The sequence below is a fragment of the Vitis vinifera genome, chromosome 8 (assembly GCF_030704535.1).
Source record: "Vitis vinifera cultivar Pinot Noir 40024 chromosome 8, ASM3070453v1".
Taxonomy (NCBI): domain Eukaryota; kingdom Viridiplantae; phylum Streptophyta; class Magnoliopsida; order Vitales; family Vitaceae; genus Vitis; species Vitis vinifera.
Window position 1 is genome coordinate 23,091,186 of NC_081812.1, and position 133,777 is coordinate 23,224,962.

Genomic DNA, 133,777 nt, shown 5'->3' on the forward strand with positions numbered 1-133,777 from the left:
AACTGTATTTTAGAATAGTTTTTTGTTCTTTAGATCATTTGATAATTATAAATTGTTTTCTATTTTTTGTTCTTAAAAGCAGAAAATAGAGTTTTTTTTTTATAAAACATCTTTTAATTGTTTTCATATCTTTTTTAGGGTGTTTTAAAAAATAATTATATAAGCATGTAGAATAATTAAAAATAAAATATTGGATATAAAAAATATTTTTAGAACATATTTAAAACAAGTTTAAAATATTTTAGATTTTCAAATAGGCTTTTGTTCTATAATTTTCAAAAATTATTCTTGAAAATTGTTTTTTAAGAACCGTGTATTCAAAAATAATTTTTTGTTTTTTACAATAAAAAAATAGGAAAATAAATTTGGCAACAAAAGAATTGTTTTTAAAAACAAAAAACATAGTATTTTTCAAAAATCGTTTTTAAGTTGTTTTTTTTTTACTTGTTTTCGAATGTTGTTTTGAAAAATAATTATAAAAATAAAAAAATGATTAAAAATTAAGCATTATAAAAATTATTTTTAAACATGTTTGAAAAAGGTTCAAAACTTAAAATGTTTTTAATGTTTTTAAACATAGCTACTAAATAGGGTCTTAATGATTGAAAAAAAAAAGGTAAAAAAGAAAAGAAAGATTAAATAATAAACAAATTTGAATCTAATAAAATTTACCAAATTTTCTTCATTTTTTAAAATAGAAGTTATCAAATATAATAAATTATTTTTATAATAAAAACGAAAATAGAGCTTTAAAATGTCAAAAAGACTGTTATCTTTTAAAAATACAACTTCAAATATATATTTTATATTGTATCATTTTTTTTTCAGATTTCTTTTCATTTGTGTTCATATCACTGGAAAGTATAATAGAAATTGAAAGATAGAAGGGAAGAGATAAGTGATAAGAGAGAAGAGGATGATAATAATTGATATGGTGGAAAGCTATTTGTACCCATAAATAATAATTATTTAAAAACAAACTCTAATATATTAAAATTATAATTTTAAAAAAAGATTTATGAATTTTCTTTGTGATGAAAATTATATATATATATATTTGTATGAAATACGATTTTAGTAATTATCCATTAAGTAATATTTATTTATTAATAAATAAAAAATAAAAATAAGTTTTCTCCTATATATTTATTTTCATTTCTTAGGTTACGTTGATAGGAAAAGAGGAGAGTTTCATGCATAGGAAAAAAAAGAACAGACAGAAGCTCAATACAACCCCGTAAACCCTTAACTCTCACGTCGTTTCTTCTTTTTCATCCAAGGATGCAGCAGAAAATCAAAATCAATTTTCTGAAATAAACTTCAAACCCTTTGATCTGATTTTTTTTTTTTTTTTGTTTAGGGAGTGTTGGATTTTATTTTGCATTTTTGATAGTTGCGAAAATTGAGTACAGTTCAATATTAAAATCCTCCTGAAAAAAGTTGTGATTTTCTATTTGTTATTTTTTTTTTACTATAGTTCTGTTTGGATCCCAAGAAAATAACTAGGTAAACGAAAGAAACTGCTGGAATAATGGAATTAGAAGTTTAGAACTGACGTAAAAGAAGACAATCAATTAGACCAAAAACAAAAATTGTGTTTGGGGAACTTGAGTATTGAAAATAGCTCTCGGTAAACCGTAGAAGTATTGTATACTCGTGTAAAATACAAAAACTCCGATGTGATTTATAGGTGTGACAACTTTGATGTCATAACCGAACACAAGCCTCTTGGAAAAACCTGTGAAAGTTCTCCATCCAAGTGAGTGGTCCAGAAAGAGTCTACATAAGGACAAAATGTAATTTTCCACGTAGAAACCACTGCTTTCTTGACTTGTCTGTTTCCTCCCACACTTTTTTGTTAGCAACAACTCCGCCTTTATTGGCCCCAAACTGCCCATCAATTGACCAAATACCACACTCTGATGTTACCATAGTCTCTCATTGCTATGATATTTTTTTTAAAAATTTATGTCATGGTATAGTTCCAGATGATACGTGTTCATTTCTCAACTACTAAGTTATTAAATTGAATAAAAATCAAATCATGATAGTTTACTTAATGATTAATTTCAAGAAAACTTCTAATAAATTTGTTATTATTTTCGCAATGTTAAGGAATTTTAAGTGATTTTAAAATATTTGTTTAGGTTATGTTTGGTCCCGAAAAGTACAAAGGAAAGAAAAAAAGTATTAAGAAAAATGATTTTCTCATGTTTGGTTATCTTATAAAATATTCCAAAGAAAATTAAATATAATTAAAATTAGTTAGAAATTTATATATTTTAAAATTATTTAATCTTTATATTAATGAGTTAAAATAAATAAAATGAGTTTGAAGTAGTAAATAAAAATAATTTATCATCTTTAATTCTATTTTTTATTTTCCTTCACTTTTTCTTTCCTTTTACTTTTCCTCTCTATTTTATTTCCTTTGCATTTTCCCTCAAATTTTCCAAGAACCAAACATAGCCTTGGGGCTCTTTGGTAAAACTTTATACTTATTACTTAATAATTTAAGTTGATTTAAAATTAAATTATTAACTTAAAATTTATTACTTAATTTTTATTTTAAGCATTAAAATTGTTTATTACATTTAATTTCAAATTTATTTTAAATCATCAAATTGATATATTTATCTTTATAAATTATAAATAAGATAAAAAATGTTAAGTAACAATGAGATCATGGAATAGCAAAAGAGATTGTGGTGATAATTATGACAAATTGTAATAAAAAATAAAATAAAAACGTAGATTTAAAAACAAATTAATTATTTTTATTTATTACTTAAAATTGTTTTTATTTTTAACTCATGTCATTAAATCATTTTACCAAATATATTTAATTTACATAATAACTTAGATTAAGTTATTAAGTTGGTTTTTGGAATATCCACTTATATTTTTTATATTGAAGAAAGTTCGTCTAATGATTTTCAAATGAAATTTTCATTTATTTGATCAAAAGAAATAAAATAATTTCAAATTTATCAATACAGTTATTCACATATGGTAGTCTAAAAAATGACTAATTTTTTATTTTTTATTTTTTTTATAAAAATGCCTTTCATATTTTTGGTAAAACAATATTATCTTTTAAAACTTATATAAAAATAATATAAATAATTCAAATGTTAAAAAGTATTTATATTAAAAAGGGGTATTTTTCGGGGGTATTTTACATATTTGAGATTATTTGATGCTTTCAATCAAATAATCCTTATATTAGACATAAATTATTAGTAAATAGCGTCAGCGGTGATGATTAAGAGGTCGGGGAACGGCAATCTCCCTTTGATTCGTTAAATCTATATAATTCTCCCCACAGACACGGCTTCTTTCTCCAAGAAGTCTACTGGGTACAGAGACCTAACCCTCTCCTCTCTTGAGAAAAATTGCATACAGATAGAGAGGAGAAGATAATAATCTTTCAGATTCTTTCCAAGAATGGGAGAAGCGGCGGCGGAGATAGTGAAGCCTCGTACGGACACACGAGAGTACAGAAGAATCGTTCTCCGGAACTCTCTCGAAGTCCTCCTCATCAGCGATCCTGATACCGATAAGGTCACTCTTTCAATTCTTGATGGTTTTTCTTGTTTTTCTTGGTCGCGATGGTCATCTATAATCGGCTCTGTTGATATTTTTTTTTCCTTCTTCTTTTTCTTTCTTGGTCTCAGGCGGCGGCTTCCATGAGTGTGAGTGTCGGTTCCTTCTGCGATCCCGAGGGCTTCCCAGGCCTTGCTCATTTCCTAGGTAATTTTTGGTTTCTTGTCAATGAAATTTACAAGTGTTTTGTAGTTGTACTGATCGATACCATGTCCGAGAGTGGAATTTTGAATTGTTCGTTCAAGAATGGAAGTTTTTTGAAAAGTTTTCGTTAAATAATGGAAAATTTTGACATTTTTAGTTTCTTATAAATAAAATTATAAGTTTCTTAGTATTCTAGGATTTTACTGATAGAAACAGCCGGATTGTTGGATTGCCTTGACTTGCTATGCGATTGAGTGAATTTGAATTTTCAGTTCGATATCTGATTTCTTTCCCTTTTCTTTCGAAGTCTTAGTTAAAATAGAATTATATCTTTGTATTTTAAAATTTTTTGATTTCTTAGAAATGAAATTATAAGTTTATTTTTAGTTCCAGTGATAATTGCGATGTCTGGGAATGAATTCGATTTCTTTGCTCAATAATGTTTTTTTTTTCAATTTTGTCAATTTTTTGGTCCATGTGCACAAAAGTATAGGTTTCTTTGCAGTTTTGGTAAGGACATGTGCTGATTGTTGTCCCATGAATTTAAATTCTTCATTTAATCATATATTTTCTTTGTGGTTTTAGTGATTAATATATGCTAACTGGAGCATTCTATGCTTCAATTGAGTTTGGATTCTTCTTGGATAATGGAAACTTCTTGTAATTTTTGGTTTGTATAACTGAAATCATGAGTTTCTTTTTAGTTTTAGTAATAGATATGCTAATTGTTGCATGGGGATGCCTCACTAGGAATTTGAAATCTGGTTTTGTGAAGGAATCTCTTGTATATTGATGTGCACACAGAATACTAAAAAAAGCAAACGTAGTTCATTCAGTGCTGACATTACAGCCAAGAGATACTTTGTATTCACATGATCATAAGTATGTAGCCATACCTTGACTGGGGGGGTGACACGAGCAAATTATTTAATTGCTTTCATATTCTACAAGACAACTATAAGGCTTGTTGTGTTATAGTACACGATGATGAACAGTTAAAAACCATGCTAACAAATGAAAAAACCCAAAATAAGGGTGTTAAGATGGATGAGTGCTAATATGAGAAGATATAGATTAAGAAATGATTGTATTTGTAAGAATTTAGAGATGGAATCAGTGAAGCAGAGGCGTGCCTAGAATTGTAAAATAATAATAAAAAAATAAAATCTTTTTCATTGTTTTATTGATGACTTGAGTAGAGTGGTGATTTAATGTTCAATGCCTGTTGGATTATACTGGAAAATAAATTAATTTTCTTTGCATGACTTAGAAGATTTATATATCAAGGGTTGTGAATTTAATATACCCCAAAAAACAAAAAATAAAAAATAAAAGAAGAGTGGTATGGTTTATGATTAATTGTGAATTGAAAATTGGTTGTGGAGGCTTCAGGCGGATTTAGAAGTACAAAAATTGAAAGATACTAAATGAAATTAGCTTTAGTTATGGTGCAGATTGGGGTGAAAAATCACGATCATTTAAAGCATTCTCTATAGGCTGTCCACCTAAATGTAGGGGAGAAGGAACACATTTAGGTTTTCATAAGGAGAGCATGAGCAATGGTCAAAGGCAGGGTTCCTACATGGGAAAATGGGTTACTTAAATCAGGAAGCTACTTTTACCAAATGCATTGTAACAAATTTTAGAACATGTTACTTCACACTTATAAATGTCTTTATGAAATCTTAATGACAAGTTGAAACCTTCTGAAATTCAGACCTGGTACAGTGATCAGATCTTACACTTGTGCAGTTCCAAGCAGGTATAGTGGTGGGATCTTATGCTTGTGATTGGATGTTAATTTGTCAAGTCTTTGATGTTCAGTTGTTTGGAATGAAGATAGCCTGAAATTTGCATTTTTATGGTCATTTCCTTTTTAATCAGCAAGTTTGTAATTCGGACTATATTTGGCTTTTGCTTAAATTTTAAAATCAATCTCTTGACTTGATGGGTGGAATTGTTCATATTTATTGGCAGTGAATGCTGCTGGCAGCTTAGTATTTTGATAATTTGGGTACATGAACACCGTGTAACATGCTTGTGAAGTTGCCCTATGAGGAAATGAAATTAAATTGCAACAACTTCTCCTTGCTTCTCTAGATGAATTAAAGAAAAATCCTATATGGATTTAATAGGAACATTTTTCCGGAATTTTTGTCATGCCAAGTTATCAATTTTGTCTAGCATTTTATACATATACTTGTTTAATTCCAAATTTTAATACATTGAACACTTATTAGCATTCTGTTAAGTCTAGAATACTTTAGGCATCTTTCTTTGGTTGAGGAACTTGTGTGGCTTTGACTCTGTGGAGTACTCTTGTTTGAAATTTTCTTTGTGTGATTTGCCTTCTGATTCTTCTGTTTTGCAGAGCATATGCTGTTTTATGCCAGTGAAAAATATCCATTGGAAGACAGTTACTCAAAGTATATTATAGAGGTACTATCATAATTTTAGTGTAAATCTATCAAAAACAATTCATAACTTTAGTGGAGATGCCTGGTTATTCTTGATTATATTATTAATGATGGGTCGCTTATTCTGGAAATTTCACTCTTTTTTAATTCTGTTTTTCTTTCTAATTATCCATTTTGTTATTTGTAATGGTAGAACTTTACTGCAAGAAAAGGAATTGGAGGATGAAAACATCTTTTCTTGCATTTGGATTCACCCAAAGGATGCCTCTTCTAGTGAGGTGGTCTGTCTAATTATAACGCATTGGGATGTAAGAGAGTAAAAGTTTTCCTCCTTGAACCCAAATTCTTACTTTCAATGAACCTTTTTTTTTTTTTTTTTTCTGTTGATAAAAGCCCTAACCTCAAGCACTATTTTATGCCTTTCAATTGGGTTAAAAGAATCTTATGTCAGGTTTAAATACAATGGAACTATTTTAAGGAGTTTCAGGGAAACTTGATCAGATATTCCCCTTTATGATGTGATTTTCTGTGGTCCAATTACCAAGATAGGCAACTTAGTGTTTCTGAGTACAAATAACATTATTTGAAAGTTTTTCTTTTCATCTGGTACATGGGACAAAGGACCAGAAGCCTTTAGTAGTAATGTGGTCTAGCTGTACTTCTTTTCATGCATCTTTGAGAGAGACCTTTTTTCTTGTGTGTGTGTGGAGAATTTGTCTTCTAGGATCTTTTTTGGGGTCATTTGTAAGTGGAAGAGCTATTTCTATGATTATCTTTTGCAAGTATTAAGTTATGGTGGGAAAGCATTATGCTTGTTCTCATTTCTCAAGATAATTTTCTTTTTCTTCCTTTTCCAGTTATATGGAGGATTTATTGTGTTTCCATATGCCCTTTATCCATTAGTTAGGTTTCTCCTGCTCAACTTGGGCGTGCAATTCTGTTTTCCTTTCCTCAATGCCATTATATATCTTTTAGGAGCCATTGCTTGGTGCGATTTTGAGTCTGTGCAGCCACTTCCTGTAAATTGCTGAAGGTTAGGCCCTTTATTGGTCCACCCTTTCCTATTTCTTGGAGAAGCTAAAATATAGGACTTGCACTGGGTAATGGTGTTTTTATGAAATGAAGAGATATTCTATTATTTGTTCCATATTTATTTTTGTATAAAATATTTCTTGCATGACTGCTGCCTTGTGTTATTGACCTATGTTTTCCTCTTTTTTTTTTTTTCATGCATAGCATGGTGGTAGTACAAATGCTTTTACATCTTCTGAGCACACCAACTATTACTTTGATGTGAACTCTGATTGTTTTGAAGAGGCTTTGGATAGGTAGATGCGTTCTCTTTCTCTCTTCTTTTGGCTGTAATTTTTGTATATCTTGTTTTATAGCTAGCAATCTGTGATGTTTTCATGTGGTTTACCAATCAGATTTGCACAGTTCTTTGTCAAACCATTGATGTCAGCTGATGCTACCACCAGAGAAATAAAAGCTGTTGATTCTGGTTAGATTTTCCTTGGTGATTTAAACCCAAGCTTCTGTATTTAATGACTTATTGTTGATCATCATCTCTTTTTCCTTATGCAGAGAATCAAAAAAACTTGCTGTCTGATGCTTGGAGAATGTGCCAGGTATCCTTTATTTTAGCATGTAATGTAATATCTGTGCTAACTTTTCTTAGGTCATTTAGTAAGTGCAGTATTCTGGAAATTTAAACTTTGTGGGCCCTATTTCAAATTTGTTTTCATTAGCAAACCCTGGAAATAGTTCAAAAATCATATTGCAACTCTCATGTTTGTGTTGCTGTTACCATAATTGCCTATTCCGCAGTTCAGTTTCCTTCTTTTCCCTCTTTCTGGAAGAATTGGTGGCCACATGCCTCCTTGCTTCTCATCTTAGTATATTTTTAATTGTAGCAAGCAACAGGAGTTTGTGGAACCATTTTCTCAAAACTTCTCTAGAAATTCATCATTCCACCTAGGTCCATGTCATATAGTAGTATTGTTTCTATGAGAAAGAGAAACAATGAGAAATATACTTCTAATTGCTTTTTCTTTTTTCTGCATGAAATTGCCTTCTCTACAGCTTCAAAAACATATTAGTGCAGAAGGTCATCCATATCATAAATTCAGTACAGGTTAGTGACTTCATATTTTTTTAATTATAATCAGTTAAGCAAACAATTACTTATTTTCCTGTACTAGTGTCAGGTGTAGCCTTCTAAGTTATTGTTCTTATTAGTATTAATGAAGATAAGGGTTCTGACAACAGAAAAAGGCTTCCAATTTTTTTGTTTTGTCTCGTGCACTTAAATTGGGGGAGAGAGAGAGAGAGGAAGCTATCATTTCTTACAACTAAATGAGGCAAAAATTTGTTATGCATAGGAAACTGGGATACTCTGGAGGTAAAGCCAAAAGAGAAGGGTCTGGATACAAGGCATGAGCTTATTAAATTCTATGAAGAGCATTATTCAGCCAACCTCATGCATTTGGTTGTATATACAAAAGGTAAGTAGTTTTCCCTGCAATTGTTAGGACATGAGTACATTTGGAATTGTGTGAGATATCTACAATTATGACTTGTTGATATTGCAGAGAGTCTTGATAAAATTCAGAGCCTGGTGGAGCACAAATTCCAGGAAATCCAAAATAAAGATCGTAGCAATTTCCAGATTCCTGGTCAGCCTTGCACATCTGAACATTTACAGGTATTCATGGCACTAGTTGCCCAGTAAAATGGCCATAGCTGTCGCTACTGACATATTTCCCACAAAAATAGCACTAGTTGTCACACTTCCATAACTTATTTTAATGCAAAGAAATATTAGTGGTGTAATGTTTTAAACTTCTAAATAGATATTCCCTTGTTTCCTTCTTTATGTCCATATATTCCAGATTCTTGTCAAGACTGTACCAATAAAACAAGGTCACAAGTTGAGAGTTATATGGCCAATAACTCCAAGCATTCACAATTACAAGGAAGGGCCATGCAGATATCTTGGTCACCTTATTGGCCATGAAGGAGAAGGATCATTATTTTACATCTTGAAGACATTGGGTAGGTTCTAGACATCCTTGACATGCTTCATATTTTGACACTTTGGATTGTTGTTGTTCATTCATGCTTGGAAGTTGAAATCTTGCTTGGAATTTTTGTAGGCATCGATACGGTTGTAATTTTCACTATGATACTTTGAACTTCCTTTTAGATTAATAACATTAGTATAGTTTTTGACTATAAGAATGATTTATATATACATATATATTTGAAAATTTCATATAACGAACAAAAATTAATAAATAATACTAATACCTTCTTCAAAATAAAATAAATTTTATATAAGTTTTAAATTAATAACATTAGTATAGCTCTTGGCTATAATGAAATATAAAATTATTTCTAAATAACTTCTAGCTATAAGAATGATTTTTACATAACTTCTAGTCATATAATAATTTGCACATAGTATCTGGAAAAAATAATATTAAATGAGATTTGTGCATATGGTTCACTAACTATGAGAAATCAAAATAATTTGTTCAAACTAGTAATCAATTTTTTTGGTGGTTCACTGAGGCATGGTGACAATGTGAAGCTAATTTCTGCTGGATTAAGATAGGAGGGGGACACTGATTTCCTTGAGATATGCATTGACACCATCAGACCTCACATTGTAATGGTAGCTGTATCATGTGATTTTTTCTTTCTAAAAGTCAAGAATCTTGGTTCACTTTATCACTGCACAATAAGAGTGGTCACTCTAGGTCAACTCCCTACTTTCCTAAAGATTATTGAAATCTTCTGCAAATATATATAATTTTATATTAACAAACTTCCTTCAGGGCACCACTCCTCTCTTCTAGGCATTTCCCTTCAGCATTTCCCTCAAACTCAAACACCTCAGCAGCCCACAGGAATGATCTGTTCCATCAAAGAATCCACCACCAACACCTTATAATAGGTGTGATAAGGCACAACCACACCTTATAATCTCTTACACATAGACACTGACAAAGGTTGTATATGCATGGTCATACTGGTTGAATACAAATATTGAACTTCTTATGGTTTCTATATTTACTTTTGCATGATTTTTTTTTTTTTAAAAAAAACTTCGTTTTTATAGGAATTTTTGCATGATTATTTACTGGTTATAACATATGTATGCTTTTTTTATTTCTACTTTTCTGAAGGTACAGTTCATCGAATATATTGTCTTTATGGTTTCCTGATTTAGTTACTTTTGAAAAAAAAAAAAATAACTTGCAGGATGGGCTACTAGTTTATCAGCAGGTGAAGGGGATTGGACTTGTGAATTTTCTTTCTTTAAAGTGGTGATTGATCTTACTGAAGCTGGTCATGGTTAGTAATTTTTTTTCTTAATATCTGTTTTTTCCATCTTTTGATTCATGAAATATATATATATATATATATATATTTTTTTTCTACTTTATTTTTTTTGTGGAGATTTCATTCATCTTCTTTTCCTAGAGAGGGAGCTTTGTTTATATGTTTTTCCTTTGGGAGAAATTTACAGTGCCTTTTTTACTTGTGCTGATTGATTTGCTGGACTGATGTTGGTGCCCTTATCTATATTACAGAACACATGCAAGATATTGTTGGATTGCTCTTCAAATATATTAGCCTCCTACAGCAGACTGGTGTTTGCAAATGGATATTTGATGAGGTATATGTTGTTGGTGCCTCCATGTGTGAGGCTTCAAATAATAAACTTTTATGGGAAAGATCATTTCATTGCTTAAGATGACATATTAAACATTTACGATTGTTAAAGAGTATGATATATGTTGTGGACCCGAATGGTATAAACTTAAGCTTTTAGGAAAATTGGTAGTTTAACATAGTGTCAGAGCCTCATTAGGTGAGAGGTTATATGTTCAAGCTTTACTTCATGATTATTTCTCTAATTTATTGCACCTACAAGTAAGCCCAAAAGCAGCTGATTTTGATTGTTTCCCTAAGGCCTTGTGTGTCTCTCCATGTGCAAATATGGGGCTACATGTGAGGTGAGGGACATGGTATCAGAGCCTCATTTTGTGCGGGTATGAGGCCGCACATGAGGGATATAATATTGGAGCCTTGTTTCAGGAGGTCATGTGTTCAAGCCTCACCCCATGTTTATTTCCCATATTTATTGAGCCCACATGTAAGCCCAAAAAGGGCTGATTGTGTTTGTTTGCCTATGAACCTGTGCGTCTTTCTGCTTGCAGGCTGCATGTGAGGGAGGGTGTTAAAAAGTACAATATACATTGTGGACCCAAATCCTACAAGCTTAAGCTTTTAGAAAAATTGGTTATCCAACAACTATGAATAATAACAAAGGAAGTTTCATGTGTAGGACATTCTTTGAATAAGGCATGTGATATAATTGACATCTTCATAGACTTTGTATCTTATAGGTAGATGGTCAGTCAAGTGCTTCACCTATAAAGCTTGCTTAATTCCTTATTTGTCAAAATATGAGGAACAACTTAGAGACCTAAATACAACTTGCTTAGTTTTAATGGTCTGATTAAATTTTAATGCCTAGAATGGCATATTAAATTCCTTATTTCTCAATTAATGCATATGTTTGTTTCTGATAAAAAAAAAGGCATATTAAACATACACTATTTTGTGTTGTGTAAACAAATACTCTTGGAACAGAATTTTCTGCAATGCCAAAAGGTTGGTTTCTCTGTCAGTACTGATGATTTTACTTGGTTTGTCACAGCTACATGGTTGATCAGAAAAACACATTTGAGTGAAATAGATAGATTTGTTGGATTGCAAAGAATGAACGCTTGACATTCTAGCTACTTGTTATTAAATTGTTTGTTAATGCTTGCCATTTTTTGTGGAAAATGGCAATAACTTGAAAGGATAATGAGCTTAGTTTCATGAGTAGAAGAGAAAATGAATCCCGAGAGCGACCTTTACTGAATTCACACTTCAGCTGATATCCTGAAATTTGTTGAATAATCCAAAATGTAGGGTTTTGATCTTTTTGATTCATTTGTTAATTCTTTTTATTGCATCATATCATTTGAATCTATCAATTTTGGTTAAAAAAGAAAAAAAGAAGGTATAAACAGATTGACCATTACCATTTCTCGACTTTAGTGGCTGGCAATCTTATCAAAACTATTACAAGTATGCCTTATTTACCTTTTGCACCACAAATCCTGAATTGTTAACATCTTTCTTTAGCACTTTTTTCCTGCAATGGTTTGATAAGAAAAGTATTTGATAAGAGTATATATAAAATTATTTATTGTCAATGCTTTAACTTGTATTGCTTTTTAGTGTCATATTTGGTATCAAAAGGTTGTCTTTCTGATCATTCTTCAGAGTAACTAAGGCATTTCGATTTGTTGGTGAAGCTTTCAGCCATTTGCGAGACAGTGTTCCATTATCAGGACAAAATCCCACCTATTGATTATGTGGTTAATGTTTCATCGAATATGGAGGTAATTCAAATAATTGCCTTTTTGCATCTTGTTTCACTGAGCTGTCACAAACTATTTGTTTTGAAATGAACACCCAGTTGGAGCCCTTGTTAAATAGATTGGAGAGCCTCCCTCTGTGGCATTCCAATTTATCAGCTTGAATATTTTATAGTAGGTATGTTATCAACACTGATTAACTTCAACTTCTGGTGATTCTCTCTATTAATACTGGAGCTAAGATGACCATCCAAATTATTTTAAATAAGGAGTGTCATTGGCTATCTAGCACCAATGAGGTCAGCAAATAATTTTATTCATAAGCCACTCATCGGTAAACATCTCAAAATATGTCAACTTGGTAAATAGGTAAGAAAGCCCAAAGTGCCACTAAACAGCCCCACTTCATCAAATTCTCATAGAGTGTCATTGGTAAATTGGAAGTGACGATTGGTGGCACTCTTGGTCTGATTTATAAGGAGCTCATCTACCAAATCTTCATCTCACTCCCATCATAAGTCAACTTAATGCTTTTCCCAAAATATAGTTCAAATTATGGAGACAAAAGATCAACTTTGCCCAATTCCTCTGGATCTGGAGGAAAATCCTTTTGCCATTCCTTGAATGGAAAAGCAACAGAGCATATACACCATCTATTTTAATGTTATCAAACTGCAAAATGCACCTCGTGAGTTGAAAACTTCCAATTGATGCTATCCTAGTCTTTCCCCATGTCCCTTTTTGTGTAAATAATGCAAAATACCACTCATTGGTCTATCTGGTAAAAGAAATACCATGCTAAGAAGGCTTTTGGTAAAACTTAAATACTTCTGACTTAAAATGACTTAGTTAAATTATGTTTAAGTTATTAAGTTATTTTAATTTTAAGTTGTAATATTAAGTTACTTTATCAAACGTATTTAACCACTTAAATTAAGTGCTTAAGTCATATTAAGTCAATAAGTTTATTTATTTATTTATTTTGATAGGCCACAATAAGTTGATTTATTAAACACTCTCTAAGCCCTATACTAAAGAATCTATTTGAATGAAGGCATGATCAAGATTCCCTTCTTGGAGAACGGTGCTCTTAGATTCTAAGATTGAAAAAGGGTGGAATCCTTTCATGTCTTTCTGTTCTTATGTTTATAAGGACGTCTCTTCCTTGTTGTACTTTTTGATTGATGATGCAACATATTTTTTGTTTCTCACTACAAAAACTTCCTACCTTCTATCCATTATAGCATCATGCTTGTATTAAGCATAGAGAAGGGGATGCTTTAATGGTGGATCTATATTCATCAACCTGCCTCTCAATTGTGTTTAACCAATCCTAAACAGTGCCTATTCTATTCGACATGTCTCCAATTCTGTTCAGCAAGTCCTGGGAAAAGTGGAATTCTAGCTTAAATAGAGATCGTCACCTATTAACAGTCTTGCATGCTAAGAAACGGAGAATCTTTAATACGATAATAAGTTTCCTTTTATTGTCATGGATTGGAGTTATGCAGTTTGAAATTTTTAATTTAAGTGGTCATCTCTCTTGAAAGTTATTTTGAAGGACGAGCAGATTTCATAATAATTATGGAATGCTCTAATATGGCCTCCAAAGTTAAAGATTAGGATTTGGGGAATTAGTTTCACAGGCTTTCCTTGTGGGGGTTTTAGTGGTTTGAGGAGTTTGCCCCTTAAGTATTTTGGATTTTTGTCTGATACCACTTTCAGTGGTCTTTATGTTTATTTGGCCAATTAACCAGGAATGACAAATTTGGAATTGTTTTAAATTTCTCAGAGACATTCTCTGTATGATCTTTCTGAAACTGTTTTCTTTTTTTAGATTTCTCAAAATTTTTAACCTAGTTTTCCTTTTTAATGATATCTGAATTTCTATGCTGGTAAATGAGGAAATAGGAGCTAATTGTCATTGCTTCTTTGATATTGTGAACTTGTTGAGAATAAAATGTTAATAATCGTTTGCCACTCAAATATTTTCAGTTATATCCCCCAAAAGATTGGCTGGTGGGGTCATCATTGCCTTCTAAGTTTAGTCCAGATGTTATTCAGAAGGTACTAGATGAGCTTGCTCCAAATAACGTCAGGTAAATCTTTTAGTGAGCCCATTGTTTTTCTTTTCTTTTCTTTTTTCCTTTATTTTTTTTCTTCTCTCTTTTCCTTTTGTTGTGCCTTTTATTGTCCCAGTACATAGGTTGCATCCTCCCTTTTAACTGGCATCTTTTTAATGTATATCTAGTTTGCGTATATATAAAAGAGAAACTATGAATTATTGCATCTGAAGATTAAAGACATCTGCATGTGGCATTAGGGATTTTTGTATGGTGCTCAAAGCAGCCATTTTGAATGTAAAGACTGTAGACATAAAAAAATTAGTGGATTAAATTACCATTAATTTGGTCTTCTAAAAAAAAAAAGGATAAGCCCCTCATCTTATGGATATGGATAAGTCTCTCTCATCTCCAACTATAAAAATGATGATAATAAGAAAATTGTTATTATTATTATTATCTTGTTGGTAAAACCTCCCGGAAAAGCAAATTTGCTAAAATTAAGGAACTAAATCCCTTGGCAACTAAAATTGGGGAATTTGAAATTCAAATTCCCATCTTCACCTATAAATAGAGAGGTCTTCCATCAAGAGAAGGGGGGAGAAATCAGAAAATTCTAGAGAGGAAAATCCTGAGGAGAAAATCCAAAGGTAACTTCATACAGGAGAAGGGGCTTCACAACAAGAGAGAGCTTCATCAAATCTCCTTGCAAGTTCGATAAACGGCAAAAGAACTGTTACACGCATTCTTCGCCATTCAACAAGGTCATTCGGGAATAAGCCACTTGTGGCCCTCGATTGATCTCTGAAATCAAGAAAACGTCATCGTCGTCTTCCAAAGTGTGATCAAGGCAAAAGAATCAGAGGGAAAATATTCTTTTGGAAAGAATATTTTTTTTTTTTTTTTGAGATTGTACCCGCGATATTCTTAAATTTAATAAATCATTTGTTTGCGTTATTTTTCCTATTATATTTTGCTAATTTTTGCAGGATAAAATTTACCAAATTTGTGCGTACAAGGACATCCACGTGCATTCTTAAATCATAAAGGGATCCACATCCACATGCATTCTTAAATCAATACAATGTGCTGAAACATTTGTCTCAAATTTGTATTATATAATCACTGATTTATTGTATGAGATTATAAAAAATGCAGTGAAAATGTACTGAAATATTAATTATGTGTCAGAAACTCACTCTCCTATGATGCATTAAGTTTTTTCCCACTATAAATTTTTTTTACACATTTTTTTAAAAATTTGGATTCTTTTATAGCATTGACTGAAAATATTGAATACCCTGAATATGATGATTTACCTTTCATTTTAACTGCTAAGCTTCTCTGAGGTGTTAATTATTTCTGTATCTGTTCTATCTTAGCATTTTACCACAGTATATATTAAGATTTAAGCTTCTCTGAGGATTCTGTTTGAAGGCTTCAAAAAATCAGGTTGCTGCTTTCATGGTCCATTCTTTTTGTCTTTTCTATGGTTGCATTAACATAAGCTCATTTTATCATATGGTAAATGAAAAGACAAAATCCATTCATCTATAACTATTTAGAGCAGTGTCAAGCAGTGAAGGTTGGCAGAGAAATCCGATTGCAGTCACTCTAAAAGAATAGCTAATGTAATATGGAAACTTGTTCACTGCAATAAAAAGGTTGCACAATGTAATTCATATTTTACTTTGAACTGGGCATGTATTTTATCTCATTGATTGACTTGTATCCTTTGTCCCAATTATAGAAATAGTCACTACATCAATGTAGATTTTTATCAGTTTGTTTTAGCACTTTAAGGTTCCAGAACTGATTGGCCACTTCCCTACAAGCTATCATTAATTAAAAGCAAAAATTGTTTAACTAAGGGGTCAGATCAGTAAGAATAACCATTACTTGCTGAGTGTTGTGTTCAAGATTCATTCCAGTATTTATGGTTATTGATTTGGTTGTTGTTTCTGGTTACTGCCCTGTAGTCTTCTTCATGCGTATTCATCTGCCAACTGTATCTATCAAATGAGATAATGACATGCTTGAGTCATGGTAGTTTTCATGATAAACCCTCTGGTCAACAGAATCTTTTGGGAGTCAAAGAATTTTGAAGGCCACACTGACATGGTTGAGCCATGGTATGGAACTGCATATTCTATTGAGAAGATCACTTCTTCCATGATTCAGGTTTGTTGTTATGTTCTTTGTAATATACTTCATAATATGTAGTGGTTTACAACTTGGAACCTGATGTCATACAGTTCTTTGACATTCGGTTCCCTGCTGTATTCCTCTTTCTGCTAAAAGAATCAACTAGAAAAAAATGTTGATAAGCTAAAATTTCTGTATTTGTTTGCAGCAATGGATGCTAGCAGCCCCTAATGAACATCTGCATCTACCATCCCCCAATGTGTTTATCCCTACTGATTTGTCACTTAAGGATGTGCAAGAGAAGGTATGGTAGATATGATAAGCTAACCTAATGTAATTATCTTTTTCCAAAAGGTTTACACTTTGGTGTGGCTGTTCTGGAACAGGCTAAATTTCCAGTTCTCTTAAGAAAGTCATCATATTCAACCTTATGGTATAAGCCCGATACAATGTTCTCCACTCCAAAGGCATATGTGAAGATAGATTTCAACTGCCCCTTTGCTAGTAGCTCCCCTGAAGCAGACGTCCTAACTGATATCTTTACACGGTTGTTAATGGATTACCTGAATGAATATGGTAGGCTGTACAGAATGAGTGGAAAGTTGTCCTCTTTTATGAAAATTGTACATTAGTTTTTATTTGTCTGAGGGACAGTACAACATTGAAATGTTTTTGTGTTATATAATTTATGGTTTATTAATGTTTATAGTGATCTTTTCTCTCTATAATTCCTGCTGGTTTTACTTGAATTTATTTACATCAGATTGGTGCAGTTATTTACTTGAAAAAGAGCTTATTATATTGTTTTTTATTTTTTATTTATCTTTCAGCTTACTATGCTCAAGTTGCCGGTCTTTATTATGGCATAAACCACACAGATAGTGGTTTTCAGGTGAGTTATCTTCTTTACTATTTTAATTTTTACAAATTATGTTTTATTGTATTTTACATTCATCCGACTTTCAAAATTAATAGTCAATTCAAATGTTCAAGCTGATTTGTTTTTGGTAATGGTGATTGGTGAGTTTGGGATGGTGAAACAAGCCCAAACCTATCCCGAATGACTCCAACCCATTTCCTACCCAAATCCAATTAGTGGCTTAGACATCCGTCCCACACTCCAAATCTAATTCTATGCATCCTTCAGAGTGGGTTTGCCAATTGAAATTGTATGCGATATTCATTATGGTCACATGTAAATTCTTGATTTAAAACTTGACAGAGGAAAAGCTTTAAACCAAGGGAAGATTTCCAGTTCTGAATTCTACAGAACTTTTTGTGGGGCTCCCATTGCAAATCTGATTGTGGCAAATCTCAAAATTCTCCCCGTCAAGGTGGGGTGGGCCAGGTTACACAGTGAATCATCCCGATTCCAACCTTGTGTGCAATAACCTTCAACCTTTGTGGATAAATATTGCATCCTGTTGATCTTTCTGCTTGAATTAACCTTGCTGGAATTAGTCTCTAGAGGAATTTTTAATTCAAGGAAGTTTGGAAACCATAAAACCAAGAATTTTGAAATTTTAAGTCCGATCTCAGATTAAACCTCACTTCAAAGTTCACTTAGAAGTACCTATCAAAAAAAAAGTTTACTTAGAAGTGGCATTCCTTTTTAGGGCTTTAGCAATTTCTGACTTGGATAAGTTTTTTGTTTGCACAGCTTCACTAAAAGTTTACTTCCAGAGTCTTGGTATCTTTCCTAGAAGACATTCTAAAAGGCTTTTCTGAATTTTATTAAACTCAATTGCCAAAAAATGCAGATGCTGTTGTTAGGAAAGGGTATCATTGTGATTTTGCCGTATCCTGTCATTTTAGACTGGATTGCATGTGTACTGATCCTTGCTTACTTGTCAAAATGAAAGTTCACAAGATTTTAAAAATGTCCTATCCTGGTTTGTGGGATAAAATGGTGCACTGCAGCCCCATGATAGTTTAGGGTAACTGCAAAATTTTGCTAATTGTTTAAATATTTCAATTACTTAAAGTTTCATTGCGTTTATTCATGAAATTCATATTTATCAAAGATGGTCATAGCGAAGAGAAGATACCTCCTTTTAGGAAAATAAGAAGCATAACAGGGAACTTTAAAATGAAAATTGAGAAATTACCAAAGAAACTTCTTCAAATGTCAAATATTTGTATTGCTTCAAATATTGCCTTATATAGAATTATATCTTGGTAGGTCTTTTTGTTTCCCTTGAGTGCCTTGTGAATCATCCTAAAGGACCTTCTATATTTCTAATTTGCAATGCCTTTAAGAAATGATATATGGAAGAATTGTCACTCAATTGTTTTCTATATTCAATTATCAGATATGCTACTTTCTCTCTTTTTCTCATTCATCCACGAACACTCTTATACACACACGCTAAGATCCATCAATTCTTGTATGCATTCATATTTTAAATACTGTTTTTCTTTTTTAGGTGGCTGTGACTGGGTATAATCACAAATTGAGGATCTTACTTGAAACAGTTGTTGAAAAAATCGCAAACTTTAAAGTGAAGCCTGATAGGTTTCTTGTGATCAAGGTAATGACCAACACCTCTTATGCCACTGGAAAGGTCACAACTTATGTATTTTCATTTTTCTGATGGTCCTTCTCAGATACCATTTTTTTTCCCCAAGTGAATCACACCAACAGCATTAGGACTGTAATTGATATATCATTTATACATTTTTGCAGTGATTTGCTGTGTTTTATTGTTCCAGAGGCTTTGTTACATTTTTACAGTGATTTCCTACTCTCCTCTGTATATCCCTTCTAACCCACACATACATATGCACCTCCAATGCATTGACCTCCCTATTTAGTAAATGATCATAATTAATCCTATCAAAAGTAGTTGTGTGTAATTCTTTGTCCATCTAGATGGCAATGGTTTTTCCTCCTTTCTTCCTTTTTCTTATAATTATAGTCTTGTTGATACACAACCCAGACTGAATAATTGGCACCTTTACCTGATAGACAAGATGGATGCTTGTTTTATGAATGTACCTTATACCCAAACACATCCAAAAACTCTTATTGAGCTTAAGAAAAAACTTTTGGCTTTTCAACAGCCACAATAGAAACGGGGCCTTGATAAATTTACTAATTATTTTTTTTTTAATTTGAAGTTGAAATTTTTTTGTACTTTTACTGCATTAAAATAGCTCTTTGAGTTTTTATCTCTTTTTCATCAGTCATAGGTGCAAGAGAAACAAAATGATCACTAATATTATGTATTACAATTTCCAGTGGTGTAATCTGCTAACCATGAACTTCAAGGATTACCTTCCAGATAGGTGTATTTTGCAATTCAATTTATTGATGACCCTAAATTTGGGTCGGTGAGACAGATCTATCTTCTTGGCTTCCCATCTTAGAATGAGAGGCAACAAAATATTCTAGCTTTAAACTAATTGAACTGACGCTTAATGAAACTTATCTGTACTTAGATATTGCCTCATGAATATCAAGTGAGACTGACATTGGCTTTATATTGAAGTACAATGATATCCAGGGATTCTCCTCTCATCCCCGCAAATTTGGCGTAAATTCTTCCTCTGTCTTATCTTAGGCATTTGAAAAGTCAACAGGCATGTGGAGATGACATGCTGAATGAATGAGACACCATTTTTATTTTCTTCTGATTTTCTTTCTTCTGTTTTGTACAAACCACCATCATAGAAATCCTGGCTTAGAATGGTTGCATACCTGAAGAGCCGGAGGTAGCCGGTTATCATCTTCTATCAACAAATTCATCCATTAATTATTATTACTAAAAAGAAAAAGGTGACAGATTGACATGTCCCCTTATGGATGATGTTTCTGTTCAGAATTCTAGGAACAGTTTTGCCTGTAAATCCATATCTCATGATGAAGGTTAGCTTCCAAGGCTAGGTCTAAATTATGCACTCTTATATGCTTGTACTCTTTTGGGGGACTGTACTTGATTTGATTATTAATGCTTGTGGTTTTCTTTTCATGAAAAAATAACATTTTGGAATTCCATAAAATATCTCAGGAACTGTCTTTTTGAAGACATGGTCATTATTGTTCTATGTATTTATTTTTATTTTTTATCAGGAAATGGTAACAAAGGAGTATCAAAACTTCAAGTTTCAACAGCCATATCAGCAAGCTATGTACTATTGCTCACTAATTCTACAAGATAACACATGGCCTTGGATGGATGGACTTGAAGTTATTCCTCATCTTGAAGCTGATGATCTTGCTAAATTTGTTCCCATGTTGCTCTCAAGGGCCTTCTTGGATTGTTACATAGCAGGTTCTTATATTTCAACGATTTATTTTATTATCGCTTTTAGAAGTCTGACATTTTACCTTGATTTTATCATCAACTAGCAATTTCATTTTTCAGGAAACATTGAACCAAAAGAAGCAGAGTCAATGATCCATCACATTGAAGATATTTTCTACAGTGGTCCACATCCTATATCCCAGCCTCTATTCCCATCTCAGTATTTGACAAATCGAGTTATTAAGCTTGATAGGGGCATGAGTTACTTTTATCCTGCTGAAGGCTTAAATCCAAGTGATGAGAATTCTGCCTTAGTTCACTATATCCAGGTAATTGCATTAGTAAAGGAGGAATGGTTCATTAACTTAGTTATCTATGCTGGACTCTATTTAACATTTTGGAACTCGAGAAAAGAGGATAATGACACTGTCGCACATTAGTAAACTGAACTATAACTTTAGTCTCCTGTGATCTATTCTAATATATATATAATCCAAAGGCATCTCATAAAAGAGAAAAGAAAAGGAAAGTGAAAGGTCTTATGCTGCCATTTTGTGCTAATAAAATTTCAGATCCTTGCTAATTATTTCTGGGAAAATTAGTAGTAGCTAGAAGTTTGTGTGTTTCTTTGTCTTTATCTGGTCCTGTTTTTTTGATAAGTTTGTCTTTATCTGGTCCTTGCTCTTGCGAAGCTTGAGTTTTGAGACATTGAATTGACAGATTCTTGTTGTGGGTAAGAAATTACTTCCGAAGAGTTATTTGATAGATAAAGAAAATGTATTATAGATAAAAGTGGGTAAGACCCCAAAAAAGAAGAGTGAAGACACAAAAACCAGCAAATGCGCCCTACAAAGAGCCTAACCAATCCACAAATTCCAACACCGACAAAGAACCGTCCCCAATATACAATTTAACCTAATCCCAAAAAAGGTTCAAGAAATAATTTTTAATTGTCACATAGTAAGATGAAGTCCCCTAGTTCCAGAACCAATATTTTTTGATAAATAAAGACTTAAATTAAAATAAAAAGAGCCGCCAGAAAAGCAGCTCAAGGTATACAAGAAAACCCAATATCCCCCACCATGCCCTGCAAACCCACAACATATCCCCACTTGCACCTCCTCTTTTATTCAAATTCACCTTCATTCTGGATGCTGCTTCAAAATAAAATAAGATGGTCTTGGCTTCCTCTCCAGTTCACAAATTTTCCATTTCTACTTCTCAATGTGAAGGAAATACTTCCTGTTTTACCAATAGACTTTAGCTCATTGAAATTTATAATTTTTACATGATTATATGATAGTACTCAAACTTGAATGTAAGATGCTTTTTTCTGTTTGATTTATGAGTTCTGGAACTTCATTTTCCCATGACCTTCAAGCAATATGTATTATCTCCAATTCAGGTTCTGATATGCAATCCCATTATTGTACTTTGTATCTAGGTACATAGGGATGATTTCTTGCCAAATGTGAAACTTCAGCTTTTTGCTCTCATTGCAAAGCAACGAGCTTTTCACCAACTTCGATCAGTTGAGCAACTTGGGTACATCACTGTGCTCATGCAGAGGTATAGAGAGAAAAAAAAAAAAATCAGAAAAAGAAATTGTACCTAAACTTGTTTCATTGAAAATTTCTTCTATTATATTTAAATTTACTAAAATCTCTCTCAATGTAGGAATGATTCTGGTATTCGTGGAGTGCAGTTTATCATTCAATCCACAGTAAAGGTACATAAAATAGTTCTCTGCTTTGCATATCCTTTGTTGGTGCATCTAAAGCACTCTCTGGATCTTGACAGGGTCCTGGACATATTGATTCAAGAGTCGTGGAGTTTCTAAAGATGTTTGAGAGTAAACTTTATGCAATGTCCGAAGATGAATTTAAGGTGAGATAAATAATGCCATTTTGTCTTCAGTAATTTTTCCTTTCCGTACTGATCTTTTTTTTGTAATGACCTCTATCATATTTGTTGAAAGAATTCATCTATTCTATCACTTCCCAACCATTAAGAAAGTAGATATGCCTCTTCCCCCTCTAATGATTTCGAAGATGTTTTAGAAGTTTTCTCTGAACATTAATATTCAATTTCAATCTCCTTAAAATGGGAATGTGAAATAAGATGGAGAAAATTGTAAATCAAAATCAGACACTAGACTTTCCTGTTTATGGAGGAAAATCTGAACCTTCTATATTTCTAACTACTAAAATAGTTTGTAAAATTGACCCCCTTCAACCTACTTGCAAGGAAGGGCGGGATATCTGTGAGGACCTGACCTCCAGCACTACCTGGCCAAAGAGGCAGGATTATGTGCGCCAATTTTTATTTTATTTTTAGTTAGTGACCTTCACCTCTGATTTTTTTCATAGACGAAAATTTTCTGACTGTTTTCCCTTACATAAGATTGTAAGCCAAAGGCATCTAACTTAACTCTGCTGCTCTAGGAGGGATCCAATCATGTTGCAATATTTAACTATTGTGAGGGCTAGGAAGTTATCAAGTCCTATCAGATTTTGCTCCCACATGATCATGAACTCAAGCAATTGGACTCATAGAATATCCTGCACATTGAACAGATTCTAGGTGTTTAGTAACATGAATGGGGTATCAGTGGATTTTATTCTTGTCTTTTTTTAATGGCGAGTTGTTCCAACTGAACCAAAAGTTCTTACCATACATTTGCCTTAAAAACTCAGAGGTCTGTCCCTTTAACGTGAAATAACAACTGGAGTGATGATTTATAAGGTAATGTAGATGAAGTGATTGATTTGAAGCATGTATATTCCGTCTTGCTGATTATGGATTTCATGCATATCTTGTTCTTTTTAATGGCCCCATGATTACAGCCGTCCCCTTTTGGGGAGCCTCACGGCCCTTTTAACAGTGAAATAACAGCTGAGTTGGTCATTGACAGAGTAATGTGAATGCACTCATTGATATGAAGCTCGAGAAGCACAAGAATTTAAGGGAAGAATCTGGATTTTACTGGCGAGAAATCTATGATGGGACCCTCAAGTTTGATAGGAGAGAAGCCGAGGTACGTGCATAATTATTTTTTTCCCCATCCTTTAGGAGTGAATCCCATGATTTCTCAAGGTGGCATGAACCATTAAAAGCAGACCCTTTTACCTAACACTTCCAAATGGCGATGAACAGGTTGCAGCATTGAAGAAGCTAACCCAAAAGGAACTTATAGATTTCTTCAACGAACATATAAAAGTTGGTGCACCTCAGAAGAAGACATTAAGTGTACGAGTTTATGGGGGCCTACATACTTCAGAGTATGCAGACGAGAAAAAGGAAGCAAATCAACCCAAGCAAGTTAAGATAGATGATATTTTCAAGTTCAGAAAATCACAACCCCTGTATGGTTCATTCAAAGGAGGCCTCGGACAAGTGAAGCTGTAGAGATATTCAAATTGAACTGCAAACCGAGTTATAGAATGTAGTGGCCAGAAAATTCATCTGAGGAAGCAGGTATGTCATCCATTTGTTTTTCAAAGATGGAGATGATATTTGATGCTTGGTACCAAACTCATGGCATCGTTTCTGGTTTCTCTTTGGAATTAGTTTCACAGATTGTGTCCTTTTACGTGTACTTTTACATGTACCATTTTTGTATTTTAATAAAATTTATCTAAAGATTCCAATAAATCTCAAGGACTGTATGTCAAAAGCATTTCATCGATTAGGTATGTATATTTGGTTGGCAAAATTGGACATCATACCTAGATATCATTTTGTGTGTATTAGGACTTTATTTTCAATATTATATGATGCTCTTGTTTGGGTTGTATAAAGCATAAAAAATGGAATGAAAAATATAGTGTTTCTTTTAATATTTGTTTAAAACAAAAAATATTGTGTATCTTAATATTTTCTATTAAAACAAACATGGAATTTTTCTCAAATTTAGTTTTATTTACAAATTATTTTACAATTTATTATAATTTTTTTGTTAATAATATTCATGATTAAAGTTTTAAATTTTATAAATGAAAAATGTTATATTATGTTGTTAAATGTATACAAATATTTTCATATATTAAATATTATATTAATAATATATACATAAGTAATGTATTTTAAAATTTGTCGTTTCAATTTTTTTCTTTTTTCAATAACAATTTTAATTATTTTTAATGATGAAAAGCTACATACATATATCAAAAAGCTAAAGAAAAATAAGATTTTATTTAATAACCATTTTTTAGAATAACTTTTTTTATTTTTCAGGGAAAAAAAACAAAATAACACATTTAATAACTAGAAAATTGTTTTATGTTTTCTATTTTCTTTTTTAAAAAAAATAAAGTGTTTTTTGAAAGAATATTTTTAAGCTATTTTTAATGGTTATAAAATATAAATAATGATTAAAAATAAAGTATTTAATATGAAAATTATTTTTTAATATATTTAAAAATGTTTCAAACATATTTAAAATATTTTAAATTTTCGAATAGATTTTTATTTTATGAAATATTAAAAAATTATTTTTAAAAACTATTCTCATTTTTTTTAGAACTATTTTATAGGGCTAAATGATTGGAAAAGGGTAAAAAGGAAAATCAAATAATAAACAAATTTCAATCTAATAAAATTTACCAAAATTTCTTTATTTTATTACCCTAAAGTATAACATAAATTGAGAGAAGTGGATGATAATGATTGATAGGGTGTATAGTTATATTATATATACCCATAAATAATAATTAAAAAAGGAATATTAATTTAAAACAAACTCTAATATACTAAAATTAGGTTGCGCAAGTAACAATTTAGAAAAAAAAAAAGATTGATGAATTTTCTTTGTGATGAAAATTATATTTTTTTTGTTATAATGTTTAATCATATTAGGAATTAAGTATGAAATATAATTTTAGTCATTATCCATTAAGTAATATTTATTTATTAATAAATAAAAAATAAAAATAAGTTTTCTCCTATATATTTATTTTCATTTCTTAGGTTACGTTCATAGGAAGAGAGAAGAGTTTCATACATAGGAAAAAAGAGAGACAGAAGAAGCTCACTACAACCCCGCACAGCCGCCAGGTAAACCCTTAACTCTCACGTCGTTTATTCTTTTTCATCGAAGGATGCAGCAGAAAATCAAAACGAATTTCCTGAAATAAACTTCAAACCATTTGATCTGATTCTTTTTTATTTTTTATTTTTATCTCCAATACTCTGATGATTATTTCATTGTTTGTTTGATTTGTTTCTTTTCTTGGTTAGGATGTGTTGGATTTTAATTTTCATTTTGATAGTTGCGAAAATTGAGTGCAGTTCAATATTAAAATCCTCCTGAAAAAAGGTCTGATTTTCGATTTGCTGTTTTTACTATAGTTCTGTTTGGATCCCGAGAAAATAACTAGGTACGAAAGAAAATGCTGGAATTCGCCATTTAATTAAATAATGGAATTAGAACTGACATAAAAGGATACAATCAATTAGACCAAAAACATGTTTGGTAACACGGGATTTTTCTTATTTGTTAAAGAGGGCATTTTAGGAAACATTGTAATATTCTTTTCGGTTTTTCAACATATGAAGCACTTCGTAAATTGAAATCATCCCTTGGACAATTTTTTTTCCCGGGTAGAAATCAAAAGGGTGTAATATATTATTTTTTACATGTTCTTTCAAACCCATTTCCATTATTATTTTTTCTTGCAATTAGATTTGATTTTCTTTCCTACTTTCCAGTTCTTCCCATTTTTTGTGTCCTTCCCTGACATCTAAATATGATCTTAAAATTATCGTATCTTCCTCTTATTCTTGCTTTGCCCTGATCAGCAATGGCTCAAGAATCAAGCATGTTTAGAGGACATCCAACCGTTGGAAGAGTTCTGTGTTGCAAATGCGGTATTCCAATTGTACCTAATGCTGCCAGTATGTGCGTCAAGTGCTTGAGCTCAGAAGTCGATATTACAGAAGGTTTGCATAGGCATGCCACCCTCCTGCACTGCCCTGAATGCGATCGGTACCTGCAGCCACCCAAAGCTTGGATCCAAGCCCGATTGGTGTTGATACAGCTCTTGACCTTATGCTTGATGATGCTGAAGAACTTGAATTAAGATTGATTCATGCTGAATTTGTTTGGACTGAACCTCACTCTAAGAGGATCAAGGTCAAGCTGAGGGTTCAGAAAGAAGTCCTGAATGGAGCAATCCTTGAGCAGGTTTACATTGTTGAATACGTTCAGAAAGAACACATGTGTGAGTCTTGTTGCAGAGCCCAGGGCAATCCTGACCAGTGGGTGGCTTCTGTGCAAGTCCGGCAACACGTTCCCCTTAGGCGGACTTTGTTTCATTTGGAGCAGCTCATCCTCAGGCATGATGCTGCAGGCCGTGCCATTAAAATTAAACAGTGGATCATGGTATTGATTTCTTCTTTGTTGATTTGAGTCATGGGAAATGGTTCCAAGCAGGAGTCTTGGCCCCAGCCAGCAGCTTGTCTCCCATGATCCCAAGAGCAACAACTACTATTATAAGTACACTTTCTTAGTTGAAATCTGCCCAATATGCCTTGAGGATCTGATATTTCTCCCTAGAGAAGTTGCGACTAGTTTGGGAAGTCTCCATCCTCTTGTGATTTGCACACACGTAAGCACTCTGAGGCGCTGTTTCTTGGATGCCAAACAGTATTGGAGGGCACCCTTTAGGGCTTTACTTTCTAGTAGGCAGCTTGTGGAATACATGGTATTGGATGTGGGGACTGTTTACTCTGAAGTGAATGCTGGGGGCTCAAAGTAAGCATTAGCCGATGCCCAAGTGGCTCGTGTATCAGATTTTGGGAAGAATGATACAATTTTCAACATACCAACACATCTAGGCCATTATTTGAATCCCGGGGACTATGCTCTTGGTTATGATCTGTATGCAGCTAATAGTAACGACATGGAACTCGAAAAATACAGATATTTTGTCCTTCCAGATGCAATTCTGATAAAGAAAATTTATGTAGAGAACTGCCAGAGGAAAGGTGGGAAGCCTCCGGAATTATCCTTGCCGGCGACGTCATCCGGGGGCCATTTCATCTGCTCGTCCTCTCCTTCTATATTCTTTCTCGGATCTGCCTCGTCTCCTGCAGTCTCCACAGGCAGCGATTTGTCGACTGAACAAGAAACTGCAGCTATCGTGCGCCATTCTCCAGCGCGGACTCAAGCGGTTGGACATCTTCACCATGGAAGTGTAGAGGCCACGCTCCAACGCCCCCTCACTCCACGGAGCTGTCGCAGCCACTACGACGATCTTAAGCGACGGTTTCAACGCATCGTCGGCGGCGATGGTGGAGGAGCTGTCGTCTCCTTCCTTTTCTCATTCTACGCCCTCCTTCGCATCGGCCTCGCATCCTCCTTTCTTATGCCGCTCTTATGCGGATCCTGCATTTTTTTTTCAGATTCAATTCCACATGTAGAAAATAACCATAGATCTCAACTGCAAAAAATAAAAATCCAATTCACAAATTGTTTAGAGATTTTACGCGAACGTAGGATCGTCAGCTCTTCCGCCATAGCCTCGGACGATGCATTGAACCGTCGCTTGAAATCGTCGTAGTAGCGACACAGCTCCGCGGAGTGAAAAGGCTTCTGGAGCTCCGGTTCTACAATTTCATGGCCACGGCGTCGCAGACTGGAGTCCTTGCCGGAGAACGGCTCACGCTAGCAGCAGCTAAGTGCTATGATATGGTCGCTGAGTCACAAGTAGAGGAAAGCGGAGGAGACGAGGTCGATCCCGGGGATAATGTAAGAGGATTTAGAGAGGAGACGGCGTGCAGATGGAACAGCCGCCGGAAGACATAACCGGCGGATAAAATTTCGACGCGAAAAGTCGAATCGAAGGGGATATGAATAATCGGAGGACGGATAAAACGAGGCGTGAACCGGAAGAGCCTGTTTGCGATGAATCAGTTCTGGACGAGGCGAAGAAGGAGAGCGATGGCAACTGGCAAGGAAGCGAGAGAGGGAGCAAAGCGGAGTGCTTGGAGTTTATCGAAGCTAAAACGACGTCGTAAGGGGTCACAAGAATCACAGCAGCGTTGCTGATGACATGCCTCCACCCCACCGAAACCAAACCAGCATGAGGGTTTTCTAATTTTCTTTAAGCTGGGAAAAAAACATCCATTTTGTACTAAAATATATTATTACCTCTTGTCAATAGTTTTAATTTTAATACTTTGCTTTATTATATTTACAAATAAATCATGCAATTTTATTTGACAAAAGAAAGAAATTAAAAAATATATACATGCATATAATACAACCTAAAACAATATTAACATATAATTTACTAAATATTTAATATATAAAAATATCTTTACATATTTAACATTATTATATAAAAGTTTAAATATTTTAATCATGATTATTATTAAAAAAAAAATGTCATTTGAATATATTTTTTATTTTCTATTTTTAAAAAATGAAGAACTATTGTAATCCTTGTATAAGAGATATAAGTCTACCTCTATAATAACTTTTGAAAATTATTTTAAAAAAATTACTATCTTAGCTGGTATTTGTTTTTTTACTTAATTCTAAATAAAACTTTAATACTTAATAATGTTAAATATTAGGTTGCTTGTTTTTGTAGTATTTTATTCCTAGTAAGTATTAAAAAGTAAAAAAAATCAATATATTATTTTTTCTATTTAGAAAAATCTATATATTTTGGCTTTTTCTATTTAGTAAAAAATTTATAATAAATTATGAAAAAGTAAAAAAACAAATAATCTAAATTCTAAAACTAAATTACTTTCAATAAAAAGTCAAAAAAACAAATAATCTAAATTCTAAAACTAAATTACTTTTAATAAAAAGTCAAAAAAACAAACACCACCTTAGATTTTTAAAATTCGGAAGTAATTTTTAGGTGTATAAAGTAAGATATTTATATACATATATACATGAATTACTTCTAGCTTCTATTTGTAAAAATAAAAATTAGAAAGTATATGCAATTGAACATTTTACTTGGAATTTTAAATTGTAGGATGAGTTGCAAATAATATTAAATATTTATTTTAAAAAACATAAATAGAATGCAGGCATGGAACATAATTAATGGAAACATGGTCAAAGAATGATTACACAAAATAAAAGTTTCAATAATTATTTCATAAATAGTATAGTTATTTGAAAATGATTCTAATTAAAATATTTTTAAATATTTATGAAAATTCACTTAATTTTTGGATTTAAATAAAAAAATGTTTTGACAATGGTTTTGGTAATATGTTTTGTAAAACAATTGGTTTTTTTTTTTTTTTAAAGGAATCACTTATCAAATAATTGTTTTAAAATCATTCCAATAATTCTAGAAATTAGTTTTATGTTTTTAAAATCACTTTCAAACAAATTCTTAATTAAAAAAAATAAAAAATTCTAAAATTAAAATGGAAACTTTTCAAAAAAGAACAAAATCTATACCACTTAATATTTTGAAATACACATAAAACTCTGAACTACCATTATTTTCAAAGTTAAAAGTACTAGTAGTAAACGATATAAAATGTTACAATTTCAAAATTCCCCATACCACTTATAATTCATGGTTCTATGAAAATTAGAGAAGCCATTCTTTTCCTAACCACCACTGCTTTTCTCAATGGAATTCCTAGTGGGTGAAGCTCAACCATTTCTTCGAGCCCCTGCTCTTGTACTAGTGACTATGTAGATGTATGTTTCCTTCCTTCTAACATTTTGTGTGCTCTAAATTCTAATGGCTTCATCAATTGAGATACTAGCACAATATGTAGTTGTGATGAATTTTGTATAATGGGTAAATGTTGATTTAGGTCAAATGACACAAAGAAGTATGGCATTGTTAGATATTGACGTTAATTTAGATCAAATATCACAAAGAAGTGTGACATTGTTGAATGTTATCTTGAATTTCATGATGCATAGAATTTGATTTTATCGTTAATATAACGAAAAAGTGATTCTTAGAAGAATCAAGTGATTTTCAAAAACTTGTTAAAGACGTAACTTCTTCAAGAAAGAACTTTCGAATATTAGGAAATAATTTTATTTCTCTCAAAACCACTCTATATGGAGCTCTTAATTTGACAATTTTCTTGTTGAGTTTTGGTTAGTTAATTAAAAGAAAAGAAAAAAAAAAGTGGATTGGCAAATGTATGTATGAGAGAAATTTTTTTATTAAAAAATTGCACAATTTATTCATAAAAATAATACAAAATGGTACTAAAATTAGCACAATTCAAAGAGATTATATATGAAATTTGTTTAAGAATTTGAAAAAAACAAAATTATCATTCACCCATTCTTTTCCTCCATGTTTTTTTTGTTCTTTAAAAATATCTCTAATCGTAAAATGTCTGCAAGGAGATCTCTTCTTATATATGGCTCTTGAAATATTGAATGAATCTACCTCTGAAATTCCTCCTAGTCTGGAGCTCTCAAGTCTACTTCTAACCGTTGAAACTTCCTCGACTTTCAGAGACTCAAAACTCAAAAGTAACAAAAACAACAAAGTAAGAATTGAATCACCAAAAATCACCGCAAGAACAAAACCCGTCTTTAAAATGGTGAAAACAACTTGGGTCCTTGATTATGATCTCTCTTTCTACTATCTTGGAGATTGCTTTTGCAGAGTCATGGCAGTTCCCACACATACGAAGATTTTTCGTCACACGAATCGTTGCCCCTGCTTGTGTACTGATTAGCCCAAAAGATGTAGCCAATAACTCACTGTGTCCAATTGGTACACATTCTCGTTCTTCATCAACGTCGTGGAGACTGAAATCCAAATTTAACCTAGTTCCTTCCTCTTCAATTTTCTTCATCAAACTGTGCAGTTCCCAGTATATCTTCTCTGATCTTGGATGGGATACATCCCCTGTTCCAAACACATGAATTTTGTTTCTAAACTCTATCCAACTATAGGCTTTTCTAGGCTTCAGCCCCATATCTCTAATGGTTTCTCTCAGTTCATTTACCATGTCCCATTTGGCAAAGCTTGAGTACCAGTTTGAGAGTAGAACATAGTTGTCAGCATTGAGAGTTTGCAAATCACAGAGCTGCTCAATGACTCGTTTGGCAGTCCGCATGTTGTGGTGTATCCTGCACCCATCCAACAATGCTCTTAGAACCTCTACATGGCCTTCAAGCTTGTGCTCCTCCATAAAAACCCGGGCCTCATCGAAGAGCCCCACACGAGATAGAAGAGCAACCATTAAAGCATAGTGTCTGCTCTTAGGTGCTGTAATGCAGTTGAAATAGAACCTCCCTTGCTCGACCAGGCGGGCAGTGGTACAGGCATGGAGGGCAGCAGCATATGCGATTTGATCGATTTCTACACTTGAGTTTTTCTCCATTTTGCGAAACAGGTCAACCCCAAGCTCTCCTTGGCCATGTAAGCTATAGCCTAGGATCATCACAGTCCATGAAATGGCATCTCTGTCCTTCATACCAGCAAAAATCTTTGCTGCAGATTCAATGAATCCTGATTTCACATACATATCTAAAACAGCATTTTGGACTGTTACATTCAAGTCAATCCCATTTCTAAGCAAATATGCATGAATTTCTTTTCCCTGCTTATGAGCTGCTCCCCTCCCACAGGCTGGGAGAATGCTAGAGATAGCGAGTGAGTCGGGTTTTACCCCCTCCATGCTCATCTGCCTGAACAACTTGAGACCCTCATTGAATCCGCCATTCTTGACATACCCGCGGAAAATTTCGGTCCAGGAGATGACATCTTTTGACGGCATACGATCAAAAACTGCTCGAGCATCTTTGATACTTCCGCAATCAATATACATCTTCAAGAGCGAATTACTTACCAAAACATCAGCCTCTAGTCCACATTTCTTCGCAATCTCATGCACATACCTCCCCTCCTGCAGCGACTTTAACATCCCACAAGCGACAATTGCAGTCACCAACGCCAGTGGATCAATCTCAGACTTAGACTCCACCATCTGTTTGAACATATCAACAGCTAAACCAGGTTTATCTTCCATGATATACAGCCTTGATATTAGAGTCCAAGACACAGAATTTCTCCTGGCAGACTTACAAAACACCAACTTTGCGGCATTAGCTCCATCAAGACGCCCGTACATTTCCAGTAGAGCACTAATCACATAACTCTCAGAAGAGAGCCCCAGCTTCAGGGCATGCCCATGAACCTGCTTCCCAAAGGAGAAGCTACTAGTATGGCGAGCAGCAGTCAAAATGCGTGGGATAGTATGCTTATCGGGACGAACACCACGGAGCAGCATTTGCCGATAGGTGGAGACGACGCGGTCGGAATCCCCATTGGTGAGATGGGTCTGGATTAGATTGTTCCAAGCAAAGGTATTTGAAACAGGAATTTCATCGAACAATTGGTGGGTGAGACCAAAATCAATAGATTTCTGCGACATGCGAACATGACTTCGAAGATTAGAGGGATTCTTGCAGTGGGTTGCATTTGTTGATTTCTGTTTGACGAATATACTTTGTGATTGTGTGGATGAAAGCACATCCATCGCACCTCTCCCCTCACCCGATTCTACCTGGAATCTGCGAGCCAATGCCTATACAACGCAAAACGGTGTCGTTTTAATCAGTTGCCGTTGCGAAAATTGACCCAAAAAATTAAGAATTAATCGATTAAATGAAATAAAATAATTTCTATACTTATAAATTTAACATTTCTTTTGTTTTTATTTGAAGAGTAATTTATTTTTTATTCAAATATTTTTAACTATTTCAAGTATTTATATACATGTTTTAAAATGAGTTTTTATTATAAGAGAAAAAAAATACATATATATATATATATATATATATATATATATATATATATATATATATATATATATATATATATATATTTGTTTAAATTAAGTAAAAAAGAAAAAGGGTTTGATTTTTAATAATTCTTTTAATTAAATAATCTAAAAAATAATTTTTTGAGCATTGAAGCTTTTCCATATATAATATAATATAATTTATTAGATGATATATGAAATAAGAGAGAAGTACACATAATAAGAATAAGATTAAAAAAAAAGGATAAATACAAACAATGAGACAAATGAGTATATATAAAACAAAAAGAGTAACTTTTTCCTAAAGAAAATAATTAAATTTTATTAAAAAATAATTATGAATCCCTTAATTGGTATAAATTTTAGTGGTAAATGTTGAGTTCTTTGTAAAAAAAAAAAAAGTAGATGTAAAGACAAAAGAAAATTACCTAAATTATAAAATTATTAGTGGAAATCTTTAAGAAAAATAATTTTTATGAAAATTTTTGTATTAAATGATTTATCACCTTATTCATTGACCTCACTAACTAAAAAAATAGTTTAAATAATATGTTTAGAGATGTGCAAAAGATTAAGTAACTTGAAAAAAATAGTATAAATCCAATCCAATCCAATCAATTGGGTTTATATGAACTTTTGTAATTTTTATTATATTTGGTTCTTGAAAAATTTGAGAAAAAATATAAAGAAAAAAAAAGTAAAATGAAAAAATAAATTTTATAAAATATTTTTATTTACTATTTCAAATTCATTTTACTTATTTTAAAGTATGAATATAAATATTAAATAATTTAAAAATATATAAATTTAAAATTAAATAGTTTAAAATTACATAAAATTTTAATTAATTTTAATTATATTTAATTTTTTAAATATTTTTTTAAGGTAAAACCAAACATTAAAAAATTATTTTTCTTTACAATTTTTTTTTTCTTTCCATAACCTTCTATTTTATAAATTTAAAACTGAAAATGAAGCCTATTCCATCCCTCGTTTTTCACGTTGCCAAATGAAAAATAAATCAAAACAACACGAAGAAAGTTATTTCCACCGATCCATCGTAGAATATAAGAGAAGCAAAGAATGATATTAATGGCTCTCTGTATAAATCCAATGAATCACAAATCAAAAACTTCAAGACAACAAATTTCTTTTATCAACAATTTGTGTATTGTGTGTATTAATGTTGCTTTACACGATCGAATAAAAAAATGAAATCGTTAGTATCGAAAGCTTTGACGCCACACATGGCCGACGGTGCCTGCTCATGCAACGGCACGTGGCCGCCACTTCCCATTTCTTGGAAAGAGGATGATAGTACATCCAAGCTGTTTGCGGGCAGTGGGTCAAACCCTTGCCCTCTATCTTCTTTCCCAACACCATGAAGATCGATCTACAGCGGCTATCTTCTTCCCAACACACCATGAAAACCGATTTGCAACCTTGCTATCTTCTTCCCCAACACACCACGAAGACCACGATCTGCAACCTCTCATACTATCAACCCTTGCCCTCTATCTTCTTTCCCAACACCACGAAGACCGATCTGCAGCGGCTATCTTCTTCCCAACACACCATGAAAACCGATTTGCAACCTTGCTATCTTCTTCCCCAACACACCACGACGACCACGATCTGCAGCCTCTCATACTATCGCTTATCGGACCTTCCCACTGCTACCATACAACCATAATCTGTTATAATCAATCAAGATGAATACCCTAATTTCATATATACTGGAATATTTAACAAGGTGAATACCCTAATTTCATATATACTGGAATATTTAACAAGGTGAATTCCCTAATTTCATATATACTGGAATATTTAACAAGGTGAATTCCCTAATTTCATATATACTGGAATCTCCTGATTAAAAACAATGAGTATAAAAATAATAGCGGAAGCATACCTGAATCCGTTGAAGGAGAAACCTTATAGGAAGAAAACCCTTTGAGATGGTCTTCCAATTCTAGCCACTAGATTTTGTGTCAATTTCTCTCTGAGAGGATTTTCAGAAATTGGAATGCGTAGTCGTAGAATGGGGACCATAACCCTATTTATAAACCACTAGGGCAGTTTTAATTTTATCACAATTATATTTCTGCCCCTCATAGAAATAATAATTGTCTAATGGTATCTTCACAATAATCTCATGACAATTATACCCTTAAGCCAATTAATCAATTATTAATTAGATCACTATATTTAGGCTTAATTAAATGATAGCACACACATTTTAATTATTTACATGTGTGGCCCAAATTATAGATTAATTACAAAAATTAATCTAACAATCTCCCACTAGGCCACATGCATATGTAATCAAATAAATGTGCTTAACCTTATGAGCTCAAAATTTGCTATCATGTCCTTAGGGTATATCCGAATAATCTCGTCCATTAACTATACTGACATAGGATCAAGGTGGCCTTTGTTACATCAATCGTTACTAGACCAATCAATGGTCACATATATCTGCACAGCTAAATGACATAGATCAATCATGAGTGCATAGCATGGAAATTACATGCAATGTGATCTATTCATGCCTATTTCCAACTGGTCCTACTTAACTTTATTGAGATCAAATCTTTAGCATAATTTAACAGAGTGCAATGAAATGAATACTTTATTTCTGCAGAACACAATCCAAATGTATAGATAAAGTCTAAACATAACATAGAGCATTATACAATGAATAATATAAACTCCCACTAAATTTGGATATCCTCAAATGAGACAACACCCATATGAGCAGTGTGCTCATGAAAGACCTTGGGTGGTAATCCCTTTGTAAGCGGATCCGCTATCATGGAGTTTGTTCCAATATGCTCTATGGATATCTGTCCACTCTGTACTTTTTCTTTTACAACTAGGAACTTGATATCAATGTATTTTGATTTTGTAGAACTCTTGTTGTTATTGGAATATAAAATTGCTGATTTATTGTCACAAAATATCTTCAGTGGTCTTTCAATACCATCCAGAACACGCAGCCCAGTGACAAAATTTCGTAGCCATATTCCTTGATTGGATGCCTCATAACATGCTACAAACTCTGCTTCCATGGTGGATGAAGTTACGAGTGTCTGTTTGGCAGACCTCCATGAAATTGCTCCACCAGCCAACAGATAAATATAGCCTGATATGGATCTTCTACTGTCTTGGCATCCAGCAAAGTCGGAGTCGGAATACCCAATGAACTCTAACTGATCCAATCTCCTATATGTAAGCATGTACTCTTTTGTTCTCTGTAAATATCTCATAACCCTCTTGGCTGCTCTCCAATGATCCATTCCAGGGTTGCTTAGATATCTGCCTAACATGCCAACAATGTACGCAATATCCGGACGTGTACATACCTGAGCATACATTAGACTCCCCACAGCCGAAGCGTAAGGAATCTTCTGCATTTCTTGACTTTCTAAACTATTTTTAGGGCATTGATTAAGACTGAATTTGTCTCCTTTAGCGACAGGGGTATCACCTGGTTTGCTATTTTGCATGCCATACCTTTGGAGGACTTTATCAATATAGGTCCTTTGTGACAATCCTAAAATACCCCTAGAACGATCTCGGTGTATCTGGATTCCTAAGACAAATGAGGCATCACCAAGATCTTTCATCTCAAAATGTTTTGATAAAAATCTCTTGGTGTCGTGCAATATGCTAATATCATTTGTGGCTAGCAATATGTCATCGACATATAAAACCAGGAAAATATACTTACTCCCACTGAATTTGTGATACACACATTCATCCATAAGATTTGCCTCAAAACCATATGAGACAATAATTTGATGAAACTTGAAGTACCACTGACGAGAAGCTTGCTTGAGCCCATAAATGGATTTAGTTAATTTACAAACCATATTCTTTGAGTCTTCGGACACAAAATTTTCTGGTTGTACCATATAAATTGTTTCATCAATGTCATCATTGAGAAACACTGTTTTAACATCCATTTGATGTAACTCAAGATCATAATGTGCAACTAGTGCCATGATTATCCTGAAAGAGTCCTTCGTAGAAAATGGAGAGACGGTCTCTTTGAAGTCAATTCCTTCTTTTTGAGTAAAGCCTTTAGCTACAAGACGTGCTTTATATCTTTCTACATTACCATTTGAATCCCGCTTGGTTTTAAATATCCATTTACAACCAATGGGCTTCGTACCAACTGGTAATGGGACAAGTTCCCAAACTTTATTGTCTTGCATAGATTTGTACTCTTCATTAATGGCTTCAATCCATTTCTGAGAGTTGGAACTTTTCATGGCTTGTTGGAAGTTGATTGGATCATCTTCCATCATTCCACTTTCTACCTCATGTTCTTGGAGATATACGATATAATCGTCCGAAATTGCATTTCTCCTCTCTCTAGTGGATCTCCTTAATGGCATATTTTCTTGAGGTTGTTGAGTTTGTTCTTCAGGAGCAATGTCCTCATTTACAATTAAGGGTTGAACAATATTGTCTGTTGGTTGAGGATCCAAATTTACTTCTTGATCAATGATAGGTAGTGAAACCTGTACATTATCAAAAGCAATAGTAGATCTCTCTTCCTCCTCAAAGACAATATTCCTAGCCTAATTTCTCCCCACAAACTCAACATCCTCAAAAAAATGTTGCAGTTCCCGTCTAAAAAATTGACCTAATAGCAGGATCATAAAATTTAAAACCCCCTTGATCGCTCTGCATAGCCAATAAAGTAGCTGCTAACTATTTTAGAGTCCAATTTCTTTTCATAAGGCTTATAAGGTCTCGCTTCAGCTGGACATCCCCAAATATGAAAATGCTTTAAACTGGACTTTCGACCCATCCAAAGCTCATAAGGCGTTTTAGCAGCCGCTTTAGTTGGCACCCGATTCAGGATATAAGCTGCCGTTTTGAGTGCTTCACCCCAGAGTTTTTCGGGTAAAGTAGAATGACTAATCATACTCTTTACCATATCCTTAAGAGTTCGGTTTCGTCTTTCTGCTACACCATTCATGCTAGGTGATCCTGGCATGGTGTATTGAGGGACGATCCCACATTCCTCTAGGTATTTAGCAAATGGTCCTGGACGTTGTTCACCTGATCCGTCATATCTACCATAGTATTCACCACCACGGTCAGATCTGACGCTTTTTATTTTTTTGTTGAGTTGTAACTCAACTTCTGCTTTAAATGTTTTGAACACGTCCAATGATTGTGATTTCTCATGTATAAGAAATAGGTAGCCATATCTTGAATAGTCGTCTATGAATGTTATAAAGTACTGTTGACCATTCCAAGATGCCGTAGGGTATGGTCCACAGATATCTGTATGAATTAATTCTAAGACGTCTGTAGCTCTATTGGCACCTAATTTCTTTGTTTTGGTCTGTTTTCCTTTAATACACTCAACACAAATATCAAAATCTGAAAAGTCAAGTGAATCCAAAATCCCATCGGACACAAGTCGCTCAACTCTAGATTTAGAGATATAACCTAGGCGTTTGTGCCACAATGAGGCCGAATTATCTTTATTCAATTTACGTTTTGTACCTCGTGATTCCACATGCAAGGTTTCATTATAGGACGGAACAGTTTCCAACAAATATAGATTATCATAAACATTAAGTAAACCGGTTCCTACAGCATTTGAATTAATAGATAATGTAAATCTATTGTTTCCAAATGAACAACAATAACCTGATTTGTCCAAAACAGAAACTAAAATTAAATTCCGTCTGAAAGACGGTACAACAAAAGTATCTATTAAATCCAAAAAATAACCAGATTTCAATAATAATCTAAAGTGCCCTATTGCCTCTACTTCTACCGACTGACCGTCTCCGACATAGATGCATCTTTCAGCATCACTTGGTTTTCGGTAACTCAGGCAACCCTGCATAGAAACACAAATGTGAGTAGTAGCACCAGAATCTAACCACCATGTGTTTCTAGATACTGAAGCTAAATTAACTTCAGAACAGACCAAAGTAAGAAACATACCTTTCTTAACACGCCAAGCAGCATACTTGGTACATTCCTTCTTAGTATGTCCAAGCTTATTACAGAAGAAACATGTTACCTCAACTTTCTGTTTCTTTTGTTCTGGACCATTAGAAGCAGCAACCTTATTATCCTTATTCTTTCGTTTGCCCTTATCCTTGGAAGTGCTAGCCAGATGAGCACTTTCGGTCTTGTTTTGCTTCAATCTCTCTTCCTCTTGCACACAGAATGAAATGAGCTCATTAAGAGTCCATTTATCCTTTTGACAGTTATAACTGACCTTGAATTGATTAAATTGTGCAGGAAGAGAGATGAGAACCAAATGCACGAATAAATCATCAGATAACTCGAGTTTCAAAGCCTTAAGTTTTGAAGCAAGATGAGACATCTCCATGATGTACTCCCGAACATTACCCTTGCCTTTATACTTCATTGAAATCAAGCTTGCTAAAAGCGTGCTCATTTCAGCCTTATCGTTTTTGGCAAAACGTTTCTGAATTTCCACAAGGAAGTCACTGGCATTAGTAACCTCATCGGTTACCGCACCCCTAAAAGCTTCTGGAATGCTGCGCTTCATGATCATAAGACTTAGCCTATTTGAACGTTCTGACTTACCCCAATAAACCTCATCCTCTTGAGTACTTTCCTCATTGAGTTCATCGGGTTTGGGCATTCTCAAGGCTAAGTCTATATCCATGCAACCTAAGAGAATCATCATATTCTCTTTCCAGTCCTTAAAATTAGTCCCATTTAACATAGGGACATTATTGATGTTGGCAGATATAGAAGTAGTTGATATAAAAGCCGAATCGAGAACAAAATAAAATGAATCAAATAAACCATCATGCTCACATAAAATAAGCAATTAAACACATAATCTTTAAATTTAAAAGCAAATTATGACATTTCAAGATACCTAGCACAACATTAATATCAAGTCTTTGGACAGTAATATTAACTGTAAGTGGTACTCTTGTTGTAGTGATCAAACATTGATGATAAGTTATGTCAAATAATAAATCTATCTTTGGATTGATTTATTATTCACATTAAGTTACCTTTATAATCATCACATATTTATCACCACAGGTATGTATGCAATTTGACCAAATATTAACTTTCCTTTGGGCCAGTCAATACCCGCATGAATCACATACACACAAATATCTAACACCCCGAACAGACTAATCTACACGAAAGATGTCACTTTGGTGATTTTCCGCTTTAATTAGCCTATTTAAAATGCTAGATCAATAACTTAAATATTAATATCATAAAATGCTATTAAATAATAATAATAATAATAATAATAATAATAGTAATAAAAAAAATTATCAACTCAATATTTCATAAATCTTAATCCATTGACATATATATTAAAATAATAACTCAAAGAATTAATCAAGGAGTAGGCTCTGATACCACTTGTTATAATCAATCAAGATGAATACCCTAATTTCATATATACTGGAATATTTAACAAGGTGAATACCCTAATTTCATATATACTGGAATCTCCTGATTAAAAACAATGAGTATAAAAATAATAGCGGAAGCATACCTGAATCCATTGAAGGAGAAACCTTATAGGAAGAAAACCCTTTGAGATGATCTTCCAATTCTAGCCACTAGATTCTGTGTCAATTTCTCTCTGAGAGGATTTTTAGAAATTGGAATGCGTAGTCATAGAATGGGGACCATAACCCTATTTATAAACCGCTAAGGCAGTTTTAATTTTATCACAATTATATTTCTGCCCCTCATAGAAATAATAATTGTCTAATGATATCTACACAATAATCTCATGACAATTATACCCTTAAGCCAATTAATCAATTATTAATTAGATCACCATATTTAAGCTTAATTAAATGATAGCACACACATTTTAATTATTTACATGTGTGGCCCAAATTATAGATTAATTACAAAAATTAATCTAACAATCCGCTACCTCCCCAACGACAACAAAGATTCTACACTCCGGCAATTACGGATTTAAAGTTAAGTAAATTATTCTTCAACCGAGACTTTTTTTAAAGGCTTTTGAAAAGGTCACGAGTTTGTTTCAAATTTTAACGGGTTTTTTTTTTGTTGAGGAATCTCTGATTTCTCTGAAAAATTGATTGTTTTTGTGATAGATTTCTTTTGTAGGAATTTGTTGATTAGTTTTTTTATTTATTTATTCAAGTTGACCGAGTTAATTCGGAATATCAGTCGAGCCATCCGAGTCCAACCGATTCAAGGCAGAGTCTAGGTATAAATTGTATCTGGTATCGGACTTGTCATGACCGGTGTCGAGGCAGATACGACTCAATCGAGTCATACTGGACTTGGTTGATTTTTTGAACCTGGGAGTGTAACCGAGCCGCCATTCTCACCCCTACGTCCAACATCTCCACATAAACCCATTTCTCTGTTACTCAAAAACAAAATCCTATGAAGTGGGGGATACAGAAGGAAGAGTGGGTTGGTTTTTATGGCCACCACTCTGCTCGACTCCCTCTCTCTCCTAACAGATTCCACTCACAATATTAGTCGTGTCTTCATTTCCATAGGAGTGGGCTACATTCACTGGCATTTTATGTTTTCACAAAATTGGATCGCTTTGCCATTTACATCATTTTTTTTCCACGCGTGCTTCCTTCATTTACCATAAAATTGACTTGTTTTAATTATGAGATAGGGATTTAAGTTGATATCAAATATCAGATTAGTAAATCTGGATCGAACGGCTAGAAAAAGAAGGAATGGTAAGTCAGGAATGAAGGTGCACTGGCGTCCATTCACATTAAAGTAAAGTGATATTTCTAGTCTTCTTCGTGCTTGCGCTGATTGGGGGACCGCGTCAAGACTCAAGTTTCGGTGGTGCGAATTCATTATTCGACGCGTCACACCGACGCCGCTCTACTTTAGACTGGGTGTATTTCTCATTTATACCCTTGAGACAACAGAAAAAATGCCTCTTAGTTGGTCAAATATATATTCTTTAATATATTTATGAAAATTTCTAAAATAATCTAAAAAAAGAGTGGAAAAATAAAAAATTAGTGGTTTGGAATTTGTGGGTGAGGCGAACCATACATTATTATAATAAGGTCAAATAAAACAAAGGTCCAAGGATAAGCTTTGGGGCTAATGGCCCATTTGCATTTTATGCGTGAAAGTGTGGCATTGTAAATGTGGAATATAAATCGCATCATGTTAATTAAGCGTTTGCTTGTAACTTGTAAGCAACGGGGAGGCTCTGGCGGTTGCTTCGCCCGGTTCTACTTGGAATCAGGGTGGTGTATGACTTGTTTCTTTAACGCTTTTTCAAAATTTGGGCATTCTCCGAAAATTTCTAAGATATTATTAGCTTCTACGCTTGATTTCTATTGTTATATTTTAAGTATTTTGATTTTTATCTTAGATGGATGAAAAATAGTTAATTTCCTAATTAAATTAATGAATAGGGGATGATTAGTAGGTTTCTAATTCTAATTTTTCTAAATAAAAAATAAATAAAAAACTTATATCGGTTTGGTTAGATTTTAATGATCAAAACTTGGTGAAAATTTTCAAATAAAAGACATGTAAATTTGATAATTTCATTTTTTTTAATTAGCAAGTCACCAATTTTGTTTGAAAAAATTAATATAAGGTTGGAAACTTCATCCTAGAGGGTGGAAATAAAATATGAATTTAAACTAATTCTTGTTTTTTGAAATGAAAAGGATGGATCGAAATAAAATCAATTGACAAAAATAAAAATAGACCCAAAAAAGGGGGAAAAATTTCCTTGTCCTAAGCCACCAAATCTCCGAAACTTCAATTTCTGATTATAAATCCGTGAAATTAAAAAAGAAAAGATTGATCGGAAATAAAAAGAAAAATAGAAGACAACAACGCCAAGCGCAATTCAACGCATCGATCGTAGAAGAACACGAGAAAAGAAAAAGAATGAGATCAATGGCTTTCAATATAAATTTAATGAATTACAAATCAGAACTTGCAAACAATAATTTCTTTGATCATGAATTTATGTATTGTATGAATCGATGTTGCTTTACACAACGAGATAAAAAATGAAATGGTTAGTATCAAAAGCCTTGACGCCGCGCTTGGCCGCCGGAGCCTGCTCATGCACGGGGGCGTTGCTACCGCTTTCCCCTTTGTTCGAGGGAGGATGGTAGTACATCCGAGCCGTCTGTGGGCAGTGGGAGTGAAACCGAGCCACGATTCTCACCCCTGCATCCAGGATCTCCACATATTTCCCCATCTTTTTCTCCTCTCTATCCCTTAATTAACTGCCTCTCTCTATTACTCAAAAACAAAATTACAGAGAGAAATGCCAGGAGAAAGGAGAAAAACAAAGAGAGAAGAACCCAAGAGAGGGAGTTGAGCTGTTAGAAGATGTCCCAGATGAGCGAGCCCATAAAGCGGAAGAGAGAATTGGTTGATGTTTTTTGGAAGAAGAGTAGGTTGCTTTTATAGCCGCCCCTCTCTTCACCTTCCTCTCTTTTTCGCCTTTGTTGACCTACCTCAATATTAGTTGTATGCCCCCTACTTTTTTGGTTTTTTCTATTTGTAACCTCGCAATATTAGATTTCCTTCTATCTGTACCCCTGTTTCTTTTTTTCTTTCCGAGTATAATCAGGGACCACACCTCAGAATATTTATGTTTTAATTTAAGATATATTGCAAAATTGAATTTCATGTTTTTTAACATAAGAAGAATAACCCTTTTTTTTTAATAAAAATATTATTTATCAAAAAATTTAGACTCATTTAATATCAAACCTCTTTTTTAATTATATATATATATATATATATATATATATATATATATATATATATATAAAAAGTTATTTTTACCATTTCAAATTATGAAGATTACTTTTTTTTCAAATGAAAAATGTTTTAGTCCTAAGGAATTAAATTTTCCGAAGAGTGGGCTCAAAAATTATTTTAATTAAAGCATTTTTAATGTATCATACTTTTATTAATAATATTTTTTAATAAAAATCACCTAATATTTAAATATATACTAAGAATTTTTTTAAAAAAATAATTTTTAAATATTTATAAAATATATAATATTTATAAGAAAGCATTTAGTAAAATTTGATAGCTCTTCTAATCCTTTTAAATTCACTCTCTAACCCATTCTAAATTGCCATAAAATTGGATTGATTCAATTATATTATGCAAATCACTTAAAGTTACAATCCTTCCATTTGTATATCATTTTTTCCCCATGTGTTTTTCCTTTAATGTAACGTGTTGTAACTTACGAATGAAATACATTTAAATACAACTAGATCAAGTCCAATAACTACAGGGGCATAGTTGAATTTTTTTTGCATTATCTAGGAAAATAAGTAAAAAGAACTAAACATGTGCTCCAATTTTATATGGTCCAAGTCCAACATGTGCTCCAATTTTATATGGACCAAGTAAATGATAGCATATCACGATCCTTCACCAGGAATAATGCTTACACAGAATCTGCACCGCTGGTTAAATCTCAGACCACTTAATCTGGATCGGACGGGTTGAAAAGGAAGGACTCAGGACAGGACTGAAGGCACATTGGTCTGGACTCTGGATACACATTAAAGTAGATTACTATTTCTAGTCTCCTTTGTGCGTTTACTAATAATGGACCGCGTCAAAGACTCGAGTTTCGGTGGTGGGAATTCAATATTCAACGCATCACCGACGGCGCTGTGCTCTAGAGTGGGTACATTTCTCGTTTATGCCCCTGAGTTGTTTGGGAAACTACGGAAATGCCTCTGAGTTGGTAAAAATTAAAAAATCTAACAATTGGGGAGCTGGGGAAATGTCCTTTGCCTTTCACTTCTGTTTTATCATTTTTTATGGCGGGAAACAGAAGGGTCGGAAGACTCGGAACTCATGTTTTGTGCGGGCCTAATTGATACGAGTCATATGACCATGTTTTACTTTTTCAACAGGCGCTGCCCTAGCTTGTGAATGCCTTTATCTAGAGAACTTGGGAGTACTACAAGTCAAGATATGACCACTGCGGAAGACTTCAAAGCCGCCAAAAGCAAAAATATTTTCAAATTATATCTTATATTTGGGTTCTTCCTGGTTATAAATACCTAATTACTTGTAGAATTGAAATTATAAATATTTTTTATATGTATAGTCAAGAAACTAAAAATATTAGAAAATTCTTTTTTTTTTCTAGGAAAAATGTAAAATCCTTCTATTAGTTGAAAAATGAATTCCATACATTCCTTTTATCAATACAAATGTTAACATGTTTTGAGTATGACGAGATATTAGAACTTTTCAAAATATTTTAGCAAAAAGTTCTAGAACAACTATTTTTGTAATTCATTTTAAAAATATGTAGTAATAGATAGAAAAGCCTTATTTTGACTGTGATGAGGGCATATGACTCTTACTGTTTGGTGACAAGAATACAAATGCGATGAAATAGATATTTCGCAAATAAAGGAGCGGTCCGTCTGGATCATGGCTTCTAAGAGTTTGTTAGAACAATTTATCATCACTAATAAAACCAACTGTATATTAATGTGTCAATGTCATAATAATCGTCATACTAGAAAGTCATAAAAGCAAGAACTATAGATATAGAAAACAACGTCTAAGCCCTCCCTCGTTTTATTGTTGGTAATAGAAGTCGGTGAGGCCAACCTTACATTATTATAATTAGGTCAAATAAAACAAATGATAGACTTTGTGCCACTGGCCTTCATGCAATTTATCTGTGGAACATATGGCAGTATAAAAATGGGATGTAAAGCGCAATAAGTTAGCAGTACCTTGGAAGCAATTGGGAGGCTCTGGCGGTTGCTTCACCTTTTATTTTTTTATTATTTTGTATAAATTTTTGTGGTCACGTTCAGTGCAGCAAAAGATCATATCAAGAGACAAGAGACAGATTGTTTAGCTGGCCATTGATGGCGACAAACGGCCAGCCAAGTTGATTTTAATGATCAAGACAAGAAGACTTGCTTGCCTAAAAGTGTTCGTGGGAAGCATGAAAGCAAGATAACAACAATCCAAGACACAAGGAAGAAAAATGATTTGAAGTTTTTAGTAAAAATAAAAAGGGGCAAAATAAGAACGAAAGGGATTGGGTGGGTTGCTGTGATATGAAGCAAAAAAGGCGTGAGATATTTGAAAGGACAGGTGTACCAATATAGATATGTATAAAAATTGACTTGGTTCAACTAACCTAAATTATTATCTGATTAGGTCGAATTGAATAGAAAACTTGATTTTCTTAGATCCTATACTGCTAAAAGGAATAAATAAACCAAAATTCAAAAGGTTTTTATCCTTTTCATACAATTTTTTTAATCTAAGAGGATATGCAGTTTGAACAGTGAGTTGCAACTAAAAGTTCTGTGTGGAGACAATGAACACAAAATAATATTGGATCTAAACTCACAGCCACTGCTTCTAACCATACGAGAGAAGAGAGGAGTACCGCGAAGTTCTTACCCAGGGGAGGTCCAAAATCTCCAACATCGATTGCTTCTGCTGTATGCAGCAGCAAAAAGCGAGATAATTTAGAGCAATCCATATTTTATCCTATTATATACGATGAAAGGAGAGGGAATGGAACTTCAAATTGAGTACAAGGAGAACTTGAAATCTAGCCCCAAGTACTAGAATTTCAAAGAGACATAGAAGAGATTCATGGACATTTAGAGTCCATTGGGCATTATTCTTATTAAGATATTTTTCATTTGTAGCACTTTTTTTTTAGTAATCCTTTCATTAGATATTCTTTTTGAAGAAGAATCATTCAATATTTATGTATAAAAACAATACAAAAAAAAAAAAAAAAGTTTTGATAATATGGTATTTAATGATTCTTAAAAGAGTCATCTAACAAATAATTGTCCATAAATTATTTATAGTGTTTCCCCAAATTTTTAAAACTTTGTTGGACACCTAATTTATAGGAAAATAACCTTTCTAAATATTAGAAAGGTTTATAACCTTCTCAATGTCACTCCAAAATAACTCTATTTTTAAAGGATTCTGCTAAGAGGTTGTGCTTACTAGAAGAAATCTAAGCTATTCTAACCCATTAGGACTTATTGACCAGGTATATCACTGTGATTAATCATGTTAGAAAGGGTACCCTCAACCCTGATGTGCTTGGTTTAGTTGCACACATTCAATTAAGCATTCCAACAGCTTAAATATTTGCAGCAGGTTCCTTAGTTTTCCTCTTTCTCTTCCAACCAAGCATACAGCCATTAACTCTATATTCTTCAACTAGAAATCTAATGTGAATGCATGACCAAAAGAGACTTCTAACTTCAAGGGTCATTGACATGGATTTTCTGTTTTTCCTTTTTCATTCTGATTATCAATACTTCAATATGATGATAGAAAAGAAATTCTCACTGTAGAATTCTGAGAAAAATAGCTACCAGTAAAATGCTGTGTGACAGAAGTAAACTTCTATTAAACTTTGACATGAACTGTGTCAATGTATAAGAATTGTACATGTCCGAGTAAAATGTTGCTATAGAAAACCTCCCTATATATCAGGAAATTAATTCTGGGAAACATGCAGAACAAAATGGTGGTAAACTACGAAGGTATATGCTCAGTTACAGTATTGTGTCAATTCTGTGTTACCTTTCCGTCAAAACAAAATGGTTACAGTATTGTGTCCCTAGCATAGCGACCATCCAAACTCTATATATGACCCGGTCCAGCCGGGTCTAGCTCCTTAAATCTATTAGGCTATCTGCAGAAAATACCGCACGGTTAGGATCATATACAAATAAAGATTCCAAATTATATGACCATTTCAATGTTTTATATCACTGCATGTCCATTTCATTTCTATTACGCTATTAGGCACAAAATTTCAGTGCGTGCCTAAGTATAGCAGTCTCCCATTGGTTTTTACCTTTAATTTTTGTTGTCATCCCCAGACCCACTAGTTTTAAACCTGCTATACTTCTAAATCAGGTCTGTAGTCTATACAACCCTCACTGTGGTTGGGTCATGCCACTCCCACATTACTATACTGTCTTGGAATGATCACCATGTCATGCCTCCTCGGTTAGTTTTTCAGTTCATAATTAAACATGAACTGAATAAGCATGGTGGAGAATTCAAGAGGAAGCATAACATAATGAGAGATGTGGAGTTCAGAACTAGGTCCAATGTTATTTGACCCAAGTTTTCGGTGCATAGTGCAAGGGTTTGATGGTATGTTCAATTCAACCTGTAAAGCCCATTACCCTGTAAATATAGGGGTCCTGCCTGCCTCCTTCCCCAGTTCTTTTGACTTCTTCCAGCTTTAACAACCTGCACAAAGACTACGTCATTGTCATTTTGTCACATAATGATAATCAGCGTAGGGAATTAATGAAATTCACCACTTAATTAATTTGATCAAGGTCATTTTGGTAGTAATTTGGCCCAACTTGGTATGTCCAGTTCATTCTGATTGACCACGTTAAAAGTGATGTGAAACCTGCATTTCATGAGACATATAGAGCCAGCATGTCAAATAATTTGGACCGTCAGATCTGCATTGGGGTTTCCACTATCGCAAGATTTGGTACAGTCAATCGTCCAAATCATCCAACCGTGCTGATCTCTTGTGCTCTCAAAATCCAATTCTAAAATGAGAACTGGTGAGATGTCCCTGTCAGATGTTGACGTGTCATGATGTTATTGGCTTAGAGAGGGAAAATACATTCTGAGAGCTTTGCTGGTGTCAGGACTGTCACCGAGCACTCGACGGATCCTGACTTCAGTAGAACACCCTCCAGATAACAACCTCAAAATCGCCTCGCCTCGGCGCCGCATGTGAACCGAGCCCAGCTGCTTCCCCCTCACATCTCCACTGCTCAGCCCAGCCTTTCCAATTCCAACTCCACCGCTGGGGTATCGGCTTCGAGCGCTAGAACCACTTGACAAGCACGAAACCTCTGTGTTCGCCGACACAGATCCAGAAGCCATCTTGGCGGGATTTCCAGACGTGATTTTCCGGTGATGGCAGCTTCGGTAGTTTTTGGAGCGACTCTTTCGCACAACCTGAGAAAATTCATATATTCCAAAAAGTATCAATAAAATTATGTGAACGATTCCACATCATGACAATATTATATTGCTGTGTAAGAGTTAAAATCATTGCATTTTTTGCTTGCCAAAGGAAGAAAAATACTTGGAACATGCCAACAAAGCAAAAGCTGAGTTCAAATGCTCGAGTATGTTATCAGATCTATTGCTAAGAATCATAAATATATAGCCATATAGTAGATTAGGCTATAGAAAATCAATCGAGGGACAGAGTGATTCAATCGCCTTGAACTTTATCTAATTTTAAAAAAATTTACCACACAACGAACTCAGATTTAGAATTATTAAATTTAGGTAAGAAGAAAATGAATCAATACGCCAATTGACTTGAGATTGAGCAGAAAACAAGTACAAATAAACCTAATTGGATAGAAATCAGAGCGCGTTGAGCTTCGTTCACCCAATTCAAAATGCAAAAGCTCCAAATGGACCAAGTGAGGTGCAAACCATTAAAAAATTCAATCAAACGAAAACCAAGCATACTCGATCAAGAATTGAGGAACGAATCAAAACTCAAGAAAATGACTTCAGGAGAAGAGAAATCACTACGCAAATTTAAGGAAAATCGATCAAAAAAGGAAGCCAAATTCAAAAACGTCAGAGCTTAAGATCAGAAAGCAAATTCAACTGAGTGAAAATAAAATGTAGGTAAAAAAATGCACAGAGGCTCAATCACTTTGAGCTTCAATTTTCATGGAAACATACTCAAAACTCAGTAGACACGGAGAAACAGAGAAAACAGATCACCTTAAGCTTCATCTCATTGCACCAAGCCACAACCGCAACGATTCTGAGCCGCCGAGCATGGATCTCTTCAGAGGAACCATCGCTACTCAGGGACGAAGAACAAGCCTTCGAATCACTCAACACCACGCTCTCCATCCGCTTCCCACTATCATCACTGTTGCTGTTGCTTCCTCCATCTTTGTTCGGTTCGTCCTCAAAATCAAGCCTGCAAAGCAATTACAAAAACACAAATCATCAGAGAATAATAACCAGAATCGAAATATGAATTTAAATCCAAAACTCGCTTAAAATCAAAATCACTTTGGGGAGAGAGAGGGCGATGTAGTGGTGGTGGATGAAGAGAGCAGGAGAAGAGCTGAAGCAGCAGTGCGTTCTAGTGGACATGGAAACTCTTCCATTGATTTTGTTATCAAAAAGGCGGGTTGATTCAAAACATTTGAAAATTTTTCCTTCTTTTTTTGTTTGTTTTCTCTCTCTATAACCGTTTTATTGTTTCCTGAAACGAGACACCGCTCTCCCCTACATGCACAAGCTGCTGCTTCACTGTGGCGGGGCTCACATGATAAACCGGTGAGTGTCTCATGCGGCCCAGTAATAATCAGATATTTTAATTGTCTCAAAAAAATAGTTAGCTTTTAAAATATTTTTGTAACGACATTCTATATGTATCCATTATAAAAAGGCTAAAGTAGTAATTTCTATATAAAATATAATATTTTTATATATAAGTAGTAATTTTTCTGTTTTTTTTTTATATAAAAATAATAGTACTTTTGAAATTTTTATATAAGTTAAATATATACTCTTCTATTTTTATATTGATATTTTTTTAAATGCTTTAGCTGAAATTTATTAAATATTAAATTTGATGGAAGGGGCTTGTTAAGGTGTCAAATCGGAATGTGCCACGTATTCATTTTAGATTTCAATACCCAAATTTGTCTTATACCCTAATCTTAATCTTAATTTTAGATTTCATTTCTTGATAGGTATCAATTTAGTACAATATAATAATAATTATTATTTTCTTTGATTTTCTACTATACTTTCTTTTCTAGTTTTATTTCTACCTATTCAAACTCAAATAGGATAAACCTCGAATATAAATTATAATTTAAGTGTTGGTTTGCAAAATATTTTTGAAAGTAATTTTTTATTGAAGACTTAAAAAACAGTTTTTAACTTAGAAATTTTTTTAGACAAACTTTAAATATATTTTTTAATAATTTATTTTAAAATAAGTTTTTTGTGTTTTGAATAATAATTAAAATAAATAAATAATATTTTGATAATTCTATAATATCTTAAGAGAATAAGTCAATAAAATTAGTATTTTTTTCATTTAAATTCCAAAAAATAGAATTTTATCTTTAAAACCACTGGAAAACTATTTCCCAAAAATGGTTGTCGAACAAATCAATCTATTATCATGTACCAAATTGTATGAAGTAGACTAATTATGTACCAATGAATCTATAATCATTTGATTAAAACATTATAATTGAATGAATTACAATTGTAATCTAAATCAATGAGTGAAATTGACTATCAAGTTATGAGGGTGTGCACAAAGGAGAACCGCGTCACTGGGAGTCTGGGCCTGGGATCCAAGCAGCAAGCTCCGTTATGTTTCATATTTCGGAGCGTCTTTTTAAGGTTGTGGGTCCCACTGCCACGTAAGAAGAGCAGCTTTCAGCCAGAAGTTCATTGAAAGAGAAGCTTGACCTGCCATGGTCAATACTGGAAGTGAATAAATCCCAACAAATGTATATAATAAAGGAAAAATGCAGATCGGAAAAAGGAGAAATCATAGAGAAGAATATAGGTATATCTGTATATGAAGATGCCCCACCACACCACACTACCACCAAACTCAGCTGGTTGTTGCTGTTAAATTCAAGCTTAAGGCACCCCCACCACCTGTCGGCAGCTACTCTTTTTAGGGAGAGTGTGTGTGGGTCTTCTATTTGGAGGCTGAGAAAACGAGGGAGATTGAAAGGATTGAAGTAAAGCTAAGAGTAAGACAGAGGGAAGAGAAGTGTGAGGCTGGTTTTGAGTTTGTGGGATTCAATGTTGGTCCAAGATCGTTCAACTCCGAAATCACCAAAAACCCATATCAGAGCGCTTCATTCTCTACACCCAGATCGCTTCACTGAGCCCAAAAACCTCGATTTCTCTACATGGTTCTCCGAAAACCTCTACAAGATCGTCACCATTTCGCTCCTAATCGCCACAGTCGCAGCTCTCTTCTTCCTCCGCAACGTCGCCGACACCGCTGCTCTCGTTTCCTACGAAACCCAAGCGAAGAGCCTTGAGAAGATCGAATTCCCTCAAATTAATTGGAATTCAGTTGCACTCGTTTCAGATAAGTCCCCTTACGCGAATTTTCGATCCGAGAGATGGATTCTTGTTTCGGTGTCGAATTATCCGACCGATTCGCTTCGGAAACTCGTGAAGATTAAGGGCTGGCAGGTCCTCGCAATTGGCAATTCGAAGACGCCTTCAGATTGGAGCCTCAAAGGTGCGATCTTTTTGTCTTTAGAACAGCAGGCGAATTTAGGGTTTCGGGTAGTGGATCACCTCCCTTATGATTCCTTTGTTAGGAAAAATGTTGGGTATCTTTTCGCGATCCAACATGGCGCAAAGAAGATCTTTGATGCTGATGATCGTGGGGACGTGATTGATAACGATCTCGGAAAGCATTTCGATGTAGAATTGATTGGTGAGGGTGCTAGGCAAGATATTATACTGCAATATAGTCACGAAAACCCTAATCGGACCATTGTGAATCCCTATATTCATTTCGGTCAGCGGTCGGTTTGGCCGAGGGGATTGCCATTGGAAAATGTAGGCGAGATTGGGCATGAAGAATTTTACACTGAGGTGTTTGGTGGCAAGCAATTTATACAGCAGGGAATTTCAAATGGCCTCCCTGATGTTGATTCAGTGTTCTATTTCACCCGAAAACCAGGTTTGGAGGCTTTTGATATTAGGTTTGATGAGCACGCTCCCAAAGTGGCCTTACCTCAAGGTACAATGGTGCCCGTTAATTCTTTCAATACGCTTTATCATTCTTCAGCATTTTGGGCTTTGATGCTTCCTGTTTCTGTTAGTACAATGGCTTCTGATGTGTTAAGGGGTTACTGGGGACAGAGGCTTTTGTGGGAAATTGGTGGGTATGTTGTGGTTTATCCCCCTACAGTTCATCGATATGATAGAATTGAATCATACCCATTTTCCGAAGAGAAAGATCTTCATGTGAATGTAGGTCGTTTACTCAAGTTCTTGGTTTCATGGAGGTCAAGTAAACATAGATTGTTCGAGAAGATATTGGAGTTAAGTTATGTTATGGCTGAGGAGGGATTTTGGACTGAGAAGGATGTGAAGTTTACGGCTGCTTGGCTTCAGGACTTGCTTGCCGTTGGGTACCAGCAACCAAGGCTAATGTCACTAGAATTGGATCGACCAAGGGCAAGCATTGGTCATGGCGACCGGAAGGAGTTTATTCCTCAAAAACTACCATCAGTCCATCTCGGAGTTGAGGAAACAGGGGTGGTGAATAACGAGATTGGGAGTTTGATTCGGTGGAGGAAGAATTTTGGTAATGTAGTGCTTATCATGTTCTGCAGTGGGCCTGTGGAACGTACTGCACTGGAGTGGCGATTGCTTTATGGCAGGATATTCAGAACTGTAGTTATTTTGGCAGAGCAGAAGAATGCAGATCTTGCTGTTGAAGAAGGGCGCTTGGACTTTGTATACAAGTAAGTTGTTACTATCACATATCTTTACCTTCCAACTAAATTTTCACTGTCAGTGGCACGGCATCTAGTTTAGATTCTGAATTTGTTTTACTTTATTCTTTTAGATAATTTTTTTTTTTTAATCAGAAACAAGAAATGTGTATATTTGTTTCATTCTTTTAGATAATTGAGGAGAAGGGATTAGCAGTTGGAGGATAGTCTGGCATTATATTCTGTATGGATTGTTACATTTCAAGATATAGGTATACTTTAATCTCGGATAATCTGTCAATCACAATATTAGGAAAAAATATTGTTGGGCATGGCTAAACCATGCACATAGCAAAAGTCATGGGAAAATTTGGACATTGGCTGCCAAAATGATTTTTGACGAGTAAATATAAATATGACAATGGTCTAGTCTGGGTTTTGCACTAATAGTCCTTTTGTCACTTTATAATTGCTTGAGCCTCCTTTATTAAGTTATCTATATTGAAGATTTTTTTACTTTTGGTTTAACTTCTTTCATTCCAGAAGTGATATAAATTATAATTTACTGAAGCAAAAAAGAAGAATGAAGACATGCCTATGTTATGTGATACTATAATTCTATGACATTAATATATAAAAAAATTATAGCTGCAAAAGTTGAGATGTTTGAACACACTGCCATGGAGTAAACTTGAGAGCTTACTAGTTCAAGCATATTTTCTTCAATCAAGCACATTCCTTGTCTAAAGAATTAAATTTAACCTTTATGAATATGACAACTCTAGCTGGTACATGCCTATGAACCCCCCAAAAAAAATACTCTTTCGATGTTACATATCAGTTATGAAATTATGAATTTGAGTAGATATTGTGATTGTTGCTGGGTTGCAGGGGGGCAGGAAAGTACATGCTAGATTATAAGCAGTAGTTGTCATCATTACTTGGTAATGGCTATAAGTGATAAGTTCAAAATTCCTCTTTAAATGTTCTCAAAGTTGAAGGTGGGATGGGTTACCACAGTTTGTTCTCTTGGAGGTAGTTTTTCCAAACTGGTGTTATGTTAGGTGACAGAATATGGCTAGGTTTGTCTTTATTAGCCATTACACAGGAGTTGAAATATGGCTTTTATATAGTCATACAATAGTTCAGCATAATGCCCACTATTACTACCAATACCCTAGCTGAGTTGTCTACTTGTCTTGATAGCCATATACTGCACCATCTGAGGTTGGTTTAGGGATCTCATCCAGGCAAAAGAGGTGGCTTTCATCAAGTAAGAGGAGACCCCTTTGTTCCAAATCACTGCTTCCATGGACTTGGGCTGTAAGAACTGAACTGTATTGACTTGGTTATGGTTCACATACTCAATAGAAGTAGGCAAAAGTTCAAAATTAAGTGGTTGGACAACGTCACTGGTGGGTTGGTTTCAGAATTGACTTCTAGTTGAAAGCCTCTTGCTAACCGTGTCATTATTCCTGCGCTTGTGAAAAGGAGGGTATTTATGAAGCAAGATGGCTTTATATATTATTGAGGTTGTGCTGATGCTCATTTGCAGCGCTATTAAACTACTTTTGTAAAATTAGAAGGATGAGAAGTGGACTTCCCTGGGAAGCTTCCCTCTAAAACTAGAAAAAGTGGGCACTTTCTGCTTTTGCTGTAGAGAAGGTAGTGTAGGTTTTCTAGAAAAAAAAAATTGGATCTAGTCTTTCCTAGTAATAAATAGTCCTTAGGTGTTGCTTTCTCTATATTTTTCCACTTCAAATTTCTTCCATCTAAATTCTGGTTAGGGATAATGTCAATTTTAAGTTGTTGCTTGCTTTTAAATTTAAGTTTCTTGCAAGCTTTGGTTGTTATGTTGTCAATTTCTTTTGGCTTTAGGCATGAGGTTGTTGTTGATAGTGATGGAAAACCAATTGGTTGATGTGGCATTGGAAAAGTTCTTTCTGTATTGTTGTAGCTACCCCATATCATTCATCTGAAATTTTGCTAAGGTAGCCCCTTTTCACATTTTCCCTTTTCTTCTTTCTGATAATATTGTCTAATTTTGCTTTTCAGGCAACTGCTCAATATATTTTCTCGCTTTACAAGCGCAGAAGGTTTTTTATTCCTTCATGACAATACCATTCTTAATTACTGGAATTTGCTGCAAGCAGACAAGAGCAATCTGTGGATTACAGACAAGGTAATATGAGTTTCAAATACTGTATGTATGTTGGCCATGCATGGGGACTTGTGCTATTTTATTGCCATTTGCCAATAACCAACATAATCACTTAACTCTTTTAACTCTCAAATTCAATGGCGTTCAGGTATCCAAGTCTTGGTCAACTGTTTCGACCAGTGGCAACTCAGATTGGTTTTCAAAGCAAGCTGATATGGTAAAGAAAGTAGTCAGCATGATGCCAGTTCACTTCCAAGTCAATTACAAGGAAACTATAAACAGTGACCAGCTCCTCACGGTATGCAGCTCTGATGTATTTTACATTCCTCGGCGCTTCATTGCTGACTTTACCGAGCTTGTTAATCTAGTGGACAATCTGGAAATCCATCACAAGGTTGCAATACCCATGTTCTTTCTATCAATGGATTCACCTCAGAATTTTGACCCAGTTCTTAGTAGGATGATTTATGAAGAAAACCCACCTTCTACCAATTCCTCAACATTTTATTCTGACAAAGTACCAGCTGTTCACCCCTGGAATGTGTCAAGTGAGCAAGAGTTCATAAAGCTTATTAGAATCATGGCAGCAGGTGACCTTCTTCTGCTGGAGTTAGTTTGAAGGCAAGGAGAGGTTTTTGATTCAGGGGCAAACCCAAGAGAAAGGAAGAAAGAACATGTACCACCTTGTTAGTTGTTACGCCAAGTTCTGTAATTTTTTTCTTTTTTCCTGGGGGAGGTTTCCTATTTTCTTTTCCCTTTTGTAGATTACCTTGTATGATTCATTTACTGGTTGGGGATCTCCTCCAAAAAGAATTGTTACCTTTTCCACTAGTTTGTGGGTATATGAAAAAAAATGTTTTGTTGGCAGTCCAATTTATTCCTCAAATGACTGGGATTCATACTGAGCAAGAAATTGGAAGCTGGCTTTGACTCGGATATGTGTTTGTTCTCAAGAAGCATGGGAATATAAGGGGAGAAAAAAAAGTATGGAATGTAAGGATGTGTTTGAAACTGTTTTTAACAGGAAAAGGGAACATGTTTAATAAGCGTTTAACATAAAAGAGAATTTGTTCTGAAAATAAATTTAGAATAAATTTAAGATGTTGTCTGTGGTAAGAATTTTTATATTGTATGTAAATGTATTATCCCTTCATGGAAAAAAGCCAAAAACCAAAAAACTATTTTTATATTTAAGTTTTCAAAATGAATTTTATTCTTAAAAATAATTAAGAATTGTTTTCTAAAATATTTTTATATACACCGTTAGAGTATGTTTAACAACGTTTTAAAAATATTGTTTGTTTGGAACAAAATGTTCTTTGGAAATTCAAATATGAAACTTATTCTCATGGAAGTATTGTATATACACTTATGTGCAATGCAAGAGCATAAATTCTTGAAGCATATCAAGGATCAATTGTTGCTCAGCACAATCTGAACAAGCTTCAAATCTCAACCTAGAAAATCTTAGATAACTCATGAAAAAGTGGTAAAAGAAATAATTTTTTATATATTTGATTTTATTATAAAAATAAAATAAAATTAAATATAATTAAAATTAATTAAAAACTTGTGAATTTTTAAATTATTTAATATTTATATGAGGTAGTTAAAATAAGTTAAATGAATTTAAAGTAATATATAAAAATGTTTTAATAATTTTTATTTTTCTTTTTAATTTTCTTTCCCTCAAATTTTCTAACTTGCTTGCATCAACAAGAAGCCATGGATCAAGCTTCCTCAGACCTAACTTGCTAGCATTAAAAAGAATTAAGAAGAGATTCAAAGTACATTGATGATTATTTCTCTATTGGTGTTGGGTTTCTAGTTGCTACCAGTTTCAGCTTCAGAATTGTTCCAGCTTTCATGGTAATTAAAACATACAACTAAAATAATGCTAATCATCATGATCACAGTGATGACAATGAGGCTTTTTGGGACCGAATCTGGCAAGTAAACTTCACACAGAAGAGAGACAGGGCCCTGAAAACGAATTAAATCAAAGAGGTAAACTGGAAAACAAATTCATATTCCAAATATTTGTGGAAGTTACATCTATCCATCCTACAAAGCAACAAGAAAGAGCTCAAGTAAATTGATGTAGTTATTTGCACTCGATTTTCTCTATAACAGTTGGTTCATAATTTACCGATCAATTCCTTCAATCTTGTCCTCAACTTCTGAGTACAACTGCCTCAACTTTTCGATATTATCTTCTGATGTTTCCCAGTACCCCCTTCCATTGGCCTCCAAGAAGGTCTGCACCAACTTCCTGAAAGAATTCGGATTGGTGTTCATGAGTCTCTTTAGCATCTCCTCGTCTTGAATGAAAGTCGAGTTGGCTTCTTCATAGACCCAATTGTCAACTTGGCCTGAGGTTGCACTCCACCCAACTGTATTTGTCAGCCTCTTTTCGATTTCCCGGACGCCCTCATACCCACTTGACATCATTCCTTCATACCATTTGGGGTTCAACAGCTTGGTCCGAGCATCAAGCCGGACAGTCTCAGAAAGTGTCCTCACCTGCAGCGTAACAAATTTGAGCTTACCCAGCTGAAGAGAAGGAATGATCAGCATAAGAGAATTATACGATAATGCTGATAATTCTCACCTGGGCATTAGCTGTGGTTGTGTCAGCAATGTATGCATTAGGCTTCTTGCCGTCCTTCCTTAGGCCCTGCACTAGATTAGTGGGATCTGAGTCGAAGTAGTGACTCACATCAGTGAGTGAGATTTCTGATGAGTCAAGGTTTTGGAATGTGGCATCAGCTGTGCTTAGAGCCATCTCAAAGACCTTCCTCTTCTCAGTCATGCCTGCACCAGGGGCGTCACAGTCAAATGCGAAGGACTTCCGGCTCAAGTACATGTCTTGCAGCTGCTTCTCATCATTCCATGAGGAATTCTCAACAGCAAGATTTATATTGGATGAGTATGAGCCTGATGCATTAGAGAAGACACGGGTTGCAGCGTCTCGAACCTCAATGCCAAGGGCTTGAGCTTGCTCTAGTGCATGCTTCCTGACATAGTTCTGGTCTGCTGGCTCGTCTAGCTCAGCAACCATCTTCACTGCCCGGTCAAGGAGGTTCATCTGAACAAAGAGAAAATGTTGAGGCACAAATGATCACCAAAGAGAATTTAACATAGCTGATCAAAGGTAACAGAGAGTATGGAAAGGGTTTATACCTGGTTGATGAAGAGGTCTCTGAAGACTCCTGAGCAGTTAACAACAACATCGATTCTAGGCCTTCCAAGCTCTTCGAGACTAACCGGCTCCACCCGGTTGACACGGCCAAAGGTATCAGCAACTGGCCTCACACCGATCATCCACAGGACTTGAGCCAGTGACTCCCCATAAGTCTTAATGTTATCCGTTCCCCACAACACAAGGGCAACTGTCTCAGGGTACTTTCCACCATTGTCAGCCTTCTGCCTCTCAAGCAACCTATCTACCACAACCATTGCGCTCTGCAATGCTGCTGCAGTGGGTATAGATTGTGGATCCAGGGCATGAATATTCTTTCCTGTTGGCAACACTTTCGGGTTTCTAATTGGATCACCACCAGGACCAGGCTCCACATATTTTCCCTCCAAAGCTTGTTTTAAACTTCTCAGCTCATTATCTGCCACGACCAGCTTCAAACACTCTCCTAGGAATGCAAACAATGTTCTAAGCTTCTCCCTGTCCGCCTGGTAAAATTTTGTGCTTGACAAGTATTGAACCCAAGGTTCATTCAAGCCAAACCCGAAGACTGAGGTCAGCTTATCAGCTACATCAACAACTTGACCTTTCTTATTAGTTGTTCGCTCCACAAAGGCAGAGACAGCTCCACGTGATGTGTCGGTAATTTGGCGAAGAAGCTCAACATCCTTCAGTATTCCCTTGTCACTTCCTCTATAGACATCCTCAATATTTCTTCCAACAGTCTCAGCTAATATAGCTGGGAGTGATGAAATCCCCTCTTCAGGACGGTTCAATGCAGCAATGTTAACCAGTGTTGCAACAGCTTCCATTGCAGATGGAGGCTCGCCAATGACATGTAGCCCACAAGGCAAAAGTCGGGACTCAATTTCCATAATTTTAGAATACACCTTTCCAACCACAAGGTCTCGTTCTTTTGCAGAGATTTCTTCCCCTTCATCAGGAAGGCTCACATCCTTGTCAAGATTGCATTGTTTAGCTGTGCTAATAATGGAGCTCACAATCTGCGGGCCACGACCCGTGTCTTTGAGAGATTGATACGAGGAGATAAGCTCACTAAGTTGCTTGAGTCCCTTGTAAAGTCCAGCGTTTTCTGCGGGAGGAGTCAAATAGCTAATGGTATTTGCATAGCTCCGGCGCTTGGCGATGGTGGCTTCAGATGGATTATTAGCTGCATAGTAATAAACATTGGGAATATTCCCAATAAGACTATCAGGGTAGCAAACATCACTCATTCCAACCTGTTTTCCAGGCATGAATTCAAGTGACCCGTGAGTGCCAAAGTGAAGAACAGCATCGGCCTTGAAAATTTTCTCAACAAAAGAATAGTAAGCTGCAAACCCATGATGTGGGCTAGCAGATTTGGAGAAAAGGAGCCGCATAGGATCACCCTCGTAGCCAAACGTAGGTTGAACCCCAATGAAGACATTTCCATACTGTTTTCCATAGACCAAGAGATTCTCCCCATCAGAATTTAGATTGCCTGGAGGCTTTCCCCAGCTCTCTTCCAATGCTGTAGCATAGGGAGTAAGGGTTTGATACTCCCGGACACCCATTTTGTAAGCAATATTGAGATTTGGGCTGCTGAATTTAGCTTCTTTGTCATGAAGCACATCTTCAATCAGGGATTCAGAGGTCTCTGGCAGGCCCTCAACATTGTAACCATCCCTTTTGAGTTCTTTTAAGACAGAGAAAATGGAGTCGAATACGTTAAGGTATGCAGCTGTTCCAACATTTCCTTTGTCTGGAGGGAAACTGAAGACAGTGATTGCAAGCTTCTTCTCTGCCTGCACATATTTATGATCACAGGCTCAGAAAAACATACTCAAATTTTGTTTAAGTCAGTTCTTCACAAGGAACCAAACAGGAGAAATGGAAACCAACTAAATTATAATTCAACAGCATACCGACACCTTCTTGGTGCTCATGATTGTTCTATAGAGTCCCTCTTTTATGGGCTAATGTTATAGAGTCTTATCTCATTTTCATAATTCCACATCAAGCAAATTAAAAAAGAATGAAGATAGAAAACCATATCAATACTCATAAGTTCCATAAAGGTATGGTAAATCAATTGAAACAAAATACTAGTTGAACCATTTAGATAAGTCCAATCTTTCATTCTGTCAAACTGTGAAATATTAACATTGATGAAATAATTCATCATCAAACATAATTCATAAGTTTAAACAGAGTTTAGTTCTTTTTTTGGAGGAGAGGGGCGGCATTCAAGTTAATTTAATTTTGAGAAAATTTACAATACCCAGGAAATATAACATGTAATTTACCAAGTCTGTAGTAGAAAGGCAAATACCTTTGATTTCCTTTTAAGTTCAGCCCATCTGATCGCTCTGATGCAGAGTTGCTCAACCCTCTTGTGTAGAGCATGCGATTTCCCTGCATTCACATTGCATTTAACCCTTCCATAGATCAGCTTCCAAACACATTGTCATAAAACCAATTGCAAACAAAAATTCAATTTTATTAGCCAAACAAATCACAAGCACGGACAACAATAGTCTCGTGCATCTTAGCAATTTGAGTGTGCATGATGTGTGTCTGTGGAGACAGAGACAATAGTGGGACAGAAAACAGAGCATCAAATAGAGGGAAGAGCCACTGAACCACCGTACTAGCAAATGATAATAATAGGCAAAGAGACCAAACAGACAGCTATAAACCATCCCACTAAAAGCTCTAAACAACTGAAAATGGAACAAACATTAAAGCAGAAATACTAAGGTAAAAGCTTCACTTGCCTGTTCTAGGATCCCGGCCAGCAAAAACAATGGGCTCCATGCCTCCATCCAGCTCTGGAAGAGCAACCTGCAGGGCAACCTGAATTGGGTGAAGCCCCAGAGTACTATTCAGCCACTCCTCAGTTGTTTGAAACACCAAAGGCAATGCAACAATGTAAGGAACATCAAGTTTCATCAATGCCTCAACAGCCCTTGGATGGTCCTGCCTCGCTGGCCCCCCAACAAGAGCAAAACCAGTCAGGGAGACCACTGAATTCACGAATGGCCTCTTAGTAACCGGATCGATCAAAAATCTCTCAACTGGGCCTGAAAAATCCAGCCCTCCCGCGAATATCGGTATCACTTTAGCTCCTCTTGCCTCCAGCTCCATAATCACAGCCACATAGTGACTCTCATCCCCAGTAACAATATGACTTCTCTGCAGAACTAGCCCAATTACAGGCGCATTTGGGCCTTTAAGCTTCTCATTAGCATCCCTCCTAGTTCCATACCAATTCAAATACTCCTTCACGTCATCATACATACAAGGAGCCAAAGGATGCCAAATACCGCTATCCAAGAACAGAACCGGATCTGAATACTCGATTTTAGTCCTCTTCAGGGCTGGAACATAAGACCCAGAAATCATTTTCAAGAAATTCATCAAATTATCAGGGGACCCACCAAGCCAAAACTGCAAACTCAGTATATAAAGCCTAGCATCTTGAGCCTTATCACTAGGCAAGTACTTCAAAACCTTCGGCAATGTCCTCACGAGCTTCAACATACTGTCTGCAAACCCAGCGGAGGACTTCTTCTTCTTGAAGAGCTGAAAAAAGGGACTCTTCGATTGCCCAAGCTGAGACATACTAAAAGAACCCAACTTGTTTAGTCTCATTACTTCAGGCATTGAAGGGAACACCAAGACTGCATCCAACCTGTCCCTCTCCTTCTCTACTGCAGCCTTAACCTTCAAGGCCAACTCTTCCACAAAAATCAAAGACCCAATAAATATATTTGCGTCCTCAAGATCTTTACAGAAAGTCTTGTAAGTAGCTTCATCCCGAAGCTCCTCAACCAAGTAACCCACAACTTGAAATGAAGCATACCTGGCTTTGCTGTTGAGAGTCTGGACAGCGGCCGTAAGGGCTGACTGGTATTGAGCTTCCAACACAACATACACAACTTTGACTGTGGGGAGGCCATGATCGTTGTCGGGAACAATTCTACGGACTTCGGGGGTGGTTTGGGTGAAAAGGCCATTGCCAATTGCGGCACATTTCACTCTCAGGCAGGACTTGGAGTTGGCTTGGTTGGTTTTCTTGGGAAGAAAAGAATGAAGAAAGTAATGCTTTTGGGAGAATGAAGAGAGTTGGTCCACTTTGGAGGTGGGTAAAGTGAATGGGGAAGACACCAAAGAAGCCATTGATGACCAACCCCTGAACTCTCAACAACACTCCTCTGTTTCTTCAATGGAAAGAACGAAGAGAAAGAAAGGGAGATGGCTTTGGAAGATTAATTCAATTGGAATGAATCTGCCTCCGTTGCAGTGTTGTTTCTTCTTCTCCTTCCTTCTTCTTCTCTTTTGGAGGGGAAGGTTGTGGGTTTATATTTGTGGAGAGGAGAGCAACAGTCTGTTTTTTCAGTTAGTGGTGGAACGAGGAACACGTGGCAACAAGGGTTTGAGGTTGAGTTTTGCCCTGCGGGGAAGAGAGAGTGAGAGAGAGACAAGGAGGAGAAATGAAGGAGGAGTGTGCTTAGTCTATCTATTGAGGACATTCTGATGAAGTTTCTTGACTCCCCATTGGCTGATGGGATTCCCCAAAAAGTGGCATCATGAGTGAAGATATAAGAGAATATTTTTTAAATTTTTTTTTCAACTAATATTTGAGTTTGTGTCTGAGAGTGAAAAGGGTCTGATATTTTGTGTGTCCCCAACGGGACCAGGTATCTTAGTTTTCGGCCAAGTAACTTCCCCACCGACGTCCCACATAAAATCCCAATTTCCTCACTCATTTGAGCCTTTGTAACAATTTTTTTTTTTTAATTTTAAAATGTTTTATATATATATAAAATTTTGCGGATTATGTTAGGAATGGTAAATAGGAGACTTAAATGTCTATCATGAATGTCATCAATTGGTTAGATTCATGGAAGAAAAAGGTTTAGTTCCCATACCCTTTTTTCCTTTTAGCGAAAAGCATAATCCTTGAACATTTCAGCAAGTCCATTTCAGTGAAAATAATAGTTCAACAAGTGGTCTATTTCAGTGAAAACGACATCACTGTGAGGGGGTCGAATGCAATTCAATGTCTGTTAGAAGTCCCTAAGTAATGTGCGGCATTTTCAATTTGCAAGCGAGAAATTGGTTTTAAAAATGAATGGTATTTAAAACCCAAATTAAGTTCAACCCAATCAATTGTTTGAACTGAATCAAATCTTAATTTTCCCATCACTAAAAGATGATCGATGATCAATTCGGCTTAGATTACGAAGAGCCTTTTGAAAACCATTCATGAAAATAGTTTGGAAAATAAATTTTAAGTGTTTTCAATTATCTTTTGCAGAATTATTTTAAGCAATAATTAAAAATGTATGAAATATTATGAAACCTTTTGCATTATACATAAAGGTACAATATTTAAGTTCTCAAACAAAATTTTGTTTCAAAAACAATTATAAAAAATGTATTCAAAATTTGGTTTTTGAAAATTCTTCTCTAAAACTTTACCAAATAAGCTCAATTACTTTTATTTTTAATAAGGAGAACTAAGTTGCCGGATAACTGGAAGCCCAAAACAGATGAGTTGAATCACAAAGCTCCTGAACAAAACCCAATATCAGTCATCAAAGACCAGAGCTTATCCCCGTAGCCTCCCCACCCTCAAAAACTTACTGCAAGCAGCTTACCAGCGCTTATGTAGAAATCATCTAACTCACTGAGGTTTAAAAGAGATTTATAGTTCAAATAAAGGCAATGGTCTAATATTAGATTAAAAACATAGAAACACGTATTTTATCCCATCTCTTATCATCATGTTCTGACCCGCCTTAAAGACACTTTCTAATCATACTGAACTGCTCTCAGTATGCTGAGAACCAAGTCGCCCACATACACAACCAAAATTGACCATTGGCAACACCTACCATGGATCTTTCTCCACGTATCACTGCTGAAGGAAGACGAAATGAACAAACATGACTTAAAAACAGAACAGCTACTTACTAAATGTGCCGACTAATGGGAAAGCTTCCTCTTTAAGATAGACAGAGAACCTAATCCACCTCCATATCAGAAATGGCTTCATTCAGAATACTCTTAAGCTCCTTCACTCTTTGCCTTGTTAGTGCAATGCAGTCCTGCAGTCATAGCATCCTTTTACCCGTTAGCAAATGAATTCAGTTGAATTCTTTTTTTCTTTTTCTTTTTTATTTTATTTTATTTTATCTGGAGCTGTTCTATTGTCTTAAGAAAAACATAATTACAACTACCAGAATCAAATAAAATTAAATTTTATTTGTAAAAAATGTGTTCTGCAAACTTCAGTAAGAAGGTATGATACCCTGTACTCCATTCAAACAATACTCATACATGCAGCTATCTGATCTTTGGAAACAATCATGCGTACTTTAAACCAAGACAACCAAGTTGGTACCTAACAGCTGAACCAAATCGAACATCCCTTAAAAAGTTTCAGATTTTAACAATGCAGTGGCAATGTGCTCAAGTTTTTACTAAATTTGAAATACCAGCCAACTTTAACCCTCATATATAGAATTAGCCCAACTCCAATAACTTCAAATTTTTGTTATAGGAATTCCATTATTCCTGCAAAGACTGGAATAGACGACGTAGAGATAGATTTTATGACCTTGGTCACAAGGCTTCTATGACCATGATGACCATATTCATACATACCTCTATGTGCCAATCATCAGGGTTTAAGCATAGAAGATTGTGGAATCGGCATCTTGGATCATTGTATAGCATTTAGTACATTGGTATATTTGAGCCACCCCCTTAACTACACAGTTGTTCTAGTGGTTTAGATACAATCAAAAGATCAAATATTCACTGACCTGCACAGCTGATGCATAGGCAAGAACTGGCCCGCCTGGCTTGTAAAGTGATACAAGCTGACCAGATGAATCCAAAACCACAGTTACAAGAGTTTCCATGATAGACTCTTCCTCTGCGGTGGGGTCTGCCAGGATGTAATTCTTGTGAAGTATGCATGTCAATGAGAATGGCAAGCTACTCAGCGTGAGCTTCCTCTTCCCTTTATTGACTGGCTCCTTCTCTGACTTCCCTTCCTCATTTTCCTCAGAAACAACTACTACTCTTCCCTCCTCATTCAGAGAAACTACTGGGATCCGCACTGTAAGACATGGAACTTAATGATCATTAAGGCAGTTGCAAGAAAAAGGTACAAGTTAACAGTCTATGTTTTTTTTTTTTTTTAATAGGTAAATTTTTGTTCCCATTGGGACTTGAACCTGGAACAAATCCTCCTCATCCCTTTACCAATTGAGCCAGGCCTCAAAGGCAGGTTAACAGTCTCAATTATATATCATCTGAGTGTGAGCTAACACAGAATTTCAGAAAGTTTATAACCACAAGGTCTACTTTCAGTGGAGAACAAATAGAATCCTGGAATAGCAGACCTCTAGAAGCACTCTGTGTTTAGCTTATGCAGCCGACAAATTTCCAGACCCAACCATAGTCGAGTCCTACATGAGATTGTTACAGGATAAAACATTAAAATAACCAGGTGATCTTGGAACATCCAATTCTACCACAAATTTTAGACAGTGGAAAATTTGTTGAGAACAATGCCAGGAGAAGTTCCCAAGTTTCTTGACTGGTAATGAGGCAGAAAAATCCCAATAACCAAGATGGCTTGCTATTTACTCATACAAAATCTGTGGATCAGGTTTCCAGTAAGTAGGCCTAGTATTTAATGCCTGGCCCTAGAGGGGAAAACCCATGAAAAAGAGCAATGAAAATCTAAATAGCGCGAATCTTACAGTGAGAGAAGGCAGCCACTGCTGCAAGTAAAGCAGCATCAAACAGAGAACCATCTGCATCCAAACAGTATATGTCCTGCCAGATACCAAATGTATTTCTTTGTCATTCAATACAGAAACAAAAAAATGCACGATGTTCACACTTGGCTAAAGTCACTCACTGAGAGCACCAACTAGTCACTAATTTTACATGTTGGAAGCCAACCACTACTGCCAAAAACTACTCAAGAGAGCAGGCTAGTCTGAAATGCTAATTATGCTGACAGCATGCTTCCAAAATTTATAAGAATAAAAGGACCCAGAAGTGAAAAAACATTACCAGGTAGGCCATCCAAGCAGCTTTTCCACTGACCAAGGATAATTCTTTCAAATTAATCATGCCAGAACTGCAACATCCAATTAATCATTCAAAACATAGCAACAATTACATTGGAAAATGGTAATCATTATATGAGAATCCTGATTATCACATGAAACCAGCATCAAGTCTACACACAATTTTTAAAAAGGGAATAAAGAAAAAAAAGAGGAAAAAAAGTAATAGGCTTCAAAATTGAAGGAACATGTGACATTTTGAAGTAGTGAAAAACAACCTGACAGCTGTGATTCGATACTAAAAGAAATATTGCTCCAGAAAGAGCTAAATAGATAAATTGCACCCGTTTACCTGATCATCCTGACCTTAAACAATTGGGATAAGACCTAATTGAATTGAATTAATGTCCAACCTAAAATTAACTAAAAATAAGTTACATTTTCAAATCATAAAAAGTGAAATCAAAACTAAAATCCTATTAACTGAATAAGTGAAGTATTAAAATATACAACTCTACATACCTGTTTAGATGTCTAGGAATTTGTATAAAAAGAACTTATCTTAAAATTGATCAGAAGACTAAATAGAGAGAGAAATCCAAAACAAAGAAACAGAATCCCACATGTGGACAATGAGATCTTTACAATAGCCGTAAGCTAATGATTGGACAGCAGAACCCAGAATCATTAGGCACCATGAGATCATCCCAAATTGCTAAACCACTTGTCATATGCTAATATGTCTTCTAAAACAACCAAATATTCATCTTTATGAATTTTGGTGTCACTATGGCACTATGTTGTCAAGAAAGAAGCATGATGTAATACTTGCAACTGAAATGAATAACATATTTCAGTTTTTTATTCTGTTTACATTTTTTTTTTAAATGTACGGTTGGCTATATCTCTTAGCAAACGATGACTGATTATATTCCATATTTTCCAAATCTAACCAACAAAATTCCCACCAATACGAAGCCCCACTAACATATTCAGTACAATAATCTAATAAGTGGACCTGACAAACAAGCTACAGCAGGCACATATACAGATTACACAAGTCAATTACATAAATTGGCAGCTCTATACCCTTGAGAACACTTGCCCAGTATGGTACCACTGCCTTGGTGAAATCAGCGTTTGTTATGGTCCCATGTGGACCTGGACCCCAAAAATGCCCAAATATACCAACACAGAGGTAGTATTGTAATTCCCCACCCCCACACAACCCCAACCCCCTCTCCCCCCCATATTGACACTCATTTTGCTGTATATACTAAAAGGCTCTCACATATCATTTGGTCGGATGCATAACTAATAAGTCGAAGACTTGCAATAGCCATTCCTTGTAATTTCCCCCCCTGTATTGACACTCATTTTGTTGTATATACTAGAAGGCTCTCACATATAATTTGGTTGGATGCATAATTAATAAGTCAAAGACTTAGACTAGCCATTCCCTAACAAAATATGCATAAGATATGAAGATAGATATTCTTAAATACATAAGGCAAAAAATAAAAATTAAAAGATAAAAATAAAAATAAAAATAAAAGCTATCAAAACCTCTCACAAAACAAATAGAACTCAGAACACAGAAAAATCACAATTCTCAGTTAGTACACATTGGAGAGAGAAATGAAGAGATAACAAGGAAGTGACAACATTGACATGCCTTAAAATAGTGTCAGATAATTGCTTTGAAACAACTGGAGCTTCCTCAGCTGGCCTGCCAGGCCTGACAAGTGGAGAACAAATTGGAGGCATGTAGAATTCTATAGCTGAGAACAAACGAAATCTGTTGATACCATATAAAAGTAATGTGAACAGGGAACCAAAAAGAAAAGAAAATAAGCAGTTGATGATAATTAACCGATCGAGCCTTCATCAGGTGACTCCTTGGGTGGTGTCATGACCTCCATCTTAACAGCAGCCAACATGGTCTGTACAAGGCTTAAACATAAAAGTCTTTGAATCATTTATCCACCAAACATAAAACTCTATAGTGCAATGCATGTGGATGTGAGAGAGATTGTGTTGAGCATGCATGCATGCCTTGTGTGTGTGTGTGTGTGTGTGTGTGTGTGTGAAAGAGAGAGAGAGAGAGAGCTAAAAGGCACTTACAGTGCAACCAATCTTTGCTAGTGCTGATCCATCAGCAGAAGCAACAGCCCCTATATGACAAGGATTATGAAAAGCATTCAGTTTAAGCAAAAAATGAGAAGTGGAGAAATGCATATTTTCCTTAGCTAAAGCAAGCTTCAACTAACCAAGGGCAAGGCTTGTATCTCTAGCTCTTCCAAGTGGCCTGGCATCAGGGCGTATGGAATCAAGGAGAAAGCGTTCATGATAGCGAAGAGGGAAGAGGCGTCTGAAAGCATCCACCTCCATCTCTGATGACAGGTCCCCAGAGACATTTGCAGACACCATTTTTTTCAATGTCTTGTTCCCCAAGACTACCTCAAGGCTTGAAAATAACAGCAGTTTAAGAAATCTAAACAAATGCATTACTTTCATTGATAAAAAACAGTTTTTGAATTGAAATTACATCTACAAACACCACCCCCTCCCCCAAAAAACAACAACTACTACTCATTCAAAAATTAAAATTATAAGATACAAGAAAATATCAACTTAGAACAACCTACTGGCTACTGTGTCCTACTAAGCACTAAAAGCAAGGAAAGTAAAAGGCAAAAAATTCATGATTCAACGTTTAACAAACTAAAGATCAGACGACATGGATACGGTTCAATAACATAACATGATACTGCAAGACTGACCATGTGGCTGGCATTTTAGTGAATGAAATCATATTAGGTGCAGCAAACACTGTAGCCATTTCCAGAGTAAATCTGATAGGTTTGTCATTGAGGCCACTCGGAAGTTAAATTAATCAAATTCTCTTGTTTTTTTTTTTCATGGTGACCCTTTCCTGTCAATCCAAACATGAGACCAATTCCAATACCATATCAACATCCCACTAGGTGAATGATACTCATCCCCAATTGAATAAACCCTGATAGCCAATTTCCAACTCCCCAAACAATACTCGAAAGTGATTCATGACAACAGCACAACAATGAATTTAGCATTCCATATCTAGCTACAAAATGTCATCGAACTCATTTCCATTCATCTCCTGAGCAAGAAAGTCACACAACCATTCATCGTGGCTAAACCCCCATCACCAAAATATTGGTCGTTTTCTTTTGATTTTTATCCAATATTGCCAAACCCACGCTTTGATTCTCCCAATGATTCTTTTCAACAAACACAGGCTTGTCTTACCACACACCCACAAAACCATTCATCGACCGCACAAGAACCCGGAAAAAGAAAATCAAGATTTTGCAAAAAAAAAAAAAAAAAAAAAAAGTCTTCAGGGAAAATCTGCACATTGAAACAAACACCAATCGCTCTTCGAACCACCCAAACGGAGAATTAAAAGAAGGTAAACAGAAGATGGAAGAATCGATACCTGTAGAAGAGAGAAAGTCCTACGAACAACCCTAAATGATAATCGGAGAAGAAACCAAGAAACGGGTTATAGCGTCTGGTGCTCCGCCGCTGCCACAACACTGAAGCTGGAGTGACACTTGTTGAATGAGAGAGGGTCCACGACTGGTCCTCCAATGCCTTGTGTTTGCCCCCGATTTGCTATAACGAAATTATATTCCCCTACACCAAATTTGAATCGAGGCTCCGTCTTAATCCCCCAATTTCTTCTTAAATTGAAAGGGATGAATTTGCTTTGCAGGGTTTTTCATTTGAAGGAAGAAAATATTTTATTTTCTCTAAATAGTTGTAATATTACAATTCCTACTCAAACATTTTCTCCAAATTATTATTTCTTTTATGTGCTAACATGAATGAAATGATCATCATTTTATAAATCTAAACCCCCGACCTTTTTTAGCCCTAAAAAATACTTATTCTGAACCAAAATGACAACACTCTTTCCTTAAAATGCATATAAATAATCAATATATTAAAAAGATATTTATGTAAAAAAATATATTACTTTTCAACAAGGAACTTAGATTTATAAATATGAGATGTTTTAATTCCTTTTAATCAATTAATTATTTTTTATAGATCTAATTCAATATCTTCTTATGTTATTACTATCGGATTTTTGGATTCTATAATGAAAAATTCGAAAAATTAAGTAAATATTTAAGCTAATTTTGGGTAATAAGGAAATAGCATTTTTGTAACAATGTCTAGCATTGCTTTTATATAGATTTTTTAACCATCACTGTTAATACTTGACCATATTTATATTGAAAGTAATTTTAATAAAAGTGTTATATATATATATATATATATATATATATATATATTTTAAACATCACTTATAAAGTATTTTTCATAAATACAATAGAATAAAATTTTCAATATTATAAATGATTTTTTAAAATTTTAAATGTATTTTTTCAAATTTTGTGAAATATATATTTTTTAAAATACACTTTTTAGGTTAAAAGCATTTTCTAAACTTACTATCTAACTCAATTTAAGAGTATATTTAACAATAATTTTTAAAAACGTTTATAATATGTTAAAAATGTTAAAAGTATTTTTTTTTTAAATTACTATTAAACATAATTTAAGAATGTATTTAACAGTGATTTTTAGACATGTTTATAATATTTTTAATATTTAAAAAATAAAAAATTTCAAGTATTAAAAATATAAAAAAAAAAATTTTAAATCACTACCAAATAAAAATAACTTTTCATAAATCACTTTAAACTATGCTTAATTTTTTTAAAAACAATATTTACAAATTTGTTAAAAATAGAAATGAGGAAAACCCCCAATATAATTAAAAAATTTACAAATAAATAAATAGACATGGATTCTAAGACGGGAATGGCAGTGAGGTAGTGAATTTAATTTATTTTCCTAATGAGAGCTGGAGTATTAAAAAATATATAAGTTTTATACAAATGTGCTTCCAAATATTAGAGTACATACGTTGGGAATGGGAGGTCATATCCTAGTTCAAGCTTGAAGATAAATTATTAAATTATTATCATTCAATAAAATAATCTCTAACATCGGAACAATTATTAAATTTAGAATATGTAGATGATGGCCTCTAAATTAAATTAAAATGATATGCTAATAATAGTATTAGTTAGTAAATAATGATTTAGTTAAATATATATTCAATAATTGTCAATTATTTATTTTTAAATTTATAATAGAAGAAAGATAAAAGACGAAATAAAAATGTTAGTGGAGTCCCACTAGAGCAAAATTTGCTTCATTCTCACACTATAATTGAAACCATATATGCAATTATTTTCGTTTAAAAGCTTAAAATAAACAACTATATTTTTCTCCACTACACTTGAACCTTTCGACTCCAAAGTTGTGCCCAGAGAAAACCCTAAACTGGTTCAGGAAAAAGAATAGTCCATGAGGCGGTTACGGTAACGGACTTTCCAAACACGTCCTAAATAGCACCAACGCCAAAACCCTACACGCTTCACTGGACCGGAACCAAGAAACCCTAAAAGTGCGAAGTCGATAGGCGATCGCCATGGCCTGCGGCGCCGGAAATTGTCAGTCCGGTTGCTTCCGGGACGACGACGACTCGGTCGTGACGGAGAAGAAGAAGTTAACCAATCGGACTCTTTCAAGTGGCAGCGATATCGACCTTCCCAATCACCATAATCTCTGCCTCAAGTGCAAGGTGAACGAGACCCTCGCCTCCTCCGGCACAGTCTCGGTCGACGGGGACATTGGCCGATTTTGCTTCGATTGCTTCCGCGGCAATCTATTCGGCAAGTTCAAACTCGCCGTCACCTCCAACGCTATGATTTCCCCAACGGATAACGTTCTTGTCGCCTTCTCCGGCGGTCCTTCTTCCAGGTCTTTTTCTCTTCTCAACTTCGTTCATCATCAAGTATACATGCAGCGGTTGTACCAATGAGACAGCTGCAATACATTTTCCAGGGTTTATATTTGTTTTCTGTGAGAAAACAAATAATACTTTTCTTTTCCAGGGTGGCGTTGCAATTTGTACATGAGATGCAGCATAAAGCGCAGAAGAATTTTGACGCAAGTAGAGATAGATCATTACCTGTATTTGGTGTTGGCGTTGCTTTTGTCGATGAAAGTGCAGTTTCTCGGATTCCTTCCGATGAATTTGACAAAGCAATTCAAGATATGAAATCGATTGTTTCAAATTTAGCTCCTCCAGATAAAGCCTTTCACGTTGTTCCCATTGAAAGTGTATACTCTTCAAATGGAAGGGATAGATTGGAAGAGTTGCTGAATGCTGTTAAGGACGTAACAGGGAAGGAAGATCTTTTGCAGCATCTGCGGATGTTGTCATTGCAAAAGGTTCAGCTTTGCCTATTTTATTATTCATATGATTGCAAGCATTGAGGAAGGAAAGTAGATTTAATTATGCTGAATTCTCTATTTGTTTTGCAGAATGCTTATGAAAATGGGTATACCAAACTTCTTTTGGGATCATGCACATCGAGGATTGCTTGCCATGTGATTTCTGCAACTGTGAAGGTTTGGTTTCGGTGTATTATTTTATAGCGTTCTTAAATTGAATGATTTAAGAATTATGAACTTGTTATTAGAATTTTTTTTTTTTTGGGTAACTTCTGAAGGAACACTGCAGTCATCCTATTACCCATGACCTGTATCTATTTTTGATAAAAGTGGAATGGTTTCTCCAATCAAATCTTAAATGAAAAGCTGGAAGTAATACATGACTGATGATCTGAATCAATATTTGATAAAACTGATACAGTTTTTCCAATCAAATCTTAAATGAAAAGCTGTAACTAATACATGTTCAATGACATAAGCTTGTGTTTCATTTGTTTTTAGGGCCAAGGTTACTCCTTACCAGCAGATATACAATATGTTGATGCAAGGTGGGAGATCCCTGTAGTGCTTCCACTTCGTGACTGTCTTGCACAAGAGCTGAACATGCTTTGTCGGCTTGATGGGTTTGTCATTCATTCCTTGTCCGTTTGATGGGTTTTTTTTCTTGATTTAGAGTTATGTTTTTTTTTTCAGTGTAAAGGGATTCGTTTATGATAAATGTGGTGAAGTAGTAAAATTAAATCTATTACCATATGATGGGGCTGATATCATATTGGCAGGGCAGTTTGAAGACCATGGAGGTGCTTAATAGTCCTCATTCTGGCATCAATGGCTTGGTTGCATCGTTTGTTACACTTTTGCAGGTAGGAAGGGGCTTTGGATTACTCTTTTCCTTTTAATTATATCATTTTAGGCTGGGCTTAGAAACCAATTTAGGAAGAGTGACTTCTAACAGCCATCAGAGTCTGCCATGCAATTCACTTGGAGATTACACATTGATCTGTTCAATAAACAGCATCCAATTTTCTTGAGTTAGAAAAGATTCTGAACGTGTCCCTAGTCATCAATTCCTTATGGTACTCCTTTTTCATTTTTGGCAGGAAGAGAACCCTTCTCGAGAATGCACGATAGTAAGAACAGCTGGAAAGTTGACTCCATTTCATTTCAATCAGATTCCAGAAAGTGATGACTCTAATGTCCATTTGGCATCCCGACGGCGTCAAAAGAAATTCAATCTCAAGCCTAATGAATCTGTACCCCCAGAGTCATATTGTCCTATCTGCAATAGCCCACTTAGCAAATCTGATCATATAAATTTGAGCAGTCTTGGGAGTGATCAAACAAATGCTGATATTTTTGGGGCTACTTGTTGCCCAAGTTGCCAGTTTCAGATACTTCCCAAAGAACCTGTGTCTATGGAGCATTTTTATTCCCTTCTTCCCCAGCAGTTTGTTGTTCAAGCGAAGGACAGAAGCTTTAGTATGCAGAGACAGCTAAGGTGATAATTTATATCTAACATCAACACAACCTTTATTATTCAATCCAGGAAAGGTGAGAATTTAGTAGAGGATGGAAGTTCTGATAACCAGAGAGTAGTAGGACCTCTCTTAGGATTATTTTGGTTAAACGTGGATTGCAAGCAGTGGACTTTCCTGAAATTTATGCCTTTCAAGTCTCAACTTTGATATATCATCTGTTGGAGAAAGAAGAGGGATGATGGATGATATGGACCTCATTTTATTTCTTTTACACGAATTTTTTTTATTGAAAATATACTAAGTATTCCAAAATCATCCAATCATTATGAGGGATTTGCTGATGATTTCCCTCAAGAGGTCAAGGTTCGGGGTCCAGATCAGAAACATGCATCTTTTGTGATTAATGCCTTGTGCTCCAGAAGGGAGTCTCAAATCCTAGAGTTTTTTGCTTTTTTGTTTGTGTTTTTGCATTTTTTCCTAATGTCTTGTAGATGAAATATCCAAGTATCTGTTTTCTTTTTACTCGGTTGTGTGTTAATTTTGCATGTATATTTTTAAAAATGTTTGAAGCTTCCCTTGTTGCTTTCAGGGAGCAAATACAAGATTTCCTGCTATCCGATAGCGAAGATGGAACCTGAACTCAAAACTCTTAAGGCTTGTCCCATTTCGGATGTAGGTTTTCTTCTACGTGGAAGCTTTCGAAAGATGGTGATACTTGCACCTACAACTGTTAGAAACATGTCGCATTTGGAGGCTTCCATTCTTGCAGATTATGTAGTGATTTTTTTTTTTCAAATAATTAATGTGACAGATATAAGGAGTTTCTTGATTTATAGAAAGTGCTGCAGATATAGAAAGCTGGGAATTCTCCTGAGTTACCAAGATGAACATTGCCTTTATCTTACCTCAAGAGCATGCAATAAAAAAGGGAAGAAAAATTGTTGGAGTTTGTATAGCGTTGAACCATGAATCCCCCATTCGACAACCTCACCTTTTCGTCGCAACCTGATTGAAATAACACTCCCTACATGTATTTAAGCTTTTGGGTGGCACAGTGTAATGGGTATATTAAGGAGGTTAAGAAATGTCAAGGTGTCGGAGTGTGATTGGTTTGTTGTGCTGCTGCTTGAAGCTGTTCAAGACCCGTGACATGAGCTAGACTTCGTCGCTAAAGTTTGATATCTTACAGCATATATCTTAAAAGCATATGAAAATCTCTCACCGTCTTTTTCAACTGCCCCTCTCCTAATGTCTCTTTGTGTTGTGTTTGCTGATGTGTCGTCTGTTTTTTCTCTCCCATCTTTGGTGTTTGTTTTACAAGGATTAGATTAACACATGGAAGATTGCCATTCCTTTTGTCTGGCTTCCACCCTTCCATCCTTTTGATCCAAAAAGGATGATAAGATATTCTCATTTTGGTATATCATATTAAGATCTTAAGACTAAGCAACGGCCTTCCCACTTACCAACAATATCACGAACGACCTTCCTTGCTGCAGAACGCCACCCCTTCCACTCACCAACCATATATCTCATCCTCATCATGTTTGGTAACATCTTATGCACATCTCTTCCTTGCTTTCTACCTTGCTGCAGAACTCCCCTTCAATTGTATCACCTCTTGAAAAGGTTCGTAACCATGTTTGTATACAACACAACAAAATCTCATTTTTTAATTTTCAGGTTCTCTATCTTGTTTCTTCTACCCCTATACATGTAGCAATCCAGGGGCTGGCAATGAACTCAGTGAAGCTGCTCCTGCCTATGCTAAGAACTCTTCCCTCTTCTCTGATCTAGGCAGATCCTACTTCAAGACTGAATTCGGTGGGCTGTTTTACACAATAGATGTAATTTCTTCCAACTACACAAATGAAGAGATAGGCATGTACAACCAACCAGAGTTCAGTAGCATCTCTATCAGTTCAATCATGTATGCCAGTAGGGATGTGGGTTCTCACCATGTCAATGCAGATAGTCTGTGTTTTCCCTACAGTGCCATCATTGAGAACACATTGGCAGGATTAACATTTTATCATGTACTGAACTTTGTTAGGATGATCCCAAACTTCAGTATTAACTTCTATTTCAACAAGACACAGGACATTTCAATTTGTTGGAGGTGTCTCGTCTTCTTCCTAACCCTGCATTTAAGGCCAAGATATGCTCTACAAACCTATAAGAACAAATTGTTAGGCTTATCCCATTCGACAAAGCATGATACCATATCCAGGGAAGTTTTCACCCAACAACCTGTATATACCAATTGGAATCAAGCATTTTTTTGGGAGTCTTATTCAGGTTTGGAATATTCTCAAGGGGTGTACTGTTCAAGTTCAGGAAAAAGACTATCTGGACAGTAGTTTGTATCGTTCTTTTGATCACTGCACTTGGTGTAGGATGGCTGGTGATATGAAAAAAGAGAACAAAAACAGCAGTCAACAACAGCTGCAGCATGCATATAATTGAAGACATTGAAATAGTTTATGCCTAAGAAGTTTTCTTATCAAGAATTAGCTGCAGCTGCCAAAAATTTTCCTAGTTCAACAATGCTGGGCCAAGGAGGTACTGGACGTGTCTATAAAGGGTTCTTAACTGATTCAGGTCGCATAGAGCGAATTTGGGCAAGCTATGAACATGCTAAAGAAGATTTCATGGCGGAATTGAAGATCATGAGCCAGTTGGAATGCAGGAATGTGGTATCATTGATCGGTTGGTGCATTGATCAAGGGGAACTCCTACTTGTCTATGATTACATGTTTAATGGTAGCCTAGACAAGTATCTCTTTGGGAACAACAGAATGCACCTCTCGTGGAACCTCTTTGGGAACAACAGAATGCACCTCTCGTGGAACCTCAGATACAATGTGGTTCTCAGCTTGGCTTCTGCATTGCTTTATCTTCATGAAGATTCTGGGCAATGCATACCCCACCGGGATGTCAAGTCAGCTAATGTGATGTTGGACTTCAATTTCAATGCTAAACTTGGTGATTTTGGGGCAGCTCAGTTTCTAGATCAGCTCTCAAACAATTAAGGCAGTGGGAACATTAATCTTGGTGATTTTGGACTTGAATTTCAATGCTAAACTTGGTGATTTTGGGGCAGCTCAGTTTCTAAACCCTTGATTCAGCTCTCAAACAATTAAGGTAGTGGGAGCATTTGGCTACATAGCACCTGAATATTACCATGAAGGCAGGGCAAGTACAAAATCTGACATATATAGCTTTGGAATTGTGGCTTTGGAAATTGCTAGTGGGAGAAGGAAACATAAAGATGAGGAGAGTCATCTAGGGCTAGTGCCCTGGGTTTGGGAGCTCCATGGAGCTGGAAAGACTCTAGATGCAGCTGATGAGAGATTGAATATGGATTTCAATGCTCACGAAATGGAAGGTTTGTTGATTGTTGGACTGTAGTGTGCTCACCCAATTAACATGGAAAAGCCTTCAGGAAGACAAGCTATTGAGGTTCTCAAGTTTAAAGCCCCATTACCAGGTCGTCCAAATGAGATGCCTAGTTATGTCTACAATGTAACGCACGCCTCCACTTGCAATTTCAAATCCACCCTCTATTACATCTAGTCTTGACATTGGCCGATGGTGTCCTCTAGCTATCAGTCATTCTGATAATACCGGTCCAAATTCAGCACTTGACTTTATACTTGCATTTTACTGTTTAATCTTGTCTTCTGGTATGCATTAATACAAGATCAGAAATGTAATTGTTAGCTAATGAATAGATATACGAAAAGGTTTCTATTTTACATGTTCTCAATATACACATAGAATTGTATGAGTGTGCGACACAAATGAAAGCTTTTCATGTCTAAGACAAACTGAGATGTTTACTAATACCACCAGATCAGAACTAAAGCAAATATCAGCTTCTCTACCAAATATCTTTCTTCCTTTTTATTTTCTAAAAAAAAAATATTTAAAAAATTAAACCCCTAATTTCTAAATATACAGATACATCTATATTCTTCTTTCTATTTGCTCTAAAACCTGTGTAAAACAAGCATTGAAGAATAACTGAAAGCTTCTGATGTCTAAAGACAAACTGAGGTGTTCATACCTTTCCACCTTCTTTTCAAAATACTGCATCGCTAGAACACTCAAATGGAACTCAAGCAAACGTCTGCTTTTCCACCAAATTGTAGAAGATTGTGGAAGTGTCATTGTTCCTCCTGATGAAAGAAGGTATAAGTTGAACTGGTCTCAGTCTTTGTAACCTGCATTAGAATGTACTATAATTATGCCTTATGCCTTACCCATGAGTAACTAGTGGTAGCTGAAGGGGATATCTTGCAATAGTTTTAAATAAAAACATTATGATTTGAGTTATTCTATTCTGCTTCTTGTCCATTGTTTTTAAGATTTTTAAATGTTCCAGTGGGTATGATTACTTAGTATGCGTATGGGATCATAATCAGACACAGGGATATAAATAAGCACAAATCCATTTGGCTCACTAATTCTGTTCTTCTGTGTTCTTAGCATTGACATTATCACGTTTCTTTTTCACTTGGTGAAGACAGGGAAATCCCAAACATCATTTGGTGTTAGTCATAAAATTTCATAAAAATGAAGTCAATTGGAAATGAAGGGTTTCCCATGCGTTGTTTTGGTGGAAAAAAAATTGCAACATGTATTTGCTTGTCATTTTCATGGATTATATTTTAAGAGGGGAAAAAAGCAGCAGAGTATACCAACCTCAGCAGTACGTGGAAGTCCAGTCGGCAGAGCAGGAACAAGAGACGTCCATAAAATAGGGTCCGCCAAGGGATCAACACTACTGTAGTTGGTAAGAAGTGGTGCGGATAACAAAGGAGTCAATGGATACACACTTCTTTGAATAGAGAATTCCCCACCCAATCCTAATGCTACTCCAAGTCTCTCACTTCCACTATCATGGCTTGTTGATTTCTCAACTGCTTTTCCATGATCCATCTTGTTGATTTTATTTTTATTCTCATTCTCATCATTCTCAGTGTTATTTTCTTGCTTTTTGGATGCTTTCTCTTCCAAACTCTTGTAGGCAGCAGACCGTGACAAAATGCTCAAGGCCGATACAGTGGAACTTTTTTGCTTTTTCCCTTCATGGGGAAGGCCCAAACGGGGCATCTGATATGGCTCAGTAGGCTGGATTGCCCATTCCAATGTTTTAAGTTCACTGCCAATATCTTCCCCACTGCCTTGCTTTGTTTCCTCTGATGATTTTGCGAGGGAATCTGATTGGCGAGTTTTGTTGGGCCCCCACCACTTAATATAACCTGTTAGATCAATTTTTCTTTCCATGCAAAAACCACCAAACAATTCACTTTCCGCTGCTGCATCATCACCCATACCTTTTAAAGAGATAGAAGCATTAAATAGTTGGCAATTGATTCATGAAGTAAAACTGGCGGAAGAAATTACTTGTACTAACAATAAAGCCTTTCAACTTGTTGGCAAAAGCTAAGTTATAAGTAAAAAAGGCCTCCTCAACCACAAATTTAGGTAGACTTACCATAGTGCATGTTATTGAAGTATTCTTGTCCGGCTATACGTCCAAATGGTTGATCCCACCGATTACTTTGAGATAGCACAGGATATAGAATAGAAAGCAGAAGAATAAAATTAATAAGTTTCAAAATACAAATACTATGTGAAAGACAATAAAACAATCACAACTTGCTGCTTGAATGATTGAATTTATATATATAGGAACTAGGAAGAGTGTTGCAAAGACTAAATTTCCCACAATTTATGATATACAATCTCAATTGGTTGTGCTATACTATGAAATTCATTTTAAAAAAGGCTCATTAAGAATATACCTCCTATGCACATGAAAAAGTGGAGAATATCTGAGCTTTGTGTGCTAAAGAACTTTCAAAATGTTAATAAAAAGTTTATTTTAGAAAAGATTCATTAAGAGTCTAGAACTCTGTCCCCATGGAAGAGGGTAAAGCATATCTGAGCGTAGTGCACTAAAATATTTTCAAACCAATAACTCAGAAAAGCATGACTTATCATAATCCTCCTTCCAAATCACATGTCATATATAACATATATGTTAAAGCATACAGCATATAAAAACATACCTGGCAAGCCCACGATATTTAGATATTCCTCTTGAGAAACCACTGCTCTTTCTGCATCAAGCATCTATTATAAGCAACAACAATTCAGCTCCAGTTCAGCATGCATATTTGCAAAGTACATACACACCTTCGGAGAGATGCAAGGTATTCTTCTCTTGAGACATTTTGCATCTCTTCAAGATCTCTAGCATAATCTGTAACCTGCACCTCGCCATACTGTAAATTAGTACATACACAAGAAATCTACGAGGATAGAACTAAAAAAACTGAAAGATGGCTTCCCATAAAAAACTATTTAGTTCTTTGTTTGAAAATTTAATTTAATTTTTTTTATGAGTAAAGCAAGAGGATATTATAAACAAGAAACGCCAGCAGGGTGCTCCAAAGAATACAAGAAGTATGCTTGGAAATCTAATTTGAAATATACACTTAAAGCAGCATACAGTCTGCACTTCAAATATCTGGCGATAGAGAAAACTAAATGATATATTTCAAAACCCATATGTTGAATGAATCTGAGCTCATCAAATATCAGAAACAGTGAAAAACACAAGGACTTCTTTTGTTAATGGTTCATCAATTCAATAGTAAAAACTATATTCTATCTGTAAAAGAGGAATAGATGCAAAAAGCATGTATGATTCTAATACACCTGCAAAGAGAAAAGATCGGATCTGATTATCTTACCGGAAAATTAATGAGCGTCCCTGGGCCCCAGTATTTTAAAGCAGCAAGATCATACGCTCTAGCTGCAGCCTCCTCATCATCATATGCACCTACAATTTTAAACAATGGAGAAATAAAATAACATGAAATAACACAAGCATTAAAGGATTCAAAAAAAAAAAATGTAAGGACCAAGATGTCAACGTACCCAAGTAAACTGGCAAAATTGAACCAAACAAATTTCCGTGCAAAAAAAAAAAAAGGTGTCAGGTCTCACAAGAAAACCCAAATCCCACAATATTTAGTCTTATTATGTACAAAATGAAAACTAAACACAAAAATATACCTTGCTTTCCCTTCTTATTTTGATTTTGGTTCCAGGTACTTTTATCCCAAAGATGGGCTTCATAACGACCAGTCCATCTATGCCTTTTATTTCATAAAACCAATGCATCAGTGTGCAACTTAAATGAGATTTGAAACGTAAAATCAAGGGCAGCCCTACAAGATAAGCAGTTGCAGAGATATTCACTGAAAGCAAAGAAAACTAAAACAATCAATTGCAAAATGAAAAATATTGCACAAGCTGAAAACAAACAGTCACAAAAAATGAGAAATACCTCACTGGATCTCTCAGCACTTCCACTGGAGTTTACATGATGCCGAAGTCTCAAATAAATGACAAGGTGATCAAAGAAACAAAATCTTAACCTATTCTACAAACAACACTCTTACATACATCATCTCTGTAATAAACCATTTTCATCGATTATAGAAAAGAAAAAAAAGTGATGATAAACTTAACTTCCTAACATAAACCCCATGGAAAAGAAAACCACAAATTCAACTAAAACACAAACATGGATCCAGCTCAGTCAGTCCATATAATTACCGTTACATAGCTACACTAGATAACAGCCCCGGACAAAATCTACATTTGGACATACTGAATAAAAGTTTAGTGATCTTTTTAAGGCATTTATCAAAATTCTTTCCCTTTTCTTTGGTTCCCTCAGCAACTGAACAGAGTATAAAGTCAACCCAAGCACCTTTTATTTTTCTCCTTCAGAACTCATCGAGCAAGTCGTGTCACATTTTGAACTCAAAACTTAATTTTCGTTTCTTTCTTTTTTCTTTCCTAAATTTTCTCGGCAACCAAACAGAGAATCAAGTGGTAAAGTGAGTCGTCACTCTCCTCTTTCCGTTTGTCATTTTCAATTCAAAATTACTTTTCTCCTGTTTCCCCTTCCTAAACTTCCTCAGAAACCAAACAGAACGTAAAATTGCGCATAATAATGAATCCTACCTGGTAACTCCTCTATAAATAGAGCTGCGTTTCCCGGCGGCACAAGGAGGCATTTTGCTGATCCTCTCTTTGGCAGTACTCCCTCGCTCTTTTTTAGCTTTTTTCAATCCTCTGTACAGCAAGAGTTGATCACTCGCCACTGCTGCCTCGGAAGTTTCTCCTCCACCACTACCACTACCACCGCCACTCTCAGGTTTCAAACCAGGTTCAGACGAAGACGAAGCCATGGCTGAAACCAAACCAGAAACCCTAACCCTAAGAGAGAGAAAATCAGAACAAACAGAATGAAGAGAAACAGAGAGAAGACGAGAGAGAGATAGAAAGAGATTTGGCCGTTTCGTTTTGGTTTTATGCGTTATTTTTTTAACTCAGCGCAGAGCAAAACTACAGTGAGAGCAAGAAGAGTAGCCTGTGAACCAAATATGACTAAAATACCCCCGGTCATTCCCCAAATGACAATGCCAGAATTTGGGTTGAAAAGGGAGCGAAAAAAGCTCCAACGGCTAGGTTAGGTTGGAGGGATAACAATGTAATTTGGTTCAGCTATTTTCAAATGTCCCAGACCACGTGGGGCACTTGGCGCACGACATATGTCCTAGAGATTATAGATTGCCCGAAGAAAGGACGCCATTTCAATGGCTTCGACTTCAAAAACTACGTCGTTTGGCCTCAAACTGGTCATTACATTATGGCATGATAGTAATAATTACTGTCAGTGTTCAAACATACCTTCCTTTTTACCATATTTCAAACTTATGATCATGACACATGGGCCATGGCCCATGTATTCATAACAATGTCCTACAATTTGGATAATATTTGCCAAATTTCAACACACCATCACATCATAATTCACCGAATCTTTGAATATTTGAGCCCACTTTGTTTCATTAAATAAAAATAAAATATACACAACCGTGCAAGAAAACAGTTGTTTGTTTATTTTCTAGAATACAAAACAGTTTTTTAACTTAAAAAAATCAAGTTTATCTAGCTTTTAATAAAAATTATTTCAATTTTTTTATAAATAAATTTAAAATATTTTTTTAGCAAGGAAAAACAGAATTTTATTTCTCAAAACAATTGAAAAATGTTTTTTTTTTTTAAGAATGATTATCCAGAACTGATTTTTTTGAGAATCTCTTAGTTAAAAAAAAAATATACAGAACTGTCCAAGAAGACAGCTGTTTGTTTGTTTGTTTTTATTTTAAGAACACTTTTTTAGTAAGGAAAAACAGAATTTTATTTCTCAAAATAATTGAAAAATGTTTTTTAAGAATGATTCTCCAGATTGATTTTCTGAGAAGTACTTTTGAGAAAGTAGTCAAACAAGTCCCAACTCCAAACCTGAAAAATGGACTATGTAGGCCAAAGTTTATAAATCCCACAAGCTTTGAACTTTAATCGAAGTACCCAAAACAAATTCTAAAACCATGCTGTCTTGGGCTGGTTTCTCAGGACTCCCTCTATTGACCGACTTCAGCTCTGAAGATCGCTTGAGAAGAGCTTCATTCATCCATGTATTTGGAAGCAGTTAAGGCGACCTGTATATAAACTGTCTGATCTCCTGGTAAAGAGTTCCACAACTACCAGGCTCCTATCTTTTGTGCGATGCACCTCAGAAATGGTTGACTCTTCATACTTTGGTTCCATCAAGCAATGAGGAGGCAGGAAGGAGAGAATCATTCAGCTTTTTTGTTGGATTTTGATTCCTGGAATTTCTCTTCAGGGATTCTGTAGAATATCATGAAACCAACAGTGTGAGATTCATTTTTGAGGACCCAGCAAAGTGGGGAACCATGGAATGAAATGGGCATACAGAACACGATTAAGGATAGAAAGAACAAAAGAACAGGAGAGCCTGGCTTGAGGAATTATCTGGCATACCAATTCTTTCTTGTATGACAGCAGCATATTCAGCCCCACTGCGATTTTGTGCAAAGGAGGAGATACTGCGATACATTCCAACTGAAGGTTGAAGACCTGCTTCCTCCATCCATTGCAGTACCTACATCAAAATTTTGCTTGATGCTTTCATGCCTTTCAAGTATCTAATTGAAAAGGAATGAAGTGAAAGCTGGCATTGACTGTTGTGGCTGCAGAAGTTCTTCGTAGGGAAACGAAATTGAAGGGTGGCAAGTGGCATATCCTAGAATGTTTTTTAAGTGAATCAGCTAGACAAGGAGCATTTTCTAATAATGAAGAAGGAAAACATGGAATCCTCCCATAACATAAAATGGTGATATTTAAGTTTATTCCAACAATATATATGGAGGTTGAGCAAGATCAACTTCTGTATTGTCTTGTTATCGATCTAATTCTGAACCATAGAACCTTGCTTCAAAGAGACACAATTTTACAATTCAACAACTTTTGGGCAAAACTTTCTTTATAGAAGTAATTAAGGCTCTGTTTGTGAAGTGTCCTTAAAATAATTCTGAAAAATATTTTTTGAGAACTATTTTTTAAAATTGTTCTATGATTTTTGTAAAACAAAAGTTTGTTTAAGAACTTGAAATGTTCTTCACCTGTTTTCTATGTTCTTAACTATTTTTTTAAAATAACTTTTGTCATGGTGCTTTATTTTCAATCATTCACCATATTTGTACAATTATTTTTTAAAACAGTCATTTGAAAACAAGTGAAAACAATTGAAAATGACTAAAATATGTTAATAGAAAACATCATGTTTTTTGTTCTTAAAAACAGAAAATTGTTTTTGTTTTCTAATTGTCAAACATGTTTTTCTTTATTCTAGAATATAGAAAATTGTTTTAAAAAAACAGTTGCCAAACAGGGCCTCAATCTTTTTCCAAAAACAACCATATATTTTAAAGTTCCAGAATGGATAGTTTTACATATTCAAATATTTGCCACCAGTGTTAAGCACGCAACAAAGAAGCAATTGAATCCATACCATCAGTCAAACAACCAGGGCTACATGCAGGAAGGTCTAGTAGATGGTTACCTCAATGTATTTCCTCCAATTTCCAGCAGCCAAGAGATTCTTCAATAAAATCGAGTAAGTATAGAAGTTAATTTCAGCTCCTGATGCCACTATCTTGTAGAACAACTGCATGCAACAAGAGAAGGGAAGAATGTGCTATAGTATTGAAACATAAAATTATATTTTAAATAATATAAAATTGTATTTTAAATATTAACAATCAAAATTTTCTAATCCCATATGTCAACTTCTGCAATGTGAAATATCATCACATAAATACAAGAGAAATTCAAAGTACCTTCATCATAGTCTCAATCTTCCCACTTTTTCCAAGAAAATGCAGAAGCTGATTTAGAAGCCCAATTGACACGACAGAGATTGAAGGCTCCATTAATTTGATCAGACCAATTATTTCCCTCCATTCTCTCAATCTTTGACCAAAATTCAATTGTTAGTTTCTGGATGACAAAAATTTTGAATTATAGAACTAATGAAATAAGTAGAACATTTATCATGCCAGAAAAAGAATGCTCATTAAAGCAAAGTCAAAATGGATATTGCAAGTACACAGAAGGCACTCTCACCCTGAAAAAAGGATGGAGAGAGAAATACAAAGCAAAGAAAAAAAGGTAGAAGAGAAAAGGCACATATGACTTACAAGCTACAGGCTGAAACCATCTCAAAGAAACTTGAATTGTTAAAAGGGATCTTTTTCTCTCTCATAAACTCTGCCAAGACAAGTACTTTGGCAGGTTGGCCTCCTTTATTAAAAGCTCTCATCAGAGACGAACATGCAATAGAATCTGGCTGGACATCATCTGTTTCCATTTCTAAAAATAGTGCAGAAGCTTTTTCCCAATTCTCTGCAACACAAAGATTGTTAGGACTTTAGCTCAAAGGTACATCTCTCAGTTTTGTCTCTGATCACAGCAGTTTAAATTACAATTACCTGCAACATCATATGCATGTATCATTGCAGTATATGTAATAACATCAGGACGACAACCAACCATCTTCATTTTGGTGAACATGGATTCTGCTTCTGTGACTTGGCCCTGAGAAGCCATAACAAGAGAAAAGAAGAGAAAAATGAGACTTCCCTCAAGTTACAAGAAGACAATAAGAAGTGATCTTGCCAAAACACTTGCCTGTTTGCTGTAGGCACAGATCACAGATGAGTACACCTCCTTGGACAAGGGAATTTTCAAATCCATCATTTCATCAAGAAACCCAAGTGCCTCACCATATTTCGACATTTTACAGCAACCGCTTATTAACACATTGTAAGTAACAGGATCAGGTTTGACTTTCTTTGTTCTCATCGCTCTGTACAGACTTAAGGCTTTATCATATTCCCCCACACTCAGATAGCTTCCAATTGCTGAATTATATGCAGTTGTGTTCAACTTGATGCCTCGCAACTCAGCCGCTGAAAGTACAGACTTGATCTTTACCTTCTGACCACAGCGGCCACAGGCAGCCAAGAGGGTGCATATTGAAACAATGTTCGGTTGAACACCATTTCTTTCCATTTCATGTAAGATTTCCACAGCTTCAGTTAACAAACCCTTAGATCCATAGGCATCAATCAGTGCATTGTAACTTACTAAATTTGGCTTGCAATGGTTCCGCCTCATCAACTCAAATACTTTCATGGCCTTCTCTGGTTTCCCTGATTTCCCATACGCATTGAGCAAAGATGTATAGGATACAACATCGGGGTGGAAACCATTTTTCTTTATCTCATTAAATACTGAGAAAGCCTCCTTATCCATCCCATGTGAAGCATATGCACCTATTAGAGCATTATATGAAACAATATTAGGCTTTAGACCTTCTGCAAGCATTGTGTTAAATGCTGTTTGGCAATTTTCAATCTGGCCGCAAACAGAATACAGATGAATAATGGTAGTGAATGTTACAACATCAGGGTAGCATTCTGATCTTTTCTCCTTCATTGAATTGAAAATATCGATGGCCTTCCCATTCTGTCCAAGTTTTACCAGGCAGTATATCACAATATTAAGGGTAGTTGTGTCCGGACGGATGTTTGTTCCTTTCATTAGTTCAAAATAGGACAACACTTTTGAATACTGATTCCCCCTTTTATAGGCAGATAAAACAATATTGTGAGTCACGAGATCCGGGCCAACTCCATTTTCTGTCATTTTCTTGCAGACATTCAGAGCCTCTTTCCAATTTCCACTAGATCCGCATGCATTGATCAAGTTGTTATAGGTTGATCGACTTGGAGGAATCTGCATCCATATGTTACAGTTACAGATACATCTTCTAAAATTCATGTCAATGGATGCTAAGGACAACAACAAACATGAAATTAATAAATAATAGATTATCCAATTATCTAAATATATATATATATATATATATATATATATATATATATTCTGCATAGTCATACAGACTATTCAAGATTTTAGCACACAATAATACAGCAGAGTATAGTTGATGACTACTATCCATGAACCACATAATGACTAAATAAGTGACAAGCATGCATCAAACCAGATAAAATAAAAGGTTCTAGATAGTGTAAGGGCTTCCATCGCCATACAATTGGGAAAGGTTCAAACTTTTAAAGTGTTACTATAAATAGGATATGGTTTAATAGCTGATGCTGCATTCAGGATTTTTTTTTCTCTATCGCAATTAGCATATGATAGTATGCAATTTTGTCCAAAACACCCTACTAACTAAAGGACCAAAACATCTTTATTCCTTTGAACTGATACAGAATTGCTCAAGAGGATATCACTCCACATAACAACAATTTCATCTTTCAGGTCAAAGTCTCAAAGAGTAATAACTTCTCATTCTAAATATAAGAGCATTTTCCTTCCCAAAAGTCCAGTTGCAAACCAATTTCCTTTGACAACCTGGTATACTCCAAATGAGATACAAAAGCAAGAGTGGTCAAAGATGACTCGGTAGTTTCAAATCTCTATTTGAACTTTTAGAGAAATCGAAACCAAATTCTAGATCATGCCATATGTAAACATGAACACATTTTTATAAACTTAAATTTAAATTAATAAATGAAAATTATTATCTCATTTGAATAAAAAATAAAAATAAAAAAGCTGCAAGGAAAATGATATAAGATGAAGAAAATGAACGAGGCCAACAATAAATATAGACACTACAATAAATTAAAAACCAATGATCAATGATAAAGACGATATAGATTGACAGCTCCAATCATGAAAAAGGAAAAGAAGGAATCTCACATCAATAAAACCCATTAAGATTGATTAGGGAAGAAGAATGAGAATACACACAGCTGCACGGAGCATGTCATCCATGATATTCATTGCCCATCGCCATTGGCCAGCTCGACCATGTGCATTGATGAGGGCATTGTAAGTTTCAGCATCAGGCTTGCACCTACCATAAAAATTGAGATTTCTCTATTGAAGCCATCAAAGGAAAAGAAATCTAAGACTGATATTACATCAATGGCATGTTTGGTACACATGAATGAGGGGTGGGAATGGGCATTTCATTTCTTTTCTCCTTCAGTCCCATGTTTGGATAATTTGAATTGAATCAAATGTGATTCCAATAGAAATAAAATCTCACTTACATAGTTTTAAAAGGCACACTTAAAGTGCATCTAGGCTCAAGGCACAACTAGTACCTAGCTATAGCACCTTGCTTGCCAAAACATGCGCCTTGTTGAAGAGGCATGCCTTGTCTACTTTACTTTTCATTTTTAAACACTTGTATTCTTAAAATTTCTAGTTGTATATTGAAATTTATACACTTCCGTTACTTTTTTTGTTGAATGCTTCTTTTAAATGTTTGAAATCTTAATTTTTTTATTAACTGGATTGGATTTTAGATCATATTTTATAAAATTGATATGCATACTAGGTCAGGTTTCACTTCACTCAGGCATGCGCCTTGCACCTAAACTATAGGAAACTTTTGTGCCTTAGGTGTGTCTTGTGCCTTTTAAAACTATGCCCACTTATAAGTAGGATTTTAATTCTTCCCAATTAAGAGGTATTTTGATTCCCTAATGCAAGTTTAAAGAAAACTTTTTATTTTGATTTGTAAAAACACAAATTGTAAATTCAATTTATACAATGTAAACTAAATTAATTCACAGCTTATATAAAAATAAAAACAATTTTTTAATTACAAATAAATTAAGAATAAATAATTTTAATAAAATATGAATATTAATAATATAATAAAATCATAAATTATACTTTTATAAATATTATAAAAATATATATTAATATTAATTGATTTATTTTGTTAAAAATAAATAATAATAATTCAAAATTAATAACTTCTGATGTTATTTAATATTTATATGATTTTATAAATATTATAAAATTATGGATATTCACATCTTATAAAAGCATAATTTATTTTGTTAAAAATAAAGAATAATTATTCAAAATTAATAATTGCTGATATTATTCCATTTTAAATATATCTAAAAACAAATAAAATTAAATTTTTTAAGGTATAAATGAGCCAAAATTTTCATTATATGTATACATTTATTACTCAATTATGAGCATGACACTCTAAATTATTTTATTTAATCTATAATTAATTAAATAGTTTTTTGAATTTCAAATTATTCTTAAAAATTACAAGATTTATTAAAAAAATTTAAAGCATTAATTATATCTATTATTTTTATAGCCATTATATACATATTTTTTGAGTTTTAAATTATTTTTAAAAATTATTAAACTTATTAATAAATTCAATACAAAATTTCATTTAATTTAAAATTAATTTTCTCTAATCAAAAGAACAATTCTATATTTTACTTTGTTTTTTAAAATTATTTTCAAGAACAACAATCAAATAGTAGTATGAATTTTTAAAAACAATTTTATTTTTCAATCACACACCCAAATAGGTTTTTATTATTCGGTAAAAAAAAAAACTCTCAAGGACATTTTTTAAATGAAAATAAAAAATTATTTCAAATTCCGTACGATCTTAAATGATATGTACAATATTATTGACAATTCATTTCTTTTTGTTTTTTTTTTTTTTTTTATTCCCAATTTTACTTCACATTGAAGTAAAATCGAATTATAATTCCAACCTTCCTTCTGTGCATCTAAACCCGAGAATTGAAATTAAAGGGAATTCGACTGGAAACAAAATATCCATTCCCATTCCTCATCCCCGCATACCAAACACACCCCAAATGTAAGTGCTGGGACAATCTCCAAGTGTTTTTTTTTATCTAACCCAGAATTATCATTTGAATAACCAGTAAAGAGAATATGAAGGGGATGCAAGATCCAAACTGTAACAAGCATACCTCCACTTTTGCATCTCGAAAAACAAGCCGCGTGCCTGATCGACTATATTATGTCTAGCATGGAGCCTGATCATCATATTGTAAATATCATTCCGAGCGCAGTAGTTCTTTTGATTCTTCATCCACCGGAACACTTGAACGCTATGTTCAAGCGAACCTATTTGGGTTATCTCCTACGACAAACAAAAGCAAGAACATTACATTGGTTTCACTTCAATTCAAACTGTATCCAATTTGCTCCATTTCTTACCCTAATAAGAAGGGGGAAATTTTTCCTGGAGAAGCGGCCCACCCAGCGATTCAAGAGACCCTCTACATCGTCCCAGTGGTTGAGCTTCAAAAGCCTTTCAACCACCTCAGAAACGCTCCAATCCTTCTGAAACCTATCGGCTTCGACCCGCAATCTGTAGTGTTTGGGAATGTCGGCTTTTCGGAGTCCAGAGACATGGGTAGAGACCTGGTGCTTGCCGTTGTCGTAGTCGACGAACACCACCTTCTTCTTCTCTTCCAAAGCGCCTTTGCTCTTGGATTCCTTGCATGAAATTAGGGTTTTGTGGGTGGTGAAGGTGGGGTTTGAGGATTTGGGGTGAGGCGAGTGAGTTGAGTGGGGGAAATCGAAGATAATTGGGGATGGGTTGGGTGTGGACGACATGGAAAGATGCAACACAGACCCTGAAGGGATGAACCTTCCAAGATAGGTACTAAAAATTTGTTTTAAAAAAACAGAGGAAGGTTGTATTTGGCGTTTTCAAAATGGAAGGCTAAATAAAACATTAAATTGAAGGGATAATACCATATTTGGAAAAATAAGTTAAAACTGCATATATCTTGTTTTAATAATTTTACTCTTAAATTTCTTATCCAAAAATATTTTACCTGAAATAGGAATTAAAAATCTCATTTATATTTTATATTCAAAATAGAATGTCATACAATTTGGATTTTTCCACCCATTCAATCAATAACCCATGCCTGGTTTAAATTGTTCTTATTTCTTTTTAAAGAACGAAAAAACCTTCCAGAAAACCTTGGTACCGTTTTTGCATCTCTTTGACCAAATCCACTCACTATTTATGCGATTTTTTTGGTAAAAGTGATGTTATTATATATATATATTTTGAAGTAATAACAAAGAAAAGAAACTTTTAGTAGTATAAACGAAATAGGACCTTAAGAAGCACCTCATCGTCTTTTTGTGTTTTTTTTAAATTTCTATTTGTTATTTTAAAGGCAAATAAATAATTAAAGTATTAAGAAAGGTGTAATGTTGGATAAAACATTAGAAAGAATATGACAAGTAAAAAATAAGAAGTCTTCTTACCGAAGGCCCAAACCCAATTGCGTCTGCATTTCATACTAGCGTATTCAAATTGGATAAGATATTAAAATAGGAAACATTCAGATTGTTGGACTCATATGGGCCCTTAAATGATGTAGGAGAACGAGACACCTTATGATCGTGTAAGTGCTTCAAAAGTCCAAGTCATTATACTAGGTGGTATTTAGGAACCTGTGCTATTAAGTATTCCACAAAGTATAAATTGTGTTCTCTGTGTAAATATGTATGCTATTAAGAATTCCACAAAGTATAAATTGTGTTCTCTGTGCAAATATGCATGTATATATGTCTATAGTTACAGCCCAACTCTCAAAAGCAAAGATCAAAATATCAAATTTTTGCATGACACCAAATTTTCACGTTCTTGGTAGAGATTTTAGGTCATAAATATACATGATTTGTTAGCTCTTTAATTCAAGTTAGAGAATTGGTTTCTCTTCAACAATGATTGATGGCCATTTAGTGACATTACTGACTTTACCATATTTGCAAACATAAATTTGTTTAAATACCAGTCAAGATCATAAACAAGAAGCACTACTTAATTAAATATATTGAAAAATAAATGCAAACAGAATTATCTTGATATTTAAAATCAATACAATAAGAAAACAACAACCTAAAAGAGCAAGAAGAGCAAGAAAATTGAACATGCTCCCCTGAGTCACCTTTTATGAAAATCAGATTCGTGCTCGAGCATTTTATGAATGGTCATATGAACAAACTTCTAAAAATTAAGTCACAAACCAAATATTCTATAATGATAAAATGCGTACACAAAAAACATCCTTCCGAAAGCACAACCATTTCAAAGCAAATTCTTCATTGAAAAGCATATAGCACTGAAATGAACAATTAACCACATATGTATAATTCAACCACATTTGCATAATTCAACTACATTCAAATAGACGTATAGTTTTGGAAGACATGCCTTATCCAGGGGAAAAACAAATGGCACAATACAATAATGTGCTGAGAAACATCATCAGGAGGCGGATCAAAAAATTTGCCCCAGATGAATCCCTAGAGATATCAGAGTTGAAAATTTAAAAACTAGACAAAATATATAACAAACAACTAAAGATAAATACAAAATATACCTGCCATGCATTGCTCCAAATAAGAGTTAAAGGAAATGTCATTAAAGAAAATAAATTCGGCTAAAGCGCAAAAACCATTGGATCTAAAATCAAGTACTTGAAAACAAATTGTCAACAAAACAATCAATATAATGAGTTTTGTCCAAAATCTTGAATTATTATCTCATAAACCCCACTCCAAAGCCCAAACAATCCTCTTGCACACAACTTATGTAAATGCAGACAGATTGTTCCTACCCTCACGCTTCATTTTTTTTTCCCCTTCTTTTGTTAGCCAATTTGAATAGCCTTTTTTATTCCTTAAAGAGTAAAAGACCAAATTGACCTAAAACACCAATAACTGGCAGGTTTTGGGGCAACAAACCAAAGCTCACTCAAACAAAACAAATATGCAAACCATGGATACATTTTTTTTTATGGAAATCCTATTATTATCTGTATTTTAGCCATAGTGTATTTTATGATACATATATATATAAAATACACAATATGACACGTGATACCACAATACAACAAACAATGCATACACATTCAACTAATTTTCATAATTTTTAAGAAAAATCAATTTAAAAAATTTTTTGTTGCAAATTTACATGAAAGAGTAAAAGTAAGTAATACAGCATTGTTGTAACCAATTGAACTACAATCCTAGCGAAAGATCATAATGGTCAATATAAATGATCAAATAAACCGCACAAATTAATACTTGACGTACATTTCAAAAATCATACATCTTTCAAATATACCTTGCAAGTAAAAAGAAAAATCAATTCATGTTTCATGTTTTATAAGCTCAAAACCTACAATAAATAAAAAATCAAGAAACGTATACACAAAATAATAAGATAAAGCAAGGGAAACACAAAATGAAACGTTTTTCAAAGATGAGGCCATGCCCCTCATGATGACCATTTATTATAATTTTGTTTGATGCATTTTGCAAAAAGCTATATTTCTTAGATGGAAACAACACATCTTCATTCATTTGAAAATGAAAACAAAAGCAAAAGCATACCAACCTCACCTGAAAGTTTGGTTAGTATAATTATCAAAGCATTCTTATAAAGATTTTCATATTCTCAAAGGCATATAATTATAAAGCATTCTTACAACCCCTAGTATTCAGACTTTGATCGTTCATTCAGCTTATCCTCTTCAACAAGATAATGTTCAAATCATCCAACCAAGAAGTCTGATTCTACCTACACACAAGAATAATGAGAAAATAAAGGAAATGCAAAATGGAACTATCTAGAGTTAGGTGACAAAGAATTGACTTGTCAAGTGCTCATAAAAGAAATAAATAAAACAAATATCCACAACAAAGGGTAATCCTCATTAAAGGACCCCTTAGATATCCATGGATGAAAATCTGCCTAAAACAAATATCCTATAGAATATAGAGGGACTATAAGGTGAAAATTTTAATGCAAAAGACGTATAGCACATATGGAAGTGGCAAAAACCCTTGTTTTCCAAATATGAGCAAGATTGTGAGATAAATCCCATGATACCATCCAACAGTATTTTTGTTTACTGCATTTTGTATAGACAACAAATTTATAAAGAAAAAGTTATATGATGGGAAAACCTTTCCTGTTAACATCATCACTTTCTCCTTTAGTTGTGGGAAAACATGCAGGTTCTTGAAGATGATCATCAAAGCATTCTTACAACACCTAGTTAAAATGACATTAATGGGTTTTCAAATCCATATCACATTCATTCTTAAACTTTTCTTCTTTATATTATTTATGGTTTCTTTAATTTTCTATCTCTAAATAAGATATACCCCCCCCAATCCTATCACCTAAGCTTTTAAGTTGATGAAATAGCAGTCATGCAACATATTTAATCTCCTTCACTGTTGTCATAGCTCCACACCATCAACATCATGGGTGCCTGCGCACGCATGAATTACCAACTCAGCATACTATGATTCATCTTATTTAAAGAAACTGTTAAAAGGCATGTAGATGCTACAAATAAAAACAAAAGCACAAATAAGATATCTCAAAAGGATGGAAAAATTTTATGTTGCTAACATAGGCACAAAAACAAAAAAAAAGGAGATGCCAACTTTGATGAAAGAAAAATAATTCATATTGAGGGTGAAAAAAAAAATACATGAAAGAAAAGAACTCATCCTCGTTGTCAACCTAGGTAACTCAAGCAAGCTATCATACCTATGTCCCATAGAAATCACAGTTAAATTAGAAAACAATTTTCCTGCCGAGTGCCCACCAAGTCATGCATACAACGAGCATCGAAAAGTGCAGTAAAATGCTCTACAACCAAAACCTCAAAACCACTCAAGAAGGACACACTGTTCAAGGAACAAACTCATATGCAATCTTATTGTAACAGAAGATATACATAGACAACAACCCCCTCATTCCACCATGTGCGCCTTTAAAAGGAAAAATCAATGAGCCTCTCTTCTCATTTTTAAGTGAATTTCAACAGTGTATTGAGTAGCTAGCAGGACCTAAAATCTAGTCAAATATGTGTATTCCCATATTCCTAAAACTAGCCAAGGTTTTGAGTCTCTGTTCAAGTGCTAAACTCAGATGCTTTTTTATCAAATGCCAACGTAGAATGATGAGTTGTTACTTGTTAACATAACCCAACCATCTTGCTTTGGGTGCAGCCCTGAGAGTTGCTGTATATTCAAAAGCTTATCAGGGCCATGGTCTCTTATGCATCCAACCATCGAGTTAAGGATGAAGAAGCCTACAAGCTGAGTGATGGATGATGGAATATAGCAAGCACAGTTGTGTTCCTTCCAATCCAGATTTTGTTTAGTGGCTTATGCTTGGGAAAGTCCCGGTCCCACATCTGATCACAATCTGCTCAGTGGCATCACTTATTTGCGATTTATTTAACATTTCCTAAAAAGTTCTTCAATGAGAGACCCTATATGTTAGTAATTATCACATAAGATCTTTGAAATAACAAAAACTTAATGCCCTTTTTTATGGAATGGATAGTTCTAAAAATCAAATGTTCCTAGATTTGGCTTTGAGATATCCAAGATTCATACCAAGAAGAGCAAATGTCTCATATTGAGGCATAAGAAGAAGAAGACGAGCATTCATATTACTTCAAATGCCACAACATATCATATTACTTCCTGCAAAAACAACAACAATAACAGCCAAAATTCTATGTAGCTCCTAATCTTCAAATGCCACAACATATCATATCACTTCCTGCAAAAACAACAACAATAACAGCCAAACGTACATGTTAGCACTCCAAATGACAACAACAACTAGCAGCCAAACACCAGTTAGCACACCAAATAATCTTGTCCCATCATGCTTATCTAAACTCAGATCATTGAGTATACTAATAGGCTGAGCTATAGATGTCAATATCTAAATCACTGATACTGAGATATGGGTTTCAGCCCAATCAAACAGATATAGCTGAAATCTAAATAAAGATGCAGTTCCATTTATGGCTATCAACAACCTTACTGAACCATGCCTCACAATATAACCAACTCTAGTAGAGACCATAACAAAATACAAACACATCATTTTCCTTCCAGTATTACAACCACCTCTGCCCAAGGCTGATAGATCGTTAAAGGTGAGACAAATTTGCTACCATGGAAAATATATCTCACATAGAACTTAAGAATATACAAAAATAAAATCACTGAAATTTTACCATAAGGTTGAATTCCAAAGCATACAAACTTAATATCCATCAGCATGCATATATGAACAACTGATATCTCAGAGCCATTCCTAGAGGAGAACCAAGGATTAAAGAGATTCCTCAAAAGAAATAAGAAATAGGAACTAGTATAATAACAGAACAATGAGTTCCTCTAGGATATGCTTGGTTCCCAAAAAGTATTCAAAAGATGGAGAAAATTACATATTGAAGAACATGATTTTCTCATATTTGAGTCAACTATGAAAGATACTAAATAAAATTAAACATAATTAAAAGTAGTGAGAAATTTATGCATTTGTAAATTCCTCAACACATGTTAAAATAATATGTATGTTTAAAACTATTTTTCATTTTCTATAATTTTTTCTTTCCTTCTACAAACATAGCTCTCTCTAAGAATCACTTTCATTGATTTTGTCATGTAAGTTTAAATTTCCGTTGGTACCTACAACATGTCCCTCAATTTGTTATGTAGCCCACAATGTGGTTTCAATTTACTTTGTGTTTTCTAGTCCTTATCCATACTGGTAGCATATACTATATTTCTATGTGTCCCAGTTCTCTGTTCCCTCCTCTTTTCCCTCAAATTCTTCAATAAATCAAACATTCTTTAACCCAAGCCTTTCAAGTTCCCAATACCTTCCATGCAGTAGGTCATACTTTACCGTCCAACATAGAAGCATGCCATCAGTATGTTGAGTGACCTACTATAACATTTGTTAAATGTGCAAAGCTTGGAAGTAACAATGTACTTGCACTACAATGTTAACCAATTTAGACAAAACACCAACAGATTCAGAGGCTAAAAAAATACAACTATGTCCTAAATTTGTTTACAAATTACAGACAAATCCAGGGATGTTAATTACTAACAAAGAGTTCAAATGATCAGATTGCTGCCAATCAAGGCAACTATGCTTATTCAAAGCTATTCCAATCCACCCATAAAAGTTTATATTAGTTGCATCAAATTCCTAGCCATCAAATACCAACTTCAAAGTATATATTCTCTCACACACATATATATAACATAATAATAACAATAAAGTAGAGTTAATGCCATTATTCCCCCGACATGCCACAATATAGCAAATAAGATTAAATCTTTGTTCTTCCTTCTTCTCCTCTGGAATTACAGGCATACGGTGTATACAGTTAATTAAATTAAAATTATAAAGCCAAATTACTTACCCAAACGGGCTTATGCCAATCTATCAGAAATTGAGAATTCCACATATCAACCTTGAAATCATGGATATTTTAGAATAAAAGAGGAATGATTTGTTCCACGTATGAAATTATAACACCAATCTCAATGAATATTTCAAATCATCCATCAGATGGTGCCACACCGTTTTCGGTCAAGACTTCAAATGATCCATTCCGAAAGATTGTATCCTCTTTTAAAGTCCAATCTGAAAGCATTCAATCAATAAAAAGAATGGTTCGTGTTGAAAGGGAAAAAGAGTAAACATCCAATCTGACAAGTTCATATAATCAATAAAAAATTAAAAAAAAGGTTTCGTATCGAAGGGAAAGAAACCTGAAACCACAAGCGTGTCCTTCTCACTATTAAAAAAATTCGACCATCTAAAGGTCACGTTCACCCATCTCCATGAAATCTACAAATCATCCAGCTCACCTATCACCGTGAAACCCTTAACTCATCCTCCTCACCGATCTCCGTGAATCCCATATATCATCTCCTCAATTGAGTCAATTCAGTAAATCATCCCTCTCTTGAGGGTAAGGTCTTGAAATAATCCTGCCCCGGAAAATCCTGACAAAAAAATCCTATGAGAAATCTTTCCATCGTCTTATAAAACCCTTATCGATCATCTTATATCATATCCGATCGTCTTACAAAAGCCACGAATCCTACCATATTCATACAGAATGCTGAAAGAAAAAAACCCTAAAACCTATCATCGATCATCATATAAAACCCTAGCCTAAAAACCCACCGCCTTCATCGTCCAAATCAATATCCTTTGCATCAACATCTCAACCCCTCTACCTGGATTTTATAGGTACCGGAATTTTCATACGTGTACTAAAAAGGCGGAGAGTCGACGCTGAACGCAGAGAGAAGACACGTACTGTAACGATGAGAACCGACGCCAAATGCACCCGCAGAGCCTATGGGTTCCATGCGCAGAGAGCTAGAGTTTAACGTACACGGTAACGATGACTAAAGGCTCCATGCAAGACACCATCTTTCTAAACTCCACCCTGGGCCTTAATTTCAGCCCAATTTGGCCCGCAACTGCGAAGTGGTAAGCGCACAACAATTTGTAAGCTATTCCAAATGGTTTTCATTCATATTTTTCATTAATGAATATTAATGAAAATCATAAATAATAATTAATTAATTAATATTTATTATAATTAATAATGTGATGACATTCATTAGTTCAATTATAATTAATATATATATATATATAAATTTTTTTTTAATTACTATAATTTTTCAAAAACACACATTGCCTTCGAGGAAAAGACAACATTTTCTATTTGGGACACTGAAACAATTTTCTTATTTTTCAATAAAGTTATATAAAGCTAAATCATTGTCCACATATTCAGGGATAAAAATATTTCTAAAATTTTTCAAATACTTTTTCCATTAAAATACCATTTCTTTTCACATTTTTTTTTTCAAATATGATATTCTTAATACTTCTACATATTTTCATATTATAAGTTAAACATGATGACCATCATACATGATATATTTAATTAACCAATTTTGATTTAATTCTCTTTTTTCAATATGTACACGAAATACAAGTGCCTTGAAGGTTAATATATATGATTAAAACAATTCATAAGAGCTTATCCTCGGTTTATGGAATTACTTAGAGAGATAGCACACATGGCCAAGTTTTCACACATCATATCAACATCATTCTATTTATGCAATTGATAGCAATACAAATTTCAGATAAGGAACCTGAACCATGGATGACTCACTGTTCAAGGAACAAGCTCAAATACAATCTTAAGTGTAACAAAATATAAACACAAACACGATCCCCCCCACCCACCTCATTCCACCATGGGCGCCTTTCAAAATGCAAAAACAATTAGCCTCTTCTCATTATTAAGTGTATTTCTACTGTGTGTTGAGTAGCATGACCTAAAATCTAGTCAAATTTGTGTTCCCATATTCCTACAACAGCACGCCCTATTCAAAAGCATATCAGGACCATGGTCTGGATCGAGTTAAGGATAAAGAAGCCTAAAAGCTGAGTGATGGATGATAGAGAATAGCAAGCATGAGTTGTGTTCCTTCCAATCCAGATTTAGTTTAGTGGCTTATGATGCTTTGGAAGGTCCTAGTTCCACATCCGATCCTAATCTGCTTATTTGTGTCACTTATTTGACATTTCCTAAAATTGGATTATAAAATCTAAACAAAGAAAATCTGAGTAATTATCACATAAATCCTCTTTTCTTACTTCTCACAACTCGCCTTGCTATGCTATCCATTGGGTGGGAATGGATAGTTATAAAAATGAAATGTTCCTCAATTTGGCCTGGAGATATCCAAGAGAAGGCATTCCTGCCATCAAGAAAAATGTCCCATATTGAGGCAGACGAAGAAGAAGAAGAAGAAAAATCATAATTCTATGTAGGGTTCCCTCTTCAAATTCCACAACACGTCATTTTTCTTCCTGCAAAAACAAATTGAAGAGCAGCCAAACACGGTAGGCACTCCAAATAACAACAACAATCAATAGCCAAACACCTTCTTTTAGCACTCCAAATGATCTTGTCCCATCATGCTTTATCTAAACTCAGATCATTTGAGTATATTAGGAGGATAAGCTACAGATGTCAATACCTAAATCACTGATGCTGAGTTGGGTTTCAGCCCAACCGAACAGATATAGCTGAAATCTAAATAAGATGCAATCCCATTTACTACAACATGAACAACATTAGTAGACACCATAACAAGTAGAGACCATAACAAAATAAAAACACATCATTTTCCTTCCAATTTGCCTAAGACTGATAGATAGTTAAAGGTGAGACAAATCCAATACCATAAAAAATATATCTCACATACAACTTGAGAATGTACAAAAATCAAACAAAACCCACCTTACACACCCAAACTTACCCAACATTAATTCATGATGCAGTGTCATAGATTATTGAAGTAGATAAAAAACATGAATTTCAAACCATACGAACTTAAAATCCATCAGCCTGCTATCGGAACAACTAATATCCCAGAGCTATAGCTAAAGCGCAACCAAGGGTTAAGAGATACATCAAAAGAAATAAGAAACAGAAACTAGTATAATAACAGAAAAATGAGTTTGAAAAAGTACTTAAAAAAAAAATCATGATTTTCTCATATTTGAGCTACTATGAAAGATACTAAATAAAATTGTATATAATTAAAATTAGTGAGAAACTTAAATATTTTCAAATTATTTAACACATGTTAAAATAATATATATTAAAGTTTTACAGTTAATTTTTTTGTTCCTTCCACAAACATAGCTCTCTCTAAGAATTACTATCGTCTATTTTGTCATGTAGGTTCAGTAGGTACCTAAAATTTCTCCCTCGTTTTGTCATGTACTCCACAATGTGGTTTCAATTTACTTCTTGTTTTCTAGTTCTTATCCATACCAGCATGCCATCAGTATGTTGAGTTGCCTATTATTAACATTTGTTAAATGTGCAAAGCCTGAAAGTAACAATGTACTTGCACTAGGATTATTTAGACAAAACACCAACAGATTCAGAGGCTAAAAATATATAACCATGTCCTAAATTTTTTAACAAATTACAATCCAGAGACATTCATCACTAACAAAGAGTTCAAATGAAATGTAATTAGATTGCTGCCAATCAAGGCAACAAGCTATTCCAATCCACAAAAGTTTATATCAGCAGGCATCAAATTCCTGGCCACCAAGAGTTCTATAACCAACTTCAAAGCATAACTTCTTAAACACATTTATATGATATAATAATAATAATAAAGTACAAATCCCAAGTTAATGTCATTATTCCCTCAAAATGCTACAGTATAGCAAATAAGATTAAATCTTTTGTTCTTCCCCTCCCCCCCCCCCCCCCTCCTCCCCAGGAATTACAGGCATTCCCCCGGTACACGGATGATTAAATTAAAATTATAAATCCAAAATATTAAACCAAAAGGACTGATACCGATCGATCAGAAATTGAGAATTCCACATATCAACTTGGAAATCGTAGATATTTTAGAATAAAAGAAGAAGAATGATTGATTCTACTATGAAATTTTAATACCAATCTTTCAAATCATCCACCAGATGGTCGCCACACCCTTTCCATCAAAATTTCAAATGTTCCACTCCAAAAGATCGTATCCCCTGTTAAAGTCCAATCTGAAAGTAATCAATCAATACAAAGAACGGTTCGTGTTGAAGGCGAAAAAGAGTAAAAATCCAAGCTGACGAGTTCATATAATCAATAAAAAGAATGATTCGTAAGGGGAAAGAAACCTGAAACCACGAGCTTTAAAAATTCGACCATCAAAAGGTCACTCCATGAAATCCATAAATCATACACCTCACACCTATCACTGTGAAACCCAAAACTCATCCTCCTCATCGATCTCCGTGAATCTTATAAATCATCCCCTCAATTGAGTCATTTTAGTAAATCATCACTCTCTTGCAGGTACGGTCTTGAATTGATCCTGCCCCGAAAAATCCTAACAAAAATTCTTTAAGAAATCTTTCCATCGTCTTATCCATGAATCCTCCCATATTCATACCAAATGATGGAAAATAAATAAATAAATAAATAAAACCTCTATCTGGATAGGCACCGGAATTTTCATACGTGTGTACGCACATAGACTTGTACTATATGCACAGAGACAACATGTACTTTACGCACAGAGACATGTATCGTACACGTCCAATACTGTACACAGAGATCAGACGCATACTGTAACAACGAGAACCGATGTGAAATGCACCCACAGAGAAGACGGGTTCCATGCTCAAAGAGCCAACGTTTAACGTAGACGATGCGTCGATGACCAGAGGCTCCATGCAAGATTCTCTCCATTCAAGAAACATCATCTGGAGACTAGAAATCTAAGAAGGATGTCAAAAATCCTTAAAGAAAATAAATTCGGCTAGAGGCAAAAACCATTTGATGCATATATAGAAATATCATTCAAAAAGAACATGTTTGACTCTATGAATCAGGCTCCTGAAAACAAATTGTCAAGGAAACAATCAAAATAAAGAATTTTGTCCAAAGCCTTTATCTTCTATTATTATCTAATAATTCCCCCACTACAAAGCCCAAACAATCCTCTTGCACATGACTTACCCCCTCCTTTTGTTAGCCAATTTGAAGTTTACATAAAAGGAAATCCTAGTGGGATCATGGATATATTTTTAATGGAAATCCTATTATAATCTGTATTTTGGCTATAGTATATTTTATGATACACAATATGACATGCCACACCACAATACAACAAACAAAACATACACACATACACATTCAGCATTGAAAAAAAATTTTGTTAACAGAAACACATTGCCCTCACAAGATAAGAATGAATTGAGCAAATTTATGTGAAAGTAAGATAGAATTAGTTGCGAAAGAGTTAAAAGTAAGACAAACAAGACAGAATTTCAAAAGGGGAAAACTCTCAAATCATTGGATTAGTTGGGATTGACGGGGCTCGAACCCGCAACTTCCGCCTTGCAATAGCATTGTTGTCACCAATTGAACTACAATCCCAAGGACAGGTCACAATGGTCAATATAAATAATCAAACAAACTGCACAAATTAGTACTTACATACATTTTGAAAATCATACATCTTTAAAATAGACCTTGTAAGTAAAAAGAAAAATCAATTCATGTTATATGTTGTCAACCCCACACACCACATCATATTATTTCCTGCAGAAATAACAAACAATTATAAGCCCAAAAGACAATGAATTCAAAATCATGAAACCTACACACAAAATAATGAGAAGTTTAAAGCAAGGGAAATACAAAATGGAACGTTTTTCAAAGATGAGGCCATGCCCTATATAAAGTATAAGATAAAAGCCAATAATTGCATATGAAAAAAGAAAAAAAAGAAATATAAGATAAAAGCCCAATAAGTGCAAAACACACATTTTCTTCATTCATCTGAAAATGAAAACAAAAGCAGAAGTGTACCAACCTCTACTTCTCTTGTCCTGAAGAATATATGCAAATTTGTTTAATATAATTATCAAAGCATTCTTATAAAGATTTCAAAACTCTCAAAGGCATATAATCATAAAGCATTCTTACAACCCCTCGTATTCAAACTCTGATTGTTCAATCAGCTGATCCTCATCAATAAGATATTGTTCAAATCATCCAACCATTCTACCTACACATGGAAATAATGAGAAAATAAAAAAATGGCAAAATAGAACTCTCTGGAGTTTGGTGGCAAACAATTGGCTTGTCAAGTGCTAAACTCATAAAAGGAAGTAAAATAAAAAAAATATCCACAACAAATGGTGATTCTCATTAGAGGACCCTTAGGTTGCCATAGATGAAAATCTACCTAAAACAAATATTTCATAGAAAGTCTTGGACTAAAGGTGAAATTATTAATGCAAAAGACAAGCACACAAAGCACATGAAAATGGGAAATGAAACCCTTGTTTTCCAAATATGAGCGAGATTGTGAGATAAACCTACGATGAAATGGGAAATGAAACCCTAGTTTTCCAAATATGAGCGAGATTATGAGATAAACCCATGATGCCCATTCCACAGTATTTTTATTTATTGCATTTTGTATATACAACAAAGGAGACCAACCTCTTCCAGTTAACAACATCACTTACTTCCTCCAGTTGTGGAAAAACATGCAGATACTTGGAGATGATCATCAAAGCATACTTATAATACCTAGTTAACCCAACATTGATGGAGATGAGTACATTGCCAAAAAACAAATTGGAAGAAATCCGAAAGATCAGGTTTCTAAACCCATACTTAGAAATAGAAAATAAAAGAAACCATAAATAATATAAAAGTTTAAGAATGAATGTGATCTCCCCATCTGATGACCCAAGCTTTTAAGTTGGTAAAATAGCTGCCATGCAACATACATTACTTCAGCATTATTGACATAGCTCCACTCTATCAACATCATAGATGCTATGCACAAAAATTGGGACATCTCTTAGCTAACCTGCACACACATAAATTACCAACCCTGCATCCCATGATTCATCCTATTTAAAGAAACTGTTAAAGTATATATGCTTCAAATAAAAACCAAATCACAAATCAAATATCTTAAAAGGATTGAAAGATGACATGCTGATACCAAAAAAAAAAGAGGGAACGGCCAACTTTGATTAATGAAAAATAATTCATATTAAGAGTGAAAAAAAATAAATGAAAGAAATGAACTTATCTTCATTGTCAACCTGGATAACTTAAGCTAACTATCATACCTATTTCCCATAGAAACCACAATTATCATTAGAAAACAATTTTCTAGCCGGGTGCCCACCAAGTCATGCATACCACATGCATTGAAAAGAGCAGAAAAATGCTGACATACAACTAAAACCTAAAAATCACTCAAGAAAAAAACAGCCCCTAATATAACTTCAAAAATCCATGTCATGTCAATATTGTTTATCTGATTGATAACAGTACAAATTCCAGATGAGGAACCTGAACCATGGATGACTCGCATGTTCAAGGAATAAACTCCAACACAATCTTGTTGTAGCAAAATACAAACACAGACATGGGTTAAAACCCCACATCCCACCATGTGTGCATTTCAAAAAAGCAAAAACAATGAGCATCTCTCTTCCCATTATTAAGTGTACTTCTACAGTGTATTGAGTAGCAGGACCTAAAATCTAGTCAAATTTGTGTTTCCATATTCCTACAACAACACTCCCTATTCAAAAGCTTATCAGGGCCATGGTCTGTTATAGGTGAGACAAATCCACTACCATAGAAAATATATCTCACATAGAATTTGAGAATGTAAAAAAACCAAATCACCAAAATTTTACCTCAAAAACTTGCAGAACAAGGAAAAAGCATCAAAAGGAAACCAAGAGAGGAAACAAAACCCACCTTACACCCCCAAAATTACCCAACATTAATTCATGATGCAGTGTCACAGATTATTGAAGTAGATAAAAAAACATTCAGATTGAATTTCAAAGCATACAAACTTAAAATCCATCAGCCTGTATATAGGAACAACTGATATCCCAGAGCTATAACTAAAGAGGAACCAAGGATTTAGGAGATTCCTCAAAAGAAATCCAACACCTTCCATACAGTAGGTCATACTTTACCGTCCAACATAGCAGCATGCCATCAGTATGTTGAGTTCCCAAAACGTTTGTTAAATGTGCAAAGCCTACAAGTAGTAACAATGTACTCGCACATTAACCTTTTTAGACAAAACACCAACAGATTCAGAGGCTAAAAATATACAACTATGTCCCAAATTTTTTAACAAATTACTGACAAAACCAGGGACATTCATTACTATCAATTGAAATGTAATCAGATTGCTGCCAATCAAGGCAACGCATTGCTTATTCAAAGCTATTAATCCAATCCACCCATAAAAGCTCATTTCAGTTGCATCATATTCCAACCCACCAAGTGTTATAATCTATCACCAACTTCAAAGCATGACTTCCTACACGCGTATGTATAATATAATAATAATAATAAAGTACAAATCCCAAGTTAATGTCATTATTACCTCAACATGCCACGGTATAGCAAATAAGATTAAATCTTTTGTTCTTCCTTCCTCTCCCCTGGAATTACAGCCATTCTCCGTATACAGTTAAATTAAAATTATTAAGCCAAATTACTTACCCAAAAGGACTTATTCCGATCTATCAGAAATTGAGAATTTCTCATATCAACCTGGAAATCATAGATATTTTAGAATAAAAGAAGAGGGATTCGTTCCACGTCTTAAATTATAATACCAATCTCAATGAATCTTTCAAATCATCTACCAGATGGTCACCCTTTCCGTCAAAACTTCGAAAGATCTACTCCCAAAGATTGTATCCCCTTTTAAAGTCTAATCTGAAAGTAATCAATCAATAAAAAGAATGGTTCGTGAAGAAGGGGAAAGGAAGTAAACATCCATTCTGATCAGTAATCAATAACAAGAACGATTCGTAAGGGGAAGAAACCTGAACCGAATTGATCCTGCCCCGAAAAACCCTGACAAGAATCCTATGAGAAATCATTCCATCCTTTTATAAAACCCTCATCGATCATCTGATATCATATCCAATCGTCTTACAAAACCCACGAAACCTCCCATGTTCATATAGAATGCTGAAAAAAAAACCCTAAAAATCATATCATCGATCACCATATAAAACTAACCTAAAAACCCACCGCCTTCATCTTCCAGATCAATATCCTTTGCTTCAATATCTCGGCCCCTCTACCAGGATTTTATAGGCTCCGGAATTTTCATACGCGTACTAAACGCGGAGAGCCGACACGTACTGTACACGGAGAGACGACGCGTACCGTGCGCTGGGAGCCCACACGTACTGTAACGACGAGAACCGACGCGAAATGCACCAGCAGATCCATGCGCACAGAGCTAGCGTAACACGGTACGCGATGACTAAAGGCTCCATGAAAGGTACCCTCTTTCTAAACTCCGCCTTGGGCCTGAGAATTTCAGCAAAATCTGGGCCCACATCTCCTAAGCATCCCAACTCCCAAACGGTGAGCCCGGATGGTTTCCGATGGTGTACTTGTCATTTTGGGAAAGTATAGCAATTTTTTTAAAAATATTTATTGAAATATGACACATTTAAAACTTTTGTTATTCTAATAAATATTTTAAAATTTTTATTCAAATAGACTCATATGGGCTCTTAAATGATACCTTATGATTAAAGTGCTTCAAAAACACAAGTAATTATTGTAACAACATGGAGATTGTTGTGCTTTTACCAGCTCCATTGTATCCTTCGAAAAAACAATTCAAAAATATACGAGAGAAACAAATCAACCAATAAGAACAGTTCCCTTAGTAACATTATTTACTTCACGATATTTGCATAGCATAAATTTATATAAATATAGTCAAAATTATAAACAAAAAGTACTAGTTAATAAAATATATTGAAAAATAAATGCAAACAGAATTATCTTGATATTTTAAATTGATATAGTTAGAAAACAACCTAAAAAAATGAAAGAAAGTAAAGAGCATAGAAGGCAATTGAACGTGCTGACCTAGAAGAGCAAGAATTTGATTTTCATACAAGATGAGTCGTAATGGCTACATTATGAAAGTTCCATGGAGAGCGAACTCCATTCTCCCAAGGAATATAACTTGGTCAAATGAACAAACTTCTAAAAATTACATCACAAACCGAATATTGCATGTAATGATAAAATGTGTATGAGAAAAACATTCTTCCAAAGGCATACCCATTTCAAGGCAAATTCTACATTGAAAAACAAACCAAAATGAAATGAAATGAACAAGTAACTACATTAGTATATTTCAACAACATCCAAATACAAGGAAAATGTTGGAAGACATGCCTTATCCAGGGAAAGACAAATGACACAGTACAACAATGTGCCGAGAAACATCAAATCAAAAAATTTACCCTAGATGAAGCCCTAGAGATATCAGAGTTGAAATTTCAAAAATTAGATAAAACAAACAAACAACCAAGGCTAAATACAAAATAATACCTGTCATATATTGCTCTAAATGAGAGTTATAAGGAAATGTCAAAGAAAATAAATTCGGCTAATCACGAATCAGGTTCCTGAAAATAAATTGTCAACAAGACCCAACTCCAAAGCCCTAACAATCTGTTGCACACCACTTACATAAATGTAAATACTTTATCCCTACCCTCATGCTTTCATTTTTTTTTCCCTCTTCTTTTGTTAGCCAATTTGAATATCCATTGAAGAGTATGGTTCACATTAAGGAAGTCCCAACGGGAACCTTGGACGCCTTTTTTACTCCTTAAAGAGTAAGAGACCAAGCTAAAGTTGGAAATTGACCTAAAACACCAATAACTAACATAAGTTTTGTGGTCAAACAAACCAAAGCTCACTCAAACAAACAAATATGCAAACTATGGATACATTTTTTTACGGCAATCCTTTTATAATCTGTATTTTAGCTATAGTGTATTTTATGATTCCGAGTATATAAATGATACAAAATATAACATGTGATACCATAATACAACAAACAATACATACACATTCAGCTAAAAATCAATTTAAAAAAACTTTTGTTGCAAATTTATGTGAAACAGTAAAAGTAAGTAATGCATAAGTCAGAATTTCAAAAGTGGAAAACCCTCAAATCATTAAAGTTGGGGTTGACAAAGCTTGAATCCGCAACTTCTACCTTGCAATGGCATTGTTGTGACCGATTGAACTACAATCCTAAGAAATGATCATAATAGTCAATATAAATAATCAAACAAACTGCACAAATCAATACTTGATATACATTTCAAAAATCATACATCTTTCAAATATACCTCACACATAAAAAGAAAAATCAATTCATGTTATATGACTTACAAATCCAAAATCCACAATGAATCCAAAATCATGAAACCTATACACAAACTAATAAGAAGTAAAGCACGGGAAACAAAAAATGGAATGTTTTTCACAAATAGGGGGTGCGATAACCATTTATTATACTTTTGTTTGATGCATTTTGCAAAAAGCTGTATTTTTTATATGGAAACAACACATCTTCATTCATTTGAAAATGAAAACAAAAGCAAAAAGCATACCAACCTCAGCATCTTTTCTTGTCTTGAAAATTTGTTTAATATAATTATCAAAGCATCCTTATAAAGATTTTCAAACTCCCAAAGGCATATAATTAATTATTAAAGAATTCTTACAACCCCTAGTATTCAAATTCTGATTGTTCATTCAGCCGATCCTCTTCAATAAGATTATGTTCAAATCATCAAAACATCACATTCACTCTTAAACTTCTGTTCTTTGTATTATTTATGGTTTCTTTTAGTTTCTGTCTCTAAGTATGACCAACTCCCCCATCCTATGACCCAAGCTTTTTAAGTTGATAAAATAGCTGTCATGCAGCATATGTTATTTCCTTAAACGTTGTCATATCTCCACTCTATCAACATCATTGCTGATAGTCTGCACTTATCCACAACAAATGGTAATTCTCATTAGAGGACCCTTAGGTTGCCATAGATGAAAATCTACTAAAACAAATATTTCATAGAAAGTCGTCAACTATAAAGGTGAAATTATTAATGCTTTTGACAAGCACACAAACCACATATGAAGATGGAAAATGAAACCCTTGTTTTCCAAATATGAGCAAGATTGTGAGATAAACCCATGATACCCATTCCACAGTATTTTTATTTATTGCATTTTGTATATACAATAAAGGAAACCTCTTCCAGTTAACAACATCACTTACTTCCTCCAGTTGTGGAAAAACAAGATGATACTTGGATATGATCATCAATGTATACTTATAACACCTGGTTAACCCAACATTGATGGAGATGAGTACATTGCCAAAAAACAAATTGAAAGAAATCCAAAAGATCAGGTTTCTAAACCCATACTTAGAAATAGAAAATAAAAGAAACCATAAATAATATAAAAGTTTAAGAATGAATGTGATCTCCCCCATCCTATGACCCAAGCTTTTAAGTTGGTAAAATAGCTGCCATGCAACATACATTACTTCATTGTTGACATAGCTCCACTCTATCAACATCATAGATGCTATTTGGCACAAAAATTGGGACATCTCTTAGCTAACCTGCACACACATAAATTACCAACCATCCCATGATTCATCTTATTTAAAGAAACTGTAAAAGTATAGATGCTACAAATAAAAACCAAATCACAAATCAAATATCTTAAAAGGATGGAAAGATGGCATGCTGCTAAAAAATAGGCAACCAAAGAAAAAAAAGTGGGAGCAGCCAACTTTGATTAATGAAAAATAAATGAAAGAAATGAACTTACCTTCATTGTCAACCTGGATAACTCAAGCTAACTATCATACCTATTTCCCATAGAAACCACAATTATCATTAGAAAACAATTTTCTTGCCGGGTGCCCACCAAGTCATGCATACCACATGCATTGAAAAGAGCAGAAAAATGCTGACATATAACTAAAACCTAAAAATCACTCAAGAAAAAAACAGCCCTTAATGTAACTTCAAAAAATCCATGTCATGTCAATATCATTCGGTTTATCTGATTGATAACAGTACAAATTCCAGATAAGGAACCTGAACCATGGATGACTCACATGTTCAAGGAACAAACTCAAACACAATCTTGTTGTAGCAAAATACAAACACAAACATGGTTAAAACCCCTCATCCCACCATCTGTGCATTTCAAAAAAGCAAAAACAATGAGCCTCTCTCTTCCCATTATTAAGTGTACTTCTACAGTGTATCGAGTAGCAGGAATTAAAATCTAGTCAAATTTGTGTTTCCATATTCCTACAACAACACTCCCTATTCAAAATCTTATCAGGGCCATGGTCTCTTAAAGGTGAGACAAATCCACTACCATAGAAAATATATCTCACATAGAACTTGAGAATGTACAAAAACCAAAACACCAAAATTTTACCTCAAAAACTTGCAGAACAAGGAAGAAGCATCAAAAGGAATCCAGGAGAGGAAACAAAACCCACCTTACACCCCCAAACATACCCAACATTAATTCTATGATGCAGTGTCACAGAATATTGAAGTAGATAAAAAACATTCAGATTGAATTTCAAAGCATACGAACTTAAAATCCATCAGCCTGTATATAGGAAGAACTGATATCCCAGAGCTATATCTAAAGAGTAACCAAGGATTTAGGAGATTCCTCAAAAGAAATCCAACACCTTCCATACAGTGGGTCATACATGTACTTCGAAATAGAAAATAAAGGAAACCATAAGTAATATAAAAGGTTTAAGAATGAATGTTACCCAATGGAAAAATGACAGGCTGCTAAAATAAGCAACAAAAAAAAACGAGGGGCCAACTTTGATGATAAAAGAAAAATAAATCATATTGAGGGTAAAAAAAATACATGAAAGAAAAGAACTTATCTTCATTGTCAAACAAGGTAACTCCAGCAAGCTATTATACCTATTTCCCATAGAAACCACAATTATTATTACAAAACAATTTTCTTGTCGGGGTGTACCCACCAAGTCATGCATAAAAAAAAGCATTAAAAAAAGTAGAAAAATGCTGACATACAACCAAAACCTCAAAATCACTCAAGAAAAAGACAGCCCTTAATATAACTCCAAAAATCCATATTATATCATTATCATTCTGTTCATCCAATTCATAGCAATACAAATTTCAGATAAGGAACCTGGAACCATGGATGACTCAAAAATCCATATCATATCAACATCATTCTTTTTATGCAATTGATAGCAATACAAATTTCAGACAAGGAACCTGAACCATGGATGACTCACACTGTTCAAGGAACAAGCTCAAATACAATCTTAGTGTAACAAAATACAAACACAGACACCGTTAAAACCAACAACCCCCCCTCATCCCACCATGGGCGCCTTTTCAAAAGGCAAAAACAATGAGCCTCTCTTCTCATTATGAAGTGTATTTCTACTGCATGTTAACTAGCATGACCTAAAATCTAGTCAAATTTGTGTTCCCATATTCCTGAAACAGCATGCCCTATTCAAAAGCATATCAGGACCATGGTCTCTTATGCATCCAAGGATCGAGTTAAGGATAAAGAAGCCTAAAATCTGAGTGATGGATGATGGAGAACAGCAAGCATGAGTTGCGTTCCATCCAATCCAGATTTAGTTTAGTGGCTTTTTCTACTGCATGTTGAGTAGCATATCACCAAAAATCTAGTCAAATTTGTGTTCCCATATTCCTACAACAGCACGCTCTATTAAAAAGCATATCAGGACCATGGTCTCTTATGTATCCAAGCATCAAGTTAAGGATAAAGAAGCCTAAAATCTGAGTGATGGATGATGGAGAATAGCAAGCATGAGAGTTGTGTTCCTTCCAATCCAGATTTAGTTTAGTGTCTTATGATGCTTTTGGAAGGTTCTAGTTCCACATCTGATCCTAATCTGCTTAGTGGTGTCATTATTTGTGATTTAACATTTCCTAAAGTTGGATCATAAAATCTAAACAAAGAAAATCTGAGTAATTATCACATAAATCCTCTTATTCTTACTACTTCTCACAACTCATAAATGTATTGGGATCATGTGTAAAATCTCTACGCCTTGCTATGCTATCCATTGGGGATGGATAGTTCTAAAAATCAAATGTTCCTCTATTTGGCCTTGAGATATCCAAGAGAAAGCATTCCTGCCAACAAGAAAAATGTCCCATATTGAGGCAGAAAAAGAAGAAGATAAACCATAATTCTATGTAGGACAATAAAAAATATCCCAAATTGAGGCAGACGAAGAAGAAGAAGAAGAAGATAAATCATAATTCTATGTAGTGGTCCCTCTTCAAATTCCACAACACATCATATTTCTTCCTGCAAAAACAACAACAATAGTAGCCAAACACGGTAGGCACTCCAAATAACAACAACAATCAACAGCCAAACACCTTCTGTTAGCCCTCCAAATAATCTTGTTCCATCATGCTTATCTAAACTCAGAGCATTGAGTATATTAGGAGGATAAGCTACAGATGTCAATACCTAAATCACTGATGCTGAGTTGGGTTTCAGCCCAACCAAACAGATATAGCTGAAATCTAAATAAAGATGCAATCCCATTTTATATAGAATAATTGTATTCTATTCTGTGATTAAAGAATATACATCAGTGTCTTTATATAGGAGGCATATGTGTGCGGTACAAGGGTGTGGTACAAGTGTGCCGTACAAGTACTATACAAGTAACCTAACTGGGCCTAGAGCCCATAACATAATATACTTTAACAGCCCCCCTTAACTTCAAGGTGGATGTGAGACCAACTTGAGGTTGTCAACTAAATCACGAGTGCGTCTCTTAGGAAGAGACTTGGTGAAGATATCTGCAAGTTGATCTTTGGAGGAGATGGAGAAAAGCTTAAGAGTACCATGGACAAGATGATAACGGATAAAATGACAATCAATCTCGATGTGTTTAGTCCGTTCATGAAAGACATCATTGTGAGCAATATGAATAGCACTCTGGTTGTCACAATAAAGAGGAGTAGCAGAGGAGGTGGATACACCCAAATCCTTAAGAAGCCATCTTAGCCAAAGGAGCTCAGATGTGGTATCAGCAAGGGCACGATATTCTGCTTCAGTACTGGAGCGGGCCACAAAAGTTTGTTTCTTACTTCGCCAAGAAATCAAAGAAGAACCAAGGAGGAAGCAATAACCTGTAGTGGACCTGCGATCAGTAGGATCTCCTGCCCAATCAGCATCTGAGAATGCACGGAGTACAAGAGGAGACTGAGCTGAGTAGAAAAGGCCATGAAAAAGGGTACCCTTCAGGTATCGAAGAATGCGCAGAACAGCAGCATAGTGAGTTGATCGTGGAGCAGACAAATACTGGCTCACCTGATGAACAGCATAGGAGATGTCTGGACGAGTAACTGTGAGGTAAACTAAGCTGCCAACCAATCATCTGTAAAGAGAAGGATTATGTCTCCTATATAAAGGCACTGATGTATATTATTTAAAAACAGAATAGAATACAATTATTCTATATTTATCACATGGTATCAGAGCCACTGCTCTGACCTTTTCTTAGCAGTCTTGTCTTCATTAGTGTGACTTCCTTTCTTTCACTAAACGCTTCCGCCATCACAACTGCCGCTGTAGCCTCTTGTAGTTGAACCTCCGACGTCATCCAGTCGTCGTCCTTGGGTTCCGGACCTGCAGCCGCCGTCGTTAAGAAGTTTCACACTGCACAGACCACTGCTCTTTGCATCACCGCTACGAATATTGCTCCGATTTCATTTTTGAAGGTACCACTGAGATCGTCCAGCACCGATCTACACATTCGTGGATATCTCGCCTCCATCGGAGACCGCACGCGCCCCCACGCGCTGCTCAAAGATTCTGCGGCGCCTCCACGCGCTGCCACGCGTCATGCCTGGTCTGCTGACGTCATCATCTCTGCCACGTCAGCCCTAGCTGCGTCAGCATCCACTGATCTGCTGACGTCATCTTCAACCGTTGTCCGTTGACCGTTGATCAGTCGTTAGCCGTTGACCGTTGACCAGTTGTTGACCGTTGACTTTTCGGTTGACTTTTTCCCGCCAGGTTCTCCTTTCCCAGTTTTTCGTGTAGATTTCATTTCTGCAGTCGGTTTTTGCATATTGTGTCTCTAAATGGATAAGAAGGATGTTTTTCTTCCTCGCCCCATCCATACTGTATTGGAGAGGAATAAAAATTACTTATCCTGGTCTCAAGCTATGCACAGTTTTCTTAAGAGCCGCATGCTCTGGCATTATTGTACTGGTGCAATGACTATTCCTGTCAAGGGAGCAAGTGAAGAAGATGTTGTCTTTCTTAGTCGCATGATTGAATGGGATAGTCATAACCACATGATCCTCACATGGATCCGGAACACTTTCATTCCCTCTATTTCCAATCTATTGGGCAGCTTTGACGATGCAAAATCTGCATGGAATATGTTGACCAAAAGGTACTCCACTACTCATGGATCCATGAAATATCAGTTAGTGGTTGAATTGCATCAACTCAGGCAAGAACCGGGGCAATCCATCAATGACTATTATGATCAGCTTCGCTTCATTTGGGACCAAATTGACCTTTCTGATCCAACTTGGGCATGCTCAAAAGATGCTCTGCAATATGCTTCCATCAGAGATGAATTTCGCCTATATGAATTCTTGATGTCACTTCACAAGGACTTTGAGCCCATTCGTGGTCAGCTGCTAAATTGCAATCCTGCTCCCTCTCTTGATACTGTTGTGAATGAGTTGGTTAGAGAAGAAGCTCGTCTTGCAACCCTTCAAGCCCAGAATAAGCTCAATGTTTTGGCTATTACTCCATCTACTCCACTCATAGAGCAACCTCAGCAATTCGGTGATTTTTCTGGCTCTAGCGATCGTCGCAAGCAAACCAACAAGAAGTTCTACAACTATTGCAAGCGTCCTGGCCACACCATTAAGACTTGTTACCGTCGTAACAAATCTACTGCTGCTGTTGCTAATACTGAACCTACTCCGCCAACGGTTTCCACGTCCCAGTCTTCTGGATCTACTATCAACCTCTCCTCCACTGAACTACAGGAGATCATAGCTCAGGCTGTTCGTATGGCTGGTAATGCATCTCTTTCCACTGCCTTATTTGTTCTACCTTGTAAGTCTCAAACTTGGCTCTTTGATTCTGCCTGCTGCAATCACATGACACCTCACTCATCCCTGTTCTCCAACCTTGGCCCTGCACCACATCCTCTAAATATTCATATAGCCGATGGTTCCACCATGCATGGAAATAGTCTAGGTTTTGTTTCAATCTCTACTCTTTCTGTTCCTGGAGTCTTCCACGTACCTGCCCTATCCTATAATTTGTGCTCTGTGGGACAATTAGTTGAACTAGGTTATCGCCTTATTTTTTACTATTCTGGGTGTATTGTGCAGGATCCGAGGACGGGGCAGGAGCTTGGGACCGGTCCTAGAGTTGGGCGTATGTTTCCCGTGAACAATCTTCATCTTCCACCTGTTGCTCCTGTTTCTGTTGCTGCTGCAGCAGCTGCAGTTTCTTCCTTACCTTCTCTTGCACTTTGGCATTCTCGTCTTGGTCATGCACCATCTTCTCGGGTACAACAGTTAGTGTCTAGAGGTCTGTTGGGTTCTGTGTCTAAAGACAATTTTGATTGCACTTCATGTCAGTTAGGAAAACAACCAGTTTTGCCTTTTAATAACAGTGAATCCATTTCTAAAAGTATTTTTGAGTTAATTCATTCTGATGTTTGGGGGCCTTCTCCTGTTGCTAGTATTGGTGGATCTCGATATTTTGTTGTTTTTATTGATGATTATTCTCGTTATAGTTGGATTTTTCCTATGAAATCTCGTTCCGAAATTTTATCAATATATAGCAACTTTGCAAAAATGGTTGAAACTCAATTCTCCAAACGTATCAAAACCTTTCGATCTGATAATGCTCTTGAATATACTCAACATGCATTTCAAGCTCTGTTAAATTCCTATGGCACTATACATCATCTAACTTGTCCAGGTACCTCTCAGCAAAATGGTCGAGCCGAAAGAAAACTTCGTCATATTCTTGACACTGTTCGTGCTCTACTTCTTTTTGCCAAAATTCCTGCCCCATTTTGGGGTGAAGCTAGTCTTCATGTTGTTCATGCAATTAACCGCATTCCAAGTGTTGTCATCCATAATCAGACTCCGTATGAGCGTCTCTTTGGGTCACCCCCTAACTATCATCACCTTCGCTCCTTTGGATCCGCTTGTTTCGTTCTTCTTCAGCCTCATGAGCACAACAAACTTGAGCCTCGATCTAGACTCTGTTGTTTCCTTGGTTATGGCGAAACTCAAAAGGGGTATAGGTGTTATGATCCTGTCTCTCATCGTCTTCGTGTTTCTCGTAATGTTGTCTTTTGGGAACATCGATTGTTTGTTGAACTCTCTCACTTTCGTTCTTCCTTGACTAACTCCTCTGTTTTAGAAATTTTTCCCGATGAGTCTCTTGTTCCTTCTACAAATACTTTTGATCCTCATTTGGACTTCTCTCCAGATATCTTTGATGCTTCTCCTAGACAGGTTGCAGATGAACAGATTAATAACGAGCTACCCCACTTTGAGCCTGGGTCCCCTGCTCCTGCTCTGCCTGAAGATCCTCCACAAGACATTCCACCTCGCCACTCAACCCGGGTAAGATCCATTCCTCCACACCTCCTTGACTATCATTGTTACACTGCCCTTGCTACACTTCACGAGCCTCAAACCTATCGTGAGGCCTCTACTGACCCTTTATAGCAGATTGCAATGAAAGAGGAACTTGATGCATTAACCAAAAACCATACTTGGGACCTGATTACTCTCCCTCCTGGACAGTATGTGGTTGGTTGTAAGTGGATCTATAAGATCAAGACTCGCTCTGATGGATCCGTTGAGCGCTATAAGGCTCATCTTGTTGCCAAAGGTTTTACACAAGAGTATGGGATTGATTATGAAGAGACGTTTGCTTTAGTTGCTCGTATCTCATCTGTTCGTGCTCTCTTAGCTGTTGCTGCTGCTCGTAAATGGGATCTTTTTCAGATGGATGTTAAAAATGCCTTCCTTAATGGGGATCTGAGTGAAGAAGTCTATACGCAACCTCCTCCTGGTCTCTCTGTTGAATCAAACAAGGTTTGTCATCTTCGACGTGCACTTTATGGTCTAAAACAAGTCCCACGTGCTTGGTTTGCCAAGTTCAGCTCCACTATTTTTCGCTTGGGTTACACCGCCAATCCATATGATTCTACCTTATTTCTTCGTCTACTGATAAAGGCACTATTTTGCTTCTTCTCTATGTGGATGATATGATCATCACTGATGATGACCTTAGTGGCATTCAAGAACTCAAGGATTTTCTCAGTCAGCAGTTTGAGATGAAAGATCTTGGACATCTCAGCTATTTCTTGGGTCTTGAAATTACTCATTCCACAAATGGTCTTTATATTACTCAAGCCAAGTATGCTTCTAACCTGTTGTCTCAAGCTGGACTCACTGACTGCAAAACTGTTGACACTCCAGTTGAACTTAATGTGCATCTGACACCCTCGGGGGGGAAACCATTGTCTAATCCTTCTCTTTACAGACGATTGGTTGGCAGCTTAGTTTACCTCACAGTTACTCGTCCAGACATCTCCTATGTTGTTCATCAGGTGAGCCAGTATTTGTCTGCTCCACGATCAACTCACTATGCTGTTGTTCTGCACATTCTTCGATACTTGAAGGGTACCCTTTTTCATGGCCTTTTCTACTCAGCTCAGTCTCCTCTTGTACTCCGTGCATTCTCAGATGCTGATTGGGCAGGAGATCCTACTGATCGCAGGTCCACTACAGGTTATTGCTTCCTCCTTGGTTCTTCTTTGATTTCTTGGCGAAGTAAGAAACAAACTTTTGTGGCCCGCTCCAGTACTGAAGCAGAATATCGTGCCCTTGCTGATACCACATCTGAGCTCCTTTGGCTAAGATGGCTTCTTAAGGATTTGGGTGTATCCACCTCCTCTGCTACTCCTCTTTATTGTGACAACCAGAGTGCTATTCATATTGCTCACAATGATGTCTTTCATGAACGGACTAAACACATCGAGATTGATTGTCATTTTATCCGTTATCATCTTGTCCATGGTACTCTTAAGCTTTTCTCCATCTCCTCCAAAGATCAACTTGCAGATATCTTCACCAAGTCTCTTCCTAAGAGACGCACTCGTGATTTAGTTGACAACCTCAAGTTGGTCTCACATCCACCTTGAAGTTGAGGGGGGCTGTTAAAGTATATTATGTTATGGGCTCTAGGCCCAGTTAGGTTACTTGTATAGTACTTGTACCGCACACTTGTACCGCACAGTACTTGTACCGCACCCTTGTACCGCACACATATGTCTCCTATATAAAGGCACTGATGTTTAGAAATATAGAATAATTGTATTCTATTCTGTGATTAAAGAATATACATCAGTGTCTTTATATAGGAGGCATATGTGTGTGGTACAAGGGTGCGGTACAAGTGTGCGGTACAAGTACTGTGCGGTACAAGTACTATACAAGTAACCTAACTGGGCCTAGAGCCCATAACATAATATACTTTAACAACCCCCCTCAACTTCAAGGTGGATGTGAGACCAACTTGAGGTTGTCAACTAAATCACGAGTGCGTCTCTTAAGAAGAGACATCAAGAATTCATAGAGGCGAAATTTATCTCTGATGGAAGCATATTGCAGAGCATCTTTTGAGCATGCCCAAGTTGGATCAGAAAGGTCAATTTGGTCCCAAATGAAGCGAAGCTAATCATAATAGTCATTGATGGATTGCCCCGGTTCTTGCCTGAGTTAATGCAATTCAACCACTAACTGATATTTCATGGATCCATGAGTAGTGGAGTACCTTTTGGTCAACATATCCCATGCAGATTTTGCATCGTCAAAGCTGCCCAATAAATTGGAAATAAAGGGAATGAAAGTGTTCCGGATCCATGTGAGGATCATGTGGTTATGACTATCCCATTCAATCATGCGACTAATAAAGGCAGCATCTTCTTCACTTGCTCCCTTGACAGGAATAGTCATTGCACCAGTACAATAATGCCAAAGCATGCGGCTCTTAAAAAAACTGCGCATAGCTTGAGATCAGGATAAGTAATTTTTATTCCCCTCCAATACAGTATGGATGGGGCGAGGAAGAAAAACATCCTTCTTATCCATTTAGAGACACAATATGCAAAAACCGACTGCAGAAATGAAATCTACACTAAAAACTGGGTAAGGAGAACCTGGCGAGAAAAAGTCAACGGTCAATGGCTGGTCAACGATCAACGTCTGGTCAACGGTCAACAGTCAACGGCGAAGATGACGTGGAGATGACGTCAGCAGATCAGTGGATGCTGACGCAGCTAGGGCTGACGTGGCAGAGATGATGACGTCAGCAGACCAGGCCTGGCGCGTGGAGGCGCCGCAGAATCTTTGAGCGGCGCATGGGGGGGCGTGCGGTCTTCGATGGCGGCGAGATATCCACGAATGTGTAGATCGGTGCTGGACGATCTCAGTGGTACCTTCAAAAATGAAATCGGAGCAATATTCGCAGCGGTGATGCAAAGAGCAGTGGTCTGTGCAGTGTGAAACTTCTTAACGACGGCGGCTGCAGGTCCGGAACCCAAGGACGACGACTGGATGACGTCGGAGGTTCAACGACAAGAGGCTACAGCTTGAGAATGTACAAAAATCAAACAAAACCCACCTTACACCCCTAAACTTACCCAACATTAGTTCATGATGCACTGTCATAGATTATTCAAGTAGATAAAAAACATGAATTTCAAACCATACGAACTTTAAAATCCATTAGCCTGATATAGGAACAACTAATATCCCAGAGCTATAGCTAAAGGAGAACTAAGGATTAAGAGATACCTCAAAAGAAATAAGAAACAGAAGCTAGTATAATAACAGAAAAATGAGTTTGAAAAATTACCTAAAAAAAAACATGATTTTCTCATTTTTGAGCTACTATGAAAGATAATAAAATTGAATATAATTAAAATTAGTGAGAAACTTATATATTTTCAAATTATTTAACACATGTTAAAATAATATATATTAAAGTTTTACAGTTAATTTTTTCTTCCTTCCACAAACATAGCTCTCTCTAAGAATTACTATCGTCTATTTTGTCGTGTAGGTTCAGTTGGTTCCTAAAATTGGTCCCTCAATTTGTCATGTAGCCCACAATGTGGTTTCAATTTACTTCTTGTTTTCTAGTCCTTATCCATACCAGCATGCCATCAATATGTTGAGTTGCCTACTATTAACATTTGTTAAATGGATGACTCACTGTTCAAGGAACAAGCTCAAATATAATCTTAAGTGTAACAAAATATAAACACAGACACGATTAAAACCAACAACAATAAACCCCATTCCACCATGGGCGCCTTTCAAAAAGCAAAAACAATGAGCCTCTCCTCATTATTAAGTGTATTTCTACTGCATGTTAAGTAGCACGAAAAAAATCTAGTCAAATTTGTGTTCCCATATGCCTACAACAGCACGCCCTATTCAAAAGCATATCAGGACCATGGTCTCTTATGCATCCAATGATCGAGTTAAGGATAAAGAAGCCTAAAAGCTGAGTGATGGATGATAGAGAATAGCAAGCATGAGTTGTGTTCCTTCCAATCCAGATTTAGTTTAGTGGCTTATGATGCTTTGGAAGGTCCTAGTTCCACATCCGATCCTAATCTGCTTAGTGGTGTCACTTATTTGTGATTTATTTGACATTTCCTAAAATTGGATTATAAAATCTAAACAAAGAAAATCTGAGTAATTATCACATAAATCCTCTATTCTTACTTCTCACAACTCGCCTTGCTATGCTATCCATTGGGTGGGAATGGATAGTTATAAAAATGAAATGTTCCTCAATTTGGCCTTGAGATATCCAAGAGAAAGCATTCCTGCCAACAAGAAAAATGTCCCATATTGAGGCAGAAGAAGACGAAGATAAACCGTAATTCTATGTAGGACAAGAAAAAATGTCCCATATTGAGGCAAACGAAGAAGAAGAAAAATCATAATTCTATGTAGGGTTCCCTCTTCAAATTCCACACCACGTCATATTTCTTCCTGCAAAAACAACAAGAAGAGCAGCCAAACACGGTAGGCACTCCAAATAACAACAACAATCAATAGCCAAACACCTTCTTTTAGCACTCCAAATGATCTTGTCCCATCATGCTTATCTAAACTCAGATCATTGAGTATATTAGGAGGATAAGCTACAGAAGTCAATACCTAAATCACTGATGCTGAGTTGGGTTTCAAGCCAACCAAACAGATATAGCTGAAATCTAAATAAAGATGCAATCCCATTTACTACAACATGAACAACATTAGTAGAGACCATTACAAAATAAAAACACATCATTTTCCTTCCAATTTGTTCTCACATACAACTTGAGAATGTACAAAAATCAAACAAAACCCACCTTACACCCCCCCAAACTTACCCAACATTAATTCATGATGCAGTGTCATAGATTATTGAAGTAGATAAAAAACATGAATTTCAAACCATAAGAACTTAAAATCCATCAGCCTGCTATCGGAACAACTAATATCCCAGAGCTATAGCTAAAGGGGAACCAAGAAGGATTAAGAGATACATCAAAAGAAATAAGAAACAGAAACCAGTATAATAACAGAAAAATGAGTTTGAAAAAGTACTTAAAAAAAAAAAATCATGATTTTCTCATATTTGAGCTACTATGAAAGATACTAAATAAAATTGAATATAATTAAAATTAGTGAGAAACTTATATATTTTCAAATTATCTAACACATGTTAAAATAATATATATAAAGTTTTACAGTTAATTTTTTTGTTCCTTCCACAAACATAGCTCTCTCTAAGAATTACTATCGTCTATTTTGTCATGTACTCCACAATGTGGTTTCAATTTACTTCTTGTTTTCTAGTTCTTATCCACACCAGCATGCCATCAGTATGTTGAGTTGCCTACTATTAACATTTGTTAAATGTGCAAAGCCTGAAAGTAACAATGTACTTGCACTAGGATTATTTAGACAAAACACCAACAGATTCAGAGGCTAAAAAAATTACAACTATGTCCTAAATTTTTTAACAAATTACCGACGAATCCAGGGACATTCATTACTAACAAAGAGTTCAAATGAAATGTAATCAGATTGCTGCCAATCAAGGCAACAAGCTATTCCAATCTACCCATAAAAGTTTATATCAACTGCATCAAATTCCTGGCCACCAAGAGTTGTATAATCTATAACCAACTTCAAAGCATAACTTCTTGAACACGTTTATATGATATAATAATAATGATAAAGTACAAATCCCAAGTTAATGTCATTATTCCCTCAACATGCTACAGTATAGCAAATAAGATTAAATCTTTTGTTCTTCCTCCTCCCTCCCTTGGAATTACAGGCATCCCTGGTACACGGATTAAATTAAAATTATAAATCCAAAATATTTACCCAAAAGCACTGATACCGATTAATCAGAATTTGAGAATTCCACATATCAACCTGGAAATCGTAGATATTTTAGAATAAAAGAAGAATGATTCATTCTACTATGAAATTATAATAACAATCTCAATGAATCTTTCCAATCATCCACCAGATGGTCACCACACCCTTTCCATCAAAATTTCAAATGATCCACTCCAAAAGATCGTATCCCCTCTGTTAAAGTCCAATCTGAAAGTAATCAATCAATAAAAAGAATAGTTCGTGTTGAAGGGGAAAAAGAGTAAAAATCCAATCTGACAAGTTCATATAATCAATAAAAAGAATGATTCATAAGGGGAAAGAAACCTGAAACAACGAGCTTGCCCTTAAAGTATTTAAAAATTTGATCATCTAAAGGTCACTCCATGAAATCCATGAATCATCCACCACACCTATCACCGTAAAAGCCAAAACTCATCCCCTCAATTGAGTCATTTTAGTAAATCGTCACTCTTTTGCGAGTACGGTCTTGAATTGATCCTGCCCCGATATATCCTGACAAAAATCCTTTGAGAAATCTTTCCATCGTCTTATCTATGAATCCTCCCCCTACTCATAGTAAATGCTGAAAAAAAAAAAAAAAAAAAACTCTAAAATCCTATCATCGATGATCATATAAACCCAACCGCCTTCATCTTCCACATCAATATCCTTTGCATAAACATCTCAACCCCTTTACCTGGATTTTATAGGCACCGGAATTTTCATACGCATGTAAACACATAGACGACATGTACTATACGCACAGAGACGACATGTACAGTACTGTACACAGTACACAGAGAGTCAACACATGTTGTAACAACAAAAACCGATGCGAAATGCACCTGCAAAGCCGACAAGTTCCATTCTCAGAGAGCCAACATTTAACGTAGACACTCCGCAATGACTAGAGGCTCCATGCAAGATACTCTCCATTCAAGAACCATCATCTGGAGACAAGAAATCTAAGAAGGATGTCGAAAATCCTTAAAGAAAATAAATTCATCTAAGGGGCAAAAACCATTTGATGCATATATAGAAATATCATTCAAAAAGAACATGTTAAACTCTACGAATCAGGCTCCTGAAAACAAATTGTCAAGGAAACAATCAAAATAAAGAATTTTGTCCAAAGCCTTTATCTTCTATTATTATCTAATAATTCCCCCACTACGAAGCCCAACAATCCTGTTGCACATGACTACTTACCCTCCTTCTTTTGTTAGCCACTTTGAAGTTTACATAAAAGGAAATCCTAGTGGGATCATGGATACATTTTTAATGGAAATCCTATTACAATCTGTATTTTAGCTATAGTATATTTTATTATACATATATGATACACAATATGACATGCCACACCACAATGCAACAAATAAAACATACTCACATACACATTCAGCATTGAAAAAAAAATCTGTTAACAGAAACACATTGCCCTCCCAGGATAAGAATGAATTGTGCAAATTTATGCGAAAGTAAAATAGAATTAGTTGCGAAAGAGTAAAAGTAAGACAAACAAGGGGAAAACTCTCAAATCATTGGATTAGTTGGGACTGACGGGGCTCGAACCCGCAACTTCCGCCTTGCAATAGCATTGTTGTCACCAATTGAACTACAATCCCAAGGACAGGTCATAATGGTCAATATAAATAATCAAACAAACTGCACAAATTAGTACTTACGTACATTTTGAAAATCATACATCTTTCAAATAGACCTTTGTAAGTAAAAAGAAAAATCAATTGTCAACCCACACACACCACATCATATTATTTCCTGCAGAAACAACAAACAATTGTAAGCCCAAAAGACAATGAATCCAAAATCATGAAACCTACACACAACAAATTAATGAGAAGTTTAAAGCAAGGGAAATACAAAATGGAACGTTTTTCAAAGATGACGCCATGCCCTATATGAAGTATAACAAAAAAGCCAATAATTGCATATGAAAAAAAAAAAAAATATATATATATATATATATAGGATAAAAAGCCCAATAAGTGCAAAACACACATCTTCTTCGTTCATTTGAAAATAAAAACAAAAGCAAAAGTGTACCTACTGCTTCTCTTGTCCTGAAGAATAAATGCAAATTTGTTTAATATTAATTATCAAAGCATTCTTATAAAGAATTCAAAACTCTCAAAGGCATATAATTATAAAGCATTGTTACAACCCCCTAGTATTCAAACTCTGATTGTTCAATCAGCTGATCCACTCCTCAATAAGATATTGTTCAAATCAACCAACCATTCTACCTACACATGAAAATAATGAGAAAATAAAATATAAAAAAAGGGAAATGCAAAATGGAACTCTATGAGGTTGGGTGGCAAACAATTGGCATGTCAAGTGCTAAACTCATAAAAGGAAGTAAACTAAAACAAATATCCACAACAAATGGTAATTCTCATTTATGGACCCTTAGGTTGCCATAGATGAAAATCTACCTAAAAGAAATATTTCATAGAAAGTCGTCAACTATAAAGGTGAAATTATTAATGCTTTTGACAAGCACACAAACCACATATGAAGATGGAAAATGAAACCCTTGTTTTCCAAATATGAGCAAGATTGTGAGATAAACCCATGATACCCATTCCACAGTATTTTTATTTATTGCATTTTGTATATACAATAAAGGAAACCTCTTCCAGTTAACAACATCACTTACTTCCTCCAGTTGTGGAAAAACAAGATGATACTTGGATATGATCATCAATGTATACTTATAACACCTGGTTAACCCAACATTGATGGAGATGAGTACATTGCCAAAAAACAAATTGAAAGAAATCCAAAAGATCAGGTTTCTAAACCCATACTTAGAAATAGAAAATAAAAGAAACCATAAATAATATAAAAGTTTAAGAATGAATGTGATCTCCCCCATCCTATGACCCAAGCTTTTAAGTTGGTAAAATAGCTGCCATGCAGCATATATTACTTCATTGTTGACATAGCTCCACTCTTATCAACATCATAGATGCTATTCTGCACAAAAATTGGGACATCTCTTAGCTAACCTGCACACACATAAATTACCAACCCTGCATCCCATGATTCATCCTATTTAAAGAAACTGTTAAAGTATATATGCTTCAAATAAAAACCAAATCACAAATCAAATATCTTAAAAGGATTGAAAGATGACATGCTGATACCAAAAAAAAAAGAGGGAACGGCCAACTTTGATTAATGAAAAATAATTCATATTAAGAGTGAAAAAAAAATAAATGAAATAAATGAACTTATCTTCATTGTCAACCTGGATAACTCAAGCTAACTATCATACCTATTTCCCATAGAAACCACAATTATCATTAGAAAACAATTTTCTTGTCAGGTGCCCACCAAGTCATGCATACCACATGCATTGAAAAGAGCAGAAAAATGCTGACATACAAATCAAACCTAGAAATCACTCAAGAAAAAAACAGCCCTTAATGTAACTTCAAAAAATCCATGTCATGTCAATATCATTCTGTTTATCTGATTGATAACAGTACAAATTCCAGATAAGGAACCTGAACCATGGATGACTCGCATGTTCAAGGAATAAACTCAAACACAATCTTGTTGTAGCAAAATACAAACACAGACATGGTTAAAACCCCCTCATCCCACCATCTGTGCATTTCAAAAAAACGAAAACAATGAGCCTCTCTCTTCCCATTATTAAGTGTATTTCTACAGTGCATTGCGTAGCAGGACCTAAAATCAAGTCAAATTTGTCTTCCCATATTCCTACAACAACACTCTCTATTCAAAAGCTTATCAAGGCCATAGTCTCATACAGGTGGGACAAATCCACTACCATAGAAAATATATCTCACATAGAACTTGAGAATATACAAAAACCAAATCACCAAAATCTTACCTCAAAAACTTGCAGAACAAGGAAGAAACGTCGAAAGGAAACCAAGAGAGGAAACAAAACCCACCTTACACCCCCAAACTTACCCAACATTAATTCAGGATGCAGTGCCATAGAATATTGGAGTAGATAAAAAACATTCAGGTTGAATTTCAAAGCATACAAACTTAAAATCCATCAGCCTGTATATAGGAACTGATATCCCAGAGCTATGGCCAAAGAGGAACCAAGGATTTAGGAGATTCCTCAAAAGAAATCCAACACCTTCCATACAGTGGGTCATACTTTACCATCCAATATATCAGCATGCCATCAGTATGTTGAGTTCCCAAAACGTTTGTTAAATGTGCAAAGCCTGCAAGTAACAATGTACTCGCACATTAACCTTTTTAGACAAAACACCAACAGATTCAGAGGCTAAAAAAACACAACTATGTCCCAAGATTTTTAACAAATTACCGACAAATCCAGGGACATTTATCAAATGAAATGTAATCAGATTGCTGCCAATCAAGGCAACTACGCTTATTCAAAGCTATTAATCCAATCCACCCATAACAGTATTTATTTGATTTGCATCATATTCCTACCCACCAAGTGTTATAATCTATTACCAACTTCAAAGCATGGCTTCTTACACGCGTATGTATGATATAATAATGTACAAATCCCAAGTTAATGGCATTATTCCCTCAACATACCACGGTATAGCAAGTAAGATCAAACAAATCTTTTGTTCTTCCTTCCTCTCCCCTCAAAATCTCGAAATTACAGCCATTCGCCATATACAGTTAATTTAATTAAAATTATTAAGCCAAATTTCTTACCCAAAAGGACTTATTCCGATCTATCAGAAATTGAGAATTTCACATATAAACCTGGAAATCATAGATATCTTAGAATAAAAGAAGAGTGATTCGTTCCACGTATGAAATTATAATACCAATCTCAATGAATCTTTCAAATCATCTACCAGATGGTCACCCTTTCCGTCAAATCTTTGAACGATCAACTCCCAGAGATTGTATCCCCTTTTAAAGTCTAATCTGAAAGTAATCGATCCATAAAAAGAATGGTTCGTGTTGAAGGGGAAAGGAAGTAAACATCCAATCCGATGAGTAATCAATAACAAAACGATTCGTAAGGGGAAGGAAACCTGAACCGAAATGATCCTGCCCCGAAAAATTCTGACAAAAATCCTATGAGAAATCATTCCATCGTCTTATAAAACCCTCATCGATCATCTGATATCATATCCAATCGTCTCGCAAAACCCACGAAACCTCCCATATTCATATAGAATGCTGAAAGGAAAAAAAAAACCCTAATAATCATATCATCGATCATCATATAAAACTAACCTTAAAACCCACCGCCTTCGTCTTCCAGATCAAGATCCTTTGCTTCAACATCTCAGCCCCCCTACCTGGATTTTATAGGCTCCAGAATTTTCATACGCGAACTAAACGCGGAGAGCCGACGCGTATTGTACGCGGAGAGACGACACGTACTGTACGCGGAGAGACGACGCGTACTGTACGCGGAGAGACGACGCGTACTGTAACTACGAGAACCGACGCGAGATGCACCAGCAGATCCGACCGGTTCCATGCAAGGTACCCTCTTTCTACCGGAATTTTCATACGCGAACTAAACGCGGAGACCCGACGCGTATTGTACGCGGAGAGACGACGCGTATTGTACGCGGAGAGACGACGCGTACTGTGCGTTGAGAGCCGACACGTACTGTAACGACGAGAACCGACGCGAGATGCACCAGCAGATCCGACGGGTTCCATGCAAGGTACCCTCTTTCTAAACTCCGCCTTGGGCCTGATAATTTCAGCAAAATCTGGCCCCGCATCTCCTAAGCATCCCAAGTCCCAAATGGTGAGGCCGGACGGTTTCCGACGGTCTACTTGTCATTTTGGGAAAGTATAGCAATTTTTAAAAAATATTTATTGAAATGTGATACATTTAAAATTTTTGTTATTCTAATAAATATTTTTAAAATTTTTCTATAGTTTTCCTAAAAACCCTCGTAGCCTTGAGGAAAAAAGAGGAAAAGATAAGCATTTTCTATTTGGGACACGAAGATAATTTTCTTATTTTTCATTAAGGTTATGTAGATTTGTCTCAAGTAACATATTTTACTCTTTATCACAAGTTTATAAAAAATGTTTTTTAATCATAAGATTTATATAAAAAAATTAAAAAATCTTCTTGCAATGATAGTTTTCAAAAAAAAAAAAAAAAAAAAAACCTAAGTTAGTATCGTTTCATTGTTCTCAAATAATTTTTATATTTGGCTACGAAAATAATTATTTATTAATATTTCTAAAATTTTTAAATACCTTTCCCATTAAAATTAATATTTATAAATTTATTATAAATTAATTGTAATGAATATCGTATATGATACATGTAATTACCTAATTTTGATTTAATTATTTGTGAACGGAATTACTTACTATGGTAACATGCTTGGTTGATGGAATTACTTAGAGAGATAGCATACATGGCTAAGTTTTCATATATCTAATTAAAATTTTACCCTAGCTTTCTTGTTCGTCAATTGATTTAAAATTAATTAAATTGGTAGTATCAAACAAATGAAGTCACAAAGAGACCATTTGATATAGATAGCAAAGCATCTATAAATCTCTTAGCAACACCATTGATGTAAAATTTTGAGCAAATAACAACCGATAAAATCCATCAAATATGGAAAAAAAAAATACATAATTTTTTTATGATTATAGCTCATTTATCTATATCAATGTTCGATTGATTATCTCGACCTCATGTTAAGATCATAATTTGGCTTTTTCAAACTTTTTTTCTCAGCCTTCGTGAGGTGTCATGTATATGAAGATGCAAACCAACGTACAACATGATTTTATCAAAACGATGATCAAGACACATGGTTAAAAATATTTCAAATTTTAAAGTTCTTAATATGTGCATTCATGTATTCTTAAGTTTCAAGACTAAGTTGTTGTTTAATAAATTAAATAATAGTTTAGTTTAAGTCATTAAATATGTTTCATCAAATAACTTAAAATATAAAAAAAAAAAATTAAGTATTAAATAAATATAATTAACTTATTATTAAACTCACGTCTTCATTTTAACATTCTTACTCTCGTTTATCTTAATTACCTCAACGATTTTATTTGCTATTCTATGACATCCACTATTTTTCAACCTTGTTTGTATTTATTATGATTTATGAGGATAAATATATTGATTTTATGATTTAAAATTAATTTTATCAAATAACTTTAATACTTAAATTAAGAATTAAGTAATGAACTTTAATGTTATGTCGCACATTGCATACATTTGAACATTCTTCCTCGTCCTCCCACCATTTTCTTCTATTTCTATCTTAATTTTTAGTTTTATTTAGTCATTGCACTTTTTCTACTTTAAACACATATTTATTCGATAAAAAAAAAAGGTAAGCACTATTAAAATTAAAAACTAATTAGTTAAAAGAATGAAATAATTAAAAAAAATTGTGAATCTAACCCCTATGGTATTTTTATTTTAAAAACAATTGATTTTTCATATACTTCAAACAAGGTACATAACTTATCTCATTTAATTAAATATAAAATACAAGAATAACTTTTTATTACCATTAATAATAATCATTTTACACAAAATATAACAATCTTATGTTGAGATAAGAGATATATATCTATATATCCATGGATGGTAGATTTTTCTATATGAAGGATTTGATTTAAAAAATAATAAAAATAAATAAATAAATAAATAAAAATATATGCATATAATTTGGCAAAAAATAAATAATACTAATACACAGTATTATCTAATATAATTTGTAACATATATTAAGATGATTTATATATTCATTAATTTAATACAACGTTTTATTTATAAAATTTAAATATTTTAATTTTTAAAAAAATTACTTACTAAAGTATAAATTGTTGAATAATTTTCAAATAAATATGAGAGAGATTTTGTATTTTTCTCACATTATGATGTAATATATATATATATATATATATATATATATATATATATATTTAATTTACATGAACATGTCACCATGATTTTTGGTAAATGCATTTATGTACACGGAGGGATTAGAAGGTTGCATTATTAATAATTGATATAAGCGAGGAAGCCAATTTTGATTACCAACGACATGAGTCGGTATATGGCTTGCTTTAATTTAAAATCATTCAAATTATAATACTATTTAAGTGTTCGATTGTATTGTTTTTATAAATAGTCACCTATTTCATCACAACTCATCTAGAGAACTTTATTACTAAAGAAAGTTGATGTGAATTTCATGTATGGTGAAGTGTGAATTTCAAAACAATTCAAGTCCGTTAAAATTTGATATAAAGTTCAATACAATATAAAGTGAAGAAGCCTGGTGAAAAAATTAAAGAGTAATAAGAGTGATTCTAAAAATACCCATTTAGGTTTTTGTTTGTTATTTTTCATTTTTTGTATCTCTCTCATTCAAGAAGATCTCTATGTTTAGATATTACTAACTTAAAATCAAAATTTAATTTTTTTTTTTAAATATGTTTTCAATTTATTATAAGACATAATAATATTAAAATAATTTAAAAATTAAGAGTTTGTTTATAAAAGATGTTTTTAACATTCATAATACTTTGAAAATTTTATCAAAATAATTGTTTTTTCAAAATGTTTAAAAAATTAAAAACGCTTTACAAAATTATCGTAAAATAAGTTGCATAGTTATTTTGATACTAATTTTAAGGAGTTCCTTAAACCTATCTATCATTTAAAAAAATTGATCAAAACAATTATTTTCAAGTGTTATAAATGTTTTTATTTATATAAAAAAATTTAAACAAATTTTAAAATTATTATTTTTCAACTTAATTCTCTAAAAGTTATTATATTTATATAAAATTATTATCGTTAT

General features: G+C 34.8%; 12 protein-coding genes, 1 long non-coding RNA gene and 1 pseudogene across 15 annotated transcripts; 5 read left to right on the forward strand and 9 right to left on the reverse strand.

The window, feature by feature from the left end:
* Positions 1–3,212: 3,212 nt before the first annotated feature.
* LOC100241851 (insulin-degrading enzyme-like 1, peroxisomal) lies at positions 3,213–24,719 on the forward strand. Its single transcript, XM_002283957.5, has 26 exons — positions 3,213–3,564; positions 3,678–3,753; positions 6,122–6,189; positions 7,404–7,495; positions 7,595–7,668; positions 7,752–7,795; positions 8,250–8,301; positions 8,549–8,671; positions 8,759–8,871; positions 9,059–9,221; positions 10,434–10,526; positions 10,766–10,851; positions 12,548–12,634; positions 14,606–14,709; positions 16,752–16,854; positions 17,027–17,122; positions 17,205–17,394; positions 17,649–17,710; positions 19,245–19,349; positions 20,891–21,092; positions 21,186–21,394; positions 22,510–22,634; positions 22,743–22,794; positions 22,866–22,952; positions 23,980–24,102; positions 24,222–24,719. The coding sequence occupies exons 1-26, from the start codon at positions 3,448–3,450 to the stop codon at positions 24,471–24,473; spliced, it is 2,898 nt and encodes a 965-aa protein (XP_002283993.1). The 5' UTR covers positions 3,213–3,447; the 3' UTR covers positions 24,474–24,719.
* Positions 24,720–26,012: 1,293 nt separating this feature from the next.
* LOC100265868 (uncharacterized) lies at positions 26,013–29,271 on the forward strand (annotated as a pseudogene).
* A 2,135-nt stretch (positions 29,272–31,406) lies between these two features.
* On the reverse strand, positions 31,407–33,659 carry LOC100255586 (pentatricopeptide repeat-containing protein DOT4, chloroplastic). Its single transcript, XM_002278130.4, has one exon. The coding sequence runs from the start codon at positions 33,564–33,566 to the stop codon at positions 31,578–31,580; it is 1,989 nt and encodes a 662-aa protein (XP_002278166.1). The 5' UTR covers positions 33,567–33,659; the 3' UTR covers positions 31,407–31,577.
* A 2,634-nt stretch (positions 33,660–36,293) lies between these two features.
* LOC132254214 (secreted RxLR effector protein 161-like) lies at positions 36,294–37,267 on the reverse strand. Its single transcript, XM_059739380.1, has 2 exons — positions 36,835–37,267; positions 36,294–36,337 (listed from the first exon to the last, which is right to left on the reverse strand). Exons 1-2 carry the CDS (start codon positions 37,265–37,267, stop codon positions 36,294–36,296), a joined length of 477 nt encoding a protein of 158 aa, XP_059595363.1.
* Positions 37,268–39,557: 2,290 nt separating this feature from the next.
* Positions 39,558–40,285, reverse strand: LOC104880104 (uncharacterized). Its single transcript, XM_010655476.3, has 2 exons — positions 39,831–40,285; positions 39,558–39,723 (listed from the first exon to the last, which is right to left on the reverse strand). Exons 1-2 carry the CDS (start codon positions 40,261–40,263, stop codon positions 39,695–39,697), a joined length of 462 nt encoding a protein of 153 aa, XP_010653778.3. The 5' UTR covers positions 40,264–40,285; the 3' UTR covers positions 39,558–39,694.
* Positions 40,286–48,271: 7,986 nt separating this feature from the next.
* Positions 48,272–51,241, reverse strand: LOC104880103 (uncharacterized). The gene is made up of 5 exons (XM_010655475.3): positions 50,976–51,241; positions 50,676–50,880; positions 49,543–49,883; positions 49,082–49,148; positions 48,272–48,579 (listed from the first exon to the last, which is right to left on the reverse strand). Exons 1-5 carry the CDS (start codon positions 51,071–51,073, stop codon positions 48,571–48,573), a joined length of 720 nt encoding a protein of 239 aa, XP_010653777.1. The 5' UTR covers positions 51,074–51,241; the 3' UTR covers positions 48,272–48,570.
* Positions 51,242–52,402: 1,161 nt separating this feature from the next.
* Positions 52,403–57,440, forward strand: LOC100264133 (probable glycosyltransferase STELLO2). Its single transcript, XM_002284024.5, has 3 exons — positions 52,403–54,436; positions 56,462–56,588; positions 56,716–57,440. The coding sequence occupies exons 1-3, from the start codon at positions 52,746–52,748 to the stop codon at positions 57,184–57,186; spliced, it is 2,289 nt and encodes a 762-aa protein (XP_002284060.1). The 5' UTR covers positions 52,403–52,745; the 3' UTR covers positions 57,187–57,440.
* Positions 57,441–58,587: 1,147 nt separating this feature from the next.
* Positions 58,588–63,930, reverse strand: CHLH (magnesium chelatase H subunit). The gene is given in 5 exon segments (NM_001281149.1): positions 58,588–59,090; positions 59,179–59,655; positions 59,751–61,553; positions 62,081–62,163; positions 62,526–63,930. Coding segments are annotated over 5 exon segments (4,146 nt in total). The 3' UTR covers positions 58,588–58,712.
* Positions 63,931–65,467: 1,537 nt separating this feature from the next.
* On the reverse strand, positions 65,468–71,806 carry LOC100253817 (uncharacterized). Of its 2 annotated transcripts, none has more exons than XM_010655474.3 (9): positions 71,329–71,806; positions 70,118–70,341; positions 69,972–70,021; positions 69,721–69,790; positions 69,523–69,628; positions 67,852–67,918; positions 67,533–67,608; positions 66,585–66,883; positions 65,468–65,864 (listed from the first exon to the last, which is right to left on the reverse strand). In XM_010655474.3, exons 2-9 carry the CDS (start codon positions 70,275–70,277, stop codon positions 65,781–65,783), a joined length of 912 nt encoding a protein of 303 aa, XP_010653776.1. In that variant the 5' UTR covers positions 70,278–70,341; positions 71,329–71,806; the 3' UTR covers positions 65,468–65,780. The 2 variants fall into 2 exon arrangements, with proteins under 2 accessions (XP_010653776.1, XP_002284088.1); XM_002284052.4 differs by having other exon boundaries at positions 70,118–70,314; positions 71,329–71,791.
* Positions 71,807–73,106: 1,300 nt separating this feature from the next.
* Positions 73,107–74,056, reverse strand: LOC132254196 (uncharacterized). The gene is made up of 2 exons (XR_009466477.1): positions 73,945–74,056; positions 73,107–73,799 (listed from the first exon to the last, which is right to left on the reverse strand). It is a non-coding gene; the product is annotated as an uncharacterized LOC132254196 (long non-coding RNA).
* Positions 73,402–76,572, forward strand: LOC100252179 (cytoplasmic tRNA 2-thiolation protein 2). The gene is made up of 7 exons (XM_002278253.4): positions 73,402–73,733; positions 73,868–74,207; positions 74,301–74,387; positions 74,712–74,833; positions 74,995–75,073; positions 75,311–75,708; positions 76,278–76,572. Exons 1-7 carry the CDS (start codon positions 73,402–73,404, stop codon positions 76,324–76,326), a joined length of 1,407 nt encoding a protein of 468 aa, XP_002278289.1. The 3' UTR covers positions 76,327–76,572.
* A 175-nt stretch (positions 76,573–76,747) lies between these two features.
* Positions 76,748–78,720, forward strand: LOC104880173 (L-type lectin-domain containing receptor kinase IX.1-like). The gene is made up of 3 exons (XM_019221550.1): positions 76,748–76,797; positions 77,409–77,662; positions 78,197–78,720. Exons 1-3 carry the CDS (start codon positions 76,748–76,750, stop codon positions 78,718–78,720), a joined length of 828 nt encoding a protein of 275 aa, XP_019077095.1.
* A 703-nt stretch (positions 78,721–79,423) lies between these two features.
* On the reverse strand, positions 79,424–84,141 carry LOC100248718 (AP2-like ethylene-responsive transcription factor At2g41710). Of its 2 annotated transcripts, none has more exons than XM_019221551.2 (9): positions 83,741–84,141; positions 82,781–82,863; positions 82,643–82,651; positions 82,456–82,544; positions 81,896–81,969; positions 81,769–81,819; positions 81,192–81,256; positions 80,396–81,030; positions 79,424–79,869 (listed from the first exon to the last, which is right to left on the reverse strand). In XM_019221551.2, the coding sequence occupies exons 1-9, from the start codon at positions 83,965–83,967 to the stop codon at positions 79,858–79,860; spliced, it is 1,245 nt and encodes a 414-aa protein (XP_019077096.1). In that variant the 5' UTR covers positions 83,968–84,141; the 3' UTR covers positions 79,424–79,857. The 2 variants fall into 2 exon arrangements, with proteins under 2 accessions (XP_019077096.1, XP_002284093.1); XM_002284057.4 differs by having other exon boundaries at positions 79,424–79,914; positions 83,741–84,124.
* Positions 84,142–85,088: 947 nt separating this feature from the next.
* On the reverse strand, positions 85,089–100,437 carry LOC100241921 (pentatricopeptide repeat-containing protein At2g41720). Its single transcript, XM_010655473.3, has 11 exons — positions 97,493–100,437; positions 92,258–97,350; positions 92,008–92,180; positions 89,987–90,092; positions 87,836–88,945; positions 87,637–87,742; positions 87,346–87,550; positions 86,986–87,118; positions 86,709–86,813; positions 85,628–85,748; positions 85,089–85,474 (listed from the first exon to the last, which is right to left on the reverse strand). Exons 2-11 carry the CDS (start codon positions 92,657–92,659, stop codon positions 85,377–85,379), a joined length of 2,559 nt encoding a protein of 852 aa, XP_010653775.1. The 5' UTR covers positions 92,660–97,350; positions 97,493–100,437; the 3' UTR covers positions 85,089–85,376.
* Positions 100,438–133,777: the final 33,340 nt, after the last annotated feature.

Bases quoted from the DNA above. Each gene is read 5' to 3' on its own strand.
- LOC100241851 (XM_002283957.5), top strand. From the start codon at position 3,448: ATGGGAGAAGCGGCGGCGGAGATAGTGAAGCCTCGTACGGACACACGA. The intron at 10,852-12,547 runs GTATATGTTGTT...TTGTTGGTGAAG, and splicing joins GCAAATGGATATTTGATGAG to CTTTCAGCCATTTGCGAGAC. The intron at 17,711-19,244 runs GTGAGTTATCTT...TTTCTTTTTTAG, and splicing joins ACACAGATAGTGGTTTTCAG to GTGGCTGTGACTGGGTATAA.
- LOC100255586 (XM_002278130.4), bottom strand. From the start codon at position 33,566: ATGGATGTGCTTTCATCCACACAATCACAAAGTATATTCGTCAAACAG.
- LOC132254214 (XM_059739380.1), bottom strand. From the start codon at position 37,267: ATGCAGAAGATTCCTTACGCTTCGGCTGTGGGGAGTCTAATGTATGCT. The intron at 36,338-36,834 runs GTATTGAAAGAC...TATGTCATTTAG, and splicing joins TGGGCTGCGTGTTCTGGATG to CTGTGCAGATATATGTGACC.
- LOC104880104 (XM_010655476.3), bottom strand. From the start codon at position 40,263: ATGAAGTATAAAGGCAAGGGTAATGTTCGGGAGTACATCATGGAGATG. The intron at 39,724-39,830 runs GTATGTTTCTTA...GTTTCTATGCAG, and splicing joins TGCTTGGCGTGTTAAGAAAG to GGTTGCCTGAGTTACCGAAA.
- LOC104880103 (XM_010655475.3), bottom strand. From the start codon at position 51,073: ATGGAAGAGTTTCCATGTCCACTAGAACGCACTGCTGCTTCAGCTCTT. The intron at 49,884-50,675 runs GTGATCTGTTTT...GAATTTTCTCAG, and splicing joins GCAATGAGATGAAGCTTAAG to GTTGTGCGAAAGAGTCGCTC. The intron at 49,149-49,542 runs GTATTTTCCCTC...GTCTTTGTGCAG, and splicing joins ACCAGCAAAGCTCTCAGAAT to GTTGTTAAAGCTGGAAGAAG.
- LOC100264133 (XM_002284024.5), top strand. From the start codon at position 52,746: ATGTTGGTCCAAGATCGTTCAACTCCGAAATCACCAAAAACCCATATC. The intron at 54,437-56,461 runs GTAAGTTGTTAC...TTTGCTTTTCAG, and splicing joins CGCTTGGACTTTGTATACAA to GCAACTGCTCAATATATTTT. The intron at 56,589-56,715 runs GTAATATGAGTT...AATGGCGTTCAG, and splicing joins ATCTGTGGATTACAGACAAG to GTATCCAAGTCTTGGTCAAC.
- LOC100253817 (XM_010655474.3), bottom strand. From the start codon at position 70,277: ATGGTGTCTGCAAATGTCTCTGGGGACCTGTCATCAGAGATGGAGGTG. The intron at 70,022-70,117 runs GTTAGTTGAAGC...CTTGTCATATAG, and splicing joins AGATACAAGCCTTGCCCTTG to GGGCTGTTGCTTCTGCTGAT. The intron at 69,629-69,720 runs GTTAATTATCAT...GTTTGTTCTCAG, and splicing joins ACCTGATGAAGGCTCGATCG to CTATAGAATTCTACATGCCT.
- LOC100252179 (XM_002278253.4), top strand. From the start codon at position 73,402: ATGGCCTGCGGCGCCGGAAATTGTCAGTCCGGTTGCTTCCGGGACGAC. The intron at 75,074-75,310 runs GTAGGAAGGGGC...CATTTTTGGCAG, and splicing joins CGTTTGTTACACTTTTGCAG to GAAGAGAACCCTTCTCGAGA. The intron at 75,709-76,277 runs GTGATAATTTAT...TGTTGCTTTCAG, and splicing joins AGTATGCAGAGACAGCTAAG to GGAGCAAATACAAGATTTCC.
- LOC104880173 (XM_019221550.1), top strand. From the start codon at position 76,748: ATGGGTATATTAAGGAGGTTAAGAAATGTCAAGGTGTCGGAGTGTGAT. The intron at 76,798-77,408 runs GTTTGTTGTGCT...CTATACATGTAG, and splicing joins AAGGTGTCGGAGTGTGATTG to CAATCCAGGGGCTGGCAATG. The intron at 77,663-78,196 runs GTCTGTGTTTTC...TTTCTTATCAAG, and splicing joins TCACCATGTCAATGCAGATA to AATTAGCTGCAGCTGCCAAA.
- LOC100248718 (XM_002284057.4), bottom strand. From the start codon at position 83,967: ATGGCTTCGTCTTCGTCTGAACCTGGTTTGAAACCTGAGAGTGGCGGT. The intron at 82,864-83,740 runs GTAGGATTCATT...ATGAAATAAAAG, and splicing joins ATTTATAGAGGAGTTACCAG to GCATAGATGGACTGGTCGTT. The intron at 81,031-81,191 runs GTAAGTCTACCT...TCTCTTTAAAAG, and splicing joins CTTCAATAACATGCACTATG to GTATGGGTGATGATGCAGCA.
- LOC100241921 (XM_010655473.3), bottom strand. From the start codon at position 92,659: ATGTCGTCCACACCCAACCCATCCCCAATTATCTTCGATTTCCCCCAC. The intron at 90,093-92,007 runs GTATGCTTGTTA...TTTTTATGGTAG, and splicing joins TTCGAGATGCAAAAGTGGAG to GTGCAAGCCTGATGCTGAAA. The intron at 87,743-87,835 runs GCAAGTGTTTTG...ATGGCTTCTCAG, and splicing joins TCTGTGCCTACAGCAAACAG to GGCCAAGTCACAGAAGCAGA.